At 44.0% G+C, this 144179-nt stretch overlaps 2 protein-coding genes and 1 non-coding gene across 3 annotated transcripts; 2 read left to right on the top strand and 1 right to left on the bottom strand.

Annotated features, from left to right (window-relative positions):
• Window positions 1-2148: 2148 nt before the first annotated feature.
• LOC129832093 (short transient receptor potential channel 4-like) lies at window positions 2149-34450 on the top strand. Its single transcript, XM_055895855.1, has 16 exons — window positions 2149-2650; window positions 5426-5613; window positions 6783-7001; window positions 17947-18087; window positions 18646-18822; window positions 19727-19927; window positions 24354-24539; window positions 24691-24841; window positions 26898-27037; window positions 27332-27475; window positions 27802-27974; window positions 28500-28695; window positions 28903-29097; window positions 30360-30401; window positions 31228-31317; window positions 31509-34450. The coding sequence occupies exons 2-16, from the start codon at window positions 5455-5457 to the stop codon at window positions 32073-32075; spliced, it is 2781 nt and encodes a 926-aa protein (XP_055751830.1). The 5' UTR covers window positions 2149-2650; window positions 5426-5454; the 3' UTR covers window positions 32076-34450.
• A 2524-nt stretch (window positions 34451-36974) lies between these two features.
• Window positions 36975-76790, top strand: LOC129831581 (periostin-like). The gene is made up of 23 exons (XM_055894934.1): window positions 36975-37178; window positions 37771-37869; window positions 56613-56677; window positions 57125-57282; window positions 57555-57719; window positions 58023-58169; window positions 58392-58533; window positions 62429-62641; window positions 62988-63122; window positions 68693-68841; window positions 69414-69550; window positions 70211-70341; window positions 70619-70749; window positions 72641-72743; window positions 73571-73638; window positions 73833-73878; window positions 73998-74030; window positions 75204-75298; window positions 75415-75550; window positions 75873-75935; window positions 76226-76312; window positions 76519-76557; window positions 76753-76790. Exons 1-23 carry the CDS (start codon window positions 37060-37062, stop codon window positions 76788-76790), a joined length of 2499 nt encoding a protein of 832 aa, XP_055750909.1. The 5' UTR covers window positions 36975-37059.
• A 22712-nt stretch (window positions 76791-99502) lies between these two features.
• On the bottom strand, window positions 99503-99558 carry LOC129832586 (U7 small nuclear RNA). The gene has a single exon (XR_008755971.1). It is a non-coding gene; the product is annotated as a U7 small nuclear RNA (small nuclear RNA).
• Between the last annotated feature and the right edge of the window lie 44621 nt (window positions 99559-144179).

Below are 144179 nucleotides of genomic sequence, written 5' to 3' on the forward strand. Positions count from 1 at the left end.
GGCTTGTAAGTAAGCATTTCACGGTAAGGTCTACAGTTGTTGTATTCCGCGCATGTGACAAATAAAGTTTGATTTATGTGAACTTCTTGCCATGCAAAACATGACACGGTGTGGCAAGGAGTGGCATGATAGGACAAACAAACTGGTGCCCAGGCTAAATGTACCAGCACATCACCATGTATTATAATCATAGAATAGGAATACAAGATGATCAGACATAGTGAATGTTCCCATGAGTATACCAGTTAAATTGTATGATTATGGTACTGGAAGTATACAGTATACAGCAATGGCCACTGAGATATTTCTACTGTAGGAACACATAACAGGACGTCAACAGGCTGGTAAAGGGAGATGACTGTCATATGGTTGATGAAGATTGGAGAGAGAGAGAGAGAGAGAGAGAGAGAGAGAGAGAGAGAGAGAGAGAGAGAGAGAGAGAGAGAGAGAGAGAGAGAGAGAGAGAGAGAGAGAGAGAGAGAGAGAGAGAGAGAGAGAGAGAGAGAGAGAGAGAGAGAGATGGGTAAGAGACAGCACTCAAATAATGTCTGTCACGCATTAGTATCCATATCAAGCTTCAGAACACAACCTTAACGTAAACCAATCCGTCATACACAGTCGGTGTTCCTGACCGTTACTAACAAAGGAAAAGATCCTTCAACTCTTCGTTCTGTCTCCTACTGCCTCTGAAAGGGCTGTGGGAGAGTACCTCCACACTCTGTCTCCTGCCTCTGACAGGGCTGTGGGAGAGGAATTTATAAAAGAATCAGTCTAAGAGATGGAGCATGTGCCACATCAACTTCCCTATCCTGTCCTCTCGTATCCTCTCTTAACTGTCAGCTTGTTTAAAGAAGGGAAGCATCGTTTTGACGTTGGGACATTTTCGACAACTCTGGGTGTGCTCTGTCCTGTCCTCCTGACTGTCCTTATTTTTTTAAGATGTGCAGTCTGCAGAATCACGGCCCTGCTGCCGGGGTGATGGGAAATATTCACAACTCGTGCCTCTGCTCTGTCTCACTGTCCATGATGATAGTGAGGAGAACAAAACCTGATGTTGCCATATGTTTACTTGAGCTTGTAAAACAAAGTAACCTCTTAATTATTGTAAGGATTGGTTGCGCATTGTTTCATCTTATGTAAGTTGTTTCTATAGAAAAGCTTCTCCAGTTGTATCTTGTTGGGACTTGATGAGTTGCTCTTAGATGTTCACTAAGACTGTGAGCACATCTACAGTACATGCTGATTGAAAATGCTCTAAGGATGATAACAATTGACAAATAATTCTGAAGATTTTAGGACACACTGCACAGAACATAAATGTTGCATGTCCCCAACTAAAAGTTCCAACATCAGGAAGTGCATTAGTCCTAACGCAATTTCTTCCATTTCTCAGCCCTCCTAACTAAACTAATTGAATGTAACTCAATCAGATTATTAATATTAATTCAATTAGAGTCAACTACGCCTCTTCAGTTCTCTAATGTGATAAAGACAACTGTTGAGCACGAACATGTGTTAAACTGTCAGAGCCATAGTAAATGTACTACTATGTTCAGCCCCTGTCCTCCTGCACTGGGGTTATTGTCTGTCTCTCTGTTCGCTTCAGGATGAACATCACCTGGCTGACATTGGAATTTACAATATTATTTACAATATTAAGTTCCCTCAGGAACGTTCTATAGTTCTGCCTTCTCCACCCCCTCTGTTCAGTCTTCCTAACCCTATCCAGAGGCTCCAAATTTAAAGCTATCACAATTCTCTTAGTTCTGCTTTATTCAGACGGAGCCTAATGAAGTTATTGAAGTGTCTGGAGGAGCATAATAAGGTTGTTCACTTCATCAGCTGCATCAACATCCCATGACAAATTCAATGGCACCTGTTACACCTCATGAAATAGTTCCACCTCATGTTTTTCTCCACTACATTATTGGAAAAGGTGTTGCTTAAATTAGAAAAGGGCCACTGAGTTAAATTTGCAGTGGTTTGGATATTCCCTGCAAGCTTTTACTTGTAATTATAAAATATATATTTTTTACCAATCAATCAATTCACATGGACACGCATCTCAAATGATGATAGTGGATTGCGCGTTCTGTGTTTACCCCTGCATGCTTTTCTTTTGCGAACATACACTCCTACTGAGTCACGAGATGCTCCTGTAGTCTATCAACCGAAGAGCGCGCGAAGCTGGAGGCAACGAAGAGGATGTGTGCGTCTCCTCAAATGGGCTTGATTGCGTGTTTGCGAATGTTTTGAACGAGGGTGGATTTCTTACACTTTAAAACATCCAAGATCACACCTTCTACTGAGCGGAATGCTTACGAGTCCCGGTAATTCTAATGGAATTATGTTGACAATTCTGTAATATAATTTATTTTGCAAATATCTTTGATCGCGACCAGAGAGGAAGACACTATTAGCTTGCTCTAATTATAACGTTGTTACTTTAGGCTCCTTATTCAGTATAGGCTACTTCTGTTAACTGGAATACACAAAGGAACAAGGTGGAATAGTTTTTCTTCGTCCTATGTCTGTTCTGCAACCCACAGAAGACCTGCTGTTGTAGGCCTATGTGTTTCAAGTAATGGAAGAGAGGTGTTTCATTTTTTGACAATCAAATGTCATAGTCAAAACGTACAGGACTGAGAGGGTAAGTTCAGCTGTGTTTTTGCTTGCGTGTATAATGCATTTGTATAGTATATTGGCATCGATGGGATGCCCTGCGAACAACCACATTGAACGTTTGAGGAAATCAATGGCTTTAGCCAAATTCAGTTATTACCAGCAGTTGATATCATATTAATTTGATAATAAACTAATACATAATTGAATTATCCATCAAATGTATATAATTGCTTTGCTGACTTTGTTGTTAGACTCTGGATTTTTGTCGATTTAGATTCTGCTGGATTTTTGCTTTACTGCCATGAACGTCAGAATAAGTCAACCTGGCCTCAGGGCAATTAGTAAGATGTATTATGTAAATCGGCCCCACTCTATTTAGTATTACACATTGCATAATGAATGGAACAGCAGTCATACAATATCCTATGAATTACAGGACGTATAGTATGTACACATAGGATGACTTAAGTTATCATATTTGGAGGACATATAAACTCAGCAAAAAAAGAAACGTTCCTTTTTCAGGACCCTGTCTTTCAAAGATGATTCTTAAAAATCCAAATAACTTCACAGATCTTCATTGTAAAGGGTTTAAACACTGTTTCCCATGCTTGTTCAATGAACCTTAAACAATTAATGAACATGCACCTGTGGAACAGCCGTTAAGACACTAACAGCTTACAGACGGTAGGCAATTAAGGTCACAGTTAGGAATACTTAGGACACTAAAGAGGCCTTTCTACTGACTCTGAAAAGCACCAAAATAAATATATCCAGGGTCCCTGCTCATCTGCATGAACGTGCCTTAGGCATGCTGCATGGAGGCATGAGGACTGCAGATGTGGCCAGGGCAATAAATTGCAATGTCCGTACTGTGAGACATCTAAGACGGCGCTACAGGGAGACAGGACGGACAGCTGATCGTCCTCGCAGTGGCAGACCATGTGTAACAACACCTGCACAGGATCGGTACATCTGAACATCACACCTGCGGGACAGGTACAGGATGGCAACAACAACTGCCCGAGTTACACCAGGAATGCACAATCCCTCCATCAGTGCTCAGACTGTCTGCAGTAGGCTGAGAGAGGCTGGACTGAGGGCTTGTAGGCCTATTGTAAGGCAGGTCCTCACCAGACATCACAACAATGTCGCCTATGGGCACAAACCCACCGTCGCTGGACCAGACAGGACTGGCAAAAAGTGCTCTTCACTGACGAGTCGCGGTTTTGTCTCACCACGGGTGATGGACGGATTCGCGTTTATCGACGAAGGAATGAGCGTTATACCTAGGCCTGTACTCTGGATCGGGATCGATTTGGAGGTGAAGCGTCCGTCATGGTCTGGGGGGTGTGTCACAGCATCATCGGACTAAGCTTGTTGTAATTGCAGGCAATCTCAATGCTGTATGTTACAAGGAAGACATCCTCCTCCCTCATGTGGTACCCTTCCTGCAGGCTCATCCTGACATGACCCTCCAGCATGACAATGCCACCAGCCATACTGCTCGTTCTGTGCGTGATTTCCTGCAAGACAGGAATGTCAGTGTTCTGCCATGGCCAGAGAAGAGCCCGGATCTCAATCCCATTGAGCACGTCTGGGACTTATTGGATCGGAGGGTGAGGGCTAGGGCTATTCCCCCCAGAAATGTCCAGGAACTTGCAAGTGCCTTGGTGGAAGAGTGGGGTAACATCTCACAGCAAGAACTGGCAAATCTGGTGCAGTCCATGAGGAGGAGATGCACTGCAGTACTTAATGCAGCTGGTGGCCACACCAGATACTGACTGTTACTTTTTATTTCAACCCCCCCCCCTTTGTTCAGGGACATATTATTCCATTTCTGTTAGTCACATGTCTGTGGAACTTGTTCAGTTTATATCTCAGTTGTTGAATCTTGTTATGTTCATACAAATATTTACACGTGTTAAGTTTGCCGAAAATAAATGCAGTTGACAGTGAGAAGATGTTTCTTTTCATGCTGAGTTTAGTATTATACGTCTTTCTCTGAGACCAGGTTGCTTTGTGCCTGCTAATAACAAGGGAGAATTACAGGGAGAATTTACATTGGTGGTTATAAAAATAAAGTGTTTTACCTTTATTTAACTAGGCAAGTCAGTTAAGAACAAATTCTTATTTACAACGCCGGCCAAACCTCTGGGCCAAGACTCTGGGCCAATTGTGTGCTGCCCTATGGTACTCCCAATCACTGCCGGATGTGATACAGCCTGGATGGTTAGGAGAATAATGACACTGATGATTTATGTAAAAGACATGGAGACATGTTGGTTGAGTGGGGTTGGGGGAATGGAATGGGTGGTTGGGGGTGGAGGCTCACTTCTTTTTGTTTCTATTCCTCTACATACTAAATGTATTGTTACTTTTTAAACTATTTAATATGATCATAATGATCAATACTTTGTATTTATGTACTTTTTTAAATGTTAAATTTTTATTTTGGAGTGGCAGCCCACAATTAAATACAATATGAACTGAATATGCAAGTTAAGTTATTTGAATTTGTATATTGAACCCCCCCCCCCCCCCCCCCCCACCAACGAAAAAATGACAACATAAATACAAATGTTGACACACAAAAAAACTTATTATACTTATTGGAGGTGCAAAGATGTAAATAAAATACCAAACGTCTGTCCAGTGAGTCCAGTCTGCATTAAGTAGTTTTCCTACTAGCAACCAAACCATTCACCCAACCATTACTGATCTGTGTCCCTGTCTCTGTCCACTGCCTCCCCAAAATGTAGATAAGAGTAATCAATGTTATCTAATCTAACCTGTCTAGGTGAGTGAGATTGCCTAGCAGTAGCAGCAATGTCTCAACTGTACTACCGGAGGACAGACAACTCCTCCTATAGGGACCGGATCCCTCTGCGGATTGTCAGGGCCGAGTCTGAACTGTCTGGCCTGGAGAAGAACTACCTGGGAGCAGTGGAGAAAGGAGACTACGCCTCAGTCAAACAGGCTCTAGAGGTAGGGATGCAGGGCGGAGAAGAAAGGGGGAGGGAGAACGGGAGGGGATGGTGGAGAAAGGAGACTATGCCTCAGTCAAACAGGCTCTAGAGGTAGGGATGCAGGGCGGAGAGGAAAAGGGGGAGGGAGGACGGGAGGGGATGGTGGAGAAAGGAGACTATGCCTCAGTCAAACAGGCTCTAGAGGTAAGGATGCAGGGCGGAGAAGAAAGGGGGAGGGAGGACGGGAGGGGATGGTGGAGAAAGGAGACTACGCCTCAGTCATACAGGCTCTAGAGGTAGGGATGCAGGGCGGAGAAGAAAGGGGGAGGGAGGACGGGAGGGGATGGTGGAGAAAGGAGACTATGCCTCAGTCAAACAGGCTCTAGAGGTAGGGATGCAGGGCGGAGAAGAAAGGGGGAGGGAGAACGGGAGGGGATGGTGGAGAAAGGAGACTATGCCTCAGTCAAACAGGCTCTAGAGGTAGGGATGCAGGGCGGAGAGGAAAGGGGGAGGGAGGAAGGGAGGGGATGGTGGAGAAAGGAGACTATGCCTCAGTCAAACAGGCTCTAGAGGTAGGGATGCAGGGCGGAGAGGAAAGGGGGAGGGAGGACGGGAGGGGATGGTGGAGAAAGGAGACTATGCCTCAGTCAAACAGGCTCTAGAGGTAGGGATGCAGGGCGGAGAAGAAAGGGGGAGGGAGGGAGGGGATGGTGGAGAAAGGAGACTATGCCTCAGTTAAACGGTCTCTGGAAGTAGGGAAGAAGGAAGGAGAGGGAGGGATGAGGGAGGAAGGGGGAGGGAGGGAAGGAGAAAGAGGTGGAGAGAAGGAGGAAGGGAGGGGAGATTAAGGAGGCAGTAGAAAGCATACTATACTTCCATCAAACAAGCTGTAGGGATGGAGGTAGTAGAGGGACGGGAGATGGAGAAAGGGAAGAGGTGAGGGAGGGAAGAGAAGGGAGGGAGAGAGGGGAGGGAGGGAGGGAGTGAAGGGAAAGGAGGAAGGAATGGAGAGATAGACAGGAAAAGGAAGGGAGGGAGGGACAGGAAGAGGGAAGGGAGGGAGGGAGGGAGAAAAGGAGGGAGGGATGAATAAGTCCCAGTACAATATCAATAAACATGATACAATTTGCTATCTTGATACCATAAAACTAAGTAATCATCCGTTGTCATTCCCCCTCCTGCTTGTAGGAAGCAGAGATATACTTCCGGATCAACATTAACTGTATAGACCCTTTGGGCCGCACAGCTCTGCTGATCGCTATAGAGAATGAGAACCTGGAGATTATAGAGCTGCTGCTCACCTATAACGTGTACGTCGGTGACGCTCTCCTACACGCCATCCGTAAAGAGGTGGTGGGGGCTGTGGAACTGCTGCTCAACCACAAGAAGCCCAGCGGGGAGAAACAGGTAGGATATTTACAGTGTGCTTCCCAAATGGCACTCTGTTGTTGAGTGTTGGCTATAGTCACTTGGTGGAGGGGTGACTAGCCTACATTCACCTGCATACAGCACACTGTCCTTGTGTTATCACATACCAATAGTCTACCTGCTTTACAATCCGACTGGTCTTGAGAAAGGCCTTAGACCTGACATGTCGACATAGAACAGTCTCTACTATATGCCCTCTTCTTGTTTTTCATGTGCATTACACTAAGCCATGCCCTACCAAGCACATACTCATTCCTATAAGGATACATTTATTTATTTATTTTTTGATATAACCTTTATTTAACTAGGCAAGTCAGTTAAGAACAAATTCCTATTTACAATGATGGCCTACCAAAAGGCAAAAGGCCTCCTGCGGGGACAGGGGCTGGGATTAAAAATATAAATAAATTAAATTAAAATATAGAACAAAACACACATCACGACAAGAGAGACAACACAATACTACATAAAGAGAGACCTAAGACAACAACATAGCAAGGAAGCAACACATGACAACACAACATGGTAGCAACACAACATGGCAGCAGCACAACATGGTAGCAGCACAAAACATGGTACAAACATTATTGGGCACAGACAACAGCACAAAGGGCAAGAAGGTAGAGACAACAATACATCACGCAAAGCAGCCACAGCTGTCAGTAAGAGTGTCCACGATTGAGTCTTTGAATTAAGAAATTGAGGTGAAACTATCCAGTTTGAGTGTTTGTTGCAGCTCGTTCCAGTCGCTAGCTGCAGCGAACTGAAAAGAAGCGCTTTGGGAACCTTTAACAGAATGTGACTGGCAGAACGGGTGTTGTATATGGAGGATGAAGGCTGTAGTAGATGTCTCAGATAGGGGGGAGTGAGGCCTAAGAGGGTTTTATAAATAAGCATCAACCAGTGGGTCTTGCAACAGGTATACAGAGATGACCAGTTTACAGAGGAGCATAGAGTGCAGTGATGTGTCCTATAAAGAGCATTGGTGGCAAATCTGATGACCGAATGGTAAAGAACAACTTCAACCCTATTTTATTTTTAAGGGGATAGTTCAGTTAAGACATTAGCACATTTAAGTGTATCAAATAAGATTACTTGCAACTAATAACCCCCCCTTTTTTCTATATAATGTCCCTACCCCCATTTCCACTGGTTGGAAGACATACACATTCAAGTCTAACTTTCAACTGAGATCTACATGGAGAAAATGTGCATGTGCATTTTACAAGTGTTTCTCCATGCTATTACACGCTGGATATTTGAACCATATAATGTTTGTGAATTACATATTTTTCCTCCCCCCCTCTTGCTTCTGCACATAATTCCCTTTTCACTTCTATCCCTGTATGTGTTGGTCTACTCTAATTAACAGGTTCTCTCAGAACTGCAATGAGATACGCTACTATGGGCGATTTACACATTTTCCCCATTCACTTGCACTCTGGATATTTGAACCATAATTCTTACAGTATATTCTCCACAGCATCTCTTCTACACATAATTCTTACAGTATATTCTCCACAGCATCTCTTCTACACATAATTCTTACAGTATATTCTCCACAGCATCTCTTCTACACATAATTCTTACAGTATATTCTCCACAGCATCTCTTCTACACATAATTCTTACAGTATATTCTCCACAGCATCTCTTCTACACATAATTCTTACAGTATATTCTCCACAGCATCTCTTCTACACATAATTCTTACAGTATATTCTCCACAGCATCTCTTCTACACATAATTCTTACAGTATATTCTCCACAGCATCTCTTCTACACATAATTCTTACAGTATATTCTCCACAGCATCTCTTCTACTCATAATTCTTACAGTATATTCTCCACAGCATCTCTTCTACACATAATTCTTACAGTATATTCTCCACAGCATCTCTTCTACACATAATTCTTACAGTATATTCTCCACAGCATCTCTTCTACACATAATTTCCTCTTCTCTTCCATCTCTGTGTTGATCTTGGTTGTATCCCAAAATGGAACCCTATTCCATATTTAGTGCACACTACCCTATAGGCCCATATCAAAATATAGTGCGCTATATAGGGAATATGGTGCCATTGAGACTTAGCCATGAACAGGTGAACAGAGGTATGCTAAAACAGACAGGGTCTCCCTGAGGTCTGAAAGAGAAAGCTTAACTCTGCTCGTCACTTTATTTAAATCACAGCTGATCCACTAGACTAGATCGTCCTCCCCTCATCTACTAGCCCTCCTGTGATTCCTCTATTCACAGTATGTTTATTTATACACTCTCTTAGTGATATGTTAATCATCTGATTTAAATTTCTGTTGACCTCTTTAGCAAACGAGTCAATAGGCATGTACTGTCTTTCATCTGTATAGGCTACTGATTTGTGTATACAGTGATATATCTGTAGCCTATTGACGACATCTTATTATGTGAAACTGTGAAAAGGTTACATGGTCGTACCGGTCCTAAGGATAAGGTCCTAAGGATAAATATTTTCAATATAATGGTAGTGATGGTAGAATAAATAGACATGTCGGGAAGATAGTCAAAATGACTTACAAAAACAAGCCAACTATTACCAAAAATGTATTTCCTGGGTTGGCAGGTAGCCTAGTGGTTAAGATCCTTAGGACAGTAACTGTAAAGGTTGTTGGTTCAAATCACTGAGCCGACTAGGTGAAAGATCTGTAGATTTGCACCTGAGCAAGGTGCTTAACCCCAGTTGCTATGGATAAGAGTGTCTACTAAAATGAAATCAAACTGAACTTTCCTACTGGTGTTAGGAAACAGGCTGTGAGTACTATGACAACAAAATGGGCCTACAGCTAACAAAGATATGGACACTCTCCCCATCAGAACTTATAGAACACTGGCAAAGCTACCTGCGAGGGAGCTCAAGGTATTTCTATCTGGTGTGATAGAAAAATTACATATTTATTTGATATTAATGGTTAACAATTCATATTTAACTAATAGTAAGACATTTATGTTCTACTAATGTTATGTTTTTATGGTTTCCACTCTAGTTCCCTGGAAGAGTTTAGAACAAACCCTCATTGTCTCATAATCATCCTGGCATCCCGTGCAGATAACCAGGAGATGAACCAAGGTGGCTTATTGGAGGGGTGGAACCATTCATGACTAAGCATTCTTAGTATCAGCCTTATAACAAACAGCATTATCTAGTGGTTGACTAGTGTCATTATTGCAATAATTAATTGGTATTAAATAAAGATGATTTTTTGAAGAAATGACAAAGTCTCTCTCACTTCATTAGAATATTCTGTATGCTCTGAAGGGGAGAGTACACATATGTGGGTGGGGAGCGAGGGAGCTCCAAGAAGCGGCACACACAAGGACAAGCTCAAAGCATTAGAAATAAATGCACAAACTGAAGGAAAATAGCGTCACTCGAATTACACAGATAATTGGGCACTTGCGAACAAGTATTTAGCGGCTGTACACATGTTTGAAACAGTAACAATATTGTCATGACATAATTAGGCCTAACTAAAGAGTGCACAAGTGAGAGTGGTGCTGTGGCCATCACAGAAACGACCAGGCAAAACTCTTCCCAACAAATGATACAATATATTGAATTATGATGTTAGCCTATTTGAACTCAACCATTTATCTTGAAAAAATACATTTTAGTGTGGCTATTACTCTCGTTTGCAGAGGGCCAAAAATACAACATGAAATGTAACTGGAAGACATACACAGTCCTGAAATGCAAACAACTTAATCAAATTACAGCGTAAATTATCAAGGTTACATTTATGTTTTAGCTAGTTTTAAACAAAGGACAGAAATAGAACAGAATACAGTAGGTCTGGCACACAAACACACACACACACACACACACACACACACACACACACACACACACACACACACACACACACACACACACACACACACACACACACACACACACACACACACACACACACACACACACACACACACACACACACACCATTACAGAGAAAGTCTACGGGGGCTGAACACTTCTCAAACACATTTTCAAAGACGTCAAAGAAAACTCCTACAGCACCAGAGCTGTGCTGAAACACTTTGGATTCAACTGAGGCCCTTTTAACTAGATGGACAAGAACGCATAGGGCCACCCATGCAGTTAGCTATTGAGACAATGTCTACATACATCATCCTGTATTACATCTGAATTAGGAATCTGTCCCTCCATCAGATGGAGAGAGAGAGAGAGAGATAGAGAGAAAGAGAGAGAGAGGAGTGTAATAGAAGAGTGTATTTATTCCCTCTCATCTTTCTATCAGAGGAGATTGTGGCATCTCTCTACTCTCTTTCTCCACCTCTCTTTCTCCACTCTACTGTATCTCCAACTCTCTTTCTCCATCTCTACTGTATCTCCACTTCTCTTTCTCCATCTCTCTTTCTCCATATCTACTGTATCTCCACTTCTCTTTCTCCATCTCTACTGTATCTCCACCTCTTTCTCCATCTCTACTGTATCTCCATCTCTCTTTCTCCATATCTACTGTATCTCCACTTCTCTTTCTCCATCTCTACTGTATCTCCAACTCTCTTTCTCCATCTCTACTGTATCTCCACCTCTCTTTCTCCATCTCTACTGTATCTCCACCTCTCTTTCTCCATATCTACTGTATCTCCACTTCTCTTTCTCCATCTCTACTGTATCTCCAACTCTCTTTCTCCATCTCTACTGTATCTCCACCTCTCTTTCTCCATCTCTACTGTATCTCCAACTTTCTTTCTCCACTCTACTGTATCTCCACCTCTCTTTCTCCACTCTACTGTATCTCCAACTTTCTTTCTCCATCTCTACTGTATCTCCACCTCTCTTTCTCCATCTCTACTGTATCTCCAACTCTCTTTCTCCATCTCTACTGTATCTCCACCTCTCTTTCTCCACCTCTCTTTCTCCCCTTCTCTTTCTCCATCTCTACTGTATCTCCACCTCTCTTTCTCCATCTCTACTGTATCTCCACCTCTCTTTCTCCATCTCTACTGTATCTCCACCTCTCTTTCTCCATCTATACTGTATCTCCACCTCTCTTTCTCCACCTCTCTTTCTCCATCTCTCTTTCTCCCCTTCTCTTTCTCCATCTCTCTTTCGCCACTTCTCTTTCTCCATCTCTACTGTATCTCAACCTTTCTTTCTCCACTTCTCTTTCTCCATCTCTACTGTATCTCAATCTCTACTGTATCTCCACCTCTCTTTCTCCACTCTACTGTATCTCCACCTCTCTTTCTCCATCTCTACTGTATCTCCATCTCTACTGTATCTCCATCTCTACTGTATCTCCACTTCTCTTTCTCCACTCTACTGTATCTCCACCTCTCTTTCTCCACTCTACTGTATCTCCACCTCTCTTTCTCCACTCTACTGTATCTCCACCTCTCTTTAGCCATCTCTCTTTCTCCATCTCTACTGTATCTCCACCTCTCTTTCTCCATCTCTACTGTATCTCCACCTCTCTTTCTCCATCTCTACTGTATCTCCAACTCTCTTTCGCCATCTCTCTTTCTCCACTCTACTGTATCTCCACCTCTCTTTCTCCATCTCTACTGTATCTCCATCTCTACTGTATCTCCATCTCTACTGTATCTCCACTTCTCTTTCTCCACTCTACTGTATCTCCACCTCTCTTTCTCCACTCTACTGTATCTCCACTTCTCTTTCTCCACTCTACTGTATCTCCACTTCTCTTTCTCCATCTCTACTGTATCTCAATCTCTACTGTATCTCCACCTCTCTTTCTCCACTCTACTGTATCTCCACCTCTCTTTCTCCATCTCTACTGTATCTCCATCTCTACTGTATCTCCATCTCTACTGTATCTCCACTTCTCTTTCTCCACTCTACTGTATCTCCACCTCTCTCCACTCTACTGTATCTCCACCTCTCTTTCTCCACTCTACTGTATCTCCACCTCTCTTTAGCCATCTCTCTTTCTCCATCTCTACTGTATCTCCACCTCTCTTTCTCCATCTCTACTGTATCTCCACCTCTCTTTCTCCATCTCTACTGTATCTCCCTCTCTCTTTCTCCATCTCTACTGTATCTCCACCTCTCTTTCGCCATCTCTCTTTCTCCACTCTACTGTATCTCCACCTCTCTTTCTCCATATCTACTGTATCTCCACTTCTCTTTCTCCATCTCTACTGTATCTCCAACTCTCTTTCTCCATCTCTACTGTATCTCCACCTCTCTTTCTCCATCTCTACTGTATCTCCAACTTTCTTTCTCCACTCTACTGTATGTCCACCTCTCTTTCTCCACTCTACTGTATCTCCAACTTTCTTTCTCCATCTCTACTGTATCTCCACCTCTCTTTCTCCATCTCTACTGTATCTCCAACTCTCTTTCTCCATCTCTACTGTATCTCCACCTCTCTTTCTCCACTCTACTGTATCTCCACCTCTTTCTCCACTCTACTGTATCTCCACTTCTCTTTCTCCATCTCTACTGTATCTCCACCTCTCTTTCTCCATCTCTACTGTATCTCCACCTCTCTTTCTCCACTCTACTGTATCTCCAACTCTCTTTCTCCATCTCTACTGTATCTCCACTTCTCTTTCTCCATCTCTCTTTCTCCATATCTACTGTATCTCCACTTCTCTTTCTCCATCTCTACTGTATCTCCAACTCTCTTTCTCCATCTCTACTGTATCTCCACCTCTCTTTCTCCATCTCTACTGTATCTCCAACTTTCTTTCTCCACTCTACTGTATCTCCACCTCTCTTTCTCCACTCTACTGTATCTCCAACTTTCTTTCTCCATCTCTACTGTATCTCCACCTCTCTTTCTCCATCTCTACTGTATCTCCAACTCTCTTTCTCCATCTCTACTGTATCTCCACCTCTCTTTCTCCACCTCTCTTTCTCCCCTTCTCTTTCTCCATCTCTACTGTATCTCCACCTCTCTTTCTCCATCTCTACTGTATCTCCACCTCTCTTTCTCCATCTCTACTGTATCTCCACCTCTCTTTCTCCATCTATACTGTATCTCCACCTCTCTTTCTCCACCTCTCTTTCTCCATCTCTCTTTCTCCCCTTCTCTTTCTCCATCTCTCTTTCGCCACTTCTCTTTCTCCATCTCTACTGTATCTCCACCTTTCTTTCTCCACTTCTCTTTCTCCATCTCTACTGTATCTCAATCTCTACTGTATCTCCACCTCTCTTTCTCCACTCTACTGTATCTCCACCTCTCTTTCTCCATCTCTACTGTATCTCCATCTCTACTGTATCTCCATCTCTACTGTATCTCCACTTCTCTTTCTCCACTCTACTGTATCTCCACCTCTCTTTCTCCACTCTACTGTATCTCCACCTCTCTTTCTCCACTCTACTGTATCTCCACCTTTCTTTAGCCATCTCTCTTTCTCCATCTCTACTGTATCTCCACCTCTCTTTCTCCATCTCTACTGTATCTCCACCTCTCTTTCTCCATCTCTACTGTATCTCCAACTCTCTTTCGCCATCTCTCTTTCTCCACTCTACTGTATCTCCACCTCTCTTTCTCCATCTCTACTGTATCTCCATCTCTACTGTATCTCCATCTCTACTGTATCTCCACTTCTCTTTCTCCACTCTACTGTATCTCCACCTCTCTTTCTCCACTCTACTGTATCTCCACTTCTCTTTCTCCACTCTACTGTATCTCCACTTCTCTTTCTCCATCTCTACTGTATCTCCACCTCTCTTTCTCCATCTCTACTGTATCTCCACCTCTCTTTCTCCATCTCTACTGTATCTCCACCTCTCTTATTCCATCTCTACTGTATCTCCACCTCTCTTTCTCCATCTCTACTGTATCTCCACCTCTCTTATTCCATCTCTACTGTATCTCCACGTCTCTTTCTCCATCTCTACTGTATCTCCACCTCTCTTATTCCATCTCTACTGTATCTCCACCTCTCTTTCTCCATCTCTACTGTATCTCCACCTCTCTTTCTCCATCTCTCTTTCTCCATCTCTACTGTATCTCCACCTCTCTTTCTCCATCTCTTCTGAGTGAGTTTAGAGATAATGATAGTAAGGTCAAACTCCATCTCAACAACATGACCTAACTGGCAGCGATGCTAGTCATTGTTTCAACATCACTTTGTTATGCAAACACATTATCTGGACCACACACGAATGCACGCACACCATCAGGAACATCAGAAATCAATGGCAAGAAGACCTGTGGTTTATGGGAACATCACTTAGATCTGAGTTGTTGCAGTAAAGGGAACAGTAATGTAATACTGTTAGCTAGTATTTCCTCATACTGTAAGTGAAGTGGTCACTCAAGTGCCTCTTTCCTTATCATCTCCTCCCAGAGGGAGACCAATCAGACTGTGCCAAATGGCACCCTATTCCCTATATAGTGCACTACTTTTGACCAGAGCCATATGATGGTGCCATTTGGGACTCACATTAAATGATTAAAACCTGTCAATCAGTCAATCAAATTGATTTATAAAGCAGATGTCATGAAGTGCTTTTACAGAAACTCAGCCAAACACCTCATAGAAAAGAACTATGCAGATATGTAGAAGCATGGTGGCTAGGAATAACTCCCTAGAAAGGCAGGAACCTAGGAATTAACCTAGAGAGGAACGAGGCTCTGAGGGGTGGCCAGTCCTATTCTGTCTGTGTCCGGTGGAGATTATAAGAGTACATGGTAATTAAGTATGGTAATTAAGACCAGATCATTCTTCAAGATGTTCAAACGTTCATAGATGACCAGAAGGTACATGAAAAGTTGGCTTTTCATAGCCGAGCACTCAGAGGTTGAGACAGAAGGTGCAGTAGAGAGAGAGAGCGAGAGAGAGAGGGAGAAAAAAATGTGGAAACACCAGGTCAGGGACAAGGTAGCACATCCAGTGAACAGGTCAGGGTTCCATAGCCGCAGGTAGAACAGCAAAAACTGGATCAGCAGCACGACCAGATGGACATGGGACAGCCAGGAGTCGCCAAGCCAGGTAGCCCTGAGGCATGGTCCTAGGGCTCAGGTCCTCCGGGAAAAGAGAAAGAGAGCAAAAGAGAGATTGAACAAGTAGAGGGAGCATACAGTACTTAAGATTTAAAAAAGGACACCAGATAAGACAGGAGAATTACAGACAGACTGACCCTAGCCCCCTGGCATATAGACTACTGCAGCGTAGATACTGGACACCGAGATGTGGGCGGGGGGGGGGGGGGGGGGGGGGGGGGCGGGACACTACGGCCATGTCCGACGATACCCTGGGACAGGGCTAACCAGGCAGGATATAACCCTACCCACTTTTCCAAAGCACAGCCCCCACACTACCAGAGGGATATCATTAGACCACCTTACCCCTGAGACAAGGTGGAGTATGGCCCATGAAGATCTCCCTCAACGCAAGAGCCCGAGGGGGCGCAAAATCGGATAGGAAGATCACGTCAGTGTCTCAACCCACTCAAGTCGAGTATAGCGATATTCAATGTGATGCAACCCTCCTAGGGACGGCATGGGAGAGCACTAGCAAGAGAGTGACTCATAGGGTCAGAGGCAGAGAATCCCATTGGAGAGAGGGGAGCCAGCCAGGCAGAGACAGCATGGGTGGTTTGTCACTCCAGTGCCTTGCCATTCACGTTCGAACCCCTGGGCCAGACTTTACTCAATCATAGGACCTACTGAAGAGATGAGTCTTCATTATTTAAAGACTTAAAGGTTGAGACCTAGTCTGCGTCTCTCACATGGATCAGTAGACCATTCCATAAAATGTAGCTCTATAGGAGAAAGCCCTGCCTCTAGCTGTTTGCTTAGAAATTCTAACAATAAGGAGGCATGCGTCTTGTGAGCTTACGTATAGGTATGTACGGCAGGACCAAATTAGAGAGATAGTTAGGAGCAAGTCCATGTAATGCTTTGTAGGTTATCAGTAAAACCTTGAAATCAGCCTTAGCCTTAACAGGAAGCCAGAGGCTTGTGCTGGAGTAATATGATCAAATGTTTTGGTTCTAGTCAAGATTTTAGCAGCCGTATTTAGCAATAGCTGACATTTGTTTAGTGCTTTATCCGGGTTGCCGGAGAGTAGACTTTTGCAGTAGTCTAATCTTGATGTGACAAAAGCATGGATTAGCTTTTCGGCATCATTTTTGGACTAAAAGTTTCATATTTTTGCTATAATACGAAGATGAAAAAAAGCTGCTCTTGAAATATTTTTCATATGTTCGTCAAAAGAGAGATCAGGATACAGAGTAACGCTGAGGTCCTTCACAGTTTTATTTGAGATGACTGTACAACCATCAACATTAATTGTCAGATCAAACAGCAGATCTCTTTGTTTCGTGGGACCTGTAACTAGCATCTCTGTTTTGTCTGTGTTTAAAAGTAAAACATGTTCCTTATGTCTGAAACACAGTCTTCCAGGGTAGGCAATTTTGGGGCTTCACCATGTTTCATGGAAATGTACAGCTGTGTATCTCTTGACGTTATGTTTCAGAATAACATCACCAAGAGGTAGCATATATAGTGAAAACAATAGTGATCCTTAAACAGATCCTTGCATAGCGGTTCCTCTGTAATAGAGCAGCTGGTCCTCTGTAATCAACACACACACACACACACACACACACACACACACACACACACACACACACACACACACACACACACACACACACACACACACACACACACACACACACACACACACACACACACACACACACACAGCTTCTCAAGTAAATCCTAAACCATGTACCTCTATTGTATTGGTTCATAAAGGAAACATTATGGTAGTATTGATATTGATAATACTATTATGTTGTTATGAATTCAGTTTGGTTGAATTCAGTTTTCCTTCTTCAATCGATATCTGGATTGAACACATCTTTTGTCTCTTGCCCATCATCATCCCTATCTGACTATGACCCATATTTATCTCTTCCCCGCCCTCTCCCCAGGTTCCTCCCATCCTATTGGACAAGCAGTTCTCTGACTTCACTCCTGACATCACACCCATCATTCTAGCAGCTCACACCAACAACTATGAGATCATCAAACTGCTGGTGCAGAAGGGGGTGTCTGTGCCCCAGCCACATGAGGTGGGTCTGAATCAGGATATATGCTACACAATGGTTTAGTACTATGGTAAATGATAAAATACTACATGCTACAGTATGATATAGTACGTAATGTAGTACAGTACAATAGTCACAGCAGGCTACACTACACTACAGTATGATACAATAGTTGAGTACAGTATGATAGTTACAATACTGTCACGGCTCTTGTCGGAATGAGTGGACCAAAGCGCAGCGTGGTAAGTGTTCATGATAAATGTATTACTCAAAATACTCGCACAAAATAACAAAGAGGAAAAACCGAAACAGTCCTGTCAGGTGCAGACACTAAACAGAAAACAACAACCCACAAAACCTAAAACGAAAAAGGACAACTTATATATGATTCCCAATCAGAGACAACGATGAACAGCTGCCTCTGATTGGGAACCACACCAACATAGAAATAAAGAAACTAGAATGCCCACCCTAGTCACACCCTGGCCTAACCAAAATAGAGAATAAAAACCTTTCTATGGCCAGGGCGTGACAAATACTGCCCTCCCTCCACTAACTCTCCAGTACATATGTGTGTTCCAGGTGCGCTGTAACTGCATGGAGTGCGTGTCCAGCTCTGATGTGGATAGTCTTCGTCACTCCCGCTCACGTCTCAACATCTACAAGGCCCTGGCCAGCCCATCACTACTGGCCCTCTCCAGTGAAGACCCTTTCCTCACAGCTTTCCAGCTCTCCTGGGAACTACAAGAACTCAGCAAGGTGGGGGTTTTAACAGATATTTGCTAAGTTTATTTAATTAAATTAAATTGAGCTGGAGGATGAGTTTGAGTCAAAGAAGAGTGAGAAGTTGTCTCAGCAGTGTACTTTATAAGCAGTTTATGGACTATTAATGTACATACTTAATTGTTATTTGGAACATAAGGCTTCCACAGAGAGTGCCACAAACGCCCATCTTCTGCCTTTTAGGAGATGGACGGTGTTCCATGACAGTGTTTATTTGTGCTCGACTTTTAACTAACAGTTTATTCCTGTTTCAGGTTAGGAAAGAGTTTAAGTCGGAGTATAAGGAGTTGTCCTAGCAGTATAAAGACTTTATAAGGAGTTGTCCTAGCAGTATAAAGACTTTATAAGGAGTTGTCCTCGCAGTATAAAGACTTTATAAGGAGTTGTCCTAGCAGTATAAAGACTTTATAAGGAGTTGTCCTAGCAGTATAAAGACTTTATAAGGAGTTGTCCTAGCAGTATAAAGACTTTATAAGGAGTTGTCCTAGCAGTATAAAGACTTTATAAGGAGTTGTCCTAGCAGTATAAAGACTTTATAAGGAGTTGTCCTAGCAGTATAAAGACTTTATAAGGAGTTGTCCTAGCAGTATAAAGACTTTATAAGGAGTTGTCCTAGCAGTATAAAGACTTTATAAGGAGTTGTCCTAGCAGTATAAAGACTTTATAAGGAGTTGTCCTAGCAGTATAAAGACTTTATAAGGAGTTGTCCTAGCAGTATAAAGACTTTATAAAGAGTTGTCCTAGCAGTATAAAGACTTTATAAGGAGTTGTCCTCGCAGTATAAAGACTTTATAAGGAGTCGTCCTAGCAGTATAAAGACTTTATAAAGAGTTTTTAACTAGTTTATTGACTGTTAACTAACAGGTCCTGACTGTTTCAGGTGGAGAATGAGTTTATGTCGGAGTATGAGGAGCTATCTCAGCAGTGTAAACAGTTTGCCAAGGACCTGTTGGACCAAACCAGGAGCTCCAGAGAACTAGAGCTGATCCTGAACTACAGAGACGACATCAACCCTCTACTGGATGAGAACACCAATGACCTGGCCAGACTCAAACTGGCTATCAAATACACACAGAAAGAGGTAAGACAAAACCAATGTTTCCTCAGGAAAATGTGTTTATTGTCATTTTTCTGCTTGTTGAAGCTTGGCCAGGTGACTCTCTCTCCCAATGTACAGCTGAGGGTTTTACATGTTGTATTTCAGTGGATAAAGCATGAAGCTAACGTCTGCTGTTATCTTTAAAATAGGATTGAGAAGTAGTAGATTGCCGGATTTGGGTGGAGACTTCCTATGGGAGTTGTAATTCTGTGGTAATCACCAGGCTGTGTCTGAAAATGGAATCCTTCCTTAGTAAAACAACACATTACTGGAGCTACACAACATGACCAAAACCTGCTCGTCGAACATCTCATTCCAAAATCATGGGCATTCATATAGAGTTGGTCCCCTGTTTGCTGCTATAACAGCCTCTACTCTTTTGGCAAAGCTTTCCACTAATGTTTGAACATTGCTGCTGGGACTTGCGTCCATTCAGCCACAAGAGCATTAGTGAGGTTGGGCGCTGATGTTGGGCGATTAGACATGGCTCGCAGTCTGCATTCCAATTCATCCCAAAGATGTTCGATGGGGTTGAGGTCAGGGCTCTGTGCAGGCCAGTCAAGTTCTTCCACACCGATCTCAACAAACCATTTCTATATGCATCTCGCTTTGTGCACGGGGGCAGTGTCATGCTGAAACAGTAAAGGTCCTTCCCCAAACTGTTGGCAGTAAGTTGGAAGCACAGAATTGTCTAGAATGTCATTGTATGCTGTAGCGTTAAGATTTCCCTTCACTGGAACTAAGGGGCCTAGCCGAACCATGAAAAATTAGCCCCAGACCATTATTCCTCCTCCACCAAACTTTACAGTTGGTACTCTGCATTTGGGAAGGTAGCGTTCTCCTGGCATTCGCCAAACCCAGATTGGTCCGTCGGACTCCCAGATAGTGAAGCGTGATTCATCACACCAGAGAACACATTTTTACTGCTCCAGAGTCCAATGGCGGTGAGCTTTACACCACTCCAGCTGACGCTTGGGATTGCGCATAATGATCATAGGCTCGTGTGCGGATACTCTGCCATGGAAACCCATTTCATGAAGCTCCTGACGAGCAGTTCAAGTGCTGACGTTGTTTCCAGAAGCAGTTTGGAACTCGGTAGTGTGTGTTGCAACCGAGGACGATTTTTAAAAAGCTACGTTCTTCAGCACTCTGCGGTCCCATTCTGTGAGCTTATGTGGCCTACCACTTCGTGGATGAGCCATTGTCGCTTCACAATAAGTTTCCACTTCACAATAACAGCACTTACAGTTGACCGGGGCAGCTCTAGCAATGCAATAATTTGATGAACTGACTTGTTGGAATGGTGGCATCCTATGAAGGTGCCACTTTGAAACTCACTGAGCTCTTCAGTAAGGCCATTCTACTGCCAATGTTTGTCTATGGAGTTTGCAGTCAATGGAAACATAAATACCTTATTTACATAAGTATTCAGACCCTCTGCTATGAGACTCGAAATTGAGCTCGGGTGCATCCTGTTTCCATTGATGATCCTCGACATGTTTCTACAACCTGATTGGAGTCCACATGTTGTAAATTCAATTGATTGGATATGATTTGGAAAGGCACACACCTCTCTATATAAGGTCCCACAGTTATATAAGGTCCCATGTCAGAGCAAAAACCAAGCCATGAGGTCGAAGGAATTATCAGTAGAGCTCCGAGGTAGGATTGTATCGAGGCATAGATCTGGGGAAGGTTACCAAAAAAAATCTGCAGCATTGAAGGTCCCCAAGAACAGTGGCCTCCCTCATTCTTAAATGGAAGACGTTTGGAACCACCAAGACTCTTCCTAGAGCTGGCCGCCTGGCCAAACTGAGCATTAGAGGGAGAAGGGCCTTGGTCAGGGAGGTGACCAAGAACCCGATGGTCCCTCTGACAGAGCTCCAGAGTTCCTCTGTGGAGATGGGAGAAAATTCAAGAAGGACAACCATCTCTGCAGCACTCCACCAATCAGGCCTTTATGGTAGAGTGGCCAGACGGAAGCCACTCCTCAGTAAAAGGCACCTGACCGCACGCGTGTAGTTTGCAAAAGGCACCTAATGACTCTCAGACCACGAGAATAAAGATTCTCTGGTCTGATGAAACCAAGATTGAACTCTTTGGCCTGAATGCCAAGCGTCACATCTGGAGGAAACATCTGGCATCATCCCGACGGTGAAGTATGGTGGTGGCAGCATCATGCTGTGGGGATGTTTTTCAGCGGCAGGACCAGGAAGACTAGTCAGGATCGAGACAAAGATGAACGGAGCAAAGTACAAAGAGATCCTTGACGTAAACCTGCTCAAGAGTTCAGACTGGGGTAAAGGCTCACCTTCCAATAGGACAAAGACACTAAGCACACAGCCAAGACAATGCAGGAGTGGCTTCGGGACAAGTCTCTGAATGTCCTTGAGTGGCCCAGCCAAAGCCCGGACTTGAACCGAATCTCTGGAGAGACCTGAAAATAGCTGTGCAGCAACACTCCCCATCCAACCTAACAGAGGTTGAGAGGATCTGAAGAGAGGAATGGGAGAAACTCCCCAAACAGGTGTTCCAAGCTTGTAGCGTCATACCCAAGAAGACTCGAGACAGTAATCGCTGTCAAAGGTGCTTCAACAAAGTAAATGGTCTGAATACTTAAGTAAATGTGATATTTCAGTGTTTTATTTTTTTTATAAATTTGGCAAACTTTTCAAAAAATGTGTTTATGCTTTCTCATTATGGGGTATTGTGTGTAGATTGATGCGGGGAAAAAAGTGATTTAATACATTTTCGAATAAGGCTGTAACGTAACAAAATGTGGAAAAAGTCAAGGTGTCTGAACACTTTCCGAATGCACTGTATAGTGTACGTCTCAGTCTGCTGTCCAGTCCCTTGATGGGAACATAATGAAACATAATGATACAGCAATAATGATGCTACAAATACGATAATGCTCTGACTGAATGTTTCCTTGGAATACTGCCTCACAATACATCTACATTACACAGAAAGCAACATGTTACACAGGAAAACAACAACCTTGGCTACATTGCATATGGCACCCTATTCCCTATTTGTGGTCTTATCATGGCTGGTATGCCGTCAGTAGTTTGTGGGAATATTGTCTCATGTTAAGTGTACAGCACTGTATTGTGAATTTTTGGTTTATGGTTGGTTGCTGCTAGACTTACTGTAGATGAGCATGTACAGTACAGTTATGAAATGGAAGTTGTGAAATGTTGCCCCCTCCTGAGTAGAATGGGATACTGCATCTGTTTTCACGTTGAGAGTGAAGAGGACTGAGAACTGCAGAAAAAACACAAATTCATTGCTTAATACTTTAAACCCTTTCCATGAGACGGACATTTACAGTATGACACTACTGAAAATACACAACATGCTATATCGCTTTAAGGTTAGGGATAGAACAGAGATAAGACTCCGTAGAGAGACATTTATAAAGAACTCCATGTTCCTGTTTGAAAGAGTGCCTGTCTGTCAAATATGTTCCTCATTAAACATCATTATGTTTTTGTCTCTGTCAGATTTGATAGAACCATCTGCTGAACATTTGCGCTGCTCTGTGTGACGTAAGGTTAATCTCAGTCTAATGGAATTACGAACAATTACAAACAAATGGATCCCCATCACTTAGAGCAGGGCATTGTGGGGGATGAGGTCGTTAGTGAGGTCATCAGTCAGAGAGCGACTGAGACAGAGAGTGTTTTAGATAGTGCTTGGGACGGATAGAGTGTTCCTTATCAAACCTTGTAAGCAGAGGCAGATCTGAGAGAAATACCCTTTTCACACTACTGAGCCTAATTGAGCCGAACTGTAAAGGTCTGGTTACACACCCACCACAGTTCCTGGAACTGTGCTGACAAGGACAATATGAAGAGAAAGTATCCAACACAGCGCAGTACAGTGTGTGAGGAGGATATTAGAGAGGAACAGAGATGCCAGGGAGGGACACTTGGGACCAGGCCAAGAACAGCTGGTAACACTCATCAGAATGATCAGGCACATTAAGGTCATTAACAGCTGGAGGTGCTGCTGGACTAAACCAGACTAAACAGGATGCACACATAATGTAATCTGGGACGTCAATTGACTCCATTAGCTGAGTATGTTTACTGCTGTCAGTATGCTGTATGCTGTACCCAACTGCCAAGGCTTGTTAAGATGTGCCTGTTTTCGTGTCAGTTGTTTGTCAATGTGGGGTGGAAAGCAAGTGAGAAAGAATATTAAACATTGTGAAGTTGCATTAGACACACAGGTCTCCATTAACAACTAATCAGTAATGTATCATAAAGGCTGACTCACTCTCTCTTTCTATCCCTTCCTCCCTCCCCCTTCATACCCCCTCTCTCGCTCCTCTTTCTCCTCCCTCTCTCTCTCTCTCCTTTCCTCCCCTCCCCTCCTCCCTCCCTCAATCTCCCTGCTCCAGTTTGTAGCCCAGCCCAACTGTCAGCAGCTGCTTGCGTCTCGTTGGTACGATGAGTTCCCTGGGTGGAGGCGTCGTCACTGGGCAGGGAAGTTCCTAACCTGTGTCTTCATCGGCCTCCTCTTCCCCCTCTTCTCCCTCTGCTACCTGGTATCTCCTAAGAGCCGCTATGGACACTTCATCAGGCAAGTAGCCTAGACATTAGAGAGGCAGGCCAGCAACTGGAGGGTTGCCATTTTGAATCCCTGGTCTGATGGGAAAAATCTGTCAGGAAGCTGAAGTTGAATTTATGTTAGACCTAATGGACAATAAAGTAATCTTCTTCTACATCATTAGGAAGCCCTTCATCAAGTTTATCTGCCACACAACGTCATATCTCACCTTCCTGTTCCTGCTGCTGCTGGCCTCCCAGCACATCGTCTCTACAGACCCTAACAGACAGGGGCCGACTCCTACTGTGGTGGAATGGATGATACTGCCCTGGGTACTGGGTAAGAGTGTGTGTGTGTGTGCGCGTGCAGAGGTGCACAACATGGTTGGTCAAGAAAGGAAAAACCCGGACACATGCTGCTCCCTCCAAAGTGATACATAACACGATGTCAACTCCACAGAAGGTCAGCTGATAATAGAGCGTCATTCGAGACATACCACGTAGACTGCTGTTGGTGTTAATGATGTTAGTTGATGACAATTCTGACAGGAAATGGTAGAATCCAAGCTTGTGTTTCAGCCAAATACTCTACCCACCTTTTACAGCTGGTTTTCATGCATTGTACGCACACTGTATTGTAAGACAACCCAGCCCATGTCTTTCCTATGTTTCTCCCATTACGGTGTTCTGTTCAGTGCAACCGCATGGCAGGATGCATGGGCATGCTACCTGTCTACCTGTCCATACCTGTCTACCTGTCCTGTATCACCGCCTGATATGGCAAATGCGCCACCCTCAATTGCAAAGCGCTACAGAGGGTGGTGTGGTCAGCCCAGTACATCACTGAGGCCAAGCTCCCTGCAATCCAGGACCTCTATCAGGCGGTGTCAGATGAAGGCCCGAATAATTCCCAAAGACTGCAGCCACCCTAGCCATAGTTCACTCTGCTACCGTCCAGCAAATGGTACCGGAACGTCGGCTCTTGGACTAACAGGCTCCGAGACAGCTTCTACCCCAAGCCTGACTGCTAATTAGTTAATTAATGGTTACCCGGACCACTTACACTGACCATATCTTGCACTGACTCTATGCACGCTCACACACAAACTAGAACAACACTCTCACACAAAACCCATACACATTCAGATACACTACATACGCACACACACACACACACACACACACACACACACACACACACACACACACACACACACACACACACACACACACACACACACACACACACACACACACACACACACACACACACACACCACACACACACACACACACACACACAGATGTAGGATCTTAATTTGAGCCAGTTTACTACAGCAGGAAAATAATCCTGCAGCAACAGGAAATGTAAATGATTATATGGATTATAATTAATGGACATTTTGGTAGGGGTTGATATATTTTTCGGTAGTGTAAATCAAGTCTGAAATTACAAACTTTAGAAGCCTTTTTATAACTCAAATACATTACAAGATGTCATTTCCTGCTATGCAGGAAAATTCTCACCAACATAAAAGTGATCAAATTAAGATCCTACATATACTCACATACACACACACACACACACACACACACACACACACAGATGTAGGATCTTAATTTGAGCCAGTTTACTACAGCAGGAAAATAATCCTGCAGCAACAGGAAATGTAAATGATTATATGGATTATAATTAATGGACATTTTGGTAGGGGTTGATATATTTTTCGGTAGTGTAAATCAAGTCTGAAATTACAAACTTTAGAAGCCTTTTTATAACTCAAATACATTACAAGATGTCATTTCCTGCTATGCAGGAAAATTCTCACCAACATAAAAGTGATCAAATTAAGATCCTACATATACTCACATACATGCATACAGAGTCACTTTAGCCGGCCTTCATGTACATATCTACCTGAAATATCTCTTCCCCCTGCACATTGATCTGGTACTGGTACTCTGTATATACAGTAGCTCCATTCTTTTGTCTTTTCTTTTTATTATAATTCTTTAACTCTGCATCGTTGGGAAGGGCTTGTAAGCAAGCATTTCACGGTTAGGTCTACACCTGTTGTATTCGGCGCATGTGACAAATACAATGATTTGATTTTAACACTCCCTCTTCACCTGAGGAATGTGGCCATAGATCAGAGAAGTGAGAGAGACATGACAACCTTAAACCTAACTCTAGGACTGCATCCCAAATGGCAACATATTCCCTATTTAGATCATTACTTTAGACCAGGCCTCAATAGGCCCTCGTCAAAAGTAGTGCACTATGTAGGGAATAGGGTGAGTTACATAGGGCTCTGGTCAAAAGTAATGCACTTTGCAATGGATAGGATGCCATTTGGAACATAATTAACCCTGCTGGTCTGTTCTCTGTCCTATAGGCTTCATCTGGACAGAGATTAAACAGATGTGGGATGGAGGATTCCAGGACTATATCCATGACTGGTGGAACCTCATGGACTTTGTTATGAACGCTCTGTACCTGGCTACCATTTCTCTGAAGATCGTTGCCTATGTCAAGGTACTGTATGATGGTTGTTGTGTACTAGATAATATGAAATACGCTAGAATAAATCGTTGACGAATTCTTGAAAATACAACCACCTTACACTCAGGCTTCATTTAAATGAATAGGAGCGCCTCGCGCTCGTCAAAAGTTGTCCGGTGGAGAAGGCCTATTGGACTTACTATGTAATGCCGCCTCGCTGTCTCACCCCCTTCTCCCACAGTAGAGTTTGACCTCTCCCCTCTCTGTCTCTCCCTCTCTCCCACAGTAGACTGACCTGTCCCCTCTGTCTCTCCCTCTCTCCCACAGTACAGTGGCTTCAGGGCCAGGAACGAATGGCAGATGTGGCATCCTACCTTGGTAGCAGAGGCTGTGTTTGCCATCGCTAACATCTTCAGCTCCCTCCGCCTCATCTCTCTGTTTACAGCTAACTCCCACCTGGGACCTCTACAGGTCAGGATTATCATACTACATTTACATGATTTGTCATTTAATACTATGTTTCTGTCGTTATGTCCAGGAGCAGTGTGTATTAAGCATCTTAGAGTAGGACTGCTGATTTAGGATCAGTTTTTCCTTTTAATTCACAATTAATAATATTACATGGTCGGGGGGGGACCTGATCCTAGATCAGTATTCCTACTCTGAGAATATTGACACATATATACTGAGTAAAGCACTGAGCTGTAAAGCACTGAGCTGCAATTTATTGTATGAAAAGTTCTCGTTTATGATGATGATTATGATGATGAATATGACGATAATCCTCATTATTCCAGATCTCTCTGGGCAGGATGCTGCTGGACATCCTTAAGTTCCTGTTTATCTACTGCCTGGTGCTCCTGGCCTTCGCTAACGGGCTCAACCAGCTCTACTTCTACTACGAGACAGACGAGGGACTGAAGGGATGCAAGGGCATCCGCTGCGAAACACAGAACAACGCTTTCTCAACGTTCGTAAAGACCATGCATTATAATGTGTTCGTTTGTAGTTCTGGTAGGGTTAAACAATTCTGTTAACTTTCCCAAAATGCCCGGAATCAGGAGGCAATTAGCAGGAAAACCAGGAATTTCTGGAATTTGGGGAAAGTTACTGGAATTTTGCAACCTTACATTTTAATTTATTTTGATGGATATGTATGTTTTGCCAATTGGCTGGATTAGGGCAAAACTGGAATGGCAGCCTTTTGTGATATCTTGAGTATTCTTGTAGATCCTGCTTACCTTATATATTTAGAAATATAACCCCCTCTCTCTTGCATCCCTTTCTCTCTCTCTCTCTCTCTCTCTCTCTCTCTCTCTCTCTCTCTCTCTCTCTCTCTCTCTCTCTCTCTCTCTCTCTCTCTCACTCACTCACTCTCTCTTTCATCTGTCTCTCTCTCTTTCATCCCTTTCTCTTGCACTCTCTTTCATCCCTTTATCTCTCCCTCTCTCCCTCTCATCTCTCGCTCTCTCATCTCTCTCGCTTTCTCCTCTAGGTTGTTTGAGACACTCCAGTCTTTGTTCTGGTCTGTCTTTGGGTTGATCAGTCTGTATGTGACCAACGTGGAGGCAGACCACCAGTTCACAGAGTTTGTAGGGGCCACCATGTTCGGAACCTATAACGTCATCTCTCTGGTGGTTCTACTCAATATGCTGATCGCCATGATGAACAACTCCTACCAACACATCGCTGTGAGTGAAAACCCTAACGCTAACACTAGCCATGATAGACAACTGCTACCAACACATCGCTGTGAGTCTTACGCTATCACTGGAAAGCAAAATCATTCATTCATTCACTTGTTTGTGAGCCCAACAACCTGTCTGTGGTCATTTTATATCACACAGTTTTGTTCATATCACTTGTTCAGATGCTTAGCATGTGTTGTTTCTGTTCAGGATCATGCAGACATTGAGTGGAAGTTTGCAAGAACCAAGTTGTGGATGAGTTACTTTGAAGAGGGAGGGACTCTGCCTTCTCCATTCAACATCATCCCTAGCCCCAAGTCAATCTGGTACTTCATCTGCTGGATCAGGAAACACATCTTCAAGATCACCAGGGCCAAGAAAACAGAAACATTTGGAACCATAGGGGTGAGGATGAAGTCTCTAGTATACATCAACAATAATTGTACTGAACAGTAGGGTTGTAAAATGTCAGTAATTTCCCACAAATTCCCAGGTTTTCCAGAAATCCTGGTTGGATTTCCTGGATTTCTTGTTTATTCCCCTCTGATTCTGGAAGACCTGGGAATTTGGGGAAAGTTACCGGAATTCTGCAACTCTACTAAACAGTTCACAGTGTCACGTTCCTGACCTATTTCTGTTAGTTTGTTATATGTGTTAGTTGGTCAGGACGTGAGTTTGGGTGGGCATTCTATGTTTTCTGTTTCTATGTTGGTTTATGGGTTGCCTGGTATGGCTCTTAATTAGAGGCAGGTGTTTGGCGTTCCTCTAATTAAGAGTCATATTTAGGTAGGTGTTTTCACAGTGTTCGTGGTGGGTGATTGTCTCCTGTGTTTGTGTATGTCGTTACGCCACACGGGACTGTTTTTGGTTTGTTTGTTCATCGTTCATTTTGTGTAGCCTGTTTTCTCTATTCGTGCGTTCTTCATGTTTTATGTAAGTTCGTCGTATAGGTCTGTCTACACCGTTTATTTGTTTTTGTTAGTTTATTAGTCGAGTTCGTGTTTTTCGTTAATAAATCATGTCTACAAACTCAGCTGCATTTTGGTTCGATCCCTGCTCCTCCTCTTCTGATGAAGAGGAGGAGGAAAGCCGTTACACACAGTTGAATCTTCCACTTCTTTTCTTCTCCTCTGGCCTCAGAAGGTTGTTCTCAACAAATGGTCATGAATGAAATTACCTGTTCTTCCCAGAATGGTTAGACGTGCGTCATGAGACATAACTGTTCTGATAGCATCAGCAGTTAGAAGTTAAAGGGATAGTTCGGGATTTGGGCAATTAACAATTTTTATGTCTCTGCATCCAGTATGAAGGGAGGTACTGGTACTTTCGCAAGCCAATGCTAACTAGTATATGCGCTAGTTTAGCGAAAAAGAATACTGCAAAGACTGGAAGTCTTCACGTACAGTTAGTTAGCATTGGCTCACAAAACAACCTCTACCTTCCTTCATACTGGATCCAGAGACATTAAAATGGTATCCACGAGTTCATCTGACTCTGGAGAAGAAGATAAAGGGTTTCATTGCCCAACTCCCAAACTATCCCTTTAACAGAGAATGGGCAGGTGATGACAGAGCTGGCCAACTCTCCACCAAGAAGGAAATCACATGAACTGATTAGTCATGCTGCCTGGTGTGCTTTTGGAGTAAGTTAATGTTCCTCTTTTGTAGAGACGGGCTGCTATAAACGTAAGAATAAACCACCAGTATCAGGTATTTATGTTTACATTTAAATTGATTATTTCTCATTCATTATGTGTCAGTTTTCAATGTTTTTTATTCTGTTGATGCACATATTTTGAACTTGATTTTTCCCAAATGGCACCCTATTCTCTATATAATGCACTACTTTTTACCAGAGTCTCGGTGAAAAAGTAGAGCTCTATGGCCCCGGTCAAAAAGTAGAGCTCTATGGCCCCCGGTCAAAGGTAGAGCTCTATGGCTCCGCTCAAAAGTAGAGCTCTATGGTCCCGGTCAAAAGTAGAGCTCTATGGTCCCGGTCAAAAGTAAAGCTATATGGCCCCGGTCAAAGGTAGAGCTCTATGGACCCGGTCAAAAAGTAGAGCTCTATGGCTCGATCAAAAAGTAGAGCTCTATGGCCCCGGTCAAAGGTAGAGCTCTATGGCCCCGGTCAAAGGTAGAGCTCTATGGCCCTGGTCAAAAAGTAGAGCTCTATGGCCCCGGTCAAAAGTAGAGCTCTATGGCCCCTGGTCAAAAGTAGAGCTCTATGGTCCCAGTCAAAAGTAAAGCTCTATGGCCCCGGTCAAAAGTAGAGCTCTATGGCCCTGGGAAAAAGTAGAGCTCTATGGCCCTGGTCAAAAGTAGAGCTCTATGGCCCTGGGAAAAAGTAGAGCTCTATGGCCCCGGTCAAAAGTAGTGTACTACAGCATATAGCGAATAGGATGCCATTTGGGACGCATCCCTGTACCTGTCCACTCTAAGGATTATGTTTTCCATTTTCTCTACAGAAGTTGTTAGTAACCCAGGAGTGGATGTATTTGATATGATTTTATCAACCTGTGGACTGTGTTGTTTTCAGGAGGTTTTGAGGAACCTGGTGAAGAGATATGTAGCAGCCATGATCAGAGATGCCAAGACAGAAGAAGGATTGACTGAGGAGAACTTTAAGGTAAGGTTTGGTTTCCTCTGACATTCCACATTTCTTTAAAAAAACATCTGAGTTCAGCACCAGACAGGGACTACAAACGAAAAATAAGCATTGTTTCTATCACCGGCAATGAATGATAATTGACGTGCACTGTCCACTGTAAATGTCATAAATAGATAACAAGTTGTATGTGTGTATGTTTCTTTCCCCAGGAGCTGAAGCAGGACATCTCCAGCTTTAGGTATGAGGTCCTAGGGATGATGAAGGGGAAGGTGGGGCCTGGGGGTGGGGGCATGGCTATAGCAGGAAGTAAACCCAGTGAAGGGGCAGGGGCCTCCAGTCTGGTCTACCCTGACCACTCCTTCAAGTACTCCCCCAAGTTCCCCCCGGCCACGCTTAAGACCAACATGTTTCACGTCACCACATCCATGCTCCAGCAGAGGGCAGCCCCTTCCTCCACCTCCTCGTCCACATCCCCTTCCCCCTCTCAGGGCTTGAACCGACTGGTCAACGGCTCTGTGGTACCCTCTTGGACCTCCACTGACACCTCCTCCATCACCACCTCTTCCACTTCCATCTCCTCTCCCTCCTCCACTCCCTCCATCAAAGACGGACTGGCCAGGAAAGACATCTGTGACTTTGAGCTCTACTCTGTGTCTGAGGAGATGGGGGAGGCTGACCTGGAGGAGCTGGACTGTGATGGAGAGAAGGAGGAGCAGGGTGGAGCGAGGGAGAGGACGTGTACAGAGAAGGAAGAAAATGAAGAGAGGGGAGAGTGAAGAGAGAAGGGTCCATGTTAAAGTAGACTGTTGAGGATGAGACTGCTACGTAGAAGGACTATAGAGTGAATACTGTTCAAAAGACCACAAGCGATTTGAATGTATCATTATGATACGTCTTCATGGAGGCCTGTGTAGTAACTTGTCTTGCGACTCCAGAACCAATTCAGCTCTCAGACTAATATATTCTGGTCTAGAACGTATAAGCCGGAGACCTGGAGACTAGAAGTCTGTTTCTTGGTTTGTGTACCAAATAGCGCCCTATTCTCTATATAGTGTACTACATTTGACTAGGGGACATAGGGCTCTGGAACCAGGGGACATAGGGCTCTGGAACCAGGGGACATAGGGCTCTGGAACCAGGGGACATAGGGCTCTGGAACCAGGGGACATAGGGCTCTGGAACCAGGGGACATAGGGCTCTGGAACCAGGGGACATAGGGCTCTGGAACCAGGGGACATAGGGCTCTGGAACCAGGGGAAATAGGGCTCTGGAACCAGGGGACATAGGGCTCTGGAACCAGGGGACATAGGGCTCTGGAACCAGGGGACATAGGGCTCTGGAACCAGGGGACATAGGGCTCTGGAACCAGGGGACATAGGGCTCTGGAACCAGGGGACATAGGGCTCTGGAACCAGGGAACATAGGGTGTCATATGGATCAAGCATATACTGTAAGACGTCATTCTCCGACCAGGATGTCTGGAAAACCTGTGAATTTGGGGAAAGTTACCTGAGTTTTGTATCCCTAGACGTGATAGAACTATCCGTATTTTATTAACAGGCCCTGTCTCTGCTGCTTCCTCCAGTCAGCCCCCTGCTATTTCACAATGATCCCTTGTCATAATGCATAACGGAAAACCCTAATGATTCTTACAGGTAGATCTGTACAATGTCACACCATGGCGAATTATTCCAAACTAGTTTGAATGATGCTGTCTAGTCTATCATCTCGGGTATGTTCCAAATGGCACCCTATTTCCTATATAGTGCACTACTTTTGACCAAGTCAAATTAATTCATTGTGTAATCCAAGGCATTATCGCTGGGATAGGAGGTAACAACAGGGACTGTGCTATTTTTAAAAGTGTTTTCAAAAGTATGTTGTTTATTAGGTGTTAAGCCTGTGATAAAAGATGTTTAAAATTATTTAAAGACAAAAAAGTGATTGTAATTGTGTTAAAGTTAGATATCCGTAAAAAGGTAGTGGTAATATTTAATTCAGTACAGACATTTGAAGCCTGCTTAACTTACCCTGTCCCACAGTTCATATCATCCCATACCCGGTGTCAGTTGTGCCAAGAGACTACTCGTTTTGGACAAGCTATGTTTTCAAAGGTGTAATGTTTACATGAATTCTGATTATTTCCATGGATACACAACATCCTGAAATATATGTAGATATCTTTGTTAGAAATAATACTATATTTCCCTTTACAGAGTGATACAGAATGGAAAAAATGGCTCAACTTACCCAACTCTCCCCTACAACTGAATGTTGACATAGCTGAGCTTGTGACATACAATTCATTAGCTTTTTGTGAGGAATTCCCCACGTTCTTACCATATGATGCTATACTCAGTACTGTCAGTAACACTGCACACAAACTCAGCTCCCAGCATCACATTGTTAACCTTAAAGGGCAATCTGAGATTGATACAGCCATTTGTGCATATTTTGGGGGGCTTTCTATAGCTCTGTTTATGAATTTGAGAGTGTTTTCTTCTTTAGGCCCATCCCTCAGCGGTTACCAATACAAGTGGTGGAGTTACCACTTTGTTGTTATCAGGTCAGGATGAGACCCGGATGATGACACGTGAGGCAGATGGTTCAAGTCTCAGAGATTTATTGAATATACAAAAGGCAGGTCGAGGACAGGCAGGGGTTCGTTATCCTGGTAATAGTTGGCAGACGTAGACAGTAGGCAGGCTCAGGGTCAAGATAGGCAAAACAGGTCGTAACCGGGGAGACTAGAACAACAACAAGAAAGAGGAACGGGACAAGGCAAACTGGCAACAGTCAAACAGAAAACGCAGGTATAAATACACAGGGGATGTATGGGAGACACCTGGTGGGAGACACAAGACAAGGTGAAACAGATCAGGGTGTGACAGTTGTTTTTCGAATCCTAGATTTGCCCTTCAAGGTAAGATACTGGGACTCTCAGCATCCCATTATTAACCTTAAAGACATACTACTACTGCATTCACATGTGAAGTATTGCATTGTATTCTGCTATTCTGATTATGCATATTGATTAGACATGTATACATTCTGACGGAGTGCTAATGTTGTGTTTTATTTTTGGCATTCATTCAGGCTCCAGAGGGCTATACAACATGAATCAATAAACATAATATGTTTTTAACATAAATTATTTGAAGTCAGTATCACCATCCTTTCAACAGACAGTGAGCGTTTTCTCACATATATATCACCATATCACTGTTCCTCATTCATCTTTTTGCACTTCCATGGATATTCTCAGCTTCACACCTACAGATCTGCTGGAGTGTCTCATCTACTCATTAGATCTCTGTCTCCATAGTAACATGAATTGGAAGAATCCTTTTCTAATATGAAGGTACTTCACTGCTACTTCAGACTGGTTAAGGTCACACAGAGGAACATTCGCTTGGCTGAGATATCTGTTGAAAGTTGTAAACTAAACTTTTTTTGTAAAAAAATATCCCGATCCTCTTACATATATTTTTTTCATCATTTTTATGATAGGACAGATAGGAATAGTTTGGGAGACAGACATAAAGGATTTAAGGGCACAGACAGACGGCTGAGCAGAACTAGTGCACTTTATAGGGTACCATTTCAGAGTCAGACATAGCCCATCCTCTCCCCAGTCACTCAGTGTTCCAGCAATCTGCTGGCCTTTACAGGGAAAAGTCACACTGCATGTGTTAAATGAGTTAACCAGCCTGGATGTTAAAACACTGTCATTACTCTCTCATCTAACAGGGACATGCTGCTCTGGGAGATTTCCCGGTTCCTCTGGCTAATGGAAATACTTAATTATGGATTGCAGAGTGAATTGATTGTAGATTGTTTAATAGGATTAGAAACTGTAACAAATCACCATAGATGTGGTGGGGCCCTGAGCCTGACTGCCAGTCTGTGGTGCTCTCATGCAAATTATTTTTCACTCATTCTTATGTTTGGCTTGACAATGACAGCGATTGGAGTTGGGAAACCTTGGCTTTGGACTATGGGATGAAAAGAACTGCCTGCATTCTCCAGGATGTGTCATAAGCTGTAAGGGTTAGGGTTCAGGGGACATGTACTGTGTAGTTTCTGGTGTGTGTACTGTGTACTGTGTAGTTTCTGGTGTTGGTGCAGAATCTAGTGAACGGGAGAAGTGTTCTGTTCCTCTAACCAGAGAGAGAGAAGCACACTGCCCTCCCTGACAGTAGGGTTATCTCTATGATCCTGCCGACCTCACATATCTCTGTCTCTCATAGCGCATGTGGAGCAGCTCAAGACAGTGATTGACTTGTTAGTTGGTTTGTGTTGTGCAGACTCATCTCTTCAAATAGTTCTGAGAAGCAATTTGATTTGATGGCTCCATTTCCAAACGTACAGTAAAGTTGCACAGCTCACGCACTTGAAAACACATGTGAACAATCAACAGATCATAGAAATATATGATCTTATTCCCTTCTGTTAGAAGTTAGATGATCACTGACCCTTATCACCCACACACACTGGTAGGATTGTCTAGAGGGTTTTCTTCCTCAAAAACATTTTAGAAGGGTGTTGTTTTTCTGGATGTTCTATGCCTATAACACATCACTTGGATTTTATTTGCCTCCCACAACAATTGAGTTTGTTAAATTATGAATTCTATTTTTGAAAGGCTCTATGGACATATGAGACACAGGTGTGTGTTTGTGGCATTGTTTGTTCCTCTGAGGTGTGGGCAGAGAGGCTGAGCGAGGCTTCCTTCCCTAACATCTTTAGTGTATTAAAGAGTTCATCTGGCTCTGGTATTTACAGCCACACTCTGAACCCTCTCTCCTCTCCTCTCCTCTCCTCTCCTCTCCTCTCCTCTCCTCTCCTCTCCTCTCCTCTCCTCAACACTCTCCTCTCACTCTCCTCTCCAATAGTCATTGACTCCTCTATGTCACACTCCCCTCAGTTCACTAGGTGGGGCTAAACACAAACTGTTACTTCTGACAGACTACTTCTCACTCCTACCTCTTGAGTGTGTGAGTTTTGTTTATGTGGTTTAATAATTAGGAGTTTATACACAGATCAGTGACTGGCACTGTAGGACTCGGCTTCTGTAGGTCCATCTGGAGTGTGTTTGTGGCTTTCTAAATCCGGAGGCCAGCTTTGTTCTGAATAAAAATGACTTACAGCCTCCAGTGGTGCCTGCCTGTTCACAGAGGTGACTAATACTGCAATATGGTACTATGTCTTTCTGGACCTTGTCTGACTAGAACAAGATAACTCTCTGTCTAGCTACTTGTTTTCAGAAAGGTACGCTGGATGTATGTTCTGTCTTCTACATGCCAGTGTGGTTTCTACAGGTGTTGTCCATGGCATAAATGAATACAATATGTATGATCTTGTCGTGTGATTTTTTTGTGTGATTTTTCCTTCAATTTAAACGCAATCTCAACAGAATCTGAAGTGTAAAATCTGAAGTGGGAGCAAATTATCAGTATCAAAATGATTACTAAATAAAAACTATCAATGATGACAATACCTTCCATTAATCTTATAACTATTTCCCCGTATAGTAGCGTGTCGCACCACACAGTTTTAGCGTAGAGTGCGTAACATGGTCTTGGAGGGGTGCTGGGTGGTCCAGGCGTGAGTCTGGCTTTGGTGTGTTCCATTCCTCCCTCTTAGTTCCTCAACCAGCCAGCCTAGTGAGTCTCTCCTACTATATAAGTTCCCTCTCCCCAGCCTGCTCCCAGTTCTCAGTGTTTCTGTGTACCTGGAGGAGCTTCCTGGGATATCATCATGAAGATCCTGTTTGCAGCTCTCCTTGCTGTGTTTGTCCTGTCTAACTTTGACATGGTGGACTCCTCTTCTTATGATAAGATAGTCTACCACAGTAAAGTCAGGGCAAGAAAAGAGGGGTAAGTTTATTATTTTAAATTAGTATTGTTATTATTATTATTATTATCATTAGTAGTAGTAGTATAATTGTTATTATTATTATTGGTATTATTATTTGTATTATTATTATTATTGTTATTATTACTGTTATTATTATCTGAAGGACTTGATCTGCGTTCACAGATTTATAATGATGCATGCACAAATGTGTCATGCAAAAGTTGTTTTTAGTCCAAACTTTTGCTGAGTTGAAACACTACTCTTTTTCTGCTTTTATGATCATTTACGGAAACAAATTATATCAGAGACTTTAATTCTGAATATGATTATTTCATAATTTCTAAATTAATCATGCTTTAAAGTTCACTAAATAACATTTAAGAGCTAATGTAAATAAATTGCTATGTCAGATACATTTTTATGAAAGCAAAATTACCAAATGGACAAAAGGTAAATAACAAAAGTGAAATATACTGTGAATATGAAATAAGGATAAGAAATCAAACAGACATACAGTATTTATTACATGGTATGCTGAGTGCGGAACACTTTAGATATTCCAAATGCGTTCATTTAACCATCTGTCTCCTCTGTTTCCCTGGCGACCGTTAGACCCAACGTGTGCGCTCTGCAGCAGGCCATGGGGACCAAGAAGAAGTACTTCAGCACGTGTCGTAATTGGTATCAAGGGGCCATCTGTGGAAAGAAAGCGTAAGCGCCGTTTAGTTTTTGGGGGGTTCCTCCAGGACACATTCTTTCCTTTGGGTTCAACGATGAATAATATGACACTGTTAGGTTAGGGTCCTCTGTACGGACCACAGAGCATGTGTCCCAAGTTGCTCCGTATTACCTATATAGTGCACTACTTTTGGTCCATAGGGGGTCATAGGGCTCTGGTCAAAAGTAGTGCACTATACAAGGAATAGTGCGCCATTAAGGACACAGACGTGGACCCAGGAATGATGTAGTCTCATGTGCCACACAGAAATGTTCAAATGGACACAGGGTGATCCCTAGTGCCATGGAAACTCATATGGACCACACAACTTCAGAGCAGAGCTTAATAATAACAATAATAATAATCATTTGGTGGGTGCTTATATTTGTCCTTTTTCGCACATGTACAAGTGTGTATTAATACACGTGTGAATTGGTAATGTGTTTTTTTTTCATATCCCAACTCCCCCTGAGACACCCTCAGAGAGTGGGTTCACAGCCAAGGGTAACATTCCCTCACATGGAAGTCAGTGTAACAGATTTATGTGCCTTTTGTGAGGCTTTGAATCAGTTCCAGGGTTGGCTATGGTACGGATTATACGGGGTGTGTGTTATGGTACGGATTATACGGGGTATGTGTTATGGTACGGATTATACAGGGTATGTGTTATGGTACGGATTATACGGGTATGTGTTATGGTACGGATTATACGGGGTATGTGTTATGGTACAGATTATAAGGGGTATGTGTTATGGTACGGATTATACGGGGTATGTGTTATGGTACGGATTATACGGGGTATGTGTTATGGTACGGATTATACAGGGTATGTGTTATGGTACGGATTATACGGGGTATGTGTTATGGTACGGATTATACGGGTATGTGTTATGGTACGGATTATACGGGGTATGTGTTATGGTACGGTTATACGGGGTATGTGTTATGGTACGGATTATACGGGGTATGTGTTATGGTACGGATTATATGGTGTATGTGTTATGGTATGGATTATACGGTGTATGTGTTATGGTACGGATTATACGGGGTATGTGTTATGGTACGGATTATACGGGGTATGTATTATGGTACGGATTATACGGGGTATGTGTTATGGTACAGATTATACGGTGTATGTGTTATGGTACGGATTATACGGGGTATGTGTTATGGTACGGATTATACGGGGTATGTGTTATGGTACGGATTATACGGGGTATGTGTTATGGTACGGATTATACGGGTATGTGTTGTGGTACGGATTATACGGGGTATATGTTATGGTACGGGTTAATCAAGTATGTGTAGATTTACGATCACCCTTCAGAACCAGTCAGGGAGTTCCCTATATAGTGCACTACTTTTGACCAGAGCCAAAAGTAGTCCCCTATATAGGGGATAGGGTGCCATTTGGGACGCAGAGGAGTTTTAGGAAAGATAACAAAAGGTCTGTGTTATCTTTGACTAATTTTGCCACTAACATCAGAGGAATGTCTAATGTATAAGGCTGACCTGCCATCAAATTCCCTCTCATCATCATCCATGTTGAGAAACAAAGAGACCTTTAATGGTACTATGACTGAACTTGAACTTGAGAGGGGAGTAGTTGAGAAGGATAGGTTTAATTAACATAAACATGAACAGCATTCAAGATTCATCTAGGAGGATGACGGACCATCAAATACCATCTCTTCATCTAGTGTATGTTGGGAAACAAAGACGACTCTGAAGGAGAGTTCAGAGGGTTTAGTAATGAACGTCAAAGGAACAAGATTTAAGATTATACCCAAGCAAGCCTTCAACTCTTACATCAATGCACAATCCCAAGCATTATAAAGGTCCTGGTTACTATGGTTACGATGGTTATTATGGTACGGTGAGTGTGGTCGCCGTAGGGACGCCACAGTGGTGCACCGCTGGTTCCTGGCTCTGATAAGGCAGTAATGTGTCAGCCATTTTTACTAGTTGGAGGTTGAAACAGTGGAAACTCTTTGAGTACAGACAGAAAGGACAGAGCCCACATAGTACAGAGAGGTTTCCACATAGTGCTGCTCACACGAAACAGACACAGTACAACCACATATTATAACAACCACATATTATTTCAATGACCACATTGGAAAAAAGTCTATTCCAAAGTACTTTCATGTGAAATCTATCATTTTGTTCTACTTCTAAACTGTTTTGAACTGTATGGATTGTTTTACCAGAAAATACATCTAATCAAAGAACAGAATCGTTCCCATGGTTCCAGCTCTCGTATTGACGTTCTGATCCATGCCGGACTCAGGTCATGTCTTAGTTCCCTATCATCAGTTTGACAGCATGGACTCTGCTGCTGGGTTGTGTTGCAAGGTGATGCACTTACACTATTAGATGATGAGCAGTAATAGTGTTCTATGTAGCTATGATCCTGGACGCTGAGTAGTGTTCTATGTAGCTATGCTCCTGGATGCTGAGTAGTGTTCTATGTAGCTATGCTCCTGGACGCTGAGTAGTGTTCTATGTAGCTATGCTCCTGGACGCTGAGTAGTGTTCTATGCTCCTGGACGCTGAGTAGTGTTCTATGCTCCTGGACGCTGAGTAGTGTTCTATCCTCCTGGATACTGAGTAGTGTTCTATGTAGCTATGATCCTGGATGCTGAGTAGTGTTCTATGTAGCTATGCTCCTGGACGCTGAGTAGTGTTCTATGTAACTATGCTCCTGGACGCTGAGTAGTGTTCTATGTAGCTATGCTCCTGGACGCTGAGTAGTGTTCTATGTAGCTATGCTCCTGGACGCTGAGTAGTGTTCTATGTAGCTATGCTCCTGGACGCTGAGTAGTGTTCTATGCTCCTGGACGCTGAGTAGTGTTCTATGCTCCTGGACGCTGAGTAGTGTTCTATCCTCCTGGATACTGAGTAGTGTTCTATGTAGCTATGATCCTGGATGCTGAGTAGTGTTCTATGTAGCTATGCTCCTGGACGCTGAGTAGTGTTCTATGTAACTATGCTCCTGGACGCTGAGTAGTGTTCTATGTAGCTATGCTCCTGGACGCTGAGTAGTGTTCTATGTAGCTATGCTCCTGGACGCTGAGTAGTGTTCTATGTAGCTATGCTCCTGGACGCTGAGTAGTGTTCTATGTAGCTATGCTCCTGGACGCTGAGTAGTGTTCTATGTAGCTATGCTCCTGGACGCTGAGTAGTGTTCTATGTAGCTATGCTCCTGGACGCTGAGTAGTGTTCTATGTAGCTATGCTCCTGGACGCTGAGTAGTGTTCTATGCTCCTGGACGCTGAGTAGTGTTCTATGTAGCTATGCTACTGGATCCTGAGTAGTGTTCTATGTAGCTATGCTCCTGGATGCTGAGTAGTGTTCTATGTAGCTATGCTCCTGGACGCTGAGTAGTGTTCTATGTAGCTATGCTCCTGGACGCTGAGTAATGTTCTATGTAGCTATGCTCCTGGACGCTGAGTAGTGTTCTATGCTCCAGGACGCTGAGTAGTGTTCTATGTAGCTATGCTCCTGGATCCTGAGTAGTGTTCTATGTAGCTATGCTCCTGGATGCTGAGTAGTGTTCTATGTAGCTATGCTCCGGGACGCTGAGTAGTGTTCTATGTAGCTATGCTCCTGGATGCTGAGTAGTGTTCTATGTAGCTATGCTCCTGGACGCTGAGTAGTGTTCTATGTAGCTATGCTCCTGGACGCTGAGTAGTGTTCTATGTAGCTATGCTCCCGGACGCTGAGTAGTGTTCTATGTAGCTATGCTCCTGGACGCTGAGTAGTGTTCTATGCTCCTGGACGCTGAGTAGTGTTCTATGTAGCTATGCTCCTGGACGCTGAGTAGTGTTCTATGCTCCTGGACGCTGAGTAGTGTTCTATGTAGCTATGCTCCTGGACGCTGAGTAGTGTTCTATGTAGCTATGCTCCTGGATCCTGAGTAGTGTTCTATGTAGCTATGCTCCTGGATGCTGAGTAGTGTTCTATGAAGCTATGCTCCTGGATGCTGAGTAGTGTTCTATGTAGCTATGCTCCTGGACGCTGAGTAGTGTTCTATGGAGCTATGCTCCTGGACGCTGAGTAGTGTTCTATGTAGCTATGCTCCTGGATGCTGAGTAGTGTTCTATGTAGCTATGCTCCGGGACGCTGAGTAGTGTTCTATGTAGCTATGCTCCTGGATGCTGAGTAGTGTTCTATGTAGCTATGCTCCTGGACGCTGAGTAGTGTTCTATGTAGCTATGCTCCTGGACGCTGAGTAGTGTTCTATGTAGCTATGCTCCTGGACGCTGAGTAGTGTTCTATGTAGCTATGCTCCTGGATCCTGAGTAGTGTTCTATGTAGCTATGCTCCTGGATGCTGAGTAGTGTTCTATGTAGCTATGCTCCTGGATGCTGAGTAGTGTTCTATGTAGCTATGCTCCTGGACGCTGAGTAGTGTTCTATGTAGCTATGCTCCTGGACGCTGAGTAGTGTTCTATGTAGCTATGCTCCTGGACGCTGAGTAGTGTTTATGCTCCAGGACGCTGAGTAGTGTTCTATTGTAGCTATGCTCCTGGATCCTGAGTAGTGTTCTATGTAGCTATGCTCCTGGATGCTGAGTAGTGTTCTATGTAGCTATGCTCCTTGACGCTGAGTAGTGTTCAATGTAGCTATGCTCCTGGATGCTGAGTAGTGTTCTACGTAGCTATGCTCCTGGACGCTGAGTAGTGTTCTATGTAGCTATGCTCCTGGACGCTGAGTAGTGTTCTATGTAGCTATGCTCCTGGACGCTGAGTAGTGTTCTATGTAGCTATGCTTCTGGACGCTGAGTAGTGTTCTATGTAGCTATGCTCCTGGACGCTGAGTAGTGTTCTATGTAGCTATGCTCCTGGACGCTGAGTAGTGTTCTATGTAGCTATGCTCCTGGACGCTGAGTAGTGTTCTATGTAGCTATGCTCCTGGACGCTGAGTAGTGTTCTATGCTCCTGGACGCTGAGTAGTGTTCTATGTAGCTATGCTACTGGACGCTGAGTAGTGTTCTATGTAGCTATGCTCCTGGATCCTGAGTAGTGTTCTATGTAGCTATGCTCCTGGATGCTGAGTAGTGTTCTATGTAGCTATGCTCCTGGATGCTGAGTAGTGTTCTATGTAGCTATGCTCCTGGACGCTGAGTAGTGTTCTATGGAGCTATGCTCCTGGACGCTGAGTAGTGTTCTATGTAGTTATGCTCCTGGACGCTGAGTAGTGTTTATGCTCCAGGATGCTGAGTAGTGTTCTATGTAGCTATGCTCCTGGATCCTGAGTAGTGTTCTATGTAGCTATGCTCCTGGATGCTGAGTAGTGTTCTATGTAGCTATGCTCTGGGACGCTGAGTAGTGTTCTATGTAGCTATGCTCCTGGATGCTGAGTAGTGTTCTATGTAGCTATGCTCCTGGACGCTGAGTAGTGTTCTATGTAGCTATGCTCCTGGACGCTGAGTAGTGTTCTATGCTCCAGGACGCTGAGTAGTGTTCTATGTAGCTATGCTCCTGGATCCTGAGTAGTGTTCTATGTAGCTATGCTCCTGGATGCTGAGTAGTGTTCTATGTAGCTATGCTCCTGGACGCTGAGTAGTGTTCTATGTAGCTATGCTCCTGGACGCTGAGTAGTGTTCTATGTAGCTATGCTCCTGGACGCTGAGTAGTGTTCTATGTAGCTATGCTCCTGGACGCTGAGTAGTGTTCTATGCTCCTGGACGCTGAGTAGTGTTCTATGTAGCTATGCTCCTGGACGCTGAGTAGTGTTCTATGTAGCTATGCTCCTGGATCCTGAGTAGTGTTCTATGTAGCTATGCTCCTGGACGCTGAGTAGTGTTCTATGGAGCTATGCTCCTGGACGCTGAGTAGTGTTCTATGTAGCTATGCTCCTGGATGCTGAGTAGTGTTCTATGTAGCTATGCTCCGGGACGCTGAGTAGTGTTCTATGTAGCTATGCTCCTGGATGCTGAGTAGTGTTCTATGTAGCTATGCTCCTGGACGCTGAGTAGTGTTCTATGTAGCTATGCTCCTGGACGCTGAGTAGTGTTCTATAATCCAGGACGCTGAGTAGTGTTCTATGTAGCTATGCTCCTGGATCCTGAGTAGTGTTCTATGTAGCTATGCTCCTGGATGCTGAGTAGTGTTCTATGTAGCTATGCTCCGGGACGCTGAGTAGTGTTCTATGTAGCTATGCTCCTGGATGCTGAGTAGTGTTCTATGTAGCTATGCTCCTGGACGCTGAGTAGTGTTCTATGTAGCTATGCTCCTGGACGCTGAGTAGTGTTCTATGTAGCTATGCTCCTGGACGCTGAGTAGTGTTCTATGTAGCTATGCTCCTGGACGCTGAGTAGTGTTCTATGCTCCTGGACGCTGAGTAGTGTTCTATGTAGCTATGCTCCTGGACGCTGAGTAGTGTTCTATGTAGCTATGCTCCTGGATCCTGAGTAGTGTTCTATGTAGCTATGCTCCTGGATGCTGAGTAGTGTTCTATGGAGCTATGCTCCTGGACGCTGAGTAGTGTTCTATGTAGCTATGCTCCTGGATGCTGAGTAGTTTTCTATGTAGCTATGCTCCGGGACGCTGAGTAGTGTTCTATGTAGCTATGCTCCTGGATGCTGAGTAGTGTTCTATGTAGCTATGCTCCTGGACGCTGAGTAGTGTTCTATGTAGCTATGCTCCTGGACGCTGAGTAGTGCTCTATGTAGCTATGCTCCTGGACGCTGAGTAGTGTTCTATGTAGCTATGCTCCTGGATCCTGAGTAGTGTTCTATGTAGCTATGCTCCTGGATGCTGAGTAGTGTTCTATGTAGCTATGCTCCTGGATGCTGAGTAGTGTTCTATGTAGCTATGCTCCTGGACACTGAGTAGTGTTCTATGGAGCTATGCTCCTGGACGCTGAGTAGTGTTCTATGTAGCTATGCTCCTGGACGCTGAGTAGTGTTTATGCTCCAGGACGCTGAGTAGTGTTCTATGTAGCTATGCTCCTGGATCCTGAGTAGTGTTCTATGTAGCTATGCTCCTGGATGCTGAGTAGTGTTCTATGTAGCCATGCTCCTTGACGCTGAGTAGTGTTCAATGTAGCTATGCTCCTGGATGCTGAGTAGTGTTCTATGTAGCTATGCTCCTGGACGCTGAGTAGTGTTCTATGTAGCTATGCTCCTGGACGCTGAGTAGTGTTCTATGTAGCTATGCTCCTGGACGCTGAGTAGTGTTCTATGTAGCTATGCTCCTGGACGCTGAGTAGTGTTCTATGTAGCTATGCTCCTGGACGCTGAGTAGTGTTCTATGCTCCAGGACGCTGAGTAGTGTTCTATGTAGCTATGCTCCTGGATCCTGAGTAGTGTTCTATGTAGCTATACTCCTGGATGCTGAGTAGTGTTCTATGTAGCTATGCTCCTGGACACTGAGTAGTGTTTTATGTAGCTATGCTCCTGGACGCTGAGTAGTGTTCTATGTAGCTATGCTCCTGGACGCTGAGTAGTGTTCTGTGCTCCAGGATGCTGAGTAGTGTTCTATGCTCCTGGGTGCTGAGTAGTGTTCTATGCTAGCTATGCTCCTGGATACTGAGTAGTGTTCTATCCTCCTGGATGCTGAGTAGTGTTCTATGCTCCTGGATGCTGAGTAGTGTTCTATACTCCCGGATGCTGAGTAATGTTCTATGCTCCTGGATACTGAGTAATGTTCTATGCTCGTGGATGCTGAGTAGTGTTCTATGCTCCTGGATGCTGAGTAGTGTTCTATTTGCTGGATGCTGAGTAGTGTTCTATGCTCCTGGATGCTGAGTAGTGTTCTATGCTCCTGGATGCTGAGTAGTGTTTTATTTTGTTGGATGCTGAGTAGTGTTCTATGCTCCTGGATGCTGAGTAGTGTTTTATTTTGTTGGATGCTGAGTAGTGTTCTATGCTCCTGGATGCTGAGTAGTGTTCTATGTTCCTGGATGCTGAGTAGTGTTCTATGCTCCTGGATGCTGAGTAGTGTTCTATGTTCCTGGATGCTGAGTAGTGTTCTATGCTCCTGGATGCTGAGTAGTGTTCTATCCTCCTGGATGCTGAGTAGTGTTCTATCCTCCTGGATGCTGAGTAGTGTTCTATCCTCCTGGATGCTGAGTAGTGTTCTATCCTCCTGGATGCTGAGTAGTGTTCTATCCTCCTGGATGCTGAGTAGTGTTCTATCCTCCTGGATGCTGAGTAGTGTTCTATCCTCCTGGATGCTGAGTAGTGTTCTATCCTCCTGGATACTGAGTAGTGTTCTATGTTCCTGGATGCTGAGTAGTGTTCTATCCTCCTGGATGCTGAGTAGTGTTCTATGTTCCTGGATGCTGAGTAGTGTTCTATGTTCCTGGATGCTGAGTAGTGTTCTATGCTCCTGGATGATGAGTAGTGTTCTATCCTCCTGGATACTGAGTAGTGTTCTAGGCTCCTGGATGCTGATTAGTGTTCTATATTTCTGGATGCTGAGTAGTGTTCTATGCTCCTGGATGCTGAGTAGTGTTCTACGCTAGCTATCCTCCTGGATACTGAGTAGTGTTCTACGCTAGCTATCCTCCTGGATACTGAGTAGTGTTCTATGCTCCTGGATACTGAGTAGTGTTCTACGCTAGCTATCCTCCTGGATACTGAGTAGTGTTCTATGCTCCTGGATACTGAGTAGTGTTCTACGCTAGCTATCCTCCTGGATACTGAGTAGTGTTCTACGCTAGCTATCCTCCTGGATACTGAGTAGTGTTCTATGCTCCTGGATGCTGAGTAGTGTTCTATGCTCCTGGATACTGAGTAGTGTTCTATGCTAGCTATCCTCCTGGATACTGAGTAGTGTTCTATCCTCCTGGATACTGAGTAGTGTTCTATCCTCCTGGATACTGAGTAGTGTTCTATCCTCCTGGATACTGAGTAGTGTTCTATCCTCCTGGATACTGAGTAGTGTTCTATGCTAGCTATCCTCCCAGATACTGAGTAGTGTTCTATGCTAGCTATCCTCCTGGATGCTGAGTAGTGTTCTATCCTCCTGGATACTGAGTAGTGTTCTATGCTAGCTATCCTCCTGGATGCTGAGTAGTGTTCTATCCTCCTGGATACTGAGTAGTGTTCTATGCTAGCTATCCTCCTGGATGCTGAGTAGTGTTCTATGCTCCTGGATACTGAGTAGTGTTCTATCCTCCTGGATATTGAGTAGTGTTCTATGCTCCTGGAAGCTGTGTAGTGTTCTATGCTCCTGGTTGCTGAGTAGTGTTCTATGCTCCTGGATGCTGAGTAGTGTTCTATACTTCTGGATGCTGAGTAGTGTTCTATCCTCCTGGATACTGAGTAGTGTTCTATGCTCCTGGATGCTGAGTAGTGTTCTATGCTAGCTATCCTCCCGGATACTGAGTAGTGTTCTATGCTCCTGGATGCTGAGTAGTGTTCTATGCTTTTGGATGCTGAGTAGTGTTCTGTGCTCCTGGATGCTGAGTAGTGCTCTATGCTCCTGGATGCTGAGTAGTGTTCTATGCTCCTGGATGCTGAGTAGTGTTCTATGCTCCTGGATGCTGAGTAGTGTTCTATGCTCCTGGATGCTGAGTAGTGTTCTATGCTTTTGGATGCTGAGTAGTGTTCTATGCTCCTGGATGCTGAGTTGTGTTCTATGATTTTGGATGCTGAGTAGTGTTCTATGCTCCTGGATGCTGAGTAGTGCTCTATGCTCCTGGATGCTGAGTAGTGTTCTATGCTCCTGGATGCTGATTAGTGTTCTATGCTCCTGGATGCTGAGTAGTGCTCTATGCTCCTGGATGCTGAGTAGTGTTCTATGCTCCTGGATACTGAGTAGTGTTCTATGCCCCTGGATGCTGAGTAGTGTTCTATGCTCCTGGATGCTGAGTAGTGTTCTATGCTTTTGGATGCTGAGTAGTGTTCTATGCTCCTGGATGCTGAGTAGTGCTCTATGCTCCTGGATGCTGAGTAGTGTTCTATGCTCCTGGATGCTGAGTAGTGTTCTATGCTCCTGGATGCTGAGTAGTGTTCTATGCTTTTGGATGCTGAGTAGTGTTCTATACTCCTGGATGCTGAGTAGTGTTCAATGCTCCTGGATGCTGAGTAGTGTTCTATGCTCCTGGATGCTGAGTAGTGTTCTATGCTCCTGGATGCTGAGTAGTGTTCTATGCTCCTGGATGCTGAGTAGTGTTCTATGCTCCTGGATGCTGATTAGTTTTCTATGCTCCTGGATGCTGAGTAGTGTTCTAAGCTTTGGATGCTGAGTAGTGTTCTATGCTCCTGGATGCTGAGTAGTGTTCTATGCTCCTGGATGCTGAGTAGTGTTCTATGCTCCTGAATGCTGATTAGTGTTCTATGCTCCTGGATACTGAGTAGTGTTCTATGCTCCTGGATGCTGAGTAGTGTTTTATGCTCCTGGATGCTGAGTAGTGTTCTATGCTCCTGGATGCTGAGTAGTGTTCTATGCTCCTGGATGCTGAGTAGTGTTCTATCCTCCTGGATGCTGAGTAGTGTTCTATGCTCCTGGATGCTGAGTAGTGTTCTATGCTTTTGGATGCTGAGTAGTGTTCTATACTCCTGGATGCTGAGTAGTGTTCTATGCTCCTGGATGCTGAGTAGTGTTCTATGCTCCTGGATGCTGAGTAGTGTTCTATGCTCCTGGATGCTGAGTAGTGTTCTATGCTCCTCGATGCTGATTAGTTTTCTATGCTCCTGGATGCTGAGTAGTGTTCTAAGCTTTGGATGCTGAGTAGTGTTCTATGCTCCTGGATGCTGAGTAGTGTTCTATGCTCCTGGATGCTGAGTAGTGTTCTATGCTCCTGAATGCTGATTAGTGTTCTATGCTCCTGGATACTGAGTAGTGTTCTATGCTCCTGGATGCTGAGTAGTGTTCTATGCTCCTGGATGCTGAGTAGTGTTCTATGCTCCTGGATGCTGAGTAGTGTTCTATGCTCCTGGATACTGAGTAGTGTTCTATGCTCCTGGATGCTGAGTAGTGTTCTATGCTCCTGAATGCTGATTAGTGTTCTATGCTCCTGGATGCTGAGTAGTGTTCTATGTTCCTGGATGCTGAGTAATGTTCTATGCTCCTGGATGCTGAGTAGTGTTCGCTACAACATACTTCCATGGTCGGTTTCGTTGACTCTCCCCTTAAACTGCCCTTAACAACTTCTGAGTCTTTTGGAGAGGATCAGCTTGAGCAAAATGATGTGTAGTATCACTGATCTACAAATAGTATTCCCTGACAAATAATAGTATTTGTCAAACCTGGGTCCAGCGACTGTCAAACCAACACCTTAACGTTTACACCAACAGGTCCAAACCTCTTGGCGTAATGGTTAATGTGTTGGTTTGACATTCGCTGGATCAGGATTCGAGTCCTGGTCAGGGCTACCTTCCGAATTCGCTACAACATTCTTCCGTGGTTGGTTTCATTGACTGTCCCCTAAACTGCCCCTAATTGACCCATTTTAAGCTACAACTTCTGAGTCTGTTGGAGAGAATCAGTTTGAGCAAAGTGAGGTGTGGAACAGTTCCTAGCATTTTCTACCTGCAGCAAGCCTAATGGATAATGCTGGATATAACCCCCCCCCCCCCCCCCCCCACACACAAAAAAACAACCAAACAACTAGGCCACATCATTAGTAATGATCTGTTTATTGGAAACAGCACAGTTTTCCCCATTGACCAGATGCCAGTACTACAGTAGTATTGGTTTGGCTAGCTGACATACAGAGATCTCCAGTCTAAAGTAGAGCTGCTGACAATACAGAGGGAAGTTTCCAACCCCGAAGCCAGGCCAGAGGGAGTCTTGGTTCTCCTGTATGTGCGTGGGAGAGTGGAGGTGGTTTTGCTGACTGTGCCTCATCAGGGCATGTGTGATCTCATGCCTGGCTCATCCCCCCACTCTTCCTCTTCTCTTCTCTGTGTTTCCAGGGGCTAAGTTCAAAAGAAGGTAACTATGGCAGTTAGCCATGAGCCATGAGCCATGAGCCATGACCTCTCCTCATCTGGCACCATAGCCTATTCCCTCAAACTCAAATCTGGAACTCGAAGGCAGTTCCACTGCGTTTTTTCATAGTTTCCCTCTAATAAGAGACTGATTTAAACCTCGGACACCAGGTGGATGCAATTAATGATCAGGTAGAACAGAAAACCAGAAGGCTCTGGACCTCTTAGTGTAAGAGTTGAATACATCTGTCCTATATAGTGCAATACTTTTGACCAGAGCCCTATGGGTCCCTATGGGTCCTGGTCAAGGAGGTGCATTATATAGGAAAATAGGGTGCCATTTGGGACATAGCCCCTCTCCTCGTACGGCAGGCCTTGATCTCCTCTGTTTCCCTCTGCTGACTCTTACTGAGGAAGGATATCTCTGTTTCCCTCTGCTGACTCTTACTGAGGAATGATAGCTATGTTTCCCTCTGCTGACTCTTACTGAGGGATGATAGCTCTGTTTCCCTCTGCTGACTCTTACTGAGGGATGATAGCTCTGTTTCCCTCTGCTGAGGAATGATAGCTATGTTTCCCTCTGCTGACTCTTACTGAGGAATGATAACTCTGTTTCCCTCTGCTGACTCTTACTGAGGAATGATAGCTATGTTTCCCTCTGCTGACTCTTACTGAGGGATGATATCTCTGTTTCCCTCTGCTGACTCTTACTGAGGGATGATAGCTATGTTTCCCTCTGCTGACTCTTACTGAGGAATGATAGCTATGTTTCCCTCTGCTGACTCTTACTGAGGAATGATAGCTATGTTTCCCTCTGCTGACTCTTACTGAGGAATGATAGCTATGTTTCCCTCTGCTGACTCTTACTGAGGAAGGATAGCTCTGTTTCCCTCTGCTGACTCTTACTGAGGGATGATAACTCTGTTTCCCTCTGCTGACTCTTACTGAGGAATGATAGCTATGTTTCCCTCTGCTGACTCTTACTGAGGAAGGATATCTCTGTTTCCCTCTGCTGACTCTTACTGAGGGATGATAGCTATGTTTCCCTCTGCTGACTCTTACTGAGGAAGGATATCTCTGTTTCCCTCTGCTGACTCTTACTGAGGAATGATAGCTATGTTTCCCTCTGCTGACTCTTACTGAGGAATGATAGCTATGTTTCCCTCTGCTGACTCATACTGAGGGATGATAGCTATGTTTCCCTCTGCTGACTCTTACTGAGGAATGATAGCTATGTTTCCCTCTGCTGACTCTTACTGAGGAATGATAGCTATGTTTCCCTCTGCTGACTCTTACTGAGGAATGATAGCTCTGTTTCCCTCTGCTGACTCATACTGAGGGATGATAGCTATGTTTCCCTCTGCTGACTCTTACTGAGGAATGATAGCTATGTTTCCCTCTGCTGACTCATACTGAGGGATGATAGCTATGTTTCCCTCTGCTGACTCTTACTGAGGAATGATAGCTATGTTTCCCTCTGCTGACTCTTACTGAGGAATGATAGCTATGTTTCCCTCTGCTGACTCTTACTGAGGAATGATAGCTCTGTTTCCCTCTGCTGACTCATACTGAGGGATGATAGCTATGTTTCCCTCTGCTGACTCTTACTGAGGAATGATAGCTATGTTTCCCTCTGCTGACTCTTACTGAGGAATGATAGCTATGTTTCCCTCTGCTGACTCTTACTGAGGAATGATAGCTATGTTTCCCTCTGCTGACTCTTACTGAGGAATGATAGCTCTGTTTCCCTCTGCTGACTCATACTGAGGGATGATATCTCTGTTTCCGTCTGCTGACTCTTACTGAGGAATGATAGCTATGTTTCCCTCTGCTGACTCATACTGAGGGATGATAGCTCTGTTTCCCTCTGCTGACTCTTACTGAGGAATGATAGCTATGTGCGTGCATGTATGTCTGAGGGAGGAACCGGGGATGACAACCCAACATACGTCATCGTCTGTCGCTATGAAGGAAACAAGCCACTGTAAACCTCACTCCATCCTGCCCTAGACCCCCTCTCTCTCCAGTCAAACTCTGTTGATTTAGACAAGGCTGTCTTGTCCTATTATGGACCCAGCTACCACTGGAACACTGGAGATCATGTGGAAATGTTTTCCTGGTTTGCAGACTTCCCAGGGGGACCGCTGATGAAGAAGCACAGCTGGACTTAAGTTCCAAGCCACCAAAGACTGAGCAACAAGCAACCATTATTCAAAAACCATTACTCTGGAAAAAATGAACTAAACCCCCAACTAGCATCATCCAGACATGAGTTAGTGAGTTATCTGGGATCAGCATCATGCAGGGTCAGCTCGCTGGGCACAGATGTAAATTCCACATCTAATTTAGTTCAAATATCTTGGAAACAACGTTGATTCAACCAGTGTGCGCTCAGCGGGAGTGTCCATACACCATAAAGCTTTCTACAGAGATCTGTAACCCACAATACATATTTCAATTTCACAACCATGTAAGGTCTGGTCCACTTCAAACTGGACATCCATCTCCTACTATAGCCTACTTCATGTATCATTGTATTTGTATATTCGGCATTTGCTGGTTTGTGGTACTGTTTAGAATTTCTGCAGCTGGAAACAGTGGAATAGTGTGCTGTCCAGTGGTGTACTTGTACATCACGCTGCCTCACGTCTGCCTCTGGCTCAGAAAAGTCTTACTTACATTTGACATTTTTGTCATTTTTTCTTCTTAAACAGTGGAATACACCCTGTGGCATTTACTGGCATATCATAAAGATATGTCTGTGAGTTCTCCTCTCTCAACAATACCTCTGGCTCTGCACAAATTGAAGCATACTTGTTCTGCTTTAACAAGTCATGTCATGGTTTATGAGGTGTGGGATTATGAAATGGACTAGCTAGGTGGTTCTAGAGTATGTCCCAAATGGCACCCTTTCCCCTTTATAGTGCACTACTTTTGATCAGTGCCCATAGGGCTCTGGTCAAAACTAGGGCACAATATATAGAGTAGGTTGTCATTTAGGACTCAGATAGTGTCCTTCTGTGGTTTTTGTCTATTAAAACAAGGTAGGGCTCTGCTTATAATACATTTATTTAACTTTGACGCCAACTTGGTGCCCATGTGGTACTGTTAACAGTTTGAATACCGTTATAGGAGCTGATTACCACTAAAGAGAGAGATGGAGAGTAGTTACGGGGCCTCTGGGGTTTCTCAGAGTGGATAAATCAGACTTTCACTGTACTGTAACTCTCACTCACAGTCAAAGTGTGCACAAACACACACACACACACACACAGATACACTCGCTCTCGCACACACACACACCCATGAACACGCACACACACGCTCAGACATGCTGATCTACAGGTTAAGGCCCTTTACATAGTTAACAGCTGCAGGTTGGATTTCCACCTCTTTATATCTTAGTAATTCTTCGTAGAAATGTAAAGCTACGGTGTCTGATATATGATGATATCAAATCATCCATGATGATTTCTATTTGCCATATATTATTCAACTGTGCTGTGATGCTTCACAAAATAATTGAACGTTTCTAGTCTCATAGCTTCTACAGATTGTAAATTAAAAATAACATTTTTTGCTAAAATAATTATTATATTATTGATTGATTGACTATGGCTTTTCAAATCACCCAGTATTGCTATCTGTAGCGTTAGTTCTAGGCAAATGTTGCAATTCTTCAGCCATTCCTGGACCTGTGACCAAAAACGAGCTGCATATGGACAATACCAAAATAAATGATCTAATGACTCTGCCTCGTCACAGCAGAATCTGCAGAGCTGGGAAGTATCCCCCATATATATAACATTCTATTAGTTGCAATAATTTTGTATAGTCATTTAAATTAAAAAATTTGAAGTTTTGAATCCGGCGTTGTTTTGCGTATCAATTCATAAACCATGTGCCATGGAATGGGTACATCGAAAATCTCTTCCCAACTATTTTACAATTTATATGGCACAGCTGTCAGTTTTTTGGTCCTTAAATGAAATTGGTATATGTTTTTATTTATCACACTTTTTTTTAACCATTTATGTTCTTTAATATAGGGCCGACATACAAGTTCCTTACTTTTTCCCCCTTCTACTTGCCTCTTCCATTTTTGTGGTAATGCTGCAATTAATTGGTTGTAATTTTGGGTAGAGCAGACATTTTCATATGTCTGTGTTAGCTGCATGTGTGACATAACTCCACCAGTCCTATTTATGATATCATTCACTAAAATTATACCTTTTTTAAAGAATTCTTCAAAAAATACATTTTTTTTAATCAATTAGTATATTTGAATTCAACCACAATACTTGTTGTATTAATTGTTCTGTCTTTTCAGGTGGATTAAACTGAAATTGCAACCAACTTTCTAAGGCTTGTTTAAAAAATAAAGATATTTTGGAGATTATTTCCTTTTCAAACAACCGAAAGTGAGCAGGTGTAATCTGAATAAAGGGAAAAAGGCCATTCTTGAACCAGTTTGGATTTAAGTATAACTTTTGTGTGACTGATGCCTTTAGTGAGAGGTCTAATGCTTTAATATTTAATCAGTTCTGCCCTCCGAATTCATATTCGTAATATAAATAGGCCCTTTTAATTTTATCCGGCTTGCCGTTCCAAATAAAATTGAATATTTTTTGTTCATATAATTTAAAAAGCAGGTCACTAGGTGTAGGCAAAACCATAAGCAAATAGGTAAACTGTGATATGACTAAAGAGTTAATCAGGGTGATTTTTCCACAAATAGACAGGTATTTTCCTTTCCATGGTAGCAAGATCTTATCTATTTTTGCTAACTTTCTATAAAAATGTATTGGATAATTTCTGTCTTTTTGGGATTTGTCTACCGAGTATGTCCACATCTTCGTCAGACCATTTAATTGGTAAACTACATGGTAATGTACAATTTGCATTTTTTTGTGATCAAATGCATAATATAGTACACTTATCATAATTTGGTTTTAATCCAGAGAGGATAGCAAAAGTATCTAGATTCTTTATGAGGCCCTGGAGAGACTCTAATTGTGGTTTTAAAAGAAAACATGAATCATCAGCGTACAATGAAACCTTAGTTTTTAAGCCACGGATTTCTAATCCCTTAATATTATTGTTTGATCTAATCTTAACAGCTAACATTTCGATGGCAATAATAAATAGATATGCCGATAGTGGACAACCTTGTTTTACTCCTCTAGATAGTTTTAAACTAGGGTTACTATACATAACTTTACCCCATTTTATAAGAGATTCCCCAAAATTGAAATATTCTAGGCATTTATATATAAACTCCAGTCGTACTTTATCAAAAGCCTTTTCCTGATCTTTCTTGTACTGTATCTCTCAGATATAGGACAAACATTTCAGAACAAACTCTCTCCTTGGGAGCCCAAGGGGTGCATGTTTAGGTTTTTGCCTTAGCACTACACAGCCGATTCAAATAATCAACTAATCATCAGGCTTTGATCATTTGAATCAGCCATATACTGTTAGGGCAAAAACCAAAACGTGTTCCCTTTGGGGTTCTGAGAACCGAGTTTCGGGAACGCTGCTCTAGAGGATTAAGGCAATGGTCTCTTGGAAACATTCCTTGTATATCATGGTAACGTTCCTATGCAAATGTTAGTTAATGACTTAAAGTTGTGGGAATGCTTGTTGTTAGCTGGGTTGTAACGTCATGAAGTTTAATTAAAGAGTCTCTGAAAACCTAATGAGGCCTGTTCTGTGTTTGTGTCTCTGTGGTTACGATTGCTTTTAAAAGCTGTTTGATTTAGATGAAAGATTACAGTGCCATTTCCTCCCATAATTTCCCCCCCGAGTCATTTCTAATGAGCTAGTCTGTTACAGTTTCCACACAGCCCATTCAGTGGTTTGTGGTAAATGCGGGAGTTGAAAAGTTCAATTTCATAACCAAGGTTTCCGACTGCTTATGGATTTGATTGCAACGCGCTACTTCAAGGCCCAAAACATAATGTCTTAGAGCTTAACCAAGGCTGATTCATGGACTAGAGTGCGAGACTAATTGTTTAGTTGCAAAGGGGCAGGGTGCTTGGTAAATAGCACCCTATTCCCTACAATGTGCATTATATATGGAATAGGGTGCCATTCTGGAGGCAGACATAGTTTATGTATGCATACAATGTGGTAGCGTTACCCTGGAGGCGTGCTGGCCTGGGCCCTGGGACCACATGGCCTTATGGGTAATAAAAGAGATAATGAGGACCATGTGGAACACACACACACATACACACACACAGGAGCATGAAACAGCCTTTCAATAAAGACATTAGTGATGATTCAGCTGAAATATACTAGGATGAACTCCAGGATAAATATACGATGTGCTCTGTTGTACTGAAAGATCTTCTAGAACACTGTAATTCCATGGGATGTGGGGATCACTGTTTATGTACCCCGGCTCTGAATATTCAAACAGAGGATAGGGTATGTCTCTGTATCTAGCTTGTGACCTGTCCGTCTGTCTGTGTGTCGTCTCTGTCTCTAAAGCGTGATCTGTGTGGGATGTCTCCATCTCTCCCTCCTTTCTGTCTCTAACGTGTGTGTCCCTGTGTTGTCTGTAGGACGGTGCTGTATGAGTGATCTGTCCCTAAACATGACGTGTCTGTGTGTCAATGTCTGTAGGACGGTGCTGTATGAGTTTATGCGTGATCTGTCTGTGATGCATTGTCTATGTCTCTGAACTTGGTCTATCTGTGTCTCTGGTGCGTGTCTCTGTGTCTCTGTGTCTCTGGACGGTGCTGGTGCTGGTGCTGTATGAGTGATCTGTTTATGCGTGATCTGTCTGTGGTGCATTGTCTATGTCTCTGAACTTAGTCTATCTGTGTCTCTCTGTCTATAGGACGGTGCTGTATGAGTGCTGTCCAGGCTACATGAAGCTGGAAGGAATGAAAGGATGTCCTGCAGGTATGTAGCTACAGTCGGTTACAGTATATGTAATGTTACAGGGTACAAGATACGCAATCTATTTTTGTAGTGCACTTAATGTTATAGTGTACTTCAAAGGTTAAACAAGAGGTTCAACGAAGACATACCAAGGGGTATTACGTTTTCTCATTAAATTCACGAGTCACAACGCCACACCAACATAAAGATTCCGCTGGCACATCGTCCTACCCCTGCATGTTTCCTTTTAGCTTCATCCGTCTGTTTTTGGGGTTCTTTGGGGTTGTGAGAGTTGTTTCAATGAGACTTGTGTGCATCCCAAGTGCCCCCCTATTCCCTATGTACTGCACTACTTTAGGGCTCTGGTAAAAGTAGTGCATTGTATAGGTTATAGGATACCATTTGGGATTACCCCCGGTATGTAGGGAGATGTAGTCATCATGGTACCTTCTATCCCCTGTTCCACAGTGGCCCCTATAGACAATGTGTATGGTACCTTGGGCCTGGTCAAGGCCACCTCCACCCAGGAATACTCTCACATATCCAAGCTGCAGGGGGAGATAGAGGGATCTGGGTCATACACCTTCTTTGCTCCCAGCAACGATGCCTGGGACTTGTTAGATGAGGTAAGTCAGGATAAGTGTAATCTTTTACATCTGGAAAATTCCAGGTAAATCACACAATCAGTTGAATCCATCAGCGATAGTTTTAGTTTTTTTCAGTGCCAAAACCATTCTGTGCTTGTAATATGACCATTTAAAAGAGCTACAACACAAAACACCAGAATGTGTGGTTGATTGACCTGAACCCTACAGTCAGTTGCTGTAAGTCTTTGTCATCACTTTATGTTAAGTATTTATGTTATCTTAAGCCTTTCTATTCTGCATTTCTTTAACAGGAAGTGCGTAGCGCGTTGGTGAGCAACGTTAACATTGAGCTGTACAATGCTCTGCACTACCACATGGCTAACAAACGCCTGCTTACCAAAGACCTGAAGAACGGCCTGGTGGTCGACTCCATGTACAACGACCTGGGACTCTACATCAACCACTACTCCAACGGGGTGAGCATCCCACTAGACCTACACAACATCATCTTATGCATGCCAAATGGCATCCGACTCCATTTTTAGTGCACTATTTTGACCAGCGCCCATGTAATGTATTGGGAATCCGATGGTTTCCATGCCATGAGATAGAAAAGTTGCAATCATGGAAAGCTAAGGCTTTATTGTGTGCAGGTAGTTATTTGTTGAAGGTTGTGTTGAGTGCACATTGGAGAGTTAAGGACAGTATGCTGTTGTGTGTTGTGTGCAGATACTGACTGTGCTGTGCATGTCCTATGTGGTGTGTTGTTATGTATGAAGATCGTGACGGTGAACTGTGCCAGGATTATCCATGGCAACCAGGTTGCCACCAATGGGGTGGTGCACATCATCGACCGTGTCATCACTGCCGTGGGCAACACCATCCAGGATGTCATCGAGGTTGACGATGACCTCACCACTCTCAGTGTAAGTCTTCTCTTCTTTTTTTGCCCTGATCTACCTTTCATATTCTACCTTTCCTTTCCTACCTTTCCTTTCCTTTCTTACCTTTTTCATCTATATCTTTTCTCCTCTTTTCTCATTTTCTCTTCTCATCTCATCTGTTTCATTCTATTTTATTCGATTTATCGATTCATACAGTATTAATGGAGCATATGATGGAGGATATGATGTATTTTCTCTCTACAGGAAGTGGCTCTGGCCTCAGGCCTGCTGGACAAGCTGGGACAACCCGGCCAGTACACCCTGTTCGCCCCCACCAACGATGCCTTCGCCAAGTTGGACTCAGACGTGCTTCAAAGACTGATGGGTGACAAGGGTGTCCTCCAAGGTAAACCAAACCGCTGGGCCAGGCTTCAGAGCTCCATCACCTCTCTGGAATGCCTTCTAGAAATACAGAGAGCAGCTCACAGGAGAGTACTTTAAAGCAGAGGGGAGACATAGAGACTTTATATAGATCTCCAACCTCGGGCCATATCCGGGTTTAATGAGATGAAGGTGCAGGAAAAGTAACTCAATGGTTCCCGCTCGCCATGTTTGCAGGGCTGAGTAACCGCAGAGTTTTTCATGTAAGCGCTTTTTCCTACTCAAAAAAAATGGAACCAACTAGTTACAGTCTGTGCTGTGGATTTGTAATCCTCAGGCAGTTGGCAAACTGAGCGTTCACCACAGTTGTGAGAGTGAGTAATGAAAAAGAAAAGAGCTCTTGTTTCAGATGTTGGATCACATATGGCCTACGAAATAATGGCTATTCAGACATACACTTTCATATGGTGAAGCTTTTTGATAATTTGACAAGTTTACAATCTAAACATTTACCGTCACACTATAATTTTTGTCTGGGTGGCACTCCCATAATAAACACTCTAACTTGTTAAAAAATATTTCCAAAGAGGTGTCGTTCATATGGTGCTAAACACCACAGGGCAGGAAGCAGAAAGCAGCTGGCTCTGCCTGTCCCAAATCACAACCTAGCATTCCCTACCTCGTACGGCTCTGGTCAAAAGTAGTGCACTATTTAGAAAATAGGGTGTCATTTTGGGACACATCCCAGTCAAAGGGCTGGGACTGGAAAGGTTCAGAAGGTCGAGAGCATTAGGAGGGTTGGCAGTGGGGTGATGATCCCTAACCTCCCTGAGCTGTGAGATCCCGCCACTTCACACACAGTCAAACAGAGTCAAACACAGCAGTAAAACGTTCTCCCTGCACTCATTCGTCTCCCAACACCAGGACCCAAGGGATCTAAGGGATCTCCGGGTCTACCGAGTTTCATAGTCTGCATCCCATATGGCACTTGATTCCCTATTTAGTGCACTACTTTTGACCAGGGCCCATAAGGATCTGGTCAAAAGTTGAGCACCTAAAGGCCTAGTGCAGTCCCAAAAATATTTCCTGTGTTTTATATACACTCAGTGGCCAGTTTATTACCTACACCCATCTAGTACCGGGTCTAAAAAGTTGTTCCATTCGTATCAAGGGACGTAACGTGTGGCAGGAAAACATTCCCCACACCATTACACTACCGCCACCAGCCTGTATCATTGACATCAGGCAGGATGGGGTCATGGACTCATGCTGCTTATGCCAAATCCTGACTTTGCCATCAGCATGAGGCAACAAGAACCGTGATTCGCCGAACCAGGCAATGCTTTTCCACTCAATTATCCAGTGTTGATGATCGCGTGCCCACTGGAGCCACTTCTTCTTGTTTTAAGCTGATAGAAGTGGAACCTGGTCTGCAATAGCCCATCGGTGACAAGGACCACCGAGTTGTGTGTTCCGAGGTACCGTTCTGCACATCACTTTGTACTGCGCCGTTATTTGCTTGTTTGTTTGTCGCACCATTCTCTGCAAACCCGAGGCTGTTTCTGAGATACTGGAACCGGCGCACCTGGCACCGACAATCATACCACGCTCAAAGTCGCTTAGGCCACTTGTTTTGCCCATTCGAACGTTCAATCGAACAGTAACTGAATGCCTCGATGCCTGTCTGCTTGCTTCATATAGCAAGCCACGGCCACATGACTCACTGTCTGTAGGAACAAACTATTTCCGTGAATGGGGTGGTGCACCTAATAAACTGTCCACTGAGTGTATATTTCCATATACAGTATTTTGGAAAATGTGAAAATTATGATAATGCTCTTTTAATCTTTACATATTTTACCTTTGTTAGGTTCAGTTTGATAATGTGCACCTGCTCATTAGTTAACTAGCTAACTAACTTTAGCTTGCTAACTGAGCCAGGCAGTCACACACATTTCATATGAAACAAATGGGGTGGTAAGTGCAGCACAATGCACACAATGTTAAATGCTTTACCAAACTAGCTATCTAGCAAGATGATGAAGAAATCATTTTATTCACTCTCCATTTTCCCATACTTCCAGTGCCAGTTCGCTTGCTAGCTAACGTTAACTAAACGGTTAGCATCTCCATTTAGCACAACATACAGTAGCTACTCCACCGAATCTTGACTGCATAAAAGGCCGCTGTTTCATAGAAAAAATGAATCCATTGTGGTTTACTTATGTTGCTATCTACACTAGTCATTTAGTTGTGGCTATCTGGTTAGTATCAACAAGGGCTTACTACAAATTCTAGCTAGAAACAACATTAGCGCGGTTCTTACTATTGGCTATATTGTAAAAATGTATGAAAACAAACATTTGCTTTTGGGTCTTTATTTAAGTTTAGGGTTAGGCATAAGGTTAGCAGTACGGTTAAGGTTAGGTTTAAAATCGCATTTTACGAAGAGAAATTGTAGAAATAGGCGGGGTTTATGACTTTGTGGCTGTGGTAACTAGTGATGACCCATTAGCGCAGCTTGCTAGTTATCTTACATTATTTACAGCAGGCACAAGCCAAAAAATGGCCTTATTTAAACTAAGTAAATCGGAGGTAAACTCAATCAATCAATCAAATGTATTTATAAAGCCCTTCTTACATCAGCTGATGTCACAAAGTGCTGTACAGAAACCCAGCCTAAAACCCTAAACAGCAAGCAATGCAGGTATAGAAGCACGGTGGCTAGGAAGAACTCCCTAGAAAGGCCAGAACCTAGGAAGAAACCTAGAGAGGAACCAGGCTATGAGGGATGGCCAGTCCTCTTCTGGCTGTGCCGGGTGGAGATTATAACATAACATGGCCAAGATGTTCAAATTGTTCTATGTGAACAACAAAAAGTTAACTGTCGACACTGGGCAGAGGTGCTAAGTACCTATTGGCAGTCAGATTTCTCGATGTATCTGACCCTTTAGAGTTGTTTGAAATGACCGCCTGAAATTTCTGCAAGTTTTGGTGGGAGGGAGTTTTGCCCTTCCATCGTGAAATCACCATGAGCTCAATTAGCTAATAGACCAACAAGAAAGAGAGTTCCAAGCCTCTCTGCCAATAACAGCTCATTTTAAGTTTTTCCCTCCCCACACAAACCACTCACAGACAGTCCTAGCAAAGTTCTTGCTCAAAAACAATCACACTAAGTTACTTAATTGTTATCCAAAAATTATTTGATTTTGAGATAAAAAATGGCTGCATTGAACCTTTAATGGAGAATAGGTTGCCATTTGGGACGTAACCTGTGATTCATTTGCTATTCTGAAGCCATGCTGGAAATGACATAATCCCATGCATAGGCACCTCTACTACCAGTCATTTGTATTGGTTACCTTCAGAAGAACCCTGTGACACTTGTGGAGAATGTAGAGTAAAATGAGTGTCTCCCCTTTCCACAGTGAGGTCAAACTAGTTTGTAGCCCAAAATGTTTGGACGTTACAGACAGAAGTTGGCAGATCAGCTTTACCGACTTCAGACGTGTCCGACGGGTCGTATTCATGACAAGACCGATTTTCGGGATGTCTCATGAGAAGCTCTGACAAACACCGCTGTAGCTCGTCCACCTTTCACCTCAGATCTGGATGGCCGACAAATGCGATGCAGTAGATTGAGACGGAGCCAATGCAAAATATCTCTAGCTTAAATTGACAGGTTTTGATGGGGATTTTTATGTTATTTAGGATTAAAATGACGCCTGGCTAGTACAGTATATGAAGTCAAACACATATCACTTTTCCCGGGATGCTGGTCCAGTCATGTCCGTAATGTAGTAACCCAACCAAACGAAAATGCTGTTAATCAATAAGGATATACTGTATGTAGGAGTATCTGAGTGTGTGGGACCGATTGACACTTTTCTCCTCTCCTCTCTCCTCTCCTCTCCCTCCAGCTCTGCTGAACTTCCACATGCTGAACTCTGTCCAGTGTTCAGAGGGCATCATGTCCGGCCAGACCTTTGAGACCCTGGAAGGCCACAACATCGAGATTGGCTGTGACGGGGACAGCCTGACGGTCAACGGCATCAAAATGGTGTTGAAGAAAGACATTGTCACCGCCAACGGAGTCATCCACCTCATCGACGAGGTCCTCATGCCTGACTCAGGTTAGCTCCCCATCTTGACCCACCTAATAATTATACATGTCATTTGGATAGTGCTTTCATTACAGAGCTGTGCTCCTAACACACAGTTTGTGTTTTTGCATTTGCATTTGTTTGTTGGAATGTAAAATGGCATGAACTGTTTCACGAAATACACAACACCTTTATTTAAATCTCCCTTTGTTGTTACACTATTATACAAGTCAACCATACACATAGGAACATAGATGGAAACAATGACACAATGACGCCAAGACTAAGATCAAATCTGAAAACTCTGAATAAGTGTAGAAGTGTTGATCCTTCAGTGGTAGAGGAGCTTTTAATGGTGTTGTCTGTGTCCTCTAAGCTAAGCAGGTGATGGAGCTGCTCACCCCTTCCCAGTCCACCTTCAGTGACATGGTGTCAGAGCTGGGTCTGTCTGCAGCCATGGCAGCTGAGGCAGAATACACACTACTGGCCCCGCTCAATTCTGTCTTCACTGGTGAGTACACATCATGGCCCCGCTCAATTCTGTCTTCACTGGTGAGTACACATCATGGCCCCGCTCAATTCTGTCTTCACTGGTGAGTACACATCATGGCCCCGCTCAATTCTGTCTTCACTGGTGATTACACATCATGGCCCCGCTCAATTCTGTCTTCACTGGTGAGTACACATCATGGCCCCGCTCAATTCTGTCTGTAACACATCCCCCGTTCTCCTTAAATACTCTTGAACGTCCTGAACTCTTTCCTTTCTTGGTCATTATCTCTCTCTGTCTATCCCTCTCCCTTTTCCTCTCTCTATCTCTCTGCCCCCCTTATCCTCTCTCTAGCTCCTCTATCTGTCCCCCTCTTCCTCTCTCTAGCTCCCCTATCTGTTCCCCTCTTCCTCTCTCTAGCTCCTCTCTCTTTCCTCATCTTCCTCTCTCTAGTGCCTCTCTCTGTCCTCATCTTCCTCTCTCTAGCTCCTCTATCTGTCCCCCTCTTCCTCTCTCTAGCTCCTCTCTCTTTCCTCATCTTCCTCTCTCTAGCTCCTCTCTCTGTCCTCATCTTCCTCTCTCTAGCTCTTCTCTCTGTCCCCCTCTTCCTCTCTCTAGCTCTTCTCTCTGTCCCCCTCTTCCTCTCTCTAGCTCTTCTCTCTGTCCCCCTCTTCCTCTCTCTAGCTCCTCTCTCTGTCCTCATCTTCCTCTCTCTAGTGCCTCTCTCTGTCCCCCTCTTCCTCTCTCTAGGGCCTCTCTCTGTCCCCCTCTTCCTCTCTCTAGCTCCTCTCTCTGTTCCCCTCTTCCTCTCTCTAGCTCTTCTCTCTGTCCCCCTCTTCCTCTCTCTGTCCTCATCTCTGTCCTCCCCCTCTTCCTCTCTCTGTCCTCATCTTCCTCTCTCTAGTGCCTCTCTCTGTCCTCATCTTCCTCTCTCTAATGCCTCTCTCTGTCCCCCTCTTCCTCTCTCTAGGGCCTCTCTCTGTCCCCCTCTTCCTCTCTCTAGTGCCTCTCTCTGTCCTCATCTTCCTCTCTCTAATGCCTCTCTCTGTCCCCCTCTTCCTCTCTCTAGGGCCTCTCTCTGTCCTCATCTTCCTCTCTCTAGTGCCTCTCTCTGTCCTCATCTTCCTCTCTCTAATGCCTCTCTCTGTCCCCCTCTTCCTCTCTCTAGGGCCTCTCTCTGTCCCCCTCTTCCTCTCTCTAGCTCCTCTCTCTGTTCCCCTCTTCCTCTCTCTAGCTCTTCTCTCTGTCCCCCTCTTCCTCTCTCTGTCCTCATCTCTGTCCTCCCCCTCTTCCTCTCTCTGTCCTCATCTTCCTCTCTCTAGTGCCTCTCTCTGTCCTCATCTTCCTCTCTCTAATGCCTCTCTCTGTCCCCCTCTTCCTCTCTCTAGGGCCTCTCTCTGTCCCCCTCTTCCTCTCTCTAGCTCCTCTCTCTGTCCCCCTCTTCCTCTCTCTAGGGCCTCTCTCTGTCCCCCTCTTCCTCTCTCTAGCTCCTCTCTCTGTCCCCCTCTTCCTCTCTCTAGCTCCTCTGTCACCACTTTATCACTCCTCTCCTTCTTGCTCTTTCTCACAGGTGGGTAATGCACACTGAGCTCCAAACTGTGACATTAGTCTTGCTGTCATGCGGACTCACTAGTGAGCAATATACCATACATACTGCATGCTGGTCTCCTGAGGGAAGAGTGCTGGAATGATTAATAGCTGGAGCTTTATGCCGTGAAAACCCTAAGAATACATCATTACCACTGCGCACACACATACACACATACTGTCACGTTCCTGACCTGTTTTCCTTTGTTTTGTATTCATTTTAGTTGGTCAGGGCGTGAGTTGGGTGGGTTTGTCTATGTTTGTATTTCTATGTGGGGTTTTGTGTTCGGCCTGGTATGATTCTCAATTAGAGACAGGTGTGTATTGTTTGTCTCTAATTGAGAGTCATACAAAGGCAGCCAGGGTTTCACTGGTGTTTTGGTGGGTGTTTGTTCCTGTGTCCTCACAGGACAGTTGAAGGTTAGTCACGTTTGTTGTTTTGTAGTTTGTAGTGTCTTGTTTGCTGTTTTTCATTAAAAGTATGATTAATCACCAATCCGCATCTTGGTCCGATCCATGCTCCTCCTCGTTTGAAAGGGGAGTGCTAAAGGGGAGTGTGGCGAAGCCGGGTTGGATACCTGAGCCAACTCCCCGGGCTTGCCGTGGAGTAAGAGGGCGTCGTACTGGTCAGACACCGTGTTATGCGGTAAAGCGCACGGTGTCCCCAGTACGCGTGCTTAGCCCAGTGCGGGCTATTCCACCTTGCCGCACTGGGAGGGCTAGGTTGGGCATCGAGCCGAGTGCCATGAAGCCGGCCCAACGTATCTGGTCTCCAGTACGTCTCCTCGGGCCGGTGTACATGGCACCAGCCTTACAGGTGGTGTCCCCGGTTCGCCTGCATAGCCCAGTGCGGGCTATTCCACCTCGCCGCACTATCAGGGCTACGGGGTCCATTCAACCTGGTAAGGTTGGGGAGGCTCGGTGCTCAAGAGCACGTGTCTTCCTTCACGGTCCGGTATATCCGGCGCCACCTTCCCACCCCAGCTCAGTACCACCAGTGCCTACACCACGCACCAGGCTTCCAGTGCATCTCCAGAGCCCTGTTCCTCTTCCACGTACTCTCCCTATGGTGCGTGTCTCCAGCCCGGTGCCTCCAGTTCCGGCACCACGCACCAAGCCTCCTGTGCGTCTCCAGAGCCCTGGACGCACTGTTCCTTCTCCCCGCACTCGCCCTGAGGTGCGTGCCCTCAGCCCGGTACCTCCAGTTCCGGTACCACGCACCAGGCCTAGAGTGCGCCACGAGAGTCCAGTGTGCCCTGTTCCTGTTCCCCGCACTCGCCCTGAGGTGCGTGCCCTCAGCCCGGTACCTCCAGTTCCGGTACCACGCACCAGGCCTATAGTGCGTCTCAGCCGGCCAGAGTCTGCCGTCTGCCCAGCGGTGCCTGAACGGCCCGTCTGCCCAGCGGTGCCTGAACGGCCCGTCTGCCCAGCGCCGTCTGAGCCATCTGTCTGCCCAGCGCCGTCTGAGCCATCTGTCTGCCCAGCGCCGTCTGAGCCATCTGTCTGCCCAGCGCCGTCTGAGCCATCTGTCTGCCCAGCGCCGTCTGAGCCATCTGTCTGCCCAGCGCCGTCTGAGCCATCTGTCTGCCCAGCGCCATCTGTCTGCCCAGCGCCGTCTGAGCCATCTGTCTGCCCAGCGCCATCTGAGTCAGCCGTCTGCCACGAGCCATTAGAGCCGCCCGTCTGTCCCGAGCCAGTAGAGCCGTCCGTCAGTCAGGAGCCGCTAGAGCCGTCCGTCAGTCAGGAGCTGCCAGAGACGCCCGCCAGTCAGGAGCTGCCAGAGACGCCCGCCAGTCAGGAGCTGCCAGAGACGCCCGCCAGTCAGGAGCGGCCAGAGACGCCCGCCAGTCAGGAGCTGCCCGCCAGTCAGGAGCTGCCCGCCAGTCAGGAGCTGCCCGCCAGTCAGGAGCTGCCCTACAGTCAGGGGCTGCCCTACAGTCAGGAGCTGCCCTACAGTCCGGAGCTGCCCTACAGTCCGGAGCTGCCCTACAGTCCGGAGCTGCCCTACAGTCCGGAGCTGCCACTCAGCCCGGACCTGCCGGAGTCCCTCAGCCAGGACCTGCCGGAGTCCCTCAGCCAGGACCTGCCGCCCCTTATCCCGGTGCTGCCCCTTGTCCCGGTGCTGCCCCTTGTCCCGGTGCTGCCCCTTGTCCCGGTGCTGCCCCTTGTCCCGGTGCTGCCCCTTGTCCCGGTGCTGCCCCTTGTCCCGGTGCTGCCCCTTGTCCCGGTGCTGCCCCTTATCCCGGTGCTGCCCCTTATCCCGGTGCTGCCCCTTCATTTAGGTGGGGTTAGTGGGAGGGTGGTCATTGGGAGGGGGATAAAGAAGCGGGGATTGATTATGGTGGGGTGGGGACCTCGTCCACCGCCAGAGCCGCCACCGTGGACAGACGCCCACCCAGACCCTCCCCTAGACTTTGTGCTGGTGCGCCCGGAGTTCGCACCTTAAGGGGGGGGTTCTGTCACGTTCCTGGCCTGTTTTCCTTTGTTTTGTATTCATTTTAGTTGGTCAGGGCGTGAGTTGGGTGGGTTTGTCTATGTTTGTATTTCTATGTGGGGTTTTGTGTTCGGCCTGGTATGATTCTCAAATAGAGACAGGTGTGTATTGTTTGTCTCTAATTGAGAGTCATACAAAGGCAGCCAGGGTTTCACTGGTGTTTTGTGGGTGTTTGTTCCTGTGTCCTCACAGGACAGTTGAAGGTTAGTCACGTTTGTTGTTTTGTAGTTTGTAGTGTCTTGTTTGCTGTTTTTTCATTAAAAGATGGCTTATTTCCCTCAATCCGCATCTTGGTCCTATCCATGCTCCTTCTCGTCTAAGGGGGAGAACAACATTGACTGCCTTTACACATACACAGCATAGGAACATTCTAGACCTCACCAGGTGTGGGGAGAGATATCTCCTACCTGAATCCAACATTTGTAACGCATGTGTGATAAACTGAACCGAAGTATATTAATCAGTAGTATGATACACTAGCCTGCTGCATGCTCCAGGAAAGGAAAGAGTCCCAGGCTGGAATAGCTGAGTTACGGCCTATAAATTCCTCCACTAAATTGTTCTCTAATTTAGACTCTACATGATGTGTCCATTGTCGACGTACGGCACGGTACAGTACAGAACAGAACAGCTCTGTATCTCAGACAGCTCAGCACTTGTTAAAACGTCCTCTGTTATTAGATCCACAGTTTCTTCCCTGGAGGAGGTAGCACTTCCCCCGACGGGATATCAGTATATTAGGTACGGGAAATGCAGACTGGAACAGTCACTGTCTATGTCCCAAATGGAACCCTATTCCCTATATACAGTAGTGCACTACCTTTGACCAGAGCCCTATGGGAATAAGGGAATAAGGTGCAATTTGTGACGCAGACACTGTTACAATGTGGCTGATCAATCTGTCTGTGGGGAAGCTACAGAACCCGGGAGATTTCCTGGAAAATAAGGTTGACGTTTTACAACTAGACCACCAGACTGCATCATGAACCTATATTATGACTCATAATGACGATAATAATCACAATTTAACTTTTTTATCGTCTTCGTCCAAGGAAAACCTTTGATCTACATTTTTGCGGAATTTGGGCTAGCTCCTAGATAAGTTATTGTTTACAAACAGATTTATTGTAATCTTTTGATCTGTACACGTCTGAGTTTTGCCCAATACCGCAAGATCCCCTGCATTTGGCTGTAGTTAATTGTGTCTTTTTGTTGATCTAAATATGCTATTAACGATGTAGTATATACTGTACTGTACATATATTCCATGTATATCACCCTTCCAGACGAGGTGTCGACACATCTGGGTTTTCTTTAATAGAGAAGTTTACCATGTGTATATTTATCATGTACACCATCCACCCAGTGGAGGTGAAGGTCCTGGGAAAAACTTGTATCTCCATTTTTGCAGAATTGGGGCTAGTTTCTAAAAATGTATTGTTTACAAACAGATTTAATGTAATCTTTTGACCTCTTACAATGTATCTATATGAAATATCTCATCCTCCAGATGAGGTGATGGCCCTTGACCAGAGCTTTCTGAAGGTGATTCTGGAGAACCACATCCTGAAGGAGAAGATCACTCTGGGACAGCTGTACAACGGACAGCGCCTGGAGACTATCGCCGGGAAGTTCCTCAGAGTCTTCATCTACCGCACAGTAAGTCTCTGTGTGTGTGTGTTTGTGTGTGTGTTTGTGTGTGTGTGTGTGTGTGTGCGTGTATGCGTGTGCATACAGTATGTGTGTGTTTGTGAGAGAGTTTGTGTGAGTATACACATGTGTGTGTGCGTGCGTGCATGTGTGCGTGGGTGCAAGTCCATCTCTTGTCTCTGAACAGCTGGTCAAACACAATGGCTGTCTGCCATACAACACATATCCTTTTCACTGGGCTATCCACTGGACTGACTAAGAGTCTGTTAATTCAGTAGCTAGTAGACTATTAATTTCCATGTCTTATTAAGGGCTACTTCAGCAGATGTTCCAACTCAAATTTCAGTTTTAAAGATGCTCAAAAAAGAAGTTAGCTGGCTGGAGAACCATTTAGCCTAGCTAGCTTACTATCTGGCTAGCTAACTAGTTAGGTGCTTATGCTAGCATACCAAAATGCCCACATAGGTCATCATTTTGCTCAAATTAGGATATTAGGACTAGAGTTGCATTATTAGGATAAAAAAAAGTTTTCACTTAAGTGGTTCTTTAACCTGTGTACCCTGTGTCCTGTCTGTCTGTAGGCGGTGTGCATAGAGAACTCCTGCTTGGTGCGCGGTAGCAAGGAGGGCAGTAACGGAGCCCTCCACCTGATGAGGACTCTGATGAAGCCAGCTGAGACCAGCATGTTCCAGATCCTCACTGACAACGGAGGATTCAAGTAAGCTGCTTGTGGACATATAGACTGTGTGCGCTTTAGCCTGGTCGCAGATCTGTATGTGCTCCAGCCAATTAAATAGTCAGATAAGTTAGCTCAAGCTCATACAGATCTGAGATCAGACTAGTTGAAGGATCAAGGGGCACATGAAGATTGTTCCGATTTTGTGGCCAACTCATGAATATATTGTATATTAAACAGTGTTGGATTTGGAGTACAATCCTGTCTCACCCCCTACTCCTGCTTGAGAAAGGATGTTCTTTAGCCAACCCAATAGCCAGAGAGTCAGAGAGTTCACTAATCAGGCAGAGTTCAATCAAATTTACACAGACCTGGGAGCAGGCTGAGAAATGTACTAAGAGTTTATACAGACCAGTGGGCCAACTTCTTTCCAAATCATGTACATCTCTTGCAAGGGATCTTTTTATCTAAATAATACCAAGGATCTCATCACTGAAGAGGATCCTTTTCTAAAGCTCAATCGGTTCGTACGGTCGGTCACATGTGTTGGCAAGGTAGAGAACCCTAGTTAAATCCCAGTCAGAGACAAGTTCAGGAAGGAGTTCTATATGCGAAGCTATCACACTGGCACCGGTTATATCTACCCTCAGTGGTTGTCATGAGAGCCAGGTAACTGTTTCCTTCATCATGTTTTGGTTGTAGGATCTTCCTGTCACTGATGGAGATGGCTGGTCTGACTGACCTGCTCAAACAGGAAGGAGAATACACTCTGTTCGCTCCCAGTGATGAGGCCTTCGCTGGCGTCAGCGACAGTGACATGGCTCTGCTCAGAGGTTGGTTCATCTCTCAGACTCTCCCTCTCTCTCCGTCCCTGTTAGTCTGTCTCAGTCTCTCAAACAAATATCACAGCCAGAGGTTTTTCTTGTCAGGCCACATCGTGGTGGTCAAGAAAAACTGCTTACCTTAACCATAGCTACCATAGCTACAAGCTATCTCCTAAAGGTTGTAATGTCAAAGGAACATCCATAAGACTTAGAGTTAGTAGATGTATGTACGATATGTACTATGGATCCATAGTCTTCCATCTAAAACCCTGTCTGTTCTGGTCAGGCAATATGAACGCCCTGCGTACCATCTTGCTCTACCACTTCAGCAACGGAGTGTTCATCGGCGGAGGTTTGGAGACTGGGGTGACCAACCTCCTCAAGTCTCTGCAGGGAAACAACCTCCGAGTACTGCATGTGAGTCCAAACCTCTCAACACTCAACAGGGCTGTAAATATAAGAAATCAAGGCATCATGGCTGCAACAAAACCAAGCAAGTATCACAAAGATCCTGAAGAGATTATCTACATTCAGAAAGTATTCAGAACCTTTCACTTTTTCAACATTTTGTTACGTTAAAGCCTTATTCTAAAATGTATTAAATTGTTTTATTTCCACACCAATACACAAACAATAGCTCAAATTTATAAAAAAAAATTGAAATAGTCACATTTACATAAGTATTCAGACCCTTTACTCAGTACTTTTTTGAAGCCCCTTTGGCGCCGATTACAGCCTCGATCCTCTCAAGCTCTGTCAGGTTGTATAGGGAGCGTCGCTGCTCAGCTAATTTCATGTCTCTCCAGAGATGTTCGATCGGGTTCAAGTCCGGTCTCTGGCTGAGCCCCTCAAGTACATTCAGAGACTTCAGCCACTTCTGCATTGTCTTGGCTGTGTGCTTAGGGTTGTTGTCCTGTTGGAAGGTGAACCTTCGCCCCAGTCTGATTTCCTGAGTGCTCTGGAGCAGGCTTTCATCAAGGATCTCTCTGTACTTTGCTCCGTTCATCTTTCCCTCGATCCTGACTAGTCTCCTAGTCCCTGCCGCTGAAAAACATCCCCACCGCATGATGCTGCCACCACCATGCTTCACCGTAGGGGTGGTATTAGCCAGGTGATGAGCGGTGTCTGGTTACCTCCAGACGTGACGCTTGGCATTCAGGCCAAAGAGTTCAATTTTGTTTTCATCAGACCAGAGAATCTTGTTTCTCATCGTCTGAGAGTCCTTTAGGTGGTTTTTGGCAAACTCCAAGCAGGCTGTCATGTGCCTTTTACTGATGAGTGGCTTTCATCTGGTCACTCTACCATAAAGGCCTGATTGGCGGAGTGCTGCAGTGATGGTTGTCTTTCTGGAAGGTTCTCCCATCTCCACAGAGGAACTCTGGAGCTCTGTCAGAGTGACCATCAGGTTCTTGGTCACCATCCTGACCAAGGCCCTTCTCCCCCAGTTGCTCAGTTTGGCTGGGCGGCCAGTTCTAGGAAGAGTCTTGGTGGTTCCAAACTTCTTCTATTTAATGATGGAGGCCACTGTGTTCTTGGGGACCTTCAATGCTGCAGGTTTTGCTACACTTCCCCAGATCTGTGCCTCGACACCATCCTGTCTCGAAGCTCTACAGACAATTGCTCAACTTCATGGCTTGGTTTTTGCTCTGACATGCGTTGTCAACTGTGGGACCTTATATAGACAGATGTGTGCCTTTCCAAATCATATCCAATCAATTGAATTTACCACAGGAGGACTCCAATCATGTTGTAGAAACATCTCAAGAATGGTCAATGGGAACAGGATGCACCTGAGCTCAATTTCGAATCTCATTGCGAAGGGTCTGAATACTTATGTAAATAAGTATACATTTTTTAATACATTTGCAAAAACTTCTAAAAACCTGTTTTCGCTCTGTCATAATGGGGTATTGTGTGTAGATTGATGAGGGAAAAAATTTATTTAATCCGTTTTAGAAAAAGTCTGTAAAGTAACAAAATGTGGAAAAAGTAAATGCCAACCTAATTGAGAAACATTTTTTTATTTTTTTTATTTCACCTTTATTTAACCAGGTAGGCTAGTTGAGAACAAGTTCTCACTTGCAACTGCGACCTGGCCAAGATAAAGCATAGCAGTGTGAACAGACAACAACACAGAGTTACACATGGAGTAAACAATAAACAAGTCAATAACATAGTAGAATTTTTTTTTTGAGAAACATATGGCACATTACCAGCTTGTACTCATAACTCATCTCATTGTGGTTGTCTTATCTGTAATTATCCCATCAGTGTTTGGATCTTAATCCTCTCTACTCCTCTCCTCCAGGCTAACAACACAATCAGGGTGAACACTATTGAGGTCCCTGAAAATGATATCATGGCTACTAATGGAGTCATTCACTTTGTCAAAACCCTCCTCTACCCCGGAGGTAAGACTGACTCAAACCTCTCTGACTGCCAGCTCCTCTGTTGGAGAAACAAATTATACACTAATTAAATTGTCATGTGTTGAGAGACGCACTGTGCAGGGAATCATTTCTTGATATATTATATATATTTAGCAGTGCTAAATGGTTCAGTATGTCTAACAACCTGTGTTGTGCTGTATGTACGCTAATGTAAAGTGTTACCAGTATGTCTAACGACCTGTGTTGTGCTGTATGTACGCTAATGTAAAGTGTTACCAGTATGTCTAACAACCTGTGTTGTGCTGTATGTACGCTAATGTAAAGTGTTACCAGTATGTAGAGGTAAATGCCAAAATAAAGGAAACACCAACATAAAGTGTAGGGTGTTAGTCCACCACGAGCCCAAACATGGTTTTATGCCATGTAAACCATACCATATGGTTTACTTTGTTTTCATGCTCATCACATAATTACGTGATCACTTGTGCCCTGTGGATGTCATCCTATGGGGGCAAAGCCATGGTAGCCAAAATATTGGCCAAAATAATGGCCTGCCCAGCATTTTTATACATGACCCTAAGCATGATGGTATAAGCACCTGCTTTCAATATATCTTGTATCCCTCATTTCCTCAAGTGTTTCCATTACTTTGGCAGTAACCTTTATGTACCCTAAAATAAAGTTTTAACAGATTGTCTAACACCCTGTACTGTGCTGTGCTGTATGTACCCTAGTGTAAAGTGTTACCAGTATGTTTAACACCCTGTACTGTGCCGTACTGTACAGTATGTGCCCTAGTTGAAAGTGTTTCCAGTATGTCTAACACTCTGTACTGTATTGTCCTGTAGAGCTGCCTGCTGGAAACTCTGACCTTCTGGGGCTGCTGAGAAGACTCATCAAGTACATGGAGATCAAGGTTACTGTACCAGGCCACACCCACATAAAGGAATTAGGGAGAACCCTGAGATAGCAAGATGAGATTAACGTCTAAGTTTTTGTTACAAAATTACCTTAAGATGACAAGACATTGGAGTTGAGCAGAACGATGTGTACACAGACCTACAATAATACGGTTTACAGCCTCTAATCCTTCTTTCTATTCCTTCATAGTTCGTGTCAGGATACAGATATAAGGAAATCCCTCTCACATTCATGAGTGAGTACAACTGTATCAGGCCAAGTCTTAGATGTCTGCTGTACCTTTTTGTGTTGCAACTATTTGTAACTTTGTTGTTGTCCTGTGATTAACTGCTGTGTGTTTTCTGTTCCCTTCAGAGAGGACGATCGTCACACGCGTCATTGAGTCAGGTAAGTTACAGTTAAAGGATCGTAATAACGTCCTTCATGCATACATCTTAGCATTGTGTAGTACACTGAGTGTACAAGACATTAGGAACACCCATCCTAATATTGAGTTGCACCCCTTTTTCCCTCGGAACAGCCTCAATTCATCAGTGCATGAAGTCTAGAAGGTGTCGAAAGCATTCAACAGGGACGCTGGCCCATGGTGACTCCCATAGTTATATCAATTTGGCTGGATGTCTTTTGGGTGGTGGACCATTTTTGATACACATGGGAAACTGTTGCGCGTGAAAAACCCAGTGCTTTGCAGTTCTTGACACGCTCAAACACGCTCATCTACACTGATTGAAGTGGATTTAACACGTGACATCAATAAGGGATCATAGGTTTCACCTGGATTCACCTGGTTCGTCTATGTCATGGAAAGAGCAGGTGTTCCTAATGTTTTGTACACTCCGTGTATATTCATTTTACATGATATATCATGGGTAGTCTTGGAAAGACTTGAAGACATTGTGCTACAAGAGTTGATAGAATAGTTGGCACAGTTCAGATAAGGAGGATCTCTGTCTTCCATGAGATTCATGACCCACGTTCAAGAGGAAAAACCATTGTGGTTGTTCAGATAATTACAGTACAGACAGCAACAAGAGAAGACTTGCCATAGCAGCAGACACCTGGGAAGGTTTTATCTGTTCTGGATAAAATTACCGTTCTTTATTGGGATTTGACTTGTAAGGTTAATTCTTGATGTGAAAGAGAAATAGGCACAGAAGTTCAAGTTACTGTTTATGCAATTATCTCCAGTCAAGATTCTGAAAGAGGTATTTGCTACTCTAAGGGGAAAACTGATGTCTTGGAGAAAGCCTTTACTTGGAACGTATCTGCAAAGCACATATCCACGTGTCCTTTGATTATGCAATATATTCCTGTCATATGAATTATTTTAAAGCCAGTGAAAGGTTGGGCTTCAGTCTAATTCGATAAAACCTGTAAACGACAATATTTTAATCAAGGAGTAGAGGAACCACTGACACACTACATGTGTCTAGAGTTTTTAAGTTCATTCGGACCTTCAGATCTTACTAGTTTGCCGTTTGAACGTCATGTTCTTCGATGATGCTTTTGTTGTTATTTATTCCAGTTGTTAAACTTGTTGTCCTCTCTCTCTTTCTAAAGCGCCTGATGTGACCCATGTGACTAGGGTTATCGAAAGGGAACCTACCATCACCAAGGTGACCAGGGTGATTGAGGGACAGCCTACCATCACCAAGGTAACACCAATGTAACAAACCATGTTTCAACCGTTGTATCCACCCATGTAACCACCAAATCATGTTGAGCACCGGGAAAAGCGTTATTTAATCTAATACATGATTATGATTTTTAGGTGACTAGAGTCATTGAAGGCGAGCCAAAGTTCACCAAGGTCACTAGAGTCATCGAGGGAGAGCCCAAGGTCACCAAAGTTACCAGAGTCATCGAGGGAGAGCCCAAGGTCACCAAAGTTACCAGAGTGGTCTCAGGTACGTACCTCACAGACACACAGGTCTTTCTTGACTCCTATCCATGAGGTCTGAAGAACTCTGGGTACATATTAACATATAGTAAAATTAACCTGTTTTGGTCTATAGTTGCTATATGGTGTATTGATGCACTATATGAAACAAAGAAGTGACTGTTTGGGTTGCTGAGGTGAGACACAGGTCTACAGATGTTAATGTGTTGTATTGAATTCCCTTTACTCACGTCACCCCTGGATCATGACTCTTACATCTGCCACTCTGTGAAAACATTATGTTTCTATGTGAAGACTGATGTAATGTTTCAATATGTTGTCATCCACAGGTCCTCAGTACTCGGCCAGCAGCAGTGGCTCCAGCAGTGGTATCTCCAACATTGAGCTGGAAGGTCAGTAACATCACCCCTTTGGTCGTAGATAGATAGCTTAATATAGAGGAAATAATGCAATGTTAAATTGAAAATCACGTATATGCATGTCACTGGGTAGACATGTGACAGGTTCTGTTAGAATCTGGGTTGAGAGAGTGACAATCAGGATTCAAACTAACTGTTACATTACCACCCTGTGATATTTGGCATAGTCGGCAGAATTAGTCAATTGTCCAACATAATTGCATGTTTCATTAGAATACATAATAGTGTGACATATACGTAACATCCCTGTCTCCGTCCTGTAGGTGCTGACTTCTCCCGTATCACCACCATCGAGGGAAACCCCTCAATGCTCGACATGGACTCTGAAAAAATCACCAAGTTCATCCAAGGTAAGAGACACATCTAAACCCTACTCATCCTCACTGGGTTCTGTAAGGATCTGTAGTGATTAAGATATGATTTCTGTTATGGCTGGAGTTTGGATTCTGTAGGGTTCTATAATGACTATGGTTTAGGTTCTTTAAGGTTCTGTAGTGACCAACATTTGGGTTCTATAAGGTTCTATAATGACCGAGGTTTAAATTTGTCTTCACAGAGGGAAACCCGAGACGAGTAACTGGCAGGAAAATTCCAAGTAAACCATGATTCCTTGATAACATAACATACTGTTTGACCGTGTTGGGGGATTCAAATGATGGGTAATGTCATCCTATGAGGATCTGTAATTGCGACCATAGAAATAGAATGACCACCTATCATTGAACATTGACTTGAACTTTATTTCTATTATTTGAGTGTATGAAGATCTTTCTGTTGTCTCTGTCCCTAGCTGGTGCCAGGAGGAGAGTCAGACCAGAGGGACAATGAGCAAAAACATGGACAGACCAGGTGACTAAAGATGCACCAGCGACCAGAGAGGAACAACAGAGATAATGTCAATGAATGGTCTCCCATAAAAGCTCTACACTCCAAATGATGCGTGTGTAGACATACAGAACTTGAACTTAGTGAGACCAGTAAAGCCATTTGCTAAACAAAACAAAAATCATTGATGCATGTATCTAAAGATAACTAAAAGCCATCAATATATGTAAATAGCGTACGCATATTTGTGGGTTTTCGGTGTATATTAGAGATGAAAGATTAGAAGCTAGCCAGGGGTAGCAAAATAATCTTTGAAACCGATCTATTTGAAGCCTTGACCATTGGTTGAGGTGATAAAACAGGATTTTTAGGAAGATTTTGTAATTTACCTCTGCATGATATCGAGTTTGTGGTGCTCACATAAAAATAAAAAAAATAAAAAATAAAATGTGATTGTTGTTTTCTGACTGTACCTTAATTTCTGCAAATGTTTATATTTTTCTACCAGATGTAATTTTAGCTCTGATCTGAGTTTCACAGTAGTGTGTTTGCTCTCTCTTTCTGCCTTTCTGTCTGACTGTCTGTTATTCTACCTAGCTAACCATTCAGATATTGAGCTTGTCTTTGCTTTTAGAAGTTTCAAATGTGCAACACTCTGACAAACTTAACTTTTCACATATTCTCGATAGCTTTTTTTAACTGCAGTTTTCAAACCTTTTTCAATAAAGTATATTCTTGGATATGAAGTGCATAATTCGCCAGGATAATTTTTTTTGTTGAAAAACGTGTTAGTAGTTCATCGCTATAAGGAATTCAATTCAAGTTACATTTTAGAATCACATTTACCCAATTTGAGGAGAAGATGTATGATCGCAATCTAATTTGTGCACCTGTCTACTGGCCCTGCCTACTTAATGAATCACATTTTTTTGTATAACACTAGTTGTTTGGGGAGGGGAAAGGGGGTTGTCTGTTTTTTAGTTCTCCTACTAAAATCTATGAAAGAGTTTGACAATGCTACAAATGTCAATCTGTGTCCTTTTAAATGTGTCAGTTGTTACCCTTTAACCTAGCTCCCTCTAAAGAGAAGCTCCTAAAGTGAGAATGAAGTCAAATCTAAAGCAAATGTCAAAGGTCAGAGTGCGAATTATACCATGATTGTCGGGGTCTCAATTTTTGGGGGGCCTTGACCTCCAAAAATTTCATTTTGCATGACATGTCTTATGGGCCTAATAGTAAAGACATGTAATTCATTTTTTAATTACCTTTTAATTTGTCATGAACACAACCAGTCGTGATGTTTTTATCTTATTGTCAAACAAGTCACCGTGCACTGTTTAGATGCTGTAATGTTTTTGGAGTGGACAAATATGCACAGGTAGACTACCTTAAGCGATTTGTTTGACTATAAGATTAAAACATCATGACTGGTTGTGTTCATGCCCAAATTAAAAGGTAATAAATAAAAAATACCGTTAAATTACATATTTACTCTTAAGTCCATTAAAAAATGCCATGCAAGTTCGTGCACGCATAGGAGGTCCAGTCAAAAAAAAATCCCAGAATGTCAGACTTTTTCCACACCATTTGATGAATGGAAATAGACATGGTTACTAAACACCAAAAAGTGTAATGACATTCAGCGATTGACTATACTCTTCTAGACTAAATTAATTGATGTATCTTGCTGACTGACAAAAGGAACTTTTTTGTAGAAAAATTAATTGGGGCAACTAAAAAGGGTCTGAGATAGGGGACTATTGTAACGTATACGCTGGGAGTCAGAAAGCAAGTGCAGGTGGTGAGTTTAATAATAAATGGAACATCGAACACTATAACAAACACGAGAGAGTAATATGCACACTGATACAAGTTCTGTGGATTACCCTGTCGTTGAGACAGAACTGCCCCCCCCGCCCACCTCTGAAGCGTCAACCTCCACCACAAAGGATATCGTGGGATTTGGGTGTTTGAGCAATGGGGCGGAGGTGAAATGTTCCTTGAGTAGATGGACGGCCCCGCCAGCTGCTGGGCTCCACACTAACCTATGGGGACCACCCTTGAGAGAGGTGAGAGGGGCGGCGACGGAGCTGAAGTTCCTGATGAAACGGCGATAGAAGTTGGCAAACCACAAAAACCATTGTAACCCCTTTAGGGTGATTGGGACTGGCCATGACCTGACCGCATCTACCTTCTTGTCTTCTATCCTCACTCCCTGCGGGCTGATTTGGTAGCCTAAGAATGAGACGGCCTTCTGATGAAATTGACACTTCTCAGCCTTCACAAACAGGTGGTTAGCCAGGAAGCATTCCAGGACTGCTCGAACGTGAGTGACGTGATTCTCCAGGGTTGCCGAGTAGACCAGGATGTCATCGATATACACAACCACCTGGCGTCCGAGCATGTCCCTGAACACCTCGTTAACGAATGCCTGGAACACTGACGGAGCATTGGCTAAACCAAACGGCATCACCAAGTGCTCGTAGTTACCAGACATTGTGCTAAAAGCCGTCTTCCATTCATCCCCCTCCCGGATGCGGATGAGATTTTATGCACTCCGCAGGTCCAGTTTGGTAAAGAAATGGGCCCTGCGGAGCTGTTCTATGGCTGCTGGCACCAACGGGAAAAGGTAACGGTACTTTGTGGCGATTTCATTGAGTCCTCTAATCAATACATGGACGTAACCCTCCATCCCTCCTGCCGATGCAGGAGAAGTGGACGTGCAGATGAAACCTTGTTGGAGCGCCTCTTGGATGTAATCCTCCATGGCCTGGGTCTCAGCCACCGACAGAAGGTAGATTCATCTGTGCAGACACTACCAGCAGGTCAATGGTACAGTCCCAGGGGCAATGAGGAGGAAGACAGGTGTTGCAGGTCTTGAAGAAAACCTCCCGCAGGTCCTGGTATACCTCCGGGATGTTGGGCTGAAGGGCAACCATAGGACTCTCAACCGACGTGGAACCACAGGGGATGGGGAAGCAGGTCCTCCGTTATTCGTGTGACCCGTCTGTGATTCTCATCCTCGACCATAAGATGGTGGGGTTATGAAGTTGAAGCCTTGGGAGGCTGAGGATGATCTTGTGAACTGGTGATGAAGGGTATGTTCTCCTGATGAATGGATTCCATGGTGAGGGTGAGGGGTTGGGTGATGTGTGTGATGGTTCCGGATCCTAATGGCCGACTATCGAGGAGTTGAACCGGGAAAGGAGAAGAGAGCGGGTATGAGATGATGTTAAGAGAGGAGGAAAGGGTCTGGTTAATAAAGTTCCCCTTGGCAAAGGAATCCACTAACGCTGTAGAGACAGTACATGAGGGACAGTCAACTAGTGTGATGGACACCAAAAAGTGTTTAGCAGGAAGTGATGAAGATAGAATACTCACTCCTACACCAGGAGGTGTAAAAACACACGACCGTCCCTCTGCTCTTGTGAATCCCGGATTGGGAAGTGCTGGACACCGCTGGAGCGCTCCTTGACCACAATACAGACAGAGCCCCAGCTGCCACCATCTGTGTCGCTCCGCTGCGGGGCGTGTGACCCCTACCTCCATGGGTTCAGGCTCTGAGCCAGAGTGTTCAGTGATGGAGAGAAGCGATAAGAGTACCGACACTCCCGAAGTAGGTTATCCAGACAGATGGCCATCGCAATGAGTGCGTCCAAGGAGAGATTGTCGTCTCGACAGGCCAATTCCGTCTGGACCTCCTTGCGCACACCTCTTCTGAATAGCGTACGAAGCACCGGCTCATTCCACTGGATGCTGCTACTATCCAGCAGGTGAACGTGTACTTGGCAGCCGTCTGGTCCCCCTGCTGTAATTAAGTAAGCTCTCACCTCCCTCTCTGCCCTCTGGGGGATGATCAAAGATGCACTTGAACAGAGCCATGAACCCCTCATATGAATCTAGCTCCTCTCCTCGCTCCCAGGTGGCCGTGGCCCATTCCAACGCCCGCCCAGTCAGCAGAGAATTAACCGTGGCAACCTTGAACCTCTCGGTGGTGTGGGCTCCTATCTGGTGTGTAAAGTAGAGGGAGCACTGAAGTAGGAAGCCACAGCATTTAGATGGGGTACCATCATATTTATCCGGGAGGGACAAACGGGCATAGCTGACCAGATTGGGTTGCTGAATGGGCTGTTGTGCTGGCTCGCTGGGTCGACTTTTTGTAGAGTATCCTCCGCTAGTTGACGGCCACGCCTTCCGGGTATGTTCGAGACGTTGCACACTGTGAAGAACCTCTTCCATAGCCGTCCCCAGTTGTGCCAGCTGGTCATGATGTTGACGCAGAAGGTATCCCTGCTCGTTGATTGTCTGGGAGACATTCTGTGTTCCTGCTGCTTCCATTGTTTGAGTCAGTATTCTGTAATGTATACACTGGGAGTCGGGAAAGCAAGTGCAGGTGGTGAGTTTAATAACAAACAGAACATCGAACAATATAACAAACACGAGTAGCGTATAGACATGAAACACATAAACAATACTGACTGGGGAAAGATCCTAAGGGAGTGCCAGACATAAGTGAGGTAATATATGAGGTAATGGAGTCCAGGCGTGCCTAATTATGTGCAGGTGCGCGTAATGAGTAATACCAGGTGTGCGTATAATGATGGATCCCAGGACCGGTGGTTAGTATACCGGCGACGGCGAACGCCGGAGGGGAGGAGGGGAGTAGATGGGAGGAGGGCTAGTTTAATTTGGAAAAAACATATTTACCACTGTAGAAGTACAAATTGCATTTCAAACAAATAGGAGAATGGTTAAATTAACATTATTTAGAGACCCCCCAAAATGTTGACTTTGTTGCATTTAGGAGAACTCATGACTCATTCAGCACCCCCCTAATTTGCACTCTGCTAAATGTTCCAATTCTCTGGATGGGAAGTATCTCCATGTGTTCTTAGTGAAACAAAACCAAAATGTTGGGAATCGCTACAGTGAGAAGAAATCTGTATTCCAGATGGCACAATATTCCCTATATAGTGCACAAATTTTGACCAAGGCCCAAATGGCTCTGGTCTAAAGTAGTGCACTATGTAGGGAGTAGGGTGCCATTTGGGATGCACAGGGATTATCCGATGACGTACATGTTAAAATACAGTGTTACACATGACAGCTAGACACACAGGGCCAGAGCTTAAGCTAGTGAAGTCCATTGATACAACATTAGTTTGATGTTATTACACTATACAAACACATATGATGGTATGATGGGGGTTTAAGTTGGTGGTATTATAAGACAACGATGTGAAATGTATGGTTTAGAGCAGGGGTATTTAAATCCAAGGCTGGAGGTCCAGATTACTGCGGGTTTTCTGTTCTACATGATAATTAACTGCACTCACCTGCTGTCCCAGTTCTGAATCAGTCCTTGATTAGAGGGGAAGGATGAAAATCAGAAGTAGAACTGGCCTCGAGGTCCAGAATAAAATTTACTTTGTGAGTGTTTGAAGGGTGATAGTGTACTTGCTATATGATTGGTACGTCAACTATCTGCTTCCATCCAGACTATAACCACAACCAGCTGATCCCAGAAAAGGAGATGCATTGATCTGGTAGAAATATAGATCAGGTCAGGAGGTTCTTATATTCTTCTCTGGCTGCAGTGATTGTGTACAACCCCATAAACCACACCAAGACAGCCGTGAAGAGAGCACGACAACACCTATTCCCCCTCAGTAGACTGAAAAGATTTGGCATGGGTCCTCAGATCCTCAAAAGGTTCTACAGCTGCAGCATCGAGAGCATCCTGCCTGTATGGCAACTGTTCAGCCTCCGAACGCAAGGCACTACAGAGGCTAGTGCGTACGGCACAGTACATCATTGGGGCCAAGCTTCCTGCCATCCAGGACCTCTATACCAGGCTGTATCAGAGGAAAGCCCTAAAAATGGTCAAAGACTCCAGCCACCCAAGTCATAGACTGTTCTCTTTGCTACCGCACGGCAAGCGATACCAGAGCACCAAGTCTAGGTCCAAGAGGCTTCTAAACAGCTAACCCCAAGCCATAAGACTCCTGAATATCTAATCAAATGGCTACCCAGACTATTTGCATTGCACCCCCCCCCCCCCCCCCCCCCTTCTCCCCTCTTTTAGGCCGCTGATACTCTCTGTTATTACTGATTTGATTTATTATTACAGAGACAGGGAAGTCATAATAAGAAGGAGCCCTGACACAATCTTCCAGCCCAAAACAAGTGTAAAAACCTCACACAAGACAGGCAACCGACCATCTATTATCCTTTATTCTATTTCTTTTTCATTTGCGGTGCATCAATGAACAACTTCTTCAGGTTCCTTTGTTTACTGTACAGCAGTTGTTTATTCCTCAACCTGAAAAGAGTTTACTTTAGGTATATTTATCTTTCATTTTTCCTCTGCTCTGCATCAACAAACAATGTGTTTCTTGTACAGCTTCTTCAGGTTCTCAGTTATTCTTCAGGTTCTCAGTTATTCTTCAGGTTCTCAGGTTCTCAGTTATTCTTCAGGTTCTCAGTTATTCTTCAGGTTCTCAGTTATTCTTCAGGTTCTCAGTTATTCTTCAGGTTCTCAGTTATTCTTCAGGTTCTCAGTTATTCTTCAGGTTCTCAGTTATTCTTCAGGTTCTCAGTTATTCTTCAGGTTCTCAGTTATTCTTCAGGTTCTCAGGTTCTTCAGTTATTTTTTTTATCAACCTGAAAAGAGTTTCAGTTCAGTTCAAGTTAACAACAGATTGACATGCACACTTGCAGAGGCAAGTTCCGTGATTACATATCCCTGCTGCTGAGGACTACAGTACCACTGAAGTGTTGTATTCTAACCTCAGAGTCAACTGGTCTATATGCCCATACTCGTATGGAACCGTCCTGCAAGAGGTATCATTGGCAGGATCTTTCCATCATTTCAGTGTCTCAGTCTTTGTTGTCTTAATGGAGACCATCAGCAACCACCACATGTCGTAATATGTACTGCAGTAAAGGCCTTTTTCCGTTGTATTACAGTACTTCTTATTCCACTGACAGGACTTTTCCCCTCTTTCCCCCATCCCTCTCCACCCCCGTCCATCCTCTCCTCTTCTCTCCTCTCCTCTCCCCATCCTCTACGCCCCTGCACCTGTCGCCTGTCCCTAGTCCGCCCAGGCTTTCCACAGGCCTCTGATTTAGTGTGCTAGCAGGACACAACACATGAGGAGGAAGTCAGTAATAGTCATTACTGCTGGGTTTAACAAGAGCCCTAACACTGTTCATATACTCTGAGAAAAAAAGGCACTATCTAAAACCAAAAAGGGTTCTTCGTCTGTCCCCATAGGAGAAGCCTTCGAAAAAAACATTTTGGTTCCATGTAGAACCCTTTTGGTTCCAGGTAGAAACCTTTTGGGTCACATCCAAACAACTGTAAACCCTATTTGCCTCCATTCCATTTATTCCATTCCAGTCAATACAATGAGCCTGTCCTCCTATAGCTCCATCCACCAGCCTCCTCTGAGGTAGAACCCTTTCACATAGGGTTCTACATGGAACCCAAAATAGCTCTACCTGGAATCAAAAAGGCTTCTACTGTACTTGGAACCAAAAATGGTTATTCTAGAGGACTGCCACAGAACTCTGTTGGAACTAAGAGTGTACTGCTATGCCAGACTAGAGCCCTGACACTAGGATCTTTAGATGCACACCCACTGAGACACTGATTGCATCCCAAATGTCATTCTATTCCCTATATAGTGCCCTACTTTGACTAAAACCTTATGGGTCCTGGTCAAAATGTGTGCACAGCAAAGGGAATAGGATGGCATTTGGGATGCAGCCTATGATTCAAATGGTGTAGAGATAAATCAATGAATTTTCCACTATGTTGTTTTCAGCACTTGCATGTTTGATTCAGTGTGAGTCTATTTCAGCTCAGGCGATGCTGGACAGAAGGGCAGCTCAGGCGGCGCTTGACAGACGGGCAGCTCAGGATTGCCGAGGCGCACTGTAGGCCTGGTGCGTGGTGCCGGAACTGGTGGTACCGGACTGGGGACATGCACCTCAAGGCTAGTGCGGGGAGAAGGAACAGGATGTACTGGGCTGTGGAGGCGCACTATAAGCCTGGTGCGTGGTGCCGGAACTGGTGGTACCGGGCTGGGGACACACACCTCCGGGCGAGTGCGGGGAGGAGAAACAGAGCGTACAGGGCTCTGGAGATGCACAGGAAGCCTGGTGCGTGGTGTAGGCACTAGTGGTACTGGGCTGGTGCGAGGAGCTGTCACAGGCGGACTGGAGTAGGCACTGGATAAACCGGACCGTGGAGACGCACTTCAGGTCTCGAGCACCGAGCCTGCCCAACCTTACCTGGCTGAACACTCCCCTTAGCCAGGCCAGTGCGGCGAGGTGGAATAGCCCGCACTGGGCTGTGCTGGCGAACCGGGGACACCATGCGTAGGGCTGGTGCCATGTACACCGGCCCAGGGAGACGCACTGGTGACCAGATGCGTAGAGCCGGTTTCATGGCACCTGGCTCGATGCCCACTCTAGCCCGGCTGATACGAGGTGCTGGAATGTACGTCACCGGGCTATGCACACGCACCAGGGACACCGTGCGCTCCACCGCATAACACGGTGCCTGCCCGATACGACGCTCTCCACGGTAAGCACGGGGAGTTGGCTCAGGTCTCCTACTTGGCTTAACACCACTCCCCGTGTGCCCCCCCCAAAGAAATCTTTGGGGCTGCCTTTCTGGCTTCCAGCCGCGCTTACGTGCAGCCTCCTCATACCGCCGCCTCTCCGCTTTCGCTGCCTCCAGCTCTGCTTTAGGGCGGCGATATTCACCAGCCTGTGCCCATGGTCCCTTACCGTCCAGAATTTCCTCCCAAGTCCATTTTTCCACAACGCGCTGTTCCTCTCTTTCACGCTGCTTGGTCCGATTTTGGTGGCGCAGCGTGAAATGAATACATACTTGATTTATTTAACGAAGACGAAAATGAAGAACACTTGACAAACTATACAAAACAATAAACGACGAACGTGAAGCTAATGAAGACTAGTGCTGACACAAACACTACACATAGACAATAACCCACAAACTACCCAATGAATATGGCTGCCTAAATATGGTTCCCAATCAGAGGCAACGATAGACAGCTGCCTCTAATTGAGAACCAATCTAGGCAACCATAGACATACATCACGCCTAGACTAGCAAACACCCATAGAAAAAAAAAAAAAACGAGACAATAACAAAAACACCTGCATCCCCCATGTCACACCCTGACCTAACTAAAATGATAAAGAGAACAAAGATAACTAATGCCAGGGCGTGACACTGGTAGTGGCAGAATCATGCTGTGAGCATGTTTTTCAGTGGCAGGGACTGAGAGACTGGTAAGGAAAGAGATAGCAATGAGAGAACAAAATCCTTGATGAGAACCTTCTTCAGAGTGCAAACAACCTTTAGACTGGGGGCGAAGATTTACATTCTAACAGGACAATGACCCTAAGTATACAGCCAAAGCATCACTGGAATGTCTTCAGAACAAGAATATGAAAGTCCTTTAGTGGCCCAGCCAAAGCCCAGACTTGAATCTCATTGAAAATCTTTGGAAAGACTTGAATACTTGCTGTTCCCTGCAGCTCCCCAGCTGATTTAATAGAGATTGAGAAAATCTGCAGGGAAGAATGTGAGAAAATCCCCAAATCCAGATGTAAAAAGCTGATACGTAGATCTAGATAGAATTTCCTAAGACGACTGCCTAAGCTGTAATTGCCGCCAAAGGTGCACCTACAAAGTATTGACACAGGGGTGTGAATACTTATGTAAATGTGATATTTCTGTATTTAATTTTCAGTAAATTTGCTAAAAGATGATTTTTTGAATCCATTTTCAATTCAGGCTGTAACACAAAAACATTTGAAGAGGTATGAATACTTTCTGAAGGCACTGTAAATATCCTGAAGGTCTGAAGGATTGATGTTGAATGTGTCCTATGAAATTACAGACATGTTTGTGAACAGAATTATGAACTGAGCCTGGTTTATGCAAATCTATTCAACGCTAGAGGGCATCAGTCTCAAAAGGGGTGACTGCATGCTGTGGCAAAGGAAAGCTTTGTATCAAATAATTGTAGCTCTTGTCAATCAAAATAAACCTGCACACGATAAATGCAAATAAATGTTTGTTTAACCAATCATGTTGCAGATCGCTAGAGTAACTTGTTCAGACCAGAGTGAGTTTGAAGTATGGGACTAAAAGTGGTTATAACTGCCATGGCTGAAATCCTCTGGGCGACGCTTCCTCTGACACCATAAGTGTTTAAATGGATAGCTGACATTGGCAGCTCCGGGGAGGGGTTTGCCAGTGCTGAAGCCCTCTCAGGAATAAGCCTAGCACCCCGTTAGCAATTTATTAGTACATACACACATGTACTCCATAGACTGCCAGCACCCCTACTTCACGTGGTGAAAACCCTTTGACTAAAATTCAGCCACTGCTTTCCGAGAAAGACCAGTATTTTGAAACATCAATTCAATAGGCTGCCGTCGGCCTGTTTGAGTCTGCTGTGTTCTGTTCATCATTCTATATTATGGTATTAAGATTTCTAGAAGTTATGGACATATTATTCTTTTTATTTTTCCTGATGGGAATCGGGGAATTGGCGAGATCTGACCACAAAGAGGCTGACAAAGTGTTCCATGCTTCACAATACTGACAATTAAATGTCATTTCCAGTCAGAAGCCTATTCAGAAGTGTTTACAGCATTCTCTGTATTGTAATAAAGTACATGTACGTAGAAACCATGTAAAAGTGATTCCTATTGCTTTTCCATGTGGTTTTGGAAGTACAGAAAATGCTTAGCCCTGATCTTTCTATCATTCAGTTTATATTTTATGAGACTGTGGAAGAGATGGGGGAGATCACCAACAGACAATACCAAAATCTGACAAACAGCAACACAGTGATTTTCAAGGGGCAAATTACCTACATTCAATGTGCATCCAGAATGGTACCCTATTCCCAATATAGTGCGCTACTTTTGACGGGGGCCCATAGGGTTCAGGTCAAAGATCAGCACTATATAGAGAATAGGGTGCCACTTCTTTGTGGCGCATCCGGTTCCATGCTGCCAGTCTGATGTACCATTTATGCCAACCTTCGTCCTGACCTTTTCCTTGTTGAAAAGGCATGCACCTTCTTACCACATGGCAATAATACACCTTAAATGCCCTTTCGGCAAAAGTATAGCTGTGTCCCGAATTACACCCTATTCCCTACATAGTGGGCCTGGGTCAAAAGTAGTGCTCTAAATAGGGAATAGAGTAACATTTGGGACGCAACCCTTCATTGAGTTCAATGACACACATACCCTCAGGCATTATATTCTCTTTATGAGCAGTTAGTGGGGAATGTCTCATTATTACCAACTAAAAAGGCTTTTATAGGCGTGGTTGAATGAAGCCTTGAAGATATGGGAAGGGAAAATGTGTGTTTAGAACTGTATGGGTGGATATTAGTTGTCATACAGAAAGATGTTTTCAGGACTGAACTGACTTTTATACGTATAGGTCTTTGTAAAGAAACTGTAACTCATAAAACCTCCATTGTTGTCAAAACTCAATGCCAGTTTTTCACTATGAAGTGTCTGTATTTTAGACCTGAAATCTGCAGTGTTCGCTGCCTTTCTTGACTTGGAATGATTCCTGCTGTGAGTCTATAGTTCTGTCACAATTCGGTGAGGTTTAGGGTCTGTCTTTGAGTCGGGCAGCTGGCATTTTTTGTTCTTATCAACAAGCACACACTTTCTCATCAGGGTCTTCCTCAATGGGGCATCTGGGGTCCAGATTCAGTGATGTTTGAGCTCTTCAACCAGAGTGTGCAAAACCCTCACATCCGGTTCGAAGGAACAACAGAAAACAAGAATGGGTGGACTCTGAGTGAGTAGTAGTAAGCAACAATCATCCTGGGACTCAGTTTTCCTCCTAAATCTCACTATCATATGCTTTCACGATACAATGTATGAGTATACTGTTTTTGTTCCTTATCTAAACCATCACCTCAGTCAGAGTTCCTCATTTCAACAAGGAATAGTTTGTGTCACCAGCAGCTGTTCCTGCCTTCACATGTCAACTCAGCTAGGCAAAATCCAGAGCAATGTCTGTAAGATAAAAAATGCTGGCAGAAATTCTTAGTGTAACAAATATACGATATATATATAAGAAATCCCTATGTTGCATTGTAACCTGCTGTCCACTGAGCCGCCCACTGACATAGCCTCTTACAGAGAAACTTAACCTGCTTTTTCCTACTCACACATCCCCCGTGTCAGCTCATCACAGAGAAAGCCTCGTGCTGCGTCCCAAATACCAGCCTTGCTGTTTTACGATCCAGAGTGTGTATCAGTTTATAAAGATGTTACGGGTGCGCTGCCTGCCTCGTTGAATGCCTTGGCTTTGCATCCTCAGTGTGAATGTGATTAGTCAGCTGGTTGCAACATTACAGTTCTGGAATCTGAGCAGGGTTTTACTGACTGTGGGCTTTTACTGAGGTAGGTAGGGCCATTTATGAGTCTTACCTACAGCACAACGACTCAACCCATGTAGTAGTACTACAGGGGAACTACTCTGGGGTGTCCCAAAACAGTAGGTTTTTAGGTGCTTTCACTGGACACGTATAGCTTTTTCTGCCGTGAGCAGAGCTTGAGCCACTTTATCAATGTTCTCAAGTGTAAGGCTCTGCAAAAGTTACACATCAAGTGTTCTCAAGTGTAAGGCTCTGCAAAAGTTACACATCAAGTGTAACATGCCTGTTAGATGCAGAGAGAACCCATGTAGTCATGTTTGGTATTTTATTAGGATCCCCATTAGCTGTTGCAAAAGCAGCAGCTACTCTTCCTGGGTTCCACACAAAACATGAAACATGACATAATACCGAACATTAATAGACAAGAACAGCTCAAGGACAGAAGTACATACATTTTTTTTTAAAGGCGCACATAGCCTACATATCAATACATACACAAAAATGATCTAGGTCAAATAGGGGAGAGGCGTGGTGCCGTGAGGTGTTACTTTATCTGTTTTTTTAAAAACCAGGTTTGCTGTTCATTTGAGCAATATGAGATGGAACAGAGTTCCATGCAATAATGGCTCTACATAATACTGTACGCTTTCTTGAATTTGTTCTGGATTTGGGGACTATGAAAAGACCCCTAGTGGCATGTCTGGTGGGGTAAGTGTGTGTGTCAGAGCTGTGTGTAAATTGACTATGCAAACATTTTTGGATTTTCAACACAATCTTTCTTATAAAAAGAAGAAGTGATGCAGTCAGTCTCTCCTCAACTCTTAGCCAAGAGAGACTGGCATGCATAGGATTATTATATCAGCCCTCTGATTACAATGAAGAGCAAGATGTGCCACTCTGTTCTGGGCCATCTGCAGCTTAACTAGGTATTTCTTTGCAGCACTCGACCACAAGACGGGACAATAATCAAGATAAGACAAAAGTAGAACCTGCAGGACTTGTTTTTGGGAGTGTGGTGTCAAAAAGCAGAGCATCTCTTTACTACGGACAGCCCTCTCCCCATCTTTACAACCATTAAATCTACAGTACCAGTCAAAAGTTTGGACACACCTACTCATTCAAGGGTTTTTCAGGATTTGTATTACTTTCTGCATTGTGCATCTCTAAAACTAAGAGCATTGTATTCACAAATATCTCAAATATAAAATATATTTTAATTTGTTGAAAACTTTTTTGGTTACTCCTTGATTCCATGTGTTATTTCATATTTTTAATCGACAATGTAGAAATTAGTAAATTAGTAAAAATAAAGAAAAACCCTGGAATGAGTAGGTGTGTCTAAACATTTGACTCGTAATATATATGTTTTGACCATGACAGTTTACAATCTAAGTTAACACCAAGTAATTTAGTCTCCTCAACTTTTCAACAGCCACATTATTCAGTACCAGATTCAGCTGAGGTCTAGAACTTAGATAATTATTTGTACCATGCTCTTAGTTTTAGAGATGTTCAGGACCAATTTATTACTGGCCACCCATTCCAAAACAGACCGCAACTCTTTGTTAAGGGTTTCAGTGACTTCATTAGCTGTGGATGCTGATGCGTATATGGTTGGATCATCAGCATACATGGACACACATGCTTTGTTTAATTCCAGTGGCAGGTCATTGGTAAAAAATAGAAAAGAGTAGAGGGCCTAGAGAGCTGCCCTGCGGTACACCACAGTTGACATATTTGACATTAGAGGAGCTTCCATAAAAGAAAACCATTTGAGTTCTATTAGATAGTTAGCTCTGAATCCACAATATGGCAGATGTTGAAAAGCCATAACACATACGTTTTCACAACAACAGGTTATGGTCAAAAATATCAAAGGTGGCCTCCCGAGTGGAGCAGTGGTCTAAGGCACTGCATCACAGTGCTAGCTGTGCCACTAGAGATCCTGGTAGGAGTCCAGGCTCTGGTACAGCCAGCCACAACCGGGAGACCTATGGGGCGGCACATAATTGGCCCAGCGTCGTCCGGGTTAGGGGAGGGTTTGGCCGGCAGGGATGTTCTTGTCCCATCGTGTACTAGCAACTCCTGTGGCATGCCAGGTGCAATGCACGCTGACACGGTCGCCAGGTGTACGGTGTTTCCTCCAACAAATTGGTGCGGCTGGTTTCCGGATTATGCGAGCAGTGTGTCAGGAAGCAGTGCAGCTTGGCTGGGTTGTGTTTCGGAGGACACACAGCTCTCGACCTTCGCCTCTCCCAAGGCCGTACGGGAGTTGCAGCGATGGGACAAGACTGTAACTACCAATTGGATACCAAGAAAAGGGGTAAAAAAATGTAATTGAAATAAATATCAAAGGCTACACTGAAATCTAACATTACAGCTCCCACAATCTTCTTATTATCAATTTCTTTAAACCAATCATCAGTCATTTGTGTCAGGGTAGTACATGTTGAGTGCCCTTCTCTATAACCATGCTGAACGTCTGTTGATCTTTCTTTTTACAGAGAAATAGCATTGTATTTGTTCAGAGAGAGTATCTTCCTATAAGAGCCATGGCACAGAGCATGTGTAACGGGTGTCTAGTTCTTCCTCCTCCTCGGACGAGGAGAGGAGAGAAGGATCGGAGGACCAAAATGCAGCGGGTTGTGAATACATAATGATTTATTTACAGACGAAGACGAAACACGAAGAACACTTGAAATGATTACAAAATAACAAAACGAAAACGTAGACAGACCTGAACTATGAGAACTTACATGTAACACGAAGAACGCACGAACAGGTACAGACTACAACAAAACGAACGAACGAACAAACAAACCGAAACAGTCCCGTGTGGTGCATAGACACAGACACGGAAGACAATCACCCACAAACAAACAGTGTGAACAGCCAACCTATATATGATTCTCAATCAGAGGAAAAGTCAAACACCTGTCTCTGATTGAGAACCATATAAGGCTAATTACCAACCACCTAAACATAGAAACACAAAACATAGAATGCCCACCCCAACTCACGCCCTGACCAACTAAACACATACAAAAATAACATAAAACAGGTCAGGAACGTGACAGCATGTCTATCATTAGGTAATTGCAATAACAGTTGTTCTCAAGCTTGACATAACTGAATGGACTCCCTCAGAGACAGTACTCTCCTAGTCTCTCCCAGCTGCTATAGTACTCTCCCAGCCCCAACCTATCATCTGTTAAGACAGAGAGTTTTCCATTACCATTCCATTGGTGCATGGTGTCACACAGAGGAACTGATTCAACAGTTGCACAATCTTTCGTGCACTGACAGGAAGCCAAAAGGCATCGCAAGTGCAACATAAATGGAACCCAATAAATAATCCTCCTCAGCTCAGCTGCGGCCCTTTAATAGGTAAACTGGTGCCAGAAATGTTTTTTTTTTTACTTATGCTACGTGGCTTAAAATGTGGTTTACTATAGGCCGTGTGTTTTTCTTTATTTTTCCCTGTTAGACCAATGTTCATGTTTCTCAAAGTATTTGAGACATATCTACAGGTTACTGATTTATGTGTTTTTAACTTTAAACATTGTTAAGTCTTAATTAATGTCACACAAGAAAATTATTGGATCAAACAAAATATTTGAAAGCGCCACTTTTTAGTTATACTGTCGTTGATTTGCAATACTGCCCCTATGGGAATCTGTTCACAGTATGTAACTTGTAGACAGTACTTGTAGACAGTCCACTTGGAGACAGTACTGTTGTCAGTATCTTGTCCCAAAGCATTCTGAACAGGCAGTGGTTGAAAGTGAAGTTCAGAGATGCAATAATCCTACAGTATGATATCACAGACACATCCATCTTATTTCAATGTCAGCCAGCGTGCATGGACACATGATTCATTTAAATCCAGGTGACGCTCCAATAATAATGGAGACCAAAGAGTTACGTAACGTTGGTCTGGAAATAGTTTTTAACTCTGGAAAAGCATGTGTTGCAATTTTTTTTTTTTACGGCTGTTCAAATGCTTTGATGGATGTAGAGTGGAAGACAGATCCAACTCAGATTTCCTCTGAGGAGCTCAGAAGAAAAGAGCTCAGTGGAGGTTCCAGCGACTATAGCCTATAGGGACTAGACTCACTGGGGTTCAATCATCAGCTCCTGCTGTAGACCTGTATACCTACCACTGTATGCATGAGGTGCCTCCAGAGATGTACAGTACTGTATACTGGCACTGAATAATCATATTGTCTTTTCTAATGTTATTTTTTTCCAAAAAAAGGGCATAACTGTTTGTATAAATCAATGATTTGCGTCAAAGTACTTTTTAGTTGTTTAACATAATAACATCATTCTACAAAACTCTAACAAAGCTTGTGAATTTGCTATTTTGAAACCTTATTGGAGTGTTGTTCATTCTCTTGGGTAGTTGAATGAATTGATCCATCCCATGTGTCCAACACGCATCATTGTTCTTACTGAAGATGCAATATTCCTATCCATGCTGTATTTCATAAAACACTATTGTAGATCATGTTGGAATATTTATTAAGTTATCATGGATGTAGGATTGCAAAAGGAGGGTATATTACTAGTAACTTTCAAAATGTTATATGGACTTTTTGGGTACTTCAGATTATCACAGGTGTCTGTAATCATCTCTGGCCCTCTGTGTGGCCTTATAACACGTTAAATATTGCATATAACCTAATCAAATAGTTTGATTATTAAATCAAAATAGAATGACAAAGCTGTAAAACATTATCCTAAATATAAACCATCAACTTAGTAAATACCATTGGTGTTTAATATGAGGGTTTCAGAATTAAATATACTTCTTTTTTTTGGACAATATTATTTATGTTACTATGTCAATATGTCTTTGTTGTAAATGTTTTGGCACTAAGTTGTGAAAAAGTAAATAGTTTCAGATTTTATTGAAATAATGCCATTGTTGATTAGATGCTTTTTTCATTAATTAGGCAATTTTCTCTTTAACCATATGGTCTATCCACTAGAAACTCATGGACAATATGGACACAGATATAAAAATAATACTATATGAATCCAGTATTTTTTAAAGTTATTCAAGTATAAATTACTAAAGTTACCATAGATTGCCATAGATTACCTGTTAATTATCAAAATTACTGAAGATTCCGGGAACTTTTGTAAATTACTTGTAGTTTTGCAAATGTACATGGATATTTTTATGTAAATAACAGATGATGTCAATTTCTATAAAACTTATATTCTTGAAAACAATGGTGTATCCGTTGTTGTTTTAAAAAAAACTTTTCTTGTTCCTTTTTTAGAAACTTGTTGGCTTCTTGTACACATCTCTGTTCACAATGGGTTTTATGATTTCCCTTCACTTTGTGTTGGATATTAGCCTCAATCCAAAATCTCGATCCAAGCTGTTGTTTCAAAGGAGTCCGTAATGTACTATGAAATAAATCATGTATTATAGTGCTTTATAGCAGTATGTGTATGATTAGCAATACATTGCAATTGTTTTGATAAGTCATACAAGGAATTCAAACTGTTACTAACAAATATACACATAAAAACCTTATAATAATTTTCATCATGATCTTATGTTTGAAGCCCATGCAGTGATCCAATTATCTGGGTTGAATCTGTCTGGTAATTTTACTCTCTGAAGACTGCACCATAAATATTGTTATGTATTGACAAGTGTCAAACAAACTGCTTTGATTGTGTGTGTGGCATTTAGTCTTTATCAGAAACTATTTCAACAATGGTATGGCTTAATCCTTTTGCAATTAAATATTGTTGATAGGACTTGACAATACATCAGTCAAGAAAATTATGCTTTATGAGGAGAATCTCACCAGGCTCTCATCCATCCTGTCCAAACCCTTACCTGTACATACTTGCAGCCTACATAACACATTACAGTGTAAACAAAACTTAAACTAAAATTCAACTTCAGATCAATCAAAGGATGGGTTGTTAGCTTCCTTACCAAATTCTTATTATGAAAGTGTTATGCCAAACATGTTTGGCTTGGGAATGACAATGGAGTAAGAAAAAGCACAAACAGATCTGGGACCAGGCTAATAGGGGGTGGGAGGGAGGATTTTACATTTTGTATTATTGTTTCTCATTTGTGGTAATGCTGTTGAAGTGACTCAATAGAAACAAGTGTTCCCTAAAAATATTTGGTAAATGTAAAGTTATGACATGATATTATAATAACAGCATGATGTCAGGTGGCTCTGAGTGAAATGTTTCCACGGCGATCCAGGTGATGACAGGTGGTGATGAGGAGGATAGGAATGTAATTAAGACTGTAGGTCTGCATCCCAAATGGCACCCTATTCCCTATATTGTGTACTATTTTTGACCAGGGCTCTAGTCAAATGTAGTGCACTATGTAGTGAATATGGTGTCATTTGAGCCTAGATGAGTAGAGGAGACCAGGGCCCTCAGCTCTGACCCAAGCCTTCCTCACATACCTCAAACCAGATCTCAGCTCAGCAGGACGAGCCCCCAAGACGTTAATGATGGTTTTGTCCCAAATGGCACCCTATTCCCCTATTTAGTGCACTACTTTTGGCCAGGGCTGATAGGGCTCGGGTGAAAAGTAGTGCCATTTGGGACGCACTTGTAGACTCCGTGACTAGCTCTCGCTGTGTCATATAGCCTGCTATAGTAGGAACGACAATGAGTCTGAGGGGAAGTGATTCCTCCTGGTAGAGTTGTAATGTATATTATGATAAAGCCTCAAACCAGGCTTCAGCTCAGCAGGCAAATCCTCAGGAAGCTAACATGGAGTCCATGGCTGCCTGTTGTCACGCCCTGATCTGTTTCACCTGTCCTTGTGATTGTCTCCACCCCCTCCAGGTGTCGCTGATTTCCCCCAGTGTATTTATCCCTGTGTTTCCTGTCTCTGTCCCAGTTCATCTTGTGTGTTTTCCAAGTCAACCAGTGTTTTTCCCATTCTCCTGCTTTTTGCTATTCTCCTTTTTCTAGTCCTCCTGGTTTTGACCTTTGCCTGTTTCTGGACTCTGAACCCGCCTGCCTGACCAGTCTGCCTGCCTTGACCATGAGGCTGTCTGCCACTCTGTACCTCCTGGACTCTCATCTGGTTTTGACCTTTTGCCTGTCCGTGACCATTCTCTTGCCTACCCCTTTTGGATTATTAAACATTGTAAGACTCCAACCATTTGCCTCCTGTGTCTGCATCTGGGTCTCACCTTGTGTCATGATACTTGTAGCTGTGCTATATAGCTGGCTGTAGTAGGAAACAGTCTCTGGACGAGGAAGGGATTCCTCCTGGTGGAGTTAAAAAAAAATAGACACATTGAAGCTGTAGTAAATCTAAACTCTGTGTACTGTGGAGCCACACTGTGATGCGGACATACATTCTTCTGTTAAACACTAAGAAATGGAAACATGTTGATAAAAAATCAAGCCCATTCGAGGCACGTGGAGGAGTGTGAGAATGAGAAAGTAAAATGTGTTGTTTATTACACTGTCCTTTGAACAGGGATGGTTCTATGTAGGTCATCATCTCTTGTTTCCCAGGTCAGGTCATAAAAGCATCCCTCTGTCATGTTTAGGCTAAAACACACTTTGTCATCTTGACACAGATATGGTATGTATTCCCTATACTGTATAATGCATTACTTTTGACCAGAGACCTAAACAAAAGACAGACAGACAGACAGACAATAATTATATTTATTATATTGCCTTTCGTTTAAAGGGGTTCATTCAGTATTCCAGTGCATTTAGACCATTTACGGTGTATACAGAGCATTTTTAAGAATAGACATTAGACGATGAAAGGAGGTCTGGGTGCAGTAACAGTAGAGACAACACAGGGCATATTCAACCACAGCTTCTTACTGGTGAAACACTGTACTTCGGTTGTCTCTGGGAAGACAAATATTTACACTGTGCTCATTTGGAATTGAAATATGTTCTCTTGCAGTGCTAAAAATAGGCTTTTATCTTACCGTGGAAACATGATAATAGATTGCGACTGAATAGGACCCATATATACACTATATAGCATAAGGGCCAGCAATATTTTGAAATGTGCTGTTCGGCAAGTCTGCACCTACAGTAAGTGATATCCATACTGTATATGACATGTGTTCAGTAACCATCCACTGAGAATTGTACTATTTGCACCTTAGAGAGGAAACCAACTTTTTTCAAAGATATGTCTTCCCTGAAGTGGATCCAACAGTTTGCACAAATCATTACTGCTGTATCCTGTTACATAATTTTCCCCCCATCTCCTCCTACTCCCCCTGTCCTCTTAGAGCTTCTCCAGAGTCTCTCCTCTCCTCCTCCTCTCCCTCTACTCCTGCCTCTCCTCTCAGAGGAACTCTGGGGTTCCTCCTCTTCCTTGAGTTCCTCTGGAGACGGTAAGGATTTCCTGGCCTGTGTAGAGCTGAGATAAATGTATTCTCTGAGAACCTGAGTGTCTGATGTAGACAGAGCAGGTTTCAAAGATATCATCCCCTGTGCAGTAAGACCTCATATCAGACCAAGAGGCCCTTTTCTGTCTGTGTCTGTTGTACCCAGGTTTGAGGGGATTCTGACATGAAAAATACTATAGTATACTATGGCATAAATATTATAAACTCAGCAAAAAAAGAAACGTCCCTTTTTCTGGACACTTTTTCAAAGATAATTCGTAAAAATCCAAATAACTTCACAGATCTTCATTGTAAAAGGTTTAAACACTGTTTCCCATACTTGTTCAATGAACCATAAACAATTAATGATCATGCACCTATGGAACGGTCGTTAAGACACTAACAGCTTACAGACAGTAGGCAATTATGGTCACAGTTATGAAAACTTAGAACACTAAAGAGGCCTTTCTACTGACTCTGAAAAACACCAAAAGAAAGATGCCCAGAGTCCCTGCTCATCTGCGTGAACATGCCTTAGGCATGCTGCAAGGAGGCATGAGGACTGCAGATGTGGCCAGGGCAATAAATTGCAATGTCCGTACTGTGAGACGCCTAAGACGGCGTTACAGGGAGACAGGACGGACAGCTGATCATCCTCCCAGTGGCAGACCACGTGTAACAACACCTGCACAGGATCGGTATATCCAAACATCACACCTGCAGGACAGGTACAGGATGGCAACAACAACTACCCTAGTTACACCAGGAACGCACAATCCCTCCATCAGTGCTCAGACTGTCTGCAATAGGCTGAGAGAGGCTGGACTGAGGGCTGGACTGAGGACATCACCGGCAACAGCGTCGCCTATGGGCACAAACCCACCGTCGCTGGCCCAGACATGACTGGCAAAAAGTGCTCTTCACTGACAGGTAGAGGTTTTGTCTCACCAGGGGTGATGGTCAGATTCGCGTTTATCGTCGAAGGAATGAGCGTTACACCGAGGCTTGTACTCTGGAGTGGGATCGATTTGGAGATGGAGGGTCCGTCATGGTCTGGGGTGGTGTGTCATAGCATCATTGGTCTGAGCTTGTTGTCATCGCTGGCAATCTCAATGCTGTGTGTTACAGGGAAGACATCCTCCTCCTTCATGTGATACCCTTCCTGCAGGCCCATCCTGACATGACCCTCCAGCATGACAATGCCACCAGCCATACTGCTCGTTCTGTGCGTGATTTCCTGCAAGAAAGGAATGTCAGTGTTCTGCCATGGCCAGCGAAGAGCCCGGATCTCAATCCCATTGAGCACGTCTGGGACCTGTTGGATCGGAGGGTGAGGGCTAGGGCCATTCCCCCAGAAATGACCGGGAACTTGCAGGTGCCTTGGTGGAAGAGTGGGGTAACATCTCACAGCAAGAGCTGGCAAATCTGGTGCAGTCTATGAGGAGGAGATACACTGCAGTACTTAATGCAGCTGGTGGCCACACCAGATACTGACTGTTACTTTGATTTCGACCCCCCCTTTGTTCAGGGACACATTCTTCCATTTATGTTAGTCACATGTCTGTGGAACTTGTTCAGTTTATGTCTCAGATGTTGAATCTTGTTATGTTCATACAAATATTTACGCAAATTACGTTTGCTGAAAATAAACGCAGTTGACATTGAGAGGACGTTTTGTATTAGCTGTAGTGTTTTTGCTGACTTTACTGTAGTATTCACTGTTGTGTTGTTGACATGACTGTAGTATACTGTAGTATTTACAGTTTACTATAGTATAAATACTGTATTAAAAAAACAGTAGTATTACTGTAGTGTTTTTGCAGACATTACTGTAATATTTGCTATGGTGTTTTCATTTGATTATCTTTTACATAGCAGTGGGGGCTTTCTCCTAGAGGAAACCTACTGGACAAAATACTCAAAGAGCAAATGTTCCATAACCTTTAGGATAGTTCAGAGCTTCTGCACTCTTCTATAACACGTAGTATCAAGGCACAAGGCGAGACCCAGATGCAGACACAGGAGGCAGATGGTTGGAGTCTTACAATGTTTAAAAATCCAAAGGGGTAGGCAAGAGAATGGTCGTGGACAGGCAAAAGGTCAAAACCAGATCAGAGTCCAGGATGTACAGAGTGGCAGACAGGCTTTGTGTCAAGGCAGGCAGACTGGTCAGGCAGGCGGTTCAGAAACAGGCAAGAGTTCAGAAACAGGCAAGAGTCAAAACCGGGAGGACTACAAAAAGGAGAATAGCAAAAGGAGTATGGGAAAAACACGCTGGTTGACTTGACTAAACATACAAGACGAACTGGCACAGAGAGACAGGAAAAGCAGGGATACATACACTGGGGAAAATCAGAGACAACTAGAGGGGGAGGAGACAATCACAGGGACAGGTGAAACAGATCAGGGCGTGACACATAGTGAGTAAGTAAACAGCTCAGGGCTTCCTGTCCTTTTCTACCCCACTTCTGAGTCGAGGATGAGGTGTCACGCCCTGATCTGTTTCACCTGACCTTGTGATTGTCTCCACCCCTCCAGGTGTCGCTTACAGCAAGCACCCTGACGGCCCCCCTCTCTGCACTCACCTCTTTCAAAGTACCGTTTACATGGTCTCCAGCTGTCAACAAAGCCTTTGTGGACCTGAAGCATCGGTTCACAACAGCACCCATTCTCATCCATCCAGACCCGTTCCGTCAATTTGTGGTGGAAATGGATGCTTCGGATGTTGGAGTGGGGGCCATCCTGTCCCAGCTATCTGCCCAGGAACAAAACCTTCATCCCTGTGCTTTTCTGTCCCATCGACTCAACTCTGCAGAAAGAAACTACGACGTGGGTAACCGAGAACTTCTGGCGGTCAAGATGGCACTGGAGGAGTGGAGACACTGGCTGGAGGGAGCTGAACATCCGTTTTTGGTCTGGACCGACCACAAGAATCTGAAATATCTCCGCACAGCCAAGTGCCTTAATTCCAGGCAGGCTCTGTTATTTATTAGGTTCAATATCACTATCTCCTACCGCCCAAGGTCCAGAAACGTGAAGCCGGATGCACTCTCCCATGTATGCAGTTCCTCTGCAACTCCCTCTGAATCTGAGACCATCCTCCCTGCCTCTTGTTTGACGACTTCTGTTGTTTGGGGAATTGAGGCTCTAGTCTGCAAGGCTCAGCGTTCCCAGTCGGACCCTGGGGGGGACCCGGATAACTGTCTGTTTGTGCCTGATGCGGTCCGGTCTAAGGTCCTGGAATGGGCTCACTCCTCCAGGCTTACATTTCATCCTGGTACTTGTCAGACCCTGGCTTTCCTCCGCCAATGCTTCTGGTGGCCTACCATGGTTCCTGATGTCTCGGCCTTTGTCGCTGCATGCATGGTATGCACGCAAAGCAAGACTCCATGGCATGCTCCATCTGGCCTCCTACAGCCACTTCCTGTCCCTCATCGCCCCTGGTCCCATATTTCTCTGGATTCTGTCACTGGGATTCTGTTAGGCTTCCTCCGTCAGATGGCAACACCACCATTCTGACAGTGGTGGACAGATTCTCCAAGGCCGCCCATTTCATTCCTCTTCCTAAGTTACCTTCAGCCAAGGAGACGGCCCAGCTTATGGTGCAGCACGTCATCCGTATCCACGGACTCCGGGTTGACGTACCAGGGTCCTCATTTCTCTTCTCAATTCTGGAAGGCGTTCTGTACTCTTATTGGGTCGTCAGCCAGCCTGTCCTCTGGGTTTCATCCCCAATCTAACGGCCAGTCGGAGCGAGCCAATCAAGATATGGAGATGGCACTCTGGTGTCTTGTTGCCAGTAACCCCACCACCTGGAGTAAGCAACCGGTCTGGGTGGAATATGCCAGGAACACTCTCCCTTGCTCGACTACTGGACTATCCCCTTTCGAATGCTCCAGTGGGTGTCAGCCCCCGCTCTTCCCAGAGCAAAAACTTGAGGTCAATGTAGCTTCAGCCCAGATGTTCGTCTGCCGCTGTCAATATACCTGGAAAAGAGCTAGGGCGACTCTTCTCAAGACCACCTCCAGGTATTGTCGACAAGCGAACCTCCACCGGACTCTGGTTCCTCGCTGTCGGGCAGAGGTTATGGCTGTCCACTCGGGACCTACCCCTCCGGGTAGCCTTCCACTAGATGTCAACAGGCAGTTGAATGTTGAATGAGGTGTCTGGCCTGATGTGGGACGGAATGAGAGCTTTTGGAGTGACAGGTCAGCCATATTGGCAGTATTTTGCTGCGCACCTGGGAGCACCATATCATTTTCTGCAATGCGTTAAGTAGACACGAAGAAATGCTCCGTCTGGGACGTTATTGGATACATATGAGAAAAACATCATAAATATGGATTTTCAACTGAGTTTGACCAGTTTATTCGACTTTTATTATGACTTATGGAATTTTTCGTTCCATGCGCCAAACGTTCATGGACACGTGAGCACCATTATGCTAGCCAAAGTTGCTAATTCGACAGAAGAAATGGACATTCTAAAGCAAAACAACGATTTATTGTGGAACTAGGACTCCTGGCACTGCATTCTGATGAAAGTTCATCAAAAGTAAGAGAATGTATATGATGTTATTTCGTATTTTTGTTGAATATGTGGACTCCAACATGGCGGAGAATGTCTCAGCGCTGTCTCAGATTATTGTATGCTGTGCTTTTTACTAAAGTTATATTTTTTAAATCTAACACAGCGGTTGCATTAAGAACCAGTTGATCTTTAATTATTTGTCCAACATGTATTTTTCAGCAAAGTTTATGATGAGTTTTTCTGTTAGATTACGTGACTCTCCAAAATTTCTCTGGAAATTTTGGTGCTATTTGTGACGATGGCTGCGTTGTAAAACCCAGATTTGTAGCTATAAATATGCACATTTTCGAACAAAACATAAATGTATTGTATAACTGTAACGACTCCTACCGAAGGTGGCTCCCCTTCCTGTTCGGGTGGCGCACGGCGGTCGTCATCACCGGCCTACTAGCTGCTACTGACTTTTCCTCCCCCTCCTTTTTGTTTAGTGGTTACACCTGTTTGTGGTTAGGGTGATTAATGGGGCGTTATTACCTGCTGGGTGTGCGGGATTGTTTTGTGTACAGGTTGTACATGCTTGTGTGTCACGGTTCGTGTACGTTGTCTCATGGTATTTTGTGTTCTCGTTTATGTGGTGGAGCATTCATTTTAGAGTGGCGTCGTGTTCACCTGTTTGTGGTATTAAATTACAACGCTACTCTGAACTCTCTGTCTCCTGCGTCTGACTCCTTCCTCCAGTACACCCCGGGCATTACAATAACATGATGTCATAAGACTGTCATCTGATGAAGTTGTTCAAAGGTTAGTGATTCATTTTATCTCTATTTGTGGGATTTGTGAAAGCTATCTTTACGGTGAAAAAATGGCGTTGTGTTTTGGGCTATTGTGGTGAGCTAACATAAATATATGTTGTGTTTTCGCTGTAAAACACTTAAAAAATCGGAAATATTGGCTGGATTCACAAGATGTTTATCTTTCATTTGCTGTACAACATGTATTTTTCATAAAGGTTTTATGATGAGTATTTATGTATTTCACGTTGCTCTCTGTAATTATTTTGGCTGTTTTGGTGCCATTTGTGACTATGGCTGCAATGTAAAACTACGATTTATACCTATAAATATGCACATTTTCGAACAAAACATCAATGTATTGTATAACATGATGTCATAAGACTGTCATCTGATGAAGTTGTTCAAAGGTTAGTGATTCATTTTATCTCTATTTGTGGGTTTTGTGAAAGCTATCTTTGCGGTGAAAAAATGGCGTTGTGTGTTTGGCTATTGTGGTGAGCTAACATAAATATATATTGTGTTTTCGCTGTAAAACATTTTAAAAATCGGAAATGTTGGCTGGATTCACAAGATGTTTATCTTTCATTTGCTGTATTGGACTTGTGATTTCATGAAATTATATTATATGATATCCCTGTGGCGCTAGGCTAGGCTATGCTATGCTAGTCAGCTTTGCTGATGAGGATGATCCTGGATCCGGGAGGGGGGGTCCATAGAGGTGTTAACTTCCCCAGTGTATTTATCCCTGTGTTTCCTGTCTCTGTGCCAGTTCGTCTTGTATGTTCAAGTCAACCAGCGTGTTTTTCCCGTGCGCCTACTTTTCTATTCTCTTTTACTAGTCCTCCCGGTTTTGACCTTTGCCTGTTTTTCTGGACTTCATTCCCGCCTGCCTGACCGTTCTGCCTGCACTGACCTCGAGCCTGCCTGCCATTCTGTACCTCTGGAACTCTGAACTGGTTTTGACCGTTTGCCTGTCCACGACCATTCTTTTGCCTACCCCTTTTAGATAAGATGGAGAGGTGTTAAAGAGGGAGAGGTGTTAAAGTTTCCTTTTCTCTTCTGAAACTTTATTTTAATTAAAATAAACTTTATTGGTTAATTAAAAGTAAAGAAGCAAAATAAAATTGGGGGAGGGAGGGATTTAATATCTTTATTGGAACTAGAAAAATAGTGGATGGCTGATTGTACCTCAGGTAAATTTGGGTAGGTATTCCTGTTCAAGGCTTTTCTGGGTAAGTACAATACGTTTTCAGACACGTTGACTTTTTCCACATTTTGTTGTGCTACAGCCTGAATTCAAAATGAATTACATTTAGATTTTTGGTAACTGGCATACACACAATTCCCCATAATGTCAAAGTGGAATTATAGTTTTACTAATTTAAAATGAAAAGCTGAAAAGTATTCAACCCCTTTGTCATGGCAAGACTAAATACGTTCAGGAGTAAACATTTGCTTAACAAGTCGCATAATAAGTTGCATGGACTACCTTATCTCTGTACCCCATAGATACAATTTTCTATAAGGTCCCTCAACCGAGCAGTGAATTTCAAACACAGATTCAACCACAAAGGCCCGGGAGGTTTTCCAATGTCTCGCAAAGAAGGGCATCTATTGGTAGATGGGTATAAAAACAGACACATATCCCTTTGAGCATGGTGAAGTTATTCATTACACTTTGGATTGTGTATTAATACACCCAGTCACTACAAATATACAAACGTTCTTCCTAACTAACTCAGTTGCCGGAGAGGAAGGAAACCACTCAGGGATTTTACCATAAGGCCAATGGGGACCTTAAAATAGTTAGAGTTTCATGGCTGTGATACGAGAACCTAGGATGGCTTAACAACATTGTAGTTACTCCACAATACTAACATAAATGACAAAGTGAAAGGAAGGATGCCTGTACAGATTAAAAATATTCCAAAACATACGTCCTGTTTGCAATAAGGCACAAAGGTAATACTGCAAAAAATGTGGCAAAGCAATTCACTTTTTGTCCTGAATACAAAGTGTTATGTTTGGGCCAAACACGTTACTGAGTACCACTCCATATTTTCAAGAATAGTGGCGGCTGCATCATGTTCTGGGTATGCTTATAATTGTTAAGGACTGAGGGGTTTTCAGGATAAAAAAGAAACAGATTTGAGCTAAGCACAGGCTGAGTCCTAGAGGAAAACCTGGTTCAATCTGCTTTCCACCAGATGCTGGGAGATAAATTCACCTTTCAGCAGGGCAATAATCTAAAACACAAGGCCAAATCTACACTGGATTTGCTTACAAAAAAGACAGTGAATGTTCCTGAGTGGCTGAGTTACAGTTTTGACTAAATCTACTTGAAAATCTGTGGCAATATCTGAAAATGGTTGTCTAGCAATGATCAAAAACCAATTTGACAGACCTTGAAGAATTCTGAAAATAATAATGGGCAAATATTGCACAACCCAGATGTGGAAAGCTTTTAACCTGTTTGGCGTGCAAGCCCGACGTCGGTACATTTATGACAACAGCCAGCTCAAAGTGCAGGGCGCGAAATTCAAAAGATATTTTTTTTAAATATTTAACTTTCACACATTAACAAGTCCAATACAGCATATGTAAGGTACACATCTTGTGAATCCAGCCAACATGTCCGATTTTTAAAATGTTTTACAGGGAAGACAAAATATGTAAATCTATTAGCTAACCACGTTAGCGAAAGACACCACTTTTTTTACTATAACAGTTTATTACTCCATCAGTAGCTATCACAAATTCGACCAAATAAAGATATAAATAGCCACTAACCAAGAAACAACTTCATCAGATGACAGTCTGATAACATATTTATTGTATAGCATATGTTTTGTTCGAAAAATTTGCATATTTCAGGTATAAATAATAGTTTACATTTCAGCTACAATCAGAAATTGCACCGAAAGCAGCCATAATATTTACAGACACCAACGTCAAATACCTAATTACTCATCATAAAACATTTCTGAAAAATACATAGTGTACAGCAATTGAAAGACAGGCATCTTGTGATTCCAGACAATATTTCCGATTTATTAAATGTTTTACAGCGAAAACAAAATGTAGCGTTATATTAGCGTAGCCACAATAGCCAGAAACACTTGGGCGCCGACGACCAGTTCACATGCGCGACAGATATTAGAAATAGCATCATAAAATGTTTCTTACTTTTGGTGATCTTCCATCAGAATGTTGGACAAGGTGTCCTTTGTCCAGAACAGTCGTTGTTTGGATCTGGAACGGCAAATTTCCCTCTTCATTTAGCATGGGCACTTGCCAAGTGGCACGGATCTCTCCAACGTCAACAAAGTCAGAGAACGGAACACGGCAAAACTCCTGAAAAAATTTAAATAATCTGATTAAACCATATTGAAAAAACATACTTTACGATGATATGGTCACATGTATCAAATAAAATCCGAACCGGAGATAGTAGTCGTCCATAACGGCAGCTAAACAGAAGGCAATCCCACTGTCCAACTGGCGCTGCCAAGAGTACCGGAAATGAGGGACACGTCATACAAAGAGCTTGTATTCCAATTCAGAACAAGATGAACACAAAATTTCTTCTCTCACAGCCTCTTGACAACCAGGGGAAGGTCTATGAAGTGTACGCAGACTCTTACGTTTTATGCCCATGTATAGGCAGGAAGTTGAACAGAGCATCGATTTCAGACATTCCACTTCCTGGTCAGGAGATGTGCTGCAGAATGAGTTCTGTTTCACTCAGAGAAATAATTCAAACGGTTTTAGAAACTAGAGAGTGTTTTCTATCCAATAGTAATAATAATATGCATATTGTACGAGCAGGAAATGAGTACGAGGCCGTTTGAAATGGGCATCTTTTATCTGGCTACTCAATACTGCTCCTTGCAGAAGTTACCCAGAAAGACATAGCTGTAAATGCTGCCAGAGGTGCTTCTACAAAGTATTGACTCATGGGTGTGAATACTTTTGTTAATGAGATAGTTCTGTATTTCATTTTCAACAAATTTGCTAAAATTTCTAAAAACATTTTTTCACTTTGACATTGTGGGGTATTGTGTATAGCTGGGTGAGAAAATAGTCACATTTAAAAAAAATGTATTTTATAATAGGTCACTGCAGGTAGGTATACATGTTTTAATTAACATAAATCTTGAATAACGTTCCAACCGGAGAATTACATTGACTTCAGATGTGCGATGGAACATAGCTCCCTCTCATGTGAACGCGCATGGTCAGGTCGTGATAGACCTGACTAATTCCTGTCTCCTTCGGCCCCACTTCACAGTAGAGGCATCAGACAAGGTTCTACAGACTGTTGACATCTAGTGGAAGCCGTAGGAAGTGCAAACTCATCCATATCTCACTGTGAATTCAATAGGGTCTTGGTTGAAAATCGACCAGCCTCAGAATTCCCACTTCCTGTTTGGATTTTTTCTCAGGTTTTCCCCTGCCATATGAGTTCTGTTATACTCACAGACATCATTCAAACAGTTTTAGAAACTTCAGCGTGTTTTCTATCCAATACGAATAATAATATGCATATATTAGCAACTGGGACTGAGGAGCAGGCAGTTTACTATGGGCACCTCTGTGCACCTTTCATCCAAGCTACTCAATACTGCCCCTGCAGCCATAAGAATTAAATGGCATGCATATTTTAAAAGGTTATGTTTGAAAATCCGCTCTGGGTCGGTATGTAGGGAACACAATATAGGAGATTCTCTAACATTTGAAATCAATGACAGTTTTAGGGCTTCATTTACCACTACAGCACATATAGTACAACATTTGTGTTTACCGAACTTGAACGGAGCGCTTTGTCTTCACCTTGGGGTAATGGAGCACGTTGAGATCACCACGTGGTGATATGGTGACCCATAATGGTTGCAATAGGCCCAATGACTCCAGCCAACTATACACCACAACAATGAACCACAAGAACACAACGACTTCAGCAAAATCTACAACACAATACTGAATCACATCAACACAATGTACTCCAGCTAACTGCCTTCAGCACAATATCTCAGAACCACAACAGTCAAGCTGCTGTTCTGTTGAGGTTGATCTCAGTAAGGTGATGCAAAAGGCAGTAAGACCACTTACTAGCTTGCCTCAGCTACACCACTAGTTAGTCTCCGCTGCACAACTAGCTAGCCTCTGCTACAGTTGTGTACGGTACACACCTGTATGGTGGTGCTACTACAAGGTCATTAGAGGGATAGATTCAAGTCTGTTTGGTTCTCATTAATGTAATTTATCTAGCGACAGTTTGACTCCTTTCTCTATCTGAGCCAATGTAAACATTGTGGAACATATGATTGTTTTTATGAGCATTGTCTTGGGAATACATTTTTCTATGACATTGCCAAGGAGGTCTTAACTCTTCAAAGCCCTTCTACTTATTCCTAAATAACTGCTTGTGGGCTTGTCATTCAATTCGATAGATTTAGACCAATGGTGGACCCAAATCCTAAATTAATGTATAGGCCAATCTTGATAACTAATGTCACTGACTGCATGTGTTACACTTACTCCTCACTTGTCCCTCAAAAATGTGCACATTTGTATGGCCAAAAGTAACGCTAACAGATGCGCTATAAAGGTTACCTATCCAGTGTTACCACCCCTGGTGCTTTAGACTTTGCTCCCAGCTAGAAGTAACACTAATATTTGTTCAAGAGGAGGGTACCATACCTCTTCAAGAGGAGGGTCATTCACTTTTATTACGAGTAGAGTAAGTCCAGTTTTACAACTTCATGTGCCTTCTGATTACAAAGACTTGAGACTTGACTCAGACTCCAGCTCAAAGACTTTAGACTTTACTTGGAATTGCATGAAATAACTTGTGGAGTGCATGTGTAACACCCAGTGGTGGAAAAAGTGCCCAATTGTCATACTTGAGTAAAAGTAAAGATACTCTTAATAGAAAATTACTCAAGTAAAAGTGAAAGTCACTTTTTTATTTTATTTTACCGTTATTTTACCAGGTAAGTTGACTGAGAACACGTTCTCATTTGCAGCAACGACCTGGGGAATAGTTACAGGGGAGAGGAGGGGGATGAATGAGCCAATTGTAAACTGGGGATTATTAGGTGACCTTGATGGTTTGAGGGCCAGATTGAGTAAAAGTCTAAAAGTATTTGGTTTTAAATATACTTAAGTATCAAAAGTAAATGTCATTGCTAAAATAAACTTAAGTATCAAAAGTAAAAATAGAAATAATTTCGAATTGCTTATATTATTAAGCAAACCAGACAACAAAATGTTCTAGTTGTTTTATTAACGGATAGTAAGGATCACACTCCAACACAGACATAATTTAAAAACAAAGGACTTGTGTTTAGTGAGCGCCAGATCAGAGGCAGTAGAGATGACCTGGGATGTTCTCTTGATAAGTATGTGAATTAGACAATTTTCCTGTCCTGCTAAGCATTTAAAATGTAACGAGTACTTTTGGGGTGTCAGGGAAAATGTATGGAGTAAAAATATGTTATTTTATTTAATAATGTGGTGAAGTAAAAGTTGTCAAAATTAATAAATATTAAAGTATGGTACAGATACAACTTAAATAATGCTTTAATCTTGTCAATATGGGGGCGCTGTTTTCACTTTGTAAAAAATCGTGCACAAATTAAACTGCCTCGTATTCTATTCTAGATCGTACAATATGCATATTATTATTACTATTGGATAGAAAACACTCTCAAGTTTCTAAAACCGTTTGAATTATATCTGTGAGTAAAACAGAAGTCATTTTGCGGCAAACTTCCTGACAGGAAGTGAAAAATCTGAAATCGAAGCTCTGTTCCAGGGCCTTCCTATTCATTTGCTTGAAATCTATGGATATACATGCACTTCATACACCTTCCACTAGATGTCAACAGGCAGTGGGAGGTGGAATGGGGTATCTAGCTTGATCTGAGGTCGAACAAGAGCTCTTGGAATGACGTGACCACTATTACCTTTGTCTACCAAGGCGTGGGAAGGACATCAGCATTGGCTTCTGAAAAGCGTTCGGTATAGACGGCTAATATCTCCGGCTTTGATTTTATTTGATACATGTGATAATATCATCGTAAAGTATGTTTTTTCAATATAGTTTTATCAGATTATTCAACGTTTATCGGGAGTTTTGGAGTTTTCCGTTCTCTGCGTTAGGTGAAGATGGACATCTTCGCGCCACTTGGCTAGCTAAGGTTGCTAATTCGACAGGAGAAGAGGACATTCTAAAACCAAACAACGATTTATTCTGGACAAAGACTCCTTGTACAAGATTCTGATGGAAGCTCAGCAAAAGTAAGAACCATTTATGATGTTATTTCGTATTTCTGTGGAAAATGTTTAGTCGTATTTTCCTTCCTTTTTGCGGGCGCTGTCTCGCTATAACGTAAGCTGTTTGTTATGGTAAAGTTATTTTAAAAAATCTTACACGGCGACTGCATTAAGAACTAGTGTATCTTTCATTTGCTGTCCAACATGTATTTTTTAGTAAAGTTTATGATGAGTTCTTTGATTAGATTAGGTGACTGTCCAAAATTTCTCCGGAGATTCTGGTGAATCGATGCTACATATTCACAATGTATAACCACGGTTTGCAGCTCAAAATATGCACATTTTCGAACAAAACATAAGTGTATTGTATAACCTGATGTTATAGGACTGTCATCTGATGAAGTTGGTCAAGGTTAGTGATTAATTTTATATCTTTTGCTGTTTTTTTGCGATCGCTACCTTTGCGGTGAATGAATGCGGTTGTGTGTTTGGCTATTGTGGTAAGCTAATATAATGCTATATTGTTGTTTTCGCTGTAAAACACTTAAAAAATCTGAAATATTGGCTGGATTCACAAGATGTTTATCTTTCATTTGCTGTACACCATGTATTTTTCATAAATGTTTTATGATGAGTATTTAGGTATTTCATGTTGCTCTCTGTAATTATTCTTGCTGCTTCGGTGCTATTTGTGATTGTAGCTGCAATGTAAAACTATGATTTATACCTCAAATATGCACATTTTCGAACAAAACATAGATTTATTGTATAACATGTTATAAGACTGTCATCTGATGAAGTTGTTTCTTGGTTAGTGACTAATTATATCTCTATTTGGTCGGTTTTGAGATAGCTATCTATGCAGTAAAAAAATTGTGAAAATATGCAGTTGAGTCTTTTGCTATTGTGGTTAGCTAATAGAAATACATATTGTGTTTTCGCTGTAAAACATTTTAAAAATCGTAAATGATGGCTGGATTCACAAGATGTGTATCTTTCATTTGCTGTATTGGACTTGTGATTTCATGATATTTATATGCTAGTATTTACTTGTGGCGCTATGCTAGGCTATGCTAGTCAGCTTTTTTACTGATGAGGATGCTCCCGGATCAGGGATGGTGATGAAGTAGAGGTTAAAGTATTTTTACTTACGTACTTTACTGCACTGGTAACACACATTTGTATGCTGAAAATTAAACCCCACACACTATGAAGGTTGCCTGTCCAGTGTTAACCCAACTGTGCTTTTTCATGATTGTGCTTGGGATTTGCATTTAGCACCCAGCTGTAAGGAACACTTGATATTAGCAACACCGTACCTCTTCAAGAAGAGGGTCACTGACTTCTATTACGAGTCAAGTGAGTCCCGTTTTACAACCTCATCCTTCTGATTACAAAGAGACGACCCCCTGTCCTACAGAGCACTGAACTCTCCCAGAGCACAAGAAAAACACTGACCCAAATAAATACTCTAGTGGACAGCATACCACTTAACCTGTGTCCCAAATGGCACTGTTCCCATTATAGTGCACTACTTTTGACCAGGGCCCTAGGGAATAGGGTGCCATTTGGGATGTAACCTCAGGCTTAAGAGATTCCTACAGCGCCCATGTCTTCTATGTCTCAATATACTGAGTCATGATTGTGAGGGGAATCTAATAGGGCTTGAAAACCAAAACAGCTAATTTCCTCAGAGTTAACACTTAAATCAGCTTAGGCACAAAACAAACCCCATTGCTTCATGATATTGATGCCTTAGCTCTGCCAGATAGACCAAGGATGAGCCAGACCAAGGATGAGCCAGCCAAGTAAAGATGAGTAGGTTGAGTTGTGTCTTTGTATTTTGTATTTATTAGGGATCCTTATTGTTATGCGGAGTGGAACAGGGGAGCAGACTTAGACGAGGAGACTGGGATGAGGTAACCAAGGTATTTATTGACATAGGGGGAAGATGGAGTGCAGATCAGGGGAAGCTCGGGCGGGTTGCTGGAAACCAGGTGCAGAGGCTGGAGTGAGAGGGGTTGAGACAAGGTAAGCAGGTCCGTAGGGGAATCCAAGGGAGTAGTAGAGTGGGGAATCCAGGACAGAGTAGTAGGATGACGTGGGACTGGAGACAGGGACCAGAGCCAGAGCAGGCAGAACTGTAGCGGAGAAGAAAACAGCGTCAGGCAGGAAAACAGGCACAACAAGATAACAGGATCTCAATAGTAACAAACGGCCAGAAACAGAAACTGACTGAGCAGAGATTACGATCTGGCAGCGTAGAAGTGGCAGGGGTGAGTATTTGTAGAGGTCTTGATTATGGAACAGGTTGCAGCTGGTGGAGATCTGCTCTGACTACAGCACACCTGTCTCTGCCCACACAAATCACACACACAGAGAGGGAGAGGGAGAGGGAGAGGGTACTGGGGGAGTGGCAGCAGGTCAAGGAGTCACAGGATGAGCAGAAAGAGCATTGCAAGAGCAGATGTGACACCTATTAGCTTCTGCCAAGGCAGCAGCTACTCTTCCTGGGGTCCAAACACATTACATTACATATAAAACAAAAGATAAAACAGTACATCATATAACAGTATTACACCACTACATATCTACAATACAAAATGTACAATACCATCATACAACAATATTACAATGTACGTGTGTGTAGAGTGCTAGCACTTCTGTGTGAATCATTAATGTTAGCTCCCTGTGTACAGTGCTGCCCTGTTCAGAGCCAATTGTAATTTTCCTAAGTCCCTCCTTATGGCACCTGATCACACTACTGAACAGTAGTCCAGGTGTGACAAAACTAGGGCCTGTAGGACCTGCTTTGTTGATAGTGTTGTTAGAAGGCAGAGCAGCGCTTTATTATGAACAGACTTTTCCCCATTTTAGCTACTGTTGTATCAATATGTTTTGACCATGACAACTTACAATCCAGGGTTACTGCATTATTCATTTCCACATTATTCATTAAAATATTTAGTTGAGATTTAGGGTTTAGTGAATGATTTGTCCCAAATACAATGCTTTTAGTTTTGGAAATATTTAGGACTAACTTATTCCAACCATTCTGAAACTAACCCCAGCTCTTTGTTGCGTGATGCAGTCATTTCAGTTGCTGTAGTAGGTCACGTGTATAGTGTTGAGTCATCCGTAGACATAGACACACTAGCCTTACTCAAAGCCAGTGGCATGTTGTTAGTAAAGATTGAAAAAAGTAAGGGGCCTAAACAGCTGCCCTGGGGATTTCCTGATTCTACCTGGATTATGTTGGAGGCTTCCATGAAAGAACACCCTCTGTGTTCTGTTAGACAGGTAATTATTTTTCCACAATATAGCATGGGGTGTAAAGCCATAATGAATATGTTTTTCCAGCAGCAGACTATGATCGATAATGTCAAAAGCTGCACTGAAGTCTAACAAAAGAGTAATGTACAGTATTACAGAGCCACAGCAGAGCAGACTCTCCTTGGACTCTTTCTCATCCATCACTACCTGCAGAGGGTTCCAAGTCCACTCCCTACTGGCTATTCCATGGGTTCTGGGAAGCGGACAAGTGGCTCCTGTGCCACGTAGATGGGGTTCCCTGTGCTTCCTGATGCCAGGTTTCCACTGGGTAGGAGGATAATGAGGATGACATCCCATCTGCTCTAGTGGAGTGTTGTTCCAAGACCCGGTCCTCCGTCCCTCGCTCTTCTCTCTCACTCTCTCTCTCGCTCTCTCTCTCTCAATTCAATTCAATTCAATTCAAGGGGCTTTATTGGCATGGGAAACATGTGTTAACATTGCCAAAGCAAATGAGGTAGACAATACACAAAAGTGAAACAAACAAAACGAATTAACAGTAAACATTACACATACAGAAGTTTCAAAACAATAAAGACATTACGAGTGTCATATTAAATATATACAGTGTTGTAACAATGTACAAATGGTTAAAGCACACAAGTTAAAATAAGTAAGCATAAATATGGGTTGTATTTACAATGGTGTTTGTTTTTCACTGGTTGCCCTTTTCTTGTGGCAACAGGTCACAAATCTTGCTGCTGTGATGGCACACTGTGGAATTTCACCCAGTAGATATGGGAGTTTATCAAAATTGGATTTGTTTTCGAATTCTTTGTGGATCTGTGTGATCTGAGGGAAATATGTGTCTCTAATATGGTCATACATTGGGCAGGAGGTTAGGAAGTGCAGCTCGGTTTCCACCTCATTTTGTGGGCAGTGTGCACATAGCCTGTCTTCTCTTGAGAGCCATGTCTGCCTACGGCGGCCTTTCTCAATAGCAAGGCTATGCTCACTGAGTCTGTACATAGACAAAGCTTTCCTTAAGTTTGGGTCAGTCACAGTGGTCAGGTATTCTGCCACTGTGTACTCTCTGTTTAGGGCCAAATAGCATTCTAGTTTGCTCTGTTTTTTTGTTAATTCTTTCCAATGTGTCAAGTAATTATCTTTTTGTTTTCTCATGATTTGGTTGGGTCTAATTGTGCTGTTGTCCTGGGGCTTTGTGGGGTGTGTTTGTGTTTGTGAACAGAGCCCTAGGACCAGCTTGCTTAGGGGACTCTTCTCCAGGTTCATCTCTCTCTCCCTCTGTCTCTCTCTGTCTCTCTCTGTCTCTCTCTGTCTCTCTCTCTCAATTCAATTTCAATATAATTTCAATTTCAATTTAAGAGGCTTTATTGGAATGGGAAACACATGCCAAAGCAAGTGAAGTAGATAATAAACAAAAGTGAAATAAACAATAAAATATGAACAGTAAACATTACACTCACAAAAGTTCTAAAAGAATAAAGAAATTTCAACTGTCATATTATGTCTATATACAGTGTTGTAACGATGTGCAAATAGTACAAAAGGGAAAATAAATAAACATAAATATGGATTGTATTTACAATCTTGTTTGTTCTTCACTGGTTTCTCTTTTCTTGTTGCAACAGCTCACAAATATTGCTGCTGTGATTGCACACTGAGGCATTTCACCCAATAGATATGGGAGTTTATCAAAATTGTATTTGTTTTCAAATTCTTTTAGAGTCTGTGTAATCTGAGGGAAATGTGTGTCTCTAATATGGTCATACATGTGGCAGGAGGTTAGGAAGTGCAGCTCAGTTTCCACCTAATTTTGTGGGCAGTGTGCACATAGCCCGCCTTTTCTTGAGAGCCAGGTCTGCCTACGGCGGCCTTTGCTATGCTCACTGAGTCTGTACATAGTCAAAGCTTTCCTTAATTTTGGGTCAGTCACAGTTGTCAAGTATTCTGCTACTGTGTACTCTCTGTATAGGACCAAATAGCATTCTAGTATGCTCTGTTGTTTTGTTCATTCTTTCCAATGTGTCAAGTAATTATCATTTTGTTTTGTCATTATTTGGTTGGGTCAAATTGTGTTGCCGTCCTGGGGCTCTGTGGGGTCTGTTTGTGTTTGTGAACAGAGCCCCAAGACCAGCTTGCTTAGGGGACTCATCTCTCTGTATGTGATGGCTTTGTTATGGAAGGTTTGGGAATCACTTCCTTTAAAGTGGATGTAGAATTTAACGTCTCTTTTCTGGATTTTGATAATTAGCGGGTATCGGCCTAATTCTGTTCTACATGCATTATTTGGTGTTTTACGTTGTATACATGCAGAATTCTGCATGTAGAGTCTCAATTTGGTGTTTGTCCCATTTTGTGAATTCTTGGTTGGTGAGTTGACCCCAGACCTCACAACCATAAAGGGCAATGGGTTCTATAACCAATTCAAGTATCTTTAGCCAGAACCTAATTGGGATGTCGAATTTTGTGTTCCTTTTGATGGTATAGAAGGCGCTTCTTGCCTTGTCTCTTGCCTTGTCTCTCACGGCGTCTCGGAGGAGGTCAAGGACAAGCTTGCTGCTCGGAAGTTACCTACGGATCTTGATTCCCTCATCACGTTGACCATCCGCATCGATGGCCGATTACAGGAATGACGGAGTGAGAGGGAATTCGATTTCGCTCACACCTCCAAGGATTCCACCTGTCCTCCGAGTTATCCCGGAAATCCCCGATGGTCCCATTGCCGAGAGCACCCAAGGCTTCCTGACCCCCCCCGAGAGTCACCGAAGACGGCCTTAATCACCGCTTCCCGAGCCTATGCAACTAGGCAGAGCTGGGCTTTCGCCAGCGGAATGGCAATACAGGATCAACACAAAGAGTTGTCTGTATTGTGAGACTCTTGGTCATTTTTTGTCCTCTTGTCCTTTAAAAAGACCAAGCTCATTGGTAGGAGCGAGTACTCTGGTGGGCCATATGGAGAACTTTTTTGCTTCCCTTGCTCGCACCCCTTTTCATGCCCTTCTGCTGTGGGGAAACCAGTCTAAATCTCTCTGCGTCCTTATTGACTCTGGGGCCAATGGGAGCTTTTTGGACGCTACTCTGGCTTCCAAGCTGAACATCCCCACTCAGCCCCTCTTTATTCCCATGGATGTTAGAGTGCTGGACGGGCACTCTACAGGCCGGGTCACTTATAATACCACTCCCATCAACCTACGGGTGTCAGGGAATCACAACGAGACTATTCAATTTCTGCTCATCAAGTCTCCTCAGATTCCTGTGGTTTTGGGATTCTCCTGGCTCCAGCAACACAATCCCCTCATCAATTTGTCTACGGGTGCCATCATGGGCTGGAGTCCGTTGTGCCACGCCCATTGTCTGAAGTCAGTGCAACCTTCCCCGGGACGTCTTCCTGGGGGCTCGGAAAGTGCCCGGACCTCTCCGCCATCCCCGCGGAGTACCAGGACTTCCGGGAGGTGTTCAGCAAGGCCCGGGCCACTTCGCTTCTGCCGAACCTACCCTATGACTGCGGAATTGACCTTCTCCCTAGCACCATGCCACCCCGGGGACGTCTGTACTCTCTGTCGGGACCGGAGACCAAGGCTATGGAGACCTACATTGGGGACTCCCTACCTGCAGGATTTATCCATCCCTCTTCCTCTCCCGCCGGCACAGGGTTCTTCTTCGTGGAGAAAAAGGACAAGACCCTGCACTCGTGTTTTGACTATCGGGGACTCAATGACATTTACTGTTAAGAACCGTTACCCGCTACCACTCATTTCCTCTGCCTTCGAGACGCTCCAGGGGGCCACTGTGTTTTCCAAGCTGGATCTACGGAGCGCCTACCACCTGTGCAGATACGAGAGAGGGACGGGTGGAAGACCGCCTTCAACACGGCCAGCGGCCACTATGAGTATCTGGTTATGCCTTTTGGCCTCACCAACGCCCCTGCTGTATTCCAGGCTCTGGTAAATTATGTCCTCCGCGACATGTTGAACCGGTTCGTCTTCATCTACATTGATGACATCCTCGTCTTTTCCTGCTTCCCTCAGGAACAGGTGCTCCACGTCTGGCCTGTTCTTCAAAGCATTCTGGAGAATCAGCTGTTTGTGAAGGCGGAGAAGTGTGAGTTCCATCGCTCCACCATCCCCTTTCTGGGTTACATCATCTCTGCTGGGAGTGTCCAGATGGATCCCGGGAAGGTGAGAGGGGTGATGGATTGTCCTCAGCCTACGTCCAGGGTGCAGCTGCAACATTTCCTGTGGTTTTTCAACTTTTATCCCCGCTTTATCCGGGGTTACAGCACCCTGGCTTCCCCTCTGTCTGCACTCACCTCTACCAAGGTTCTGTTCACGTGGTCCTCTGCCACTGAACGGGCGTTCCGGGACCTCAAACACCGCTTCACCACTGCTCCCATCTTGGTTCATCCTGACCCTTCCCTTCAGTTCGTGGTGGAGGCCGATGCTTCAGATGTCGGTGTGGGGGCTATCCTCTCCCGACGTTTTTCACAGGACCTTCAACTGCATCCCTGCACCTTCTTATCCCACCGCCTCAACGTCACGGAGAGGAACTACGATGTGGGGAATCAAGAGCTTCTCGCAGTAAGATGGTGTTGGAGGAATGGAGGTACTGGCTGGAAGGGGCGGAACATCCTTTCACTGTGTGGATCGACCACAAAAACCTGGAGTATCTCCGCACCGCCAAGCGCCTCAACTCCAGACAAGCGAGATGGACCCTGCTGTTTACCCGGTTCAACTTTTCCCTCTCTTACTGGCCAGGTTCCAAGAACGTCAAGCTGGATGCCCTGTCTTGCCGCTATAACCCCACGGTTACCACCCTGGAGCCCGAGACCATCCTGGGTCGTCGGCCATTGGGTCGTCGGCCAGCCTGTCCTCTGGGTTCAACCCCCAGTCCAATGGCCAGTCGGAGCAAGCCAACTAGGACCTCGAGACTCCTCTGCGCTACCTGGTCTCCACCAACCCCACCAACTGGAGCCTGCAGCTTTGTAGGTGGAATACTCCCGCAACACCCTTGCCTGCTCTGCCATGGGCCTATCGCCATTTGAGTGTTACCTTGGGTATCAGCCCCCGCTCTTCCCTGAGCAGGAAGAAGAGGTCGGCATACCTTCTGCCCAGATGTTGGCGTACCTGGAGGAGAGCCCGATCGGCCCTCCTCAAGACCACCTCCAGGTATCGATGACAAGGGGATCGCCATCGGACCCCAGCATCGTCTCAGGCAGAAGGTATGGCTATCCACCCGGGATCTGCCCCTCCGGGTGGAATCCCGCAAACTCTCTCCCCGGTTTATCGGCCTGTTTCACATCTCTAAAATGATTAGCGCCTCTGCTGTTCGTCTTCTGTTGCCCCGGACCCTTTATATACACCCCACCTTTCATGTGTCCTGAGTTAAACCCATGTCTCACAGCCCTTTGTCTCCTGTTTCCATGATACCTGGTTGACACCAGGGGGCACCCCTAGAGGGGGGTACTGTCATCCCCTAATCTGTTTCACCTGTCTTTGTGATTGTCTCTACCCCCTCCAGGTGTTGCCCATCTTCCCAATTATCCCCCGTGTATTTATACCTGTGTTCTCTGTTTCTCTCTTTGTTTTGTTTCGTCAAGCCTACCAGCGTTTTCCCCTCTGTTCCTGTCTCTCGATTGTTCCTGTTTTCTAGTTTTCCCGGTTTTGACCTTTTCTGCGTTCCCTGACCCTGAGCCTTCCTTCCGTCCTGTACCTTTGCACCACCTATCTGGATTACTGACCCCTGCTTGCTCGGGATCTGTCTTTAGCCTGCCCCTGTTGGATTAATAAACTGTTATTAATTCGACGTTGTCTGCATCTGGGTCTTACCTTGAAACGTGATACAGACCCCTTGACTTTTCCACATTATGTAACGTTACAGCCTTATTCTAAAATTGATAGAATCGTTTTTTCCCCTCATCAATCTACACACAATACCCCATAATGACAAAGCAAAAAAAAGGGTTTTAGATTTTTTTTGCAAATGTAAATAAAAATTCTAACTGAAATAGCACATTTACATAAGTATTCAGACACTTTAATCAGTACTTTGTTGAAGCACCTTTGCCAGCGATTACAGCCTGGCACACCTGTATTTGGGGAGTTTCTCCCAGTCTTCTCTGCAGATCTTTTCAAGCTGTGTCAGGTTGGATGGGGAGCGCCACTGCACAGCTATTTTCAGGTCTTTCCAGAGATGTTCGATCGGGTTCAAGTTCGGGCTCTGGCTGGGCCACTCAAGGACATTTAGAGACCTGTCCCGAAGCCACTCCTGCATTGTCTTGGCTGTGTGCTTAGGGTTGTTGTCCTGTTGGAAAGTGAACCTTCGCCCCAGCCCGCGGTCCTGAGCACTCTGGAGCAGTCCCTGCTGCTGAAAAACATTGCCACAGCAATGCTGCCACCACCATGCTTCACCATAGGGATGGTGCCAGGTTTCCTCTAGGTTTCCTCCGCTTGGCATTCAGGCCAAAGAGTTAGATCTTGGTGATATCACACCAGAGAATCTTGTTTCTCATGGTCTGAGAGTTCTTTAGGTGCCTTTTGGCTCCAAGCGGGCTGTCATGCATTTAACTGAGGAGTGGCTTTCGTCTGGCCAATCCTCCGTAAAGGCCTGCTTGGTAGAGAGCTGCAGAGATGGTTGTCCTTCTGGAAGGTTCTCCCATCTCTAGGAAGTGTCATGGTGGTTCCAAACTTCTTCCATTTAAGAATGATGGAAGCCACTGTATTCTTGGGGACCTTCAATGCTGCAGAAACGTGTTGGTACCCTTCCCCAGATCTGTGCCTCGACACATTCCTTTCTCGGAGCTCTACGGACAATTCCTTCAACCTCATGACTTGGTTTTTCCTCTGACATCCACTGTCAACTCTGAGACCTTATATAGACAGGTGTGTGCTTTTACAAACATGTCCAATCAATTGAATTTACCACAGGTGGACTCCAATCAAGTTGTAGAAACATCTCAAGGATCATCAATGGAAACAGAATGTACCTGAGCTCAATTTCGAATTTCATAGCAAAGGTTCTGAATACTTATGTAAATAAGGTATTTCTAAAAACATGTTTGGGGTATGATGGGGTATTGTGTGTAGATTGATGAGGACATTTATTTAATCAATTTTAGAATAAGGCTGTAATTTAACAAAATGTGGAATAAGGAAAGGGGTCTGAACAATTTCCGAATGCACCGTATGTATGTTTTTTTGTGTGCTCTAGGGCAACTTTGTCGAAATGGAATTTGTATTTGTGATCCTGGCAACTGAACCTTTTTTGGAACACCATTATATTTGTGGAAGGACCAACTCCTGACTCGTTTATTCCACCTTTCCGCTTTAGAGTGACGCCAAATTACTTGGTCCGCTCACATATTAGTCTTACTGAGATTTACTGTCAGTGCCCATGTCTGACATAATCTGTGCAGAAGATTTAGGTGCTGCTGTAGGTCCTCCTTGGTGGGGTACAGAAGCACCAGATCATCAGCAAACAGTAAACATTTGACTTCAGATTCTAGTAGGGTGAGGCCGGGTGCTGCAGACTGTTCTAGTGCCCTCGCCAGTTCGTTAATATATATGTTGAAGGTGGGGCTTAAGCTACATCTCTCTCTCTCAATCTCTCACTCTCTTTCCAGTAGAGTGTTGTTCGAAGTCCCGAACCCTCCCCCTTCTCTTTCTCTCTCCCACTCTCTATTTCTTCCCCTCACTCTGTCTCTCTCTCCCACTCTCTCTGTCTCTCTCCCTCCCTCCCTCCATCTCTCTCCAGTGTTGTTCCAAGGCCCTTTTGTTTCTTCTGGCCCCTGACATTTCCATGTTAACAGACCCAGGCTATGGCTACAGCTAGGGCCAGAACAGATCTGGGTTAAAATATATATATTTTTAAGTCTTTCAAATACTTTGTGCCAGATGGTGAGGTTTACAGTTTTGGGATTATTCTATTGGTCCGTTAAGCCAGGTAAACTCAATCAAGCACAGATAAAGTATTTGACTTTTTTTTTTAATTATTTTGAATACCATTTTAACTCAGGTGCGGTCCAGACCCATACATACACCACTTTGTGGTGGAAGATACTGTCTGTCTCTGTCTGAGAGAACCTTGACAAAAGACTCTATAGTAGCCAACTGGTTGAATTAGCTTCCCAGAGTCTGCATTAGACTGTGCTTTGTCCCATATTTAGGACGCAACACGCAACCTATGTCATAAACATAGATAGATAAGAGGGTCTCATTGTTTTTCTTTCTTGAAAACAGATTGAGTACTTTCTATTGTTCTCTCAGATTCTTACAGCTGTAGACACAAATACTGAAAACTGCATCTGATTTTAACTTAATGAAGATACGTCACTCACATCCAAATAGAAAGACACCGTACAATATCTCAGTATGCCAAGTCACAGAAGACGGTGTGCAACTGTTCAGTGTTCTCTGAAGTAATTCCCACTTGTGTCCCAAATGGCACTTTATTCCCTATATAGTGCACTACATTTGTCCAGAGCTCTATGTGGCCCTGGTGAAAAGTTGTACTTTTTAAGGTAAATAGGGTGCTATTTGGGATGCAACCCTCATCTCAATATACATAGGAACCCCTACAGTGGAGTTGTGTTTAGTTGTGTATTGCTCTGAGCAGATATGTTTAAGTAGTAGTAGTGAGGGACTTAACTGGTGCATTGGACTACTGCTGTAAAACTATAATAGTAAATGCAGAGTATTTGTAGTGGTAAGAGCACTCATAAGCATTTAAAAAAAACAGTCAGCAGTGGTTTAGCCTACACATAGTTGGCCTCTACATAGGAAAGAAACATAACAGGAGAAACAGACTTGTGGATAAGAGTTCTATTGTCCCTCTGTTTCCATTCCTTGTGGCCACCTTTAAAATAAATGACTAGCAATTATTATGTAATGTTTTATGTCTATAAAATGCAACTCGTGATATGGAAATAATTACTTTCTGTACCACAACGACAATAGCACAGAGATAAGTTATCAAAATTCAACTATTGAGTAAAGTATTGCTTCAATCCCCATTTACAACGTTTCTACAAATCCCATCCATGTAGTAGGCTAGAACGTCTGGTGCATCCGTGGACGTGTCTATGCTTTCTCCTCTCTCACTGCAGTAGTAAAGATAGAGAGTGGTGTGTGTGTGGTGTGAGGGGGATGGTGTGTTTGAGTGTGGCTCTGTTCCACCTCACCTATTGTCATCTCACATGGAGATTTGTCCTTATTGACTCTGAGTGCTTTGTACCCTGGGTTGTCTACTTACCTGCAGCGCTGACACTAACCTACCTACAACACTGAGGAGTCCCCTTACACTAACACAGCCACACCTAACTTGGGAGAAGGAATTCCACCATGTGCGCTGACAGGCAGGCACATTGTAGATACAGTAAATCTCTATCTTTAGGTGCCAAGTCCTCCGCCTGCGTCCCAATTGATGCCCTATTCCTTATATAGTGCACTACTTTTAACCAGAGCCCTATTAGCCTTGGTCAAAAGTAGGGCACTATATAGGGAATATGATACCATTTGGGACACATTTTCTATCTGTAGCTGCATATACAGTAAATTTTTACCTCCTCAGGTGCCAAGTTTTCTCCCACTGCCTGCCTGTGTGTAGGGGCCAGGGGCCAGCGGAGATGCTGTAACATAGTGATGTGTTGAGGTAATTGTTGGCTCTGGTACAAGCAGGAGGGCTTTTTCTGTCCCTCTTCCTCGACAGGTTCAGTACAGTGTGGATTTAGTACTTGTACTTTACACTCTTAGAAAAAAGGTGCTATCTAGAACCTAAAAGGGTTCTCTGGCTGTCCCCATCGGAGAACCCTTTGAAGAACCCTTTGTGGTTGGAGGTAGAACCCTTTTGGTTCTAGGTAGAACCCTATTGGGTTCTATTTAGAACAATTTCACCACAGGGTTCTACATGGAACCAAAAAGGGTTATTCTATGGGGACACCCAAAGAACCCTTTTGGAACCCTTTTTTCTGAGAGTGTATTATGGCATAAGCTGTGTCCCAAATGGCACCCTATTCCCTGAGTAGTGCACTGGGCCCTGGTCAAAAGTAGTGCACTATATATTTGGAACACAACCACAGTGTCTTGATACTAGGCCTTGAGAGGTTATTTGATACTTTGTGTCAATATGAGTGAACGGTTTTTAAACAACGAATGACCGACAAATGAATCATCATCATACCTTCGTTCAAACTACTCCTCCACCACCACATACTGTTGCTGCCTTTGTGACAAGCCAGCAAAATAACAGATAAAAGAAAATGATAGATGTATGATAGATAAAAAAGGATAGATATATGGGAGTGTGTTTGACATTCTAGGCGTTTTAAGTGTAGTGCAATAATATAATAAATCAGGTTTACTATCCAGATCAAGTGTGGATAGGAGTATCTTTGTTAAAGTATGTGGACGCCTCCTAGCCACACAGTATACTCATCTACTGACGGTTGTTGTCTGTACAGGATAAAACCGCCACAAAAAAGTTCTTTCTCCTCTCCACATCTGAATGTTATAGCCAGGCTTAAACATGTTTCATTCAGAACACAAGGGATGGAGACATACGACTGAAAAATGTATTATTCACTTTGAAAATGTATTTTAATCATAGTGTGTGTGTGTGTGTGTGTGTGTGTGTGTGTGTGTGTGTGTGTGTGTGTGTGTGTGTGTGTGTGTGTGTGTGTGTGTAACAACACTCAGCACCTGGAAGTAAATTACCTGTGAGGTCCAGGGCTAATGAGTGTCTGCTTATGTTGACATGTAACTCGTCAGTCTCAATACTGTATATGACAACTAAAACACTGCTTTTAAAGTTAGTAATAATTGCTGGTATGTCTTTCTCTCGACCTTTCTCATGACAACTGTGCTGTTAACAATGAACGGTTAGCTCTCAGGAAGTGTTTACATGTGGATAAAGGAGCTTTGACAATGAGGCTGCATCCCAAATGTTGCTCTATCCCTGTAGTGCAGTACTTTGACCAGGGCCCATAGGGTTCTGGTCAAAAGTAGTGCACTGTATAGGTAATAGGGTGCCATATGGGACAGTCCCCTAGATTAGCTGCATCACAGAGCGGTGGCTAATTAGTTTTCCACTACTGCGTTGAAAGGTTGAAAGGGAACGGAGACAGAGATAGACACTGCATATCTGAGCTCCTCAACTCACACTTGCCATTTCACAAGAGACAACATTACCCTGTAGTGAATTTGATGAAAATATTTATTTAGTTATTCAAGGAGATGGATAGGGGTTCAGTCCCTGGTTTTGCAACTGACTAGTGTCCTTTCCAGGGGGTGTTCTTCAATCTGCCTCATGCTACAGAAACAGGAGATAAGCTCCTACCTATAAACCATTCTTTCTCGGACAAGGCTTACTTTACTTATACACCTTAGCATAAGTAATAGGATAAGAGAGATGTAGGCCCTAAGGTGATTGTAGATAAGTTGCCAATCACTTATTTAAGGGATAAAGATTTCTTCAAAGAATAAAAGATTATATGAACCTTAGGGAGGAATGCAGTTTCCACCTGGTTTAGGTTTGCACATTTTAAACTGGGTGGTTCGAACCCTGAATGCTGATTGGCTGACTGCCGTGGTATATGTTTTATTTAACCAGGTAGGCTAGATGAGAACAAGTTCTCATTTACAACTGCAACCTGGCCAAGATAAAGCAAAGCAGTGTGACATAAACAACAACACAGAGTTACACATGGAATAAACAAACATACAGTCAATAATACAATAGAAAAAGTCTATATACAGTGTGTGCAAATGAGGTAGGATAAGGGAGGTAAGGCAATAAATAGGCCATAGTGGCGAAATTATTACAATATAGAAATTGAACACTGGAGTGATAGATGTGCAGAAGATGAGGGTGCAAGTAGACATACTGGGGTGCAAAGGAGAAAAATAAATAACAGTACGGGGATGAGGTAGTTGGATGGGCAATTTATAGATGGGCTATGTACAGGTACAGTGATCTGTGAGCTGCTCTGACAGCTGGTGCTTAAAGTTAGTGAGGGAGATATGAGTCTCCAGCTTCAGTGATTTTTGCAGTTCGTTCCAGTTATTGGCAGCAGAGAACTGGAAGGAAAGGTGGCCAAAGGAGGAATTGGCTTTGGGCGTGACCAGTGAAATATACCTGCTGGAGCGTGTGCTACGGGTGGGTGCTGCTATGGTGACCAGTGAGCTGAGATAAGGTGGGGCTTTACCTAGCAAAGACTTATAGATGACCTGGAGCCAGTGGGTTTGGCGATGAATATGAAGTGAGGGCCAGCCAACGAGGGCATACAGGTCGCAGTGGTGGGTAGTATATGGGGCTTTGGTGACAAAACGGATGGCACTGTGATAGACTGCATCCAATTTACTGAGTAGAGTGTTGCAGGCTATTTTGTAAATGACATCGCCGAAGTCAAGGATCGGTAGGATAGTCAGTTTTACAAGGGTATGTTTGGCTGCATGAGTGAAGGATGCTTTGTTGCGAAATAGGAAGCCAATTCTAGATTTCATTTTGGATTGAATATGCTTAATGTGAGTCTGGAAGGAGAGTTTACAGTCTAACCAGACATCTAGGTATTTATAGTTGTCCACATATTCTAAGTCAGAACCGTTCAGAGTAGTGATGCTAGACGGGCGGGCACGTGTTTTCAGAGTTCCCAGTTGTCTTGAAAGCACAATAAATCCAGAGAATGCCAGACTTTGATGACGAAGTTTGATGACAAAATTTGCCCAAGAAGGACCGCTGCGCCACCTTCCTGTTCAAGTGAGCACAGCACAACAAGGTGAGTCAAAAATTGTATTGTATGCTGCTGCATAAATTATGTAATATGCTAGGGAGATATGTATACTGTAGCTAAGAAAGTAATTCTAAGTGTATGTTGTGTAGTAAACTGTTAGTAGCCCATGTGCCTCACCTTAATTAGTTGGTCTCTTTTCCCCTCATAACTTAGACTACTGTTCTGACTTGGTGGTGCACATGTAGCATATAGCCTGTTTTAGAGAAATGTAATCATTGAATATTATTAGAGCTTTCATTGTCTGCTTATATGCCCGCTTTATTTATCCTACATTTCTGACTTGGTGTACAGGGAGAATAATGTAAGAACGGCCCATGTTCTGAATTCTGTCGCTGTACATTTCAAAAGTGCTGAACAAATAGTTACATTGACTACGTCTTTCCTAGCTCGCTCATTAATGTCTTAATCGAAATTACGGATTGCAGCTTATCCGCTCGTCGTCCCCTTATGCCATAGTTTGTACATCTCAATTGTCAGTAGAAATCACAGTCAGCCATATCAGCTGTATTTTTTTAAAGGCAGTAAATGAGGCTGAATGAACTGTTTTGCTGCCAGACAAGGCTCCGCTGATAGTGTTGCACAGGGATGCTGGATTATGTTGACTTCAATGCTTCCCACAGTTCGGTCAAATTGGCTGGATGATCTTTGGGTGTGGACCATTCTTGATACACATGGGAAACTGTTGAGCGTGAAAAACCCAGCAGTGTTGCAGTTCTTGACACAAACTGGTGCACCTGGCACCTATTATCATACCCTGTTCAAAGGCACTTAAATATTTTGTCTTACCCATTCACCCTCTGAATGGCACACATACACAATCCATGTCTGAATTGTCTCAAGGCTTAAAAATCCTTCTGTAACCAGTCTCCTCCCCTTCATCTACACTGAATGAAGTGGATTTAACAAAGTGACATCAATAAGGGATCATAGCTTTCAGCTGGATTTACCTGGGCAGTGATATGCTGGTGATATGCTTCCTGGTTGTGAAGTGTTTTAGGAGGGTTACATTTGTCAGGTCTGGAGAGAGTCTGGGTTAGATTTGTCAGGTCTGGAGAGAGTCTGGGTTAGATTTGTCAGTTCTGGAGAGAGTCTGGGTTAGATTTGTCAGGTCTGGAGAGAGTCTGGGTTAGATTTGTCAGGTCTGGAGAGAGTCTGGGTTAGACTTGTCAGCTGAAGAGAGCCTGGGTTAGATTTGTCAGGTCTGAAGAGAGCCTGGGTTAGATTTGTCAGGTCTGAAGAGAGCCTGGGTTAGATTTGTCAGGTCTGGAGAGAGCCTGGGTTAGATTTGTCAGTTCTGAAGAGAGCCTGGGTTAGATGTCAGGTCTGGAGAGAGCCTGGGTTAGATTTGTCAGGTCTGGAGAGAGCCTGGGTTAGATTTGTCAGGTCTGAAGAGAGCCTGGGTTAGATTTTTCAGGTCTGGAGAGAGCCTGGGTTAGATTTGTCAGGTCTGAAGAGAGCCTGGATTAGATTTGTCAGGTCTGAAGAGAGCCTGGGTTAGATTTGTCAGGTCTGAAGAGAGCCTGGATTAGATTTGTCAGGTCTGAAGAGAGCCTGGGTTAGATTTGTCAGGTCTGAAGAGAGCCTGGGTTAGATTTGTCAGGTCTGAAGAGAGCCTGGGTTAGATTTGTCAGGTCTGAAGAGAGCCTGGGTTAGATTTGTCAGGTCTGAAGAGAGCCTGAGTTAGATTTGTCAGGTCTGAAGAGAGCCTGGGTTAGATTTGTCAGGTCTGAAGAGAGCCTGGGTTAGATTTGTCAGGTCTGAAGAGAGCCTGGGTTAGATTTGTCAGGTCTGAAGAGAGCCTGGGTTAGATTTGTCAGGTCTGAAGAGAGCCTGGGTTAGATTTGTCAGGTCTGAAGAGAGCCTGGGTTAGATTTGTCAGGTCTGAAGATAGCCTGGGTTAGATTTGTCAGGTCTGAAGAGAGCCTGGGTTAGATTTGTCAGGTCTGAAGAGAGCCTGGGTTAGATTTGTCAGGTCTGAAGAGAGCCTGGGTTAGATTTGAAAGGACTGTTATGATTTCCAAACCATCTGTTTGCATGATGATGTCTAAGATGTTGTGGACTGTCTCTGGAGCTTAAAAAAAAAACACTACATTGGTTGTGTGCTTAGGGTCGTTGTCCGGTTGGAAAGTGAACAGTCTGAGATCCTGGGCACTCTGGAGCAGATTTTCATCAAGGATCTCCCTGTACTTTGCTCCGTTCATTTTTCCCTCGATCCTGCCTAGTCTCACAGTCCCTGAAAAACATCCCCACAGCATGATGCTGCCACCACCATGTTTCACCGTAAGGATGATTCCAGGTTTCCTCCAGACATAACGCTTGGCATACAGACCAAAGAGTTCAATCTTGGTTTCATCAGACCAGAGAATCTTGAGAGTCCTTTAGGTGCCTTTTGGCAAACTCCAAGTAGGCTGTCATGTGCCTTTTACTGAGGAGTGGCTTCTGTCTGGCCACTCTACCATAAAGGCCTAATTGGTGGTGCTGCAGAGAGGGTTGTCCTTCTGGAAGGTTCTCCCATCTCCACAGAGGAACTCTGGAGCTTTGTCAGAGCGACCATCGGTTCTTGGTCAGTTTGTCCGGGCGGCCAGCTCTAGAAAGAGTCTTTCTGGTTACAAACTTCTTCCATTTAAGAATGTGTTCTTGGGGACCTTCAATGCTGCAGAAATGTTTTGGTACCCTTCCCCAGATCTGTGCGTCGACACAATCCTGTCTTTGAGCTCTACAGACAATTACTTTGACCTCATGGCTTTGTTTTTGCTCTGACATGTGTTGTCAACTGTGGGACCTTATATAGACAGGTATGTGCCTTTCTAACTCAAAGGGTCTGAATACTTATGTAAATAAGGTATTTCTGTTTTTTTGCAAAAAAAGAATAAGGCTGTAACGTAACACAATGTGAAAAAAAAAGGGGTCTGAATACTTTCCTTATGCACTGTATAACTACCACTAAACTATGAGAATGAGATACCCAACCCTGTGTTCATGTTTCTAGCCTCCAGTCCAAACAATGTACCCTGATATTAGGATACCTTGGGACCCTTGATAATGACACCTGCATGTTGGTGTCAAACAGTCTTTCAAACAGTCTTTGTCTGCATCCTAAATGGCACCCTATTCCATATGTAGTGAACTACTTTGAAACCGGAGCCCTGTGGGTCAAAGGGGACTGAATGTAGCGGACATGAGTCGGTCATGGTCATGTGATGAGGTTGCCCCGCCTGCAAACTTCAAAACTAGAGTCTGCCCTCGGCCCATCTGCTCTTGGCCCAAAAGGGGATTTTCCTCACGGTCAAAGATGTTTGTTGCTCCTGTGGGAGACCCGGGTACATATCCTGCAGGTTACACAACCACATGTGGCCCGTCTTCTCTGTTCTATTCTAGTTCTGTGATGAATAGTCCAGCTACGACCATCACCCCAGACAGGAACTAGAGCCGCACTGTTTGATGAATAAGAACACTCACACAACATTGAAAAGCTCAGACGTTGTCAATCCATGCTGCGACAGTGTTCTGAATCAACTTCCGTCCTAAATGGCAACCTATTCCCTAAAGAATGCACCACTTTTTACCAGGGCCCATACAGCTCTGGGCAAAAGTAGTGCACTATGTAGGTAATAGGATGCCATTTAGAGCACAGTCTCAGTCACTAGCCTGCTTTATTGGGTGGAAATAGCTACTACACAACATCACAGGAGGGATGTGATTAATAATGTAACAAAACAATCACCACTATTATCACAACAGTGTTTAGATTTCCCAAGAGGAAACAGGGTTTATGATGTGGTTTTAGCCTCTGGTTGGAGGAGGAGGAGGAGCAGGAGGAGGAAGAGGAGGGGAAGGAGGAGGAGGGCCAGATATCTGGCCACTGTGGCTTCCTACCATTTGTTTTGTGCATTTCCCACTCTGTCTGGCAGGAGCCCCATACACATGTGCTGCTCTCAGGCAGGTTCTCACACACACACGCAAACACAGACACGCAGGCCAAATCTACATTGGAGTTGCTTACCAAGAAGATATTGAATGTTCCTGAGTTGCCAAGTTACAGCTTGACCTAAATCTGATTGAACATATATGGCAAGACATGGAAATTGCTGTCTAGCAATCACCCCAACACCTTGGCAGAGCTTGTAGAATTTAGAAAATAAAAATTGGCAAATATTGCACCATCCAGGTGTGTAAAGCTCTTAGAAACTCACCCAAGAAGCCTCACAGACGTAATCGCAGCCAAAGGTGTTTCTAACATGTATTGAATCAGGGGGTGAATACTTATCAAAGTAAATTGATGTTTAATTTTTCATAATTTTTTAAGAAATGTTATATTTATTTTTTGAAATGTCAATTAAACCCCTTTCGATCCCAGTTTGTAACACAATAAAATGTGAAGGAATCCAAAGGTGTGAATACTTATGATACCCACTGTAGATGTAGGTTGTTATTGAAGGATCCCCTGATTTGAGCCTGTAGGATGTATGATACAGTGGTGAAAAACTTACTTAAGAGCTCTCTTCTCCATCACTCTCTGTTCTGGGCAGTCTTCTCCAGCTAGTTCCACCCCATGCCGGATGGTGTTGAAAAATGGCAGTCCTCTGTGACTAATGTCACACCCTGATCTGTTTCACCTGTCTTGTGCTTGTCTCCACCCCCCACCAGGTGTCTCCCATTTGTCCCCATTATCTCCTGTGTATTTCTAAATGTTTTATTTAACCTTTATTTAACTAGGCAAGTCAGTTAAGAACAAATTCTTATTTACAATGATAGACTACCCCGGCCAAACCCTAACGAAGCTTGGCCAATTGTGCGCCACCCTATGGGACTCCCAATAACGGACAGTTGTGATATAGCCTGGAATGAGATGCAGTGCCTTAGAGTGCTGTGCCACTCGGGAGCCCCATTCGGGAGTATTTAGACCTGCGTTTTCTGTTTGTCTGTTGCCAGTTCGTCTTGTCCCATCAAGTCCTACCAGCGTGTTCCCGTGTTTCCTGTGCTCTAGTTTTGGTTATTCCTAGTCTTCCCAGTTCTGACCTTTCTGCCTGTCCTGACCCTGATCCTGCCTGCCATCCTGTACCTGCCTGACTTTGATTTGGATTACGACTCTTTGCCTGCCTTGACCTACCGATTGCCTGTTTCGGAGCAACGGTGTCAGAGCAACAGTCCACTGTTTGCCTTAGTCTGGAGGAGTTTGTAGTAGAGGTAGGAAAAGTGTTCGATCCTCCTGGGGAGAGGCTGCTTGTAAACTTCTCCAACTACATCAAGACTCCCATAGTGTGGCAGACTACCCAGTGGATTTTCGCAGATTGGCAGCTGAGTGTGCCTGGAACCTTTCGACACGTTCCTTCACGGATTATCGGAGGTGATTAAAGACGAGCTTGCAGCCCGGGAGCTGCCCATGGACCTCGACTCCCTAATAGCCTTGACCATCCGGATCGAAGGGCGGCTACGGGAACATAGGAGGGAGAGGGAGTCTGTTCCCTGTTGCCCTCGCCCGTCCTCAATTTCCACCCCGCCTCAGAGGAAATCCCCGAAGTCTACATTTCCGAGTGAATTCGATGTCACCTGAGTTCTCTTGGAAATCACAGAGGGCTGTTGACTCGCCTCCTCCGGAGCCCATGCAACTGGGCAGGGCTAGATTGTCTCCTGCTGAGCGCTTATGCAGACTAAAAACCAAGAGCTGCCTTTATTGTGGAGCTACGGGACATTTCTTATCTAGCTTCCCATTAAAAGACCAGGCTCATCAGTAGGTACGAGTACACTGGTGAGCTGCACGGGGAGTTTCCAATCTCTCACTACTCGTAACCCCCTCTATGCTACCCTGTTGTGGCGAGGCCAGTCCAAATCCATCCGGGTGCTCATTGAACCTGGGGCCGACGAGAGCTTTATAGACACTACCCTGGTGTCCGAGCTGGGTATCTCCACTCAACCCCTTTCCATTCCCGTGGAGTACCAGGACTTACAGGAGGTTTTCAACTCTGCCCGCGCCACATCTCTTCCTCCACATCGGCCCTATGACTGTGCTATCAACCATCTCCTGGTCACCGCACCGCATCGGGGCCGACTTCATTTGCTGTCGGGTCCGGAGACGGGTAAGGACTCTCTCGCTGCAGGGATTATGTGTTCATCTTCCTCGCACGCCGGCGCAAGGTTCTTCTTTGTGGAGAAGAAGTGCGTCTGTGTATCGACTACTGGGGTCTTAATGACATTATGGTTAAAAAACATTACCCTCTACCACTCATTTCCTCAGCTTTTGAGCCTCTCCAGGGGGCAGTCATCTTCTCCAAGTTTGACCTTCGGAACACCTACCATCTGGTTTGGATATGGGAAGGAGACGGGTGGAAGACAGCATTTAACACGGCTAGCGGGCACTACGAGTACCTGGTGATGCCGTTCGGACTGACCAACGCTCCCACAGTGTTCCAGGCCCTGGTCAATGATGTGCTCAGTGACATGTTGAACTGATTTGTTGGTCTACTTCGACAACATCCTCATTTATTCCCAGTCAGCTCAAGAGCACGTCCTTCATGTCCGACAGGTCCTCCAGCGTCTCCTGGAGAACCAGCATTTCGTGAAGGCGGAGAAATGTGAGTTCCATCACTCCACCATCTCCTTCCTAGGATACGTCATCGCTGTAGAGAGTTTTCAGATGGCCCCTGACAAGGTGAGAACCCACATCCAGAGTGCAGCTGCAATGTTTCCTAGGGTTTGCTAATTTCTACCATTGTTTCATCCGGGGTTACAGCACCATTGCTTTCCCCCTCTCTGCACTCACATCTCCCATGGTTCTGTTCATATGGTCTCCAGCAGCTGACCGGGCATTCTGAGACCTCGAGCAGCGATTCACTACAGCCCACATCTTCATCCATCTGGAACCGTACCGTCAGTTCATGGTGGAGGTCAATGCCTCAGACACCAGAGTGGGGGCTGTCTTGTCCCAGCATTCTGCCCAGGACCAGAAGCTGCATCCCCGCGCCTTCCTTTCCCATCATCTTAAACCCGCTGAGAGGAACTATGACGTGGGAAATCAAGAATTACTCGATGTTAAGATGTTGTTGAGGAGTGGAGGCACTGGTTAGAAGGGGCGGAACATCCATTCTTGGTGTGGACGGACCATAAGAACATGTAATATCTCCACTGCCAAGCATCTCAACTCCAGGCAGGCAAGATGGGCCCTGTTATTCACTTGTCTCCATTTCACTATCTCCTACCTCCTGGGGTCCAAGAATGTGAAGCCTGACGCACTCTCATGTCTGTACAGCCCCGCTACTACACCATCGGACCCCAAGACCATCCTCCCTACTTCCTGTCTAGCAGCTGCTATCATCTGGGGAATCGAGAGTCTGGTCTGCAAGGCGCAGTGTTCCTACCCCGGGGAGGGGGGCCCGGCTAAGCGGATGTTTGTTCCGGACTCTGCCAATGCTCTGATTCTGGAATGGGCACATTCCTCGAGACTCACCTGTCATCCTGGCTCCCGTCGAACCTTGGATTTAGTCCGACAATGTTTTTGGTGGCCCACCATGGTTCCTGACGTCTGTGTGTTTGTTGCCGCCTGCACTGTTTGTGCTCAGAACAAGACCTCCTTCAACCACTCTCTATTCCTCACCGCCCTGGTCCCAAAAATCCTTAGACTTCGTCACGGGTCTCCCTCCGTCAGATGGCACCACCATCCTTACGATGGTGTATAGGTTTTCCAAAGCCGCCCATTTTATCCCCCTTCCTAAGTTGCCCTCAGCTAAGGAGACGGCCCAGCTGGTGCAGATCTTCCAGATCAATGGACTTCCAGTCGACACGGTCTCTGATCGTGGTCCTAAATTCTCATCCCGGTTCTGGAAGCTGTTCTGCACCCTCATTGGGTCGTCAACCAGCCTGTCCTCTGGTTTTCATCCCCAGTCTGACGGCCAGTCGGAGCGAGCCAATCAGGACCTGGAGACGACACTTCGTTGCCTCATCTCCACCAATCCCACCACCTGGCGCCAGCAACTCATGTGAGTGGAATATGCCCGCAACACCCTTCCCTGGTCTGCAACGGGTTTCTCGCCTTTCATGTGTTTCCTGGGATATCAGCCCCCACTCTTCCCGGAGCAAGAGGTCAGCATACCTTCATCTGTCGTCGTACCTGGAAGAGAGCCCGGGCCGCTCTTCTGAAGACCACCTCCAGGTATCGACGACAGGCAGACAGCCACCGGACCCTGCTCCCCGCTACAGTCTTGGGCAAAGGGTATGGCTTTCAACTTGGGATCTGCCCCTCCAGGTGGAGTCCCACAAACTTTCCCCCCCATTTTATCAGCCCTTTTCCCATCTCTATGGTCCTGAACCCCTCTGCTGTTCGCCTTCTGCTGCACCGCACTCTCCGGTATACATCCCACTTTCCATGTATCTAGAGTTAAACCCCTGTCTCACAGCCCTTTGTCTCCTGTCTTTGTTTTTAGTAGTCTTCCCAGTTCTGACCTTTCTGCCTGTCCTGACCCTGATCCTGCCTGCCGTTCTGTACCTGCCTGACTGATTTGGATTACGACTTTTTGCCTGCTTTGACTTACCTTTTGCCTGCCCCTTGTACTGTAATAAACTCTGAGTCTCGTACTATCCGCCTCCAAACTCAGAGTTTGTTACTGCAGCGCTGGACCAATAACAGAGCATAACCTCTGATTTGACCCCTGAGGTTTTTCCTAAATAGGGCATTCTTTTGACCAGGACCCTTGGACTCTGGTCAAACGTAGTGTAGTTTACAGGGAAGAGGGGGCCATGCCCCTACGGGCTCTTGTCAAAAGTAGTGTACTTTAATAGGGAATAGGGTGCCATTTTGGACACAGGTATTTTCTTCTCACTGATGATGATGTTGTACCTTATGCATTACGTTTAAATCCATCAAGTGTTGTTTCTCCAGACAGTGAAGTTGTCTGACTCTGGCCATGACCTTTCTCCATACATGCATGTGTTTGATTTATGTGAAAAGTGTTGGAAAATTGCAAAATTTCCAATAGTGTTGCAAAATTATTGATTGGCTTTTTATGGCCCACTGGTGTCCTCTGAAGGAGAAATGTGTTTTTGAAGACTGGGGAGAAGAAGAGGAAGAATAGAGGACAGTGCCATATTCTTCACTCCAGATGTTCTTAACACAGAAACGTGAGAGAGAGAGAGAGAGAGAGAGAGAGAGAGAGAGAGAGAGAGAAATGTCAGTTCACACAGAAACATCAGTTCAACATGTTGACATCCATCCCAAATGAAAAGGGTCAGGGCAGTGACAATAAAACGGGAGGAACTTCATATGCACTGTTGGGTGTAACTGTGGTCAGTGGACTAACTTTAACTAGAATTCAATGATAGGGCTTATGCAGGAAAAAGTCCCATTAGGACCAACTGATGGTTAACAGGTGTTGGAACACAAACCCCCAGCAGATAAATATCTTCTCACGCTCAATCTCTTGCTCATCATGGTATAAATCCTGAGCTTTATTATAGACAACTCTCTCTGTTTTGAGTGTTCCAACAACACAAATTAGACTATTTTGAAGTGTGTCCTGGGTACACTCTATCATTGGATTCCAGTCCCTATCGTTGAGCGCCCTGTTCCCCATTAGCTGTTCCCTAGTACATATTTACCACATATTTCTACCCAGCCTCAGTTGTTAATAACAGAGCAGCAGATCATGGGCTGCGTCCCAAATGGCACCCTATTCCTTTACGTAGTGCAATACTTTCGACAGGGGCCTGGTTTCACCTCCACTCTGCTGCTCTGTTCTGAGCCTTTACACTGTGTCAGTTTCCTGGAGGCAGAAGAGAAAACAACAGAACAGACTATTAATCATCTCTCAGAGCGATAGCTTTACAAGACTGTTGCTGCTGCTCAGTTCTCTCTCTCTCTCTCTCACACACACACACACACACACACACACACACACAGTACTCACACACATACAGATAACTGCCAAAATAAAGGAAACACCAACATAGTGTCTTAATAGCGCATTGGGCCACCACAAGCCAGAACAGCTTAAATTTCACCTTGGCATAGATCTACTTGTTCTAAGAGTCTGGAACTCTATTGGAGGGATGCAACACCATTCTTCCATGAGAAATTCCATTGTTGATGGGGGTGGAAAACATTATTTATGGCGCCGATCCAGAATCTCCCATAAGTGTTCAATTGGGTTGAAATCTGGTGACTGAGACACACACACAAACACACACATACATACATACATACATACATACAAACCCTATGCTCCTTTGAGAGCCCTCTTTCCAAATCCCTGAGATCTCTTCTTCTAGCCATGGTAGCCATTGTTCTGTCAGGAATTCATGGATCAATATGTGTAAGTGTAACGGATGTGAAATGGCTAGCTAGTAGCGTTTCAATCAGTTACGTCACTTGCTCTGAAACCTATTAGTAGTGTTGCCCCTTGCTCTGCAAGGGCCGTGGCCTTTGTGGAGCGATGGGTAACGATGCCTCGTGGGCGACCGTTGTTGATGTGTGCAGAGGGTCCCTGGTTCGCGCCCGTGTCGGGGCGAGGGGACGGTTTAAAGTTATACTGTCACATAATGAACATATGGAAAAGTAGTACGGTATAGATGAACTAGTCTTCAAATGGCTTTGATCATGTCTTCCTCTCGAGACCTAAAGACAGTAAAAGCAGTTAGAAATACAGGACTGAACACATAAATAGCCAAGCCTCTTGTTCCTAGGCTGATAGAATGCATAATATAATTATGACCACACATTTTTACCTTTATTTAACGAAGCAAGTCAGTTAAGAACAAATTCTTGTTTACGATGACGGCCTACCCTGCCCAAACCCTCCACTAACCCGGATGATGCTGGACGAATCGTGGGCAGCCCTATGGGACTCGCGATCACGGGCGGTTGTGATACAGCCCGGGTTCGAACTAAGGATCTGTAGTGACACCTCTAGCACTGCGAAGCAGCCACTCAAGTGCCCGTGATCCATACAGTAGTGTTTTGACAGTCTTTGCTTATAGGCCTACTTCTTGAACTTGCAACTGTCATGCTTGAGCAAGTTGCCTCCGCAGCCTGTTTTGGTTGTATATACAGTGCAATGGGAAAGTATTCAGACACATTGACTTTTTCCACATTTTATGTTAGAGCCTTATTCTAAAAAAGATTCAATCGTTTTTTTCCCTCACCAATCTACTCAAGCAATACCCCATAATGACAAGGCAAAAACAGGTTTTTAGAAATTGTTTCTAATTTATATTTTTTTAAACCCGGAAATATCACCTTTACATAAGTATTCAGACCCTATACTCATTACTTTGTTGAAGCACCTTTGGCAGCGACTACAGCCTGGAGACTTCTTGGGTATGACGCTACAAGCTTGCCACACCTGTATACGTTGTTGGAAGGTGAACCTTCGCCCCAGTCTGAGGTCCTGAGCGCTCTGGAGCAGGTTTTCATCAAGGATCTAACTGTCCTTTGCTACATTCATCTTTCCCGCCATCCTGAATAGTCTCCCAGTCCCTGTCGCTGAAAAACATCCCCACAGCATGATGCTGCCACCAACATGCTTCACGGTAGCGATGCTGCCAGGTTTCCTCCAGAAGTGACGCTTGGCATAGAGGCCAAAGAGTTCAATCTTGGTTTCATCAGGCCAGAGAATCTTGTTTCTCATGGTCTGAGAGTCTTTAGGTGCCTTTTGGCAAACTCCAAGCAGGCCGTCATGTGCCTTTTAATGAGGAGTGGATTCCGTCTGGCCACTCTACCATAAAGGCCTGATTGGTGGAGTGCTGCAGAGATGGTTGGAATTATGGGGTAATGTGTGTGAAAACTGTTTTCTGCCCCTCCCAAAAGATAGAATTTGTAGATAATTGGCCCTCTTTCTGGGACTCACCCACAAACAGGACCAAGCCTGGCCTGCTGAGGAGTGACGGACTCCATCCTAGCTGGAGGGGTGCTCTCATCTTATCTACCAACATAGACAGGGCTCTAACTCCTCTAGCTCCACAATGAAATAGGGTGCAGGCCAGGCAGCAGGCTGTTAGCCAGCCTGCCAGCTTAGTGGAGTCTGCCACAAGCACAGTCAGTGTAGTCAGCTCAGCTATCCCCACTGAGACTGTGTCTGTGCCTCGACCTAGGTTGGGCAAAACTAAACATGGCGGTGTTCGCCTTAGCAATCTCACTAGGATAAAGACCTCCTCCCTTCCTGCCATTATCGAAAGAGATCGTGATACCTCACATCTCAAAATAGGGCTACTTAATGTTAGATCCCTCACTTCAAAGGCAGTTATAGTCAATTAACTAATCACTGATCATAATCTTGATGTGATTGGCCTGACTGAAACATGGCTTAAGCCTGATGAATTTACTGTTTTAAATGAGGCCTCACCTCCTGGTTACACTAGTGACCATATCCCCCGTGCATCCCGCAAAGGCGGAGGTGTTGCTAACATTTACGATAGCAAATTTCAATTTACAAAAACAAAATGACGTTTTCGTCTTTTGAGCTTCTAGTCATGAAATCTATGCAGCCTACTCAATCACTTTTCATAGCTACTGTTTACAGGCCTCCTGGGCCATATACAGCGTTCCTCACTGAGTTCCCTGAATTCCTAACGGACCTTGTAGTCATAGCAGATAATATTCAAATTTTTGGTTATTTTAATATTCACATGGAAAAGTCCACAGACCCACTCCAAAAGGCTTTCAGAGCCATCATCGACTCAGTGGGTTTTGTCCAAAATGTCTCTGGACCTACTCACTGCCACAGTCATACTCTGGACCTAGTTTTGTCCCATGGAATAAATGTTGTAGATCTTAATGTTTTTCCTCATAATCCTGGACTATCGGACCACTATTACGTTTGCAATCGCAACAAATAATCTGCTCAGACTCCAACCAAGGAGCATCAAAAGTCGTGCTATAAATTCTCAGACAACACAAAGATTCCTTGATGCCCTTCCAGATTCCCTCTGCCTACCAAGGACGTCAGATGACAAAAATCAGTTAACCACCTAACTGAGGAACTCAATTTAACCTTGCGCAATACCCTAGATGCAGTTGCATCCCTAAAAACAAAAAACATTTGTCATAAGAAACTAGCTCCCTGGTATACAGAAAATACTCGAGCTCTGAAGCAAGCTTCCAGAAAATTTGAACGGAAATGGCACCAGACCAAACTGGAAGTCTTCCGACTAGCTTGGAAAGACAGTACCGTGCAGTATCGAAGAGCCCTCACTGCTGCTCGATCATCCTATTTTTCCAACTTAATTGAGGAAAATAAGAACAATCCGAAATTTCTTTTAGATACTGTCGCAAAGCTAACTAAAAAGCAGCATTCCCCAAGTGAGGATGGCTTTCACTTCAGCAGTAATAAATTAATGAATTTTGAGGAAACGATCATGAGAAAGCAAATTGCGGACTCCTCTTTAGATCTGCGTGTTCCTCCAAGGCTCAGCTGTCCTGAGTCTGCACAGCTCTGCCAGGACCTAGGATCAAGAGAGACACTCAAGTGTTTTAGTACTATAGCTCTTGACACAATGATGAAAATAATCATGGCCTCTAAACCTTCAAGCTGCATACTGAATCCTATTCCAACTAAACTACTGAAAGAGCTGCTTCTTGTGCTTGGCCCTCCTATGTTGAACATAATAAACGGCTCTCTATCCACCGGATGTGTACCAAACTCACTAAAAGTGGCAGTAATAAAGCCTCTCTTGAAAAAAACAAACCTTGACCCAGAAAATTAAAAAAAACTAATCAGCCTATATCGAATCTTCCATTCCTCTCAAAAAAAACTGAAAAAGCTGTCCTGAAGACAAACAATGCCATCCTGAAGACAAACAATGTATACGAAATGCTTCAGTCTGGTTTTAGACCCCATCATAGCACTGAGACTGCACTTGAAGGTGGTAAATGACCTTTTAAATGACGTCAGACCGATGCTCTGCATCTGTCCTCGTGCCACTAGACCTTAGTGCTGCCTTTGATACCATCAATCACCACATTCTTTTGGAGAGATTGGAAACCCAAATTGGTCTACACGGACAAGTTCTGGCCTGGTTTAAATCTTATCTGTCGGAAAGACATCAGTTTGTCTCTGTGAATGGTTTGTCCTCTGACAAATCAACTTTACATTTCGGTGTTCCTCAAGGTTCCGTTTTAGGACAACTATTGTTTTCACTATATATTTTACCTCTTGGGGATGTCATTCGAAAACATAATGTTAACTTTCACTGCTATGCGGATGACAAACAGCTGTACATTTCAATGAAACATGGTGAAGCCCCAAAATTGCCCTCGCTCGAAGCCTGTGTTTCAGACATAAGGAAGTGGATGGCTGCAAATGTTCTACTTTTAAACTCGGACAAAACAGAGATGCTTGTTCTAGGTCCCAAGAAACAAAGAGATCTATTGAATCTGACAATTAATCTTGATGGTTGTAAAGTCGTCTCAAATAAAACTGAAGGACCTCGGCGTTACTCTGGACCCTGATCTCTCTTTTGATGAACATATCAAGACTGTTTCAAGGACAGCTTTTTTCCATCTACGTAACATTGCAAAAATCGGAAACTTTGTCCAAAAATGATGCAGAAAAATGTATCCATGCTTTTGTTACTTCTAGGTTAGACTACTGCAATGCTCTACTTTCCGGCTACCCGGATAAAGCTCTAAATAAACTTCAGTTAGTGCTAAATACGGCTGCTAGAATCCTGACTAGAACCAAAATATTTGATCATATTACTCCAGTGCTAGCCTCCCTACACTGGCTTCCTGTTAAGGCAAGGGCTGATTAAGGTTTTACTGCTAATCTACAAAGCATTACATGGGCTTGCTCCTACCCATCTTCCGATTTGGTCCTGCCGTACATACCTACACGTACGCTACGGTCACAAGACGCAGGCCTCCTAATTGTCCCTAGAATTTCTAAGCAAACAGCTGGAGGCAGGGCTTTCTCTTATAGAGTTCCATTTTTATGGAATGGTCTGCCTACCCATGTGAGAGACGCAGACTCGGTCTCAACCTTTAAGTCTTTACTGAAGACTCATCTCTTCAGTGGGTCATATGATTGAGTGTAGTCTGGCCCAGGAGTGTGAAGGTGAACGGAAAGGCTCTGTAGCAACGAACCGTCCTTGCTGTCTCTGCCTGGCCGGTTCCCCTCTCTCCACTGGGATTCTCTGCCTCTAACCCTATTACAGGGGCTGAGTCCCTGGCTTACTGGTGCTCTTTCATGCCGTCCCTAGGAGGGGTGCGTCACTTTAGTGGGTTGAGTCACTGACGTGGTCTTCCTGTCTGGGTTGGCGCCCTCCTTTGGGTTGTGCCGTGGCGGAGATCTTTGTGGGCTATACTCGGCCTTGACTCAGGATGGTAAGTTGGTGGTTGAAGATATCCCTCTAGTGGTGTGGGGGCTGTGCTTTGGCAAAGTGGGTGGGGTTATATCGTGCCTGTTTGGCCCTGTCCGGGGGTATCATCGGATGGGGCCACAGTGTCTCCTGACCCCTCCTGTCTCAGCCTCCAGTATTTATGCTGCAGTAGTTTGTGTGTCGGGGGGCTGGAGTCAGTTTGTTATATCTGGAGTACTTCGCCTGTCTTATCCGGTGTCCTGTGTGAGTTTAAGTATGCTCTCTCTAATTCTCTCTCTCGGAGGACCTGAGCCCTAGGACCATGCCTCAGGACTACCTGGCATGATGAACTCCTTGCTGTCCCCAGTCCACCTGGCCGTGCTGCTGCTCCAGTTTCAACTGTTCTGCCTATGGAACCCTGACCTGTTCACCGGACGTGCTACCTGTCCCAGACCTGCTGTTTTCAACTCTCTAGAGACAGCAGGAGCGGTAGAGATACTGTTAATGATCGGCTTTGAAAAGCCAACTGACATTTACTCCTGAGGTGCTGACTTGCTGCACCCTTGACAACTACTGTGATTATTATTATTTGACCATGCTGGTCATTTATGAACATCTTGGCCATGTTCTGTTATAATCTCCACCCGGCACAGCCAGAAGAGGACTGGCCACCCCTCATAGCCTGGTTCCTCTCTAGGTTTCTTCCTAGGTTTTGGCCTTTCTAGGGAGTTTTTCCTAGCCACCATGCTTCTACACCTGCATTGCTTGCTGTTTGGGGTTTTAGGCTGGGTTTCTGTACAGCACTTTGAGATATCAGCCGATGTAAGAAGGGCTATATAAATACATTTGATTTGACTGCTGAGGTTATAAAAAATATATATTTTTTAGAATAAGGCTGTAACGTAACACAATTTTGAAAAAGTCAAGGGGTCTGAATACTTTCCGAAGGCACTGTAAGTGTTAGAAGTGTGTTATTATAAACTGATTAACAACACATAGCGCCAAGTATCTGCTTAGGTCTACTTTGTGAACTCGCAACATGCTGTAAGTGTTAGAAGTAGATTATTATCTGTTGGTGAGAGCTATGTCATGGTTGAATGTGCCATGTCATGTCAGGACCACCTACTGCCCTTTGTTCAATAAACCAGGTGATAATTGAGGTGAAAAGGAGAATGGAATGCTACTTTAATGCTTTGAAAACATCACGTGATAAAAGGGTCAAGTAAGGTAAAGTAGAATGACAGAGGTCAGAATACTACTACTACTAAGATAAGAGCTGAACCATCTGACATCTTTTGAACAGAGCAATTTCTCATAAAGTTTGATTGATGCTCAAGCCCATTACAGCCCAATGATATTGGTTTACAGTATCTTGCAGCCAGCATATTGAAACTGGGCTGCACATAGCTTCAATACTGCCATAACATCTGGGGGATGTTACAGGCAGCCAACCCGCCCACAGTTTAAAAGGTCAACCCCAATAAAGTTTATTTCGATGACTGTCATACTTAGACGTAAGTTGAAAAGCCATACGATCTGGACAATATTTGTATCACTTTGTACTGTAGCCTAAATGTGTGCATTTCAGATATATACTGAACAATATAAATGGAACATATATAGTGTTGGTTGCATGTTTAAAGAGCTGAAATAAAATATTACAAAAATCTTCCATACGCACGAAAAGCTTATTTCACTAACATTTTGTGCACAAATGTGTTTACATCCCTGTTAGTGAGCATTTCTCCTTTGCCAATATAATCCATCCTCCTGACAGGTGTGGAATATCAAGCAGCTGATTTAACAGCATGATCATTACACAGGTGCACCTTGTGCTTGGGACAATTAAAGGCCACTCTAAAATGTGCAGTTTTGTCATGCAACACAATGCCACAGATGTTTCAAGTTTTGATGGCACGTGCAATTGGCATGCTGACTGTCGGAATGTCCACCAGAGCTGTGGCCAGATGATTGAATATTCATTTCTCTACCATAAGCCTCCTCTAATGTTGTTTTAGAGAATTTGGCAGTACGTCCAACCGGCCTCACAACCGCAGACCACTTGTAACTCAGCCAGCCCAGAACCTCCACATCTGGCTTCTTCACCTAGGGGATCGTCTGAGACCAGCCACCCAGACAGCTGATGAAACAGTGGGATTGCACAACCGAAGGATTTCTGCACAAACTGTCAGAAGCCGTCTCAGCGAAGCTGACTGCAGTTTGGTGTTGTAACTGACTTCAGTGGGAAAATGCTCACCTTCGATGGCCACTGGCAAGCTGGAGAGTGTACTTTTCACTGATGAATCCCGGTTTCAACTGTACCGGGCATATGGCAAATGGCAGACAGCATGTATGACGTCGCATGGGTGAGTGGTCTGCTGATGTCAATGCTGTGAACAGAGTGCCCCATGGTGATGGTGGGGTTATGGTATGGGCAGACATCCTATGGACACAATTGCATTTTATCGATGGCAATTTCAATGCATAGAGATACCGTGACGAGATCCTGAGGCCCATTGTTGTACCATTCATCCGTCGCCATCACCTCATGTTTCAGCATGATAATGCATGGCCCCATTTCACAAGGATCTGTA

This window comes from Salvelinus fontinalis, chromosome 33 (assembly GCF_029448725.1).
Source record: "Salvelinus fontinalis isolate EN_2023a chromosome 33, ASM2944872v1, whole genome shotgun sequence".
Classification (NCBI taxonomy): domain Eukaryota; kingdom Metazoa; phylum Chordata; class Actinopteri; order Salmoniformes; family Salmonidae; genus Salvelinus; species Salvelinus fontinalis.

Excerpts from the sequence above, each read along its gene's own strand:
- LOC129832093 (XM_055895855.1), top strand. The coding sequence starts at position 5,455 with ATGTCTCAACTGTACTACCGGAGGACAGACAACTCCTCCTATAGGGAC. Across the intron at positions 18,088-18,645 it reads CTGTGCCCCAGCCACATGAG|GTGCGCTGTAACTGCATGGA; the intron begins GTGGGTCTGAAT and ends TGTGTGTTCCAG. Across the intron at positions 31,318-31,508 it reads TGACTGAGGAGAACTTTAAG|GAGCTGAAGCAGGACATCTC; the intron begins GTAAGGTTTGGT and ends TTCTTTCCCCAG.
- LOC129831581 (XM_055894934.1), top strand. The coding sequence starts at position 37,060 with ATGAAGATCCTGTTTGCAGCTCTCCTTGCTGTGTTTGTCCTGTCTAAC. Across the intron at positions 75,299-75,414 it reads GACAGCCTACCATCACCAAG|GTGACTAGAGTCATTGAAGG; the intron begins GTAACACCAATG and ends TATGATTTTTAG. Across the intron at positions 75,551-75,872 it reads AGTTACCAGAGTGGTCTCAG|GTCCTCAGTACTCGGCCAGC; the intron begins GTACGTACCTCA and ends TGTCATCCACAG.